Consider the following 103,978-nt stretch of genomic DNA (forward strand, 5'->3'; position numbering starts at 1 on the left):
ATTTGAATGTCTGTTTCATTCCCCAGGATAGGGAAGTTTTCAGCTATTATTTCTTCTGATTAGTTTCTTCCCCCTTTTCTCTCTCTTCTCCTTCTGTTATCCTTGTAAAGCAAATATTACTATGCTTAATGTTATCCCAGAGGTTGCCTACCCTATCCTCATTTTCTGAAAATATCATTGATATACAATCTTATGTTGGTTGCAAATATATTACACAGGTCTAGACGGGAAGATGGTGGCGTGAGTAGTTCAGAGGAAATCTCCTCCCCAAAACATATATATTTATGAAAATACAATAAATACAACCACTCCTAAAAGAGACACCAGTGGATGCAGTACAACAGCCAGGATACATCTACATCTGTGAGAACTCAACTTCACACGAAGTGGGTAAGATACAAGCCATGGCCAGGTGGGAACTGAATGCTCCCCCACCCCAAAACCCAGTGGGAAGAAAGGAGTCAGAATTGGGAGGGAGTGAAAGCCCAGGACTGCTAAACAACCAGCTCTAGAAATCCGCACCTGGAACGCAGACACAAGGTGCACGGAGTGCTGGATATTAGAGAAACGGAAAAGCAAAACCTGTGGGCAGGTCCCTGCAACCAGTGTCCCTGAGACAAAAGAAAAGCGAGTGCTTTCTGCAAGTCTTAAAGAGACAGGGACCCCATAGCCAGATGAAGTTGTCCTGGCACACATAGCCAGCAGCTGGGAATCCCGGGGAAACTTACACGCCCTAAAGCCCGGGGAGGCAGTGCAGCTCTGAAGCCCCTCATGGCACTAAGCAGCCTGCCAGTCGTTCCTCCAACTGGCGCAGACCCCGACACACTGGTCCATTAGCGGGAGAGTGGCAGCACGTGCCGGGGATGGCAGCGCTGGACGGGACCAGGATCAAATCCATGTGCACCAGTGGTGCCAGATGGGACCAGGAGAGGCTTGTGCGAGCCCGCAGCGGTGCAACAGAAGAGCCCAGGCATGGCTCGTGCGTACTGGTGGCAGTGAAACCAAAGGAGCCCGGTAGAGGCCCACATTGGAGAGCCCCACATGCACCTGTAGCAGAGCCAGAGGGAGCAGGCATGCTCCCAGCAGCTGACCAGAATCGCAGCCCAACGCACAGCCGCCCAGACCCAAAGGCCGCTGCTGCTATACAGCTGCCCGGCAGGGGTGCTGCTAGCATGAAGGAGGGCACCTGGTATGCCTGCCACTCCCCGCAGAGCTCTGTGCTGCTCTGAAGGTGACCCCGCCCACAGCAGCTTAGGGGACTTAACCCGGTGGCTGCTCCCGGAGTGCAGGTAATCATCACAGGTAGCGGAGAAGGGCAAGGCATCCAGCAAGCAGGAAAGGACTTTCTTCTCCCAGCTGACACACCCGCAACCTGCCTACAGCCACCGCTATCACCATGAAAAGGCAATAAAATTTAGTCCAGTCCAAGTTCAAACAACACCTGAGAAAGTATCTGCAGAGACAGACCTAACCAGTCTCCCTGAAAAGGAACTCAAAATAAAAATCATAAACATGCTGAAAGAGCTGCAGAGATAAATGCAAGAGCTAAGGGATGAAGTCTGGAGGGTGATTACAGAAGTGCGGAGGGAGATTACAGAAGTGAAACAAACTCTGGAAGGATTCATAAGCAGAATGGATAAGATGCAAGAGGCCATTGATGGAATAGAAACCAGAGAACAGGAACACATAGTAGCTGACGAAGAGAGAGATAAAAGAATCTCCAGGAATGAAATAATATTAAGAGAACTGTGTGACCAACCCAAAAGGAACAATATCCACATTATAGGGGTACCAGAGGAAGAAGAGAGAGAAAAAGGGATAGAAAGTGTCTTTGAAGAAATAATCGCTGAGAACTTCCCCAAACTGGGGGAGGAAATAGTTGCTAAGACTACAGAGGCACACAGAACTCCCAAGAGATGGGACCCAAAGAGGACAACACCAAGACACATAATAATTAAAATGGCAAAGATCAAGGAAAAGGACAGAGTATTAAAGGCAGCCAGAGAGAGGAAAAAGGTCACCTACAAAGAAAACCCATCAGGCTATCATCAGACTTCTCAACAGAAATCTTACAGGCCAGAAATAAGTGGCATGATATATTTAATGCAATGAAACAGAAGGGCCTTGAACCATGACTACTGTATCCAACACGATTATCATTTAATATGAAGGAGGGATGAAACAATTCCGAGACAAGCAAAAGTTGAGGGAATTTGCCTCCCACAAACCACCTCTACAGGGTATCTTAGAGGGACTGCTCTAGATGGGAGCACTCCTAAAAAGAGCACAGAACAAAACACCCAACATACGAAGAATGGAGGAGGAGGAAAAAGAAGGGAAAGAAATAATCATCACACTGCGTTTATAACAGCTCAATAAGTGAGTAAAGTCAGACAGTAAGGTAGTAAGCAAGCTAACCTTGAACCTTTGGTAATCACGAATCTAAAGCCTGAAATGGCAATAAGTACATATCTTCCAATAATCACCCTAAATGTAAATGGACTGAATGCACCCATCAAAAGACACAGAGTAATAGAATGGATAAAAAAGCAAGACCCATCTATATGCTGCTTACAAGAGACTCACCTCAAACCCAAAGACATGCACAGATTAAAAGTCAAGAGATGGAGAAAGATATTTCATGGAAACAATAGAGAGACAAAAGCAGGTGTTGCAATACCAGTATCAGACAAAATAGACTTCAAAATTAAGAAAGTAACAAGAGATAAAGAAGGACATTACATAATGATAAAGGGCTTAGTCCAACAAGACGATATAACCATTATAAACATATGTGCACCCAATACAGGAGCACCAACATACGTGAAACAAACACTAACAGAATTAAAGGAGGAAATAGAATGCAATGCATGCATTTTGGGAAAATTTAACACACCACTCACTTCAAAGGACAGATCCACCAGACAGAAAATAAGTAAGGACACAGAGGCACTGAACAACTCACTAGAACAGATGGACCTAATAGACATCTATAGAACTCTACATCCAAAAGCAACAGGATACACATTCTTCTCAAGTCCACACAGAACATTCTCCAGAATAGACCACATACTAGGCCACAAAAAGAGCCTCAGTAAATTCCAAAAGATTGAAATCCTACCAACCAACTTTTCAGACCACAAAGGTATAAAACTAGAAATAAATTGTACAAAGAAAGCAAAGAGGCTCACAAACACATGGAGGCTTAACAACATGCTCCTAAATAATCAATGGATCAATGACCAAATTAAAATGGACATCCAGCAATATATGGAAACAGAAGACAACAACACAAAGCCCCAACTTCTGTGGGACGCAGCAAAAGCAGTCTTAAGAGGAAAGGGTATACCAATCCAAGCATATTTAAGGAAGGAAGAACAATCCCAAATGAATAGTCTAATGTCACATTTATCGGAATTGAAAAAAGAAGAACAAATGAGAACTAAAGTCAGCAGAAGTAGGGACATAATAAAGATCAGAGAAGAAATAAATAAAATTGAGAAGAATAAAACAAAAGAAAAAAATCAATGAAACCAAGACCTGGTTCTTCTAGAATATAAACGAAATAGATAAGTCCCACAGAAATACAAAGAATTATTAGAGAATACTATGAAAACCTATATTCTAACAAGCTTGAAAACCTAGGAGAAATGGACAGCTTCCTAGAAAAATACAACCTTCCAAGAATGACCCAGAAAGATACAGAAAATCTAAACAGACGGATTACCAGCAATGAAATTGAATTGGTAATCAAAAAACTACCCAAGAACAAAACCCCCGGGCCACATGGATTTACCTCGGAATTTTATCAGACATATAGAGAAGACATAACACCCATTCTCCTTAAAGTTTCCAAAAAAGAGAAGAGGAGGGAATACTCCCAAACTCATTCTATGAAGTCAACATCACCCTAATACTAAAACGAGGCAAAGACCCCACCAAAAAAGAAAACTACAGACCAATATCCCTGATGAACGTAGATGCAAAAATACTCAACAAAATATTAGCAAGCCGAATTCAAAAATACATCAAGAGGATCATACACCATGACCAAGTGGGATTCATCCCAGGGATGCAAGGATGGTACAACATTTGAAAATCCATCAACATCATCCACCACATCAACAAAAAGAAGGACAAAAACCACATGATCATCTCCACAGATGCTGAAAAACCGTTCGACAAAATTCAACATCCATTCATGATAAAAACGCTCAGCAAAATGGGCATAGAGGGCAAGTACGTAATAAAGACCATATATGATAAACCCACAGCTAACATCATACTGAACAGTGAGAAGCTGAAAGCTTTTCCTCTGAGATCGGGAACAAGACAGGGATGCTCACTCTCCCACTGTTATTCAACGTGGTACTGGAGGTCCTAGCCATGGCAATCAGACAAAACAAAGAAATATAAGGAATCCAGATTGGTAAAGAAGAAGTCAAAGTGTCACTGTTTGCAGATAACATGATATTGTACATAAAAAACCCCAAAGACCCCACTGCAAAACTACTAGAACTAATATCAGAATTCAGCAAAGTTGCAGGATACAAAATTAACACACAGAAATCTGTAGCTTTCCTATACACTAACAATGAACTAATAGAAAGAGAAATCAGGAAAACAATTCCATTCACAATAGCATCAAAAAGAATAAAATACCTAGGAATAAACCTAACCAAAGAAGTGAAAGACCTATACCCTGAAAACTACAACACACGCTTAAGAGAAATTAAAGAGGTCACTAACAAATGGAAACTCATCCCATGATCCTGGCTAGGAAGAATTAATATAGTCAAAATGGCCATCCTGCCCAAAGCAATATACCATTTCGATGCTTTCCTTATCAAATTACCAGCAGCATTCTTCAATGAACTGGAACAAATAGTTAAAAAATTCATATGGAAACACCAAAGACCCCGAATAGCCAAGGCAATCCTGAGAAGGAAGAATAAAGTGTGTGGGATCTCGCTCCCCAACTTCAAGCTTTACTACAAAGCCATAGTAATCAAGACAATTTGGTACTGGCACAAGAACAGAGCCACAGAACAGTGGAACAGAATAGAAACTCCAGACATTAACCCAAACATATATGGCCAATTAGTATAAGATAAAGGAGCCATGGGCATACAATGGGGAAATGACAGTCTCTTCAACAAATGGTGCTGGCAAAACTGGACAGCTACATGTAAGAGAATGAAACTGGATCACTGTCTAACCCCATACACAAAAGTAAACTCCAAATGGATCAAAGATCTGAATGTAAGTCATGAAACTATAAAACTCTTAGAGAAAAACATAGGCAAAAATCTCATGGACATAAACATGAGTGACTTCTTCATGAACATATCTCCCCAGGAAAGGGAAACAAAGGCAAAAATGAACAAGTGGGACTATATCAAGCTGAAAAGCTTCTGTACAGCAAAGGACACCATCAATAGAACAAAAAGGTATCCTACAGTATGGGAGAATATATTCATAAATGAGAGATCTGATAAAGGATTGACATCCAAAATATATAAGAAGCAAATAATCCAATTAAAAAATGGGCAGAGGAACTGAACAGACAGTTCTCTAAAGAAGAAATCCAGATGGCCAACAGGCACATGAAAAGATGCTCCACATAGCTAATCATCAGAGAAATGCAAATTAAAACCACAATGAGATATCACCTCACACCACTAAGGATAGCCACCATACAATAGACAAACAACAACAAATGTTGGCAAGGTTGTGGAGAAAGGGGAACCCTCCTACACTGCTGGTGGGAATGTAAATTAGTTCAACCATTGTGGAAAGCAGTATGGAGGTTCCTCAAAATGTTCAAAATAGAAATACCATTTGAACCAGGAATTCCTCTTCTAGGAATTTACCCTAAGAATGCAGCACTCCAGTTTGAAAAAGACAGATGCACCCCTTTGTTTATCGGTGCACTATTTACAATAGCCAAGATATGGAAGCAACCTAAATGTCCATCAGTAAATGAATGGATAAAGAAGAGGTGGTACATATACACAATTGAATATTACTCAGCCATAAGAAAAAAAACAGATCCTACCATTCGCAACAACATGGATGGAGCTAGAGGGTATTATGCTCAGTGAAATAAGCCAGGCGGAGAAAGACAAGTAACCAAATGATTTCACTCATACGTGGAGTATAAGAACAAAGGAAAACTGAAGGAACAAAACAGCAGCAGAATCATAGAACTCAAGAATGGACTAATAGTTACCAAAGGGAAAGAGACTGGGGAGGATGGGAGGGAAGGGAGGGATAAGGGTGGGGAAAAAGAAAGAGGACATTATGATTAGCATGTATAGTTCGTGGGGTGTACGGGGAGGGCTGTGCAACACAGAGAAGACAAGTAGTAATTTTACAGCATCTTAGTACGCAGATGGACAGTGACTGTGAAAGGGTATGTGGGGGGGACTTGGTGAAGGGGGGAGCCTCGTAAACATAATGTCCTTCATGTAATTGTAGATTAATGATACCAAAATAAAAAAATAAAAAAATAAAAAACAGGATAGACAGTAAAAAAAAAGGCTAACTGGTTTTCCAATCTTTCTTCCCTCTTTTCTAATAATGTTGAAGGTGAATTCACTGATTTTCTGTAGAATTTTGTGATTATGTAAATATTCTCTCTCTGTGCTGTCCAATATGGTAGCTAATAAGAGCAAGAGAGTTTAAGTAACTTGTTAGCTGGTAATAAAATTAAGGCTGAAAGGCAGGGAATATGGATCCAGAAACTGTACTTAGTTACAATGCTTCTCTGCCTTTTCACAAGTGGTGAGTCCTTAATTATCAAAAGATCCATAATAAATAACATGGTCTTATTGTTACTCTTTACCTTTTTTTTTTTTAAGTTGACCTTACAACTTCCTGTATTATTCTATTATAAAATAGCAAGTGAGGCTGAGGGAGAGTAGTAGAGGGTCAAGGACTTGTGATTACCAGCAGATCAATTAAGAATTTGAATGCAAGTCTTCCGCCCTGGAAGCTCAGCATAGTTGAGCTATATGTTATTGCCTCTAGTTTACTCTTGCGATCTGTGCAGGAACCATTGTCTGTTTCTTCAATAAAGAAAATTTATTTAGAAAATGAATTTTATATAGCATTGAATGTATTAAAGTATATACTATTACTAATGAAGACTTTCTGTTGTGCCAAATTTTTCAACATTCCCTGACATCATAGCAGCATACCAATGTAAGAGTTTTCATTGGCATATAGATCAGAACTCTTGCTATTATCAGGGAAAACAAATGTTACCAATTTTTCATTTTTGAACAGTGTCATGCCAAAGAATTGTGAGCAAGATAGTGTTTTGGAAAGTATACAACCTAACATTTTGTACTTGATATTTAAAGTCACTGACAGACTTTACTTTAAATCTCATCTAAAGAGGTTTTCTCTATGAAAATACCTCTGGTTTTTCATTTCCAGTTCTTAACAGAAAAAGAATGGTTATAATTTACAACAGGTATTAAAATATTGGCATTACGTTTCGTTACTTCTTTTACTTCCAACCAATAACCGAGGGCTTAAAGAATAAAAATCCTTGGTGACATTAGGAATGTCCATGCAATACACAGCACTATGTATAAAAAATTACACAGTACTCTCACCAATCTATGAACAATCTATGCTTCTGTCTTAAAAGAGTTGTGCCTGTCATATATAAATCGATCATTACAATACCCCAGAAAGAGTAATCAGGAGGCTCAATATGTTTTAAAAAATCGTATTATCAATATATCCGGACATTATGGCCAAGCGATGTTGAACAACTTCCATGAAACCTAACACCGTCGGTCGTAATCCCACTAACCACCGCTAGGGTGAGACGAAAGCGGTCTGGCGTTCACCTTTACGTGGAATCTTGGAAATCGCACAGCACCATGACGTGCCCCGAAGACGTAGGTGTAGACGAGGAACAAAAGGGAAGCCCCAGCGTCGATGTGGCAGCAGCCTGCACCTTCGCTCGCTGCCTGCGGCTAGGCCGGTCACGGTCAGGCGCAGCGATGGAGCAGACTGGTTGCAGCCTCCATCAGCCGTTGAGGGCCAGGACATGGTGGAAGGCAGTGGAGGGGCTGGGTAGAGGCTGGGGGAGGGCAAACGAAAGAGGCCGCGGAGGAGGAAGCCCAAGCGCCGAGGGACACACCGAGGGGACGCTCCTGCCCTTCCAACAGGCGGGGGCCCAGCTCCAGGGGCGCCCGCAGCTTCCTCCATCTTGGTTGATGGAGGCAGGGAGCGGCGACTGGGTCTCCCCACCGTCGCGCCTGTCCCCCAAGGCCCCGCGGGTGCAGACGCTGGCATCAGGGGCTGTCCCCTCGGTCGAATGGCGGAGCCCAGTTGGAGCTTCCCGGGGACAAGTTTCCCAGCCCCACGAGGTTTGATTTTGAATTGGTCCCAAGTTCCCACAGCGGTTCCTACAAAATGGAGGACGTCGTCTCCTCCTGCAGCCATGACGGGAGGTGGGGGGACGACTCCCCACGGGGGTGAGGCGAGGCTGGAAGTGCGTCCGCTCCCCTCAGAGCACTCGGGAATCCACTTCGTCCGCTGCCCCGACCTCCCACTTTTGCCCGGCTCCAGCCCCTGCCCGGGCCTGCCCCTCACTGGGGGCTTCAAGGAACTGGGCAGGGAGGGCGCTGGGGATATCGAGGCCGCGTCTCTCCTCGGGCAGGGTCGTCTGGAGCGGCTGCAGCGGCCTAGGCGCCCAGGCCCGAGCGAGGGCAGGCGGCCCCGGCCTCAGCCTCTCGGGCTACGCGGGCACCGGACAGACCCCAGGGACCGACCCCACGGCCGGTGCAGCGGGCACCGACACCCGGGCTGCCTGACCCTGACGGACACGGGGTGGGGGTAGGTGAGAGGCGGGGGGTAAAGGAGGGGAGGGACGCGGCTGAGAGCCGAGGGCTGGCGGAGCGGTGAGTGGAATGTCAGCTCTGGGGGTGTGGCCTGAGCCTGATGGACGGCCTTCCGAGCCCCCCTCTCGAGGGTGGGGTTCCTGAAGGAAGGCAGAGGCATCCAATGGAAGTGCCCGAGGTGCCTCGGCCCGCCCTCCCCAGCCACCAGTGAGGGTGCGGCGGGCGGGGCCTCGCCAGGCTCAGCCTCGCCGCCGCCGCCGCCTCCTCCGCCTCCTGCTCCTCACCAGCGCTAAAGCCGGGACCGGACCGAGCGGAGTTGTGCGTGTTGCGAAGAGGGGTGGGCCGGGGGAGGGGGGGTTCGTTCCGCGGCGCGGCAACCAGAACCGGGTGAGGTTTGTCCCCGCTCTTTCCAGTCCAGGTCCGCGGGTAGTGGGGGTGGCTGGGAGCAGCGCAGCCTCCGGAGGAGGGAGGAGGCAGAGGCGGAGGCGACTGGGGAGGCGGAGACGGCTGAGGGCAGCCTCCGGGGCCTCCCACCGACCCGGGATTAGTACTCCGCGGCCCGGCTGCCGTCCGCTGTCGCGTCGGGCCTCGGAGGCTGCTCTGGGCTCGGTTCATGACGCGGGCGGCCCGCAGGGCTCAGGCGTGAGGGCGAGGCCGGGCGGGCCGGGTGAGGCCGCCGCCGGGGGCGGGATCCGCCCGGGCCGGGGCAGCGGGAGGTCGCGGGGTATTTTTTCTTTCTTTCTTGCGGGGGGAGGAGGGAGGGGAGACGGGGGGAGGGACGCCTCAGGTCGTTCTTCGCTCACAGGGCTGCGCTCCCAGCTTCCCTGCCGAGGCCTGAGGTCCCCAAGTTTTTCGAGGCGAGGGTGCTGTCTCCCCCACGCCGGGTCCCCTCTTCGCTCTTCTCTTCCCTGGCCTTTCGCTCCTTGTACTCTTTATGTTTAATTTGGGCGAGTTTTTAATGGCGGATAAGGAGCGGGGAAGTCTTCCCCCGAGGACAACTGCTTGGATCCAACTTGGGCGATTTCAGCGGTTATGTGAGCCGCCCTTTTGGCTCCGAAATAGAGGCCGGAGTGGCGTCGGGGGTGACGCTGGGTGGGCAAATTTAGGAGGGAACACTATTCCTTTGCAGGCGTCCGGGGCCCCTCACCCCTCAGCTTCCCAGGGGCAGGCTTGGTGCCCGCCGCCTTCCATTCTGTAGTTTGAAGAAAGAGATTTAGTTTTGCCTAAGAGTTGTGGTCCCTCTCTTTTTTTTTCTTTTTTTCTTTTTACCTGTTTTTCTCCACTGCGTTGAGGTGGGCGAGGATAGAAGAGACCTGAAACTCCTTGACTTTTTAATCCCTTTGCTTCCTCCCTCTAGTGGTTAGGCGTTGGTGGTACATCCAGCTTGGCTGTAACTAAATAATTTTTCATTTCATGCTAGGACCAGGAATCACCTACTGGTTAAACCAGGCCAATCTGGTTAAACTTTGGGAGGAACACATCCTTTTTGTGAGTATTTTTACCCCACTTTCTGTTAAGTTGCACACTTAGTGCAATAGTAAGGTGTTCCTGTGTTGGATTTACTTTTCTGTTATCTTGAAGGCAACGACCTAATTGCTTGGGTAGACCCTTTCCCCAGAGCCTAACCAGGGTAATCCCTGGGAAAGTATTGGGAGTGGGTGCTGACACTTATGCCACTGGTATTCTCTAGAGTTCCAAAGTATAACTTTAGAATCAATGCCATTTTAAATGCTTTGGATTATCATTTTTTTTATTCCTTTCCAGTGGATAGATACAATTTTTTTCTTTCCTTTTCGATTAAGATAAACTACTCAATCTTCTCTTGTTTTAAGGTTGATGGAGATAGTATTTTCTGCATGTGCTTGTCTTATATTTGTGGAAGGTTTATATTTGTATACCCGAATAGTCCTCCAGCTCATCATATCAGGAAATACATAATCTAGTTGTCACACTATTTACAATTCTACAATTGACCACCAGATTGGTGGTGATAGCCTCATCCTTCCATTATGCAGTTAATGTGTTTTTTCCTTGTTACCAGAAAGTAATCTATATGGTGTTCATTTTGGTACAATAAAATGCCCAGTTCTCTGTCAGCTATGCAGTTAATGGTTTTAACACCAGTCTTGGCCAGAATCAATAATTTTACTGGGGGAAGGGGTATCTCAAAAGAATGATTTTTAAAATATCTGGTTTTACATTTTACATTATCTTGGATTTTCTGCAGTCTTAGGTCCTGCCAGTTCTGTCCTTTCAAGCTGATTACACAGTTTTGCATTGGTCATCCAAAAAAGAAACTTGTGGATAAAAAGAAATTTGTGATTAGTTTATCTCCCATAGTAGTATACCTCCTTCCGTTTGCCTTTGTTTCTTTTCACTTTGCCAAACTTGGCTTTATACTTACTCTACTGTGCTTCACAGCAAATCTGTTTAGTTATACCCAGGACAATGTGTCAGGACTTAGAGTGTTATGTCTAAATTTTAGGAATGTATATTCTTTCAACTTGGTAATTTTGATAGGATACCTGAAGTGATATTTCATTCCACAGTAGTTTTATAAGACGATGGGATGTGGGTGTAGTTCAAGAGCTATAATGGCCCTTCATATGGAAAGGGAATAGTGAGTAACAAGATTAGCAGGGTAACATGTCACTGACTCAGTATCACTTAGATAAGCCTTTTTTTTTTCTCAGCAGTAGTTCCTAGGTATTTGTAGCATGATGTAATACAAAGGACTAAGTTTTACTGCTAGCCATTTGGGGATTCAAATCTCTGCTATGTTTACTTTTTTTTTTTTCCTGGTTTATTTTTTTATTTTTTTTTTACTTTGGTATCATTAATCTACAATTACATGAAGAACATTATGATTACTAGGCTCCACCCTTCACCAAGTCCCCCCCACATACCCCTTCACAGTCACTGTCCATCAGCGTAGTAACATGCTGTAAAATCACTACTTGTCTTCTCTGTGTTGCACAGCCCTCCCCGTGACACCCCTAACATTATACATGCTAAATGTAAGGTTCCCTTTCTTCTTCCCTGCCCTTATCCCTCCCTTCCCACACATCCTCCCCAGTCCCTTTCCCTTTGGTAACTATTAGTCCATTCTTGGGTTCTATGATTCTGCTGTTGTTTTGTGCCTTCAGTTTTCCTTTGTTCTTATACTCCACATATGAGTGAAATCATTTGGTACTTGTCTTTCTCCGCCTGGCTTATTTCACTGAGCATAATACCCTCTAGCTCCATCCATGTTGTTGCAAATGGTAGGATCTGTTTTTTTCTTATGGCTGAGTAATATTCCATTGTGTATATGTACCACCTCTTCTTTATCCATTCATTTACTGATGGACATTTAGGTTGCTTCCATATCTTGGCTATTGTAAATAGTGCAGCGATAAACATAGGGGTGCATCTGTGTTTTTCAAACTGGAGTGCTGCATTCTTAGGGTAAATTCGAGAAGTGGAATTCCTGGGTCAAATGGTATTTCTATTTTGAGCATTCTGAGGAACCTCCATACTGCTTTCCACAATGGTTGAACTAATTTACATTCCCACCAGCAGTGTAGGAGGGTTCCCCTTTCTCCACAACCTTGCCAACATTTGTTGTTGTTTGTCTATTGTATGGTGGCCATCCTTACTGGTGTGAGGTGATATCTCATTGTGGTTTTAATTTGCATTTCTCTGATGATTAGCTATGTGGAGCATCTTTTCATGTGCCTGTTGGCCATCTGGATTTCTTCTTTAGAGAACTGTCTATTCAGCTCCTCTGCCCATTTTTTAATTGGATTATTTGCTTTTTTTTTGTTGAGGTATATGAGCTCTTTATATATTTTGGATGTCAACCCTTTATCGGATCTGTCATTTATGAATATATTCTCCCATACTGTAGGATGGATGGTGTTCTATTGATGGTGTGCTTTGCTGTACAGAAGCTGTTCAGCTTGATATAGTCCCACTTGTTCATTTTTGCTTTTGTTTCCCATGCCCAGGGAGATATGTTCAAGAAGAGGTTACTCATGTGTATGTCTAAGAGATTTTTGCCTATGTTTTTTTCAAAGAGTTTTATGGTTTCATGACTCACGTTCAAGTCTGATCCATTTCGAATTTACTTTTGTGTATGGGGTTAGACAGTGATCCAGTTTCATTCTCTTACATGTAGCTGTCCAGTTTTGCCAGCACCATCTGTTGAAGAGACTGTCATTTCCCCATTGTATGTCCATGGCTCCTTTTATCTTATATTAATTGAACATATATGTTTGGGTTAATGTTTGGAGTCTCTATTCTGTTCCATTGGTCTGTGGCTCTGTTCTTGTGCCAGTACCAAATTGTCTTGATTACTGTGGCTTTGTAGTAGAGCTTGAAGTTGGGGAGTGAGATCTCCCCACTTTATTCTTCCTTCTCAGGATTGCTTTGGCTATTCGGGGTCTTTGGTGTTTCCATATGAATTTTTGAACTATTTGTTCCATTTCATTGAAGAATGCTATTGGTAATTTGATAGGGATTACATTGCATCTGTATATTGCTTTGGGCAGGATGGCCATTTTGACTATATTAATTCTTCCTAGCCAGAAGCATGGGATGAGTTTCCATTTGTTAGTGACCTCTTTAATTTCTCTTAAGAGTGTCTTGTAGTTTGCAGGGTATAGGTATTTCACTTCTTTGGTTAGGTTTATGCCTAGGTATTTTATTCTTTTTGATGCTATTGTGAATGGAATTGTTTTCCTGATTTCTCTTTCTATTAGTTCATTGTTAGTGTATAGGAAAACCACAGATTTCTATGTGTTAATTTTGTATCCTGCAACGTTGCTGAATTCCGATATTAGTTCTAGTAGTTTTGGAGTGGAGTCTTTAGGGTTTTTTATGTACAATATCATGTCATCTGCAAGTAGTGACAGTTTGACTTCTTCTTTACCAGTCTGGATTCCTTGTATTTCTTTGTTTTATCTGATTGCCGTGGCTAGGATCTCCAGTACCACGTTGAATAACACTGGGGAGAGTGGGCATCCCTGTCTTGTTTCCGACCTCAGAGGAAAAGCTTTCAGCCTCTCGCTGTTCAGTATGATGTTGGCTGTGGGTTTATCATATATGGCCTTTATTATGTTGAGGTACTTGCCCTCTATGCCCATTTTTTTGAGAGTTTTTATGATGAATGGATGTTGAATTTTGTCGAATGGTTTTTCAGCATCTATGGAGATGATCATGTAGTTTTTGTCCTTTTTGTTGATGTGGTGGATGATGTTGATGGATTTTCAAATGTTGTACCATCCTTGCATCCCTGGGATGAATCCCACTTGGTCATGGTGTATTATCCGTTTGATGTATTTTTGAATTTGGTTTGCAATATTTTGTTGAGTATTTTTGCGTCTACATTCATCAGGGATATTGGTCTGTAGTTTTCTTTTTTGGTGGGGGTCTTTGCCTCGTTTTGGTATTAGGGTGATGTTGGCTTTGAATGAGTTTGGGAGTATTCCCTCCTCTTCTCTATTTTGGAAAACTTTAAGGAGAATGGGTATTATGTCTTCTCTGTCTTTCTGATAAAATTCTGAAATAAATCCATCTGGCCCGGGGGTTTTGTTCTTGGGTAGTTTTTTGATTACCGTTTCAATTTCGTTGCTGGTAATTGGTCTGTTTAGATTTTCTGTCTCTTTCTGAGTCAGTCTTGGAAGGTTGTATTTTTCTAGGAAGCTGTCTATTTCTCCTAGGTTTTCCAGCTTGTTAGCATATAGGTTTTCATAGTATTCCCTAATAATTCTTTGTATTTCTGTGGGGTCTTTCATGATTTTTCCTTTCTCGTTTCTGATTCTGTTGATGTGTGTTGACTCTCTTTTCCTCTTAATAAGTCTGGCTAGAAGCTTATCTATTTTGTTTATTTTCTAGAAGAACCAGCTCTTGGTTTCATTGATTTTTGCTAGTGTTTTATTCTTCTCAATTTTATTTATTTCTTCTCTGATCTTTATTATGTCCCTCCGTCTGCTGACCTTAGGCCTCAATTGTTCTTCTTTTTCCAATTTCGATAATTGTGACATTAGACAATTCATTTGGGATTGTTCTTCCTTCTTTAAATATGCCTGGATTGCTATATACTTTCCTCTTAAGACTGCTTTTCCTGTGTCCCACAGAAATTGTGGGTTTGTGTTGTTGTCATTTGTTTCCATATATTGCTGGATCTCCATTTTAATTTGGTCGTTGATCCATCGATTATTCAGGATCCTCTTTGGATCCCGTCTCTCAGGAGTTCTGTGTGCCTCCGTAGTCTGAGCAACTATTTCCTCCCCCAGTTTGGGGACGTTCTCTGCAATTATTTCTTCAAACACACTTTCTATCCCTTTTTCTCTCTGTTATTCTTCTGGTACCCCTATAATGCAGATATTGTTCTTTTGGATTGGTCACACAGTTCTCTTTATATTGTTTCATTCCTGGAGATCCTTCTATCTCTCTCTATGTCAGCTTCTATGCGTTCCTGTTCTCTGGTTTCTATTCCATCAATGGCCTCTTGCATCTTATCCATTCTGCTTATATATCCTTCCAGAGATTGTTTCACTTCTGTAATCTCCATCTGGACGTCATCCCTTAGCTCTTGTATATTTCTCTGCAGCTCCGTCAGCATGTTTATGGTTTTTATTTTGAATTCTTTTTCAGGAAGACTGGTTAGGTCATCTCCTTCTCAGGGTTTGTGATTTTGGTCTGTATCAAATTCTTTTGCCTTTTCATGGCGATAGAGATAGTTTGCGGAGCTGGCTCAATTGATGGCTGGGAGAACGTCCCTTCTTGTTGGTTTGTGGCCTTCCTCTCCTGGGAGGACAGCGACCTCTAGCGGCTTGTGCTGGGCAACTGTGCGCAGACTGGGCTTCTGATTCTTGCCTGGACGCTATGGAGTTTAGCTCTGCGTTTGCTGTGTGCGTGGCCTGCCTCGGGCTGCTGCTCCAATATGGCAGAGCCACATTGGAGGGGAAATGGCCAGGAGGCTGTTTATCTCCGTGAGGGGCCTCTTAGCTGCCCTGCTGCCTAGGGGGTTAGAGTGCCCAGAGTTCCCTGGGATTCCCAGCCGCTAGGCTAAGTGTCCAGGGACGCTTCCATCCAGCCGTGGGGTCCCTGTCCCTTTAAGACTTTCAAAAAGCACTCACTTTTCTTTTTTCCCCAGGGCGCCACTTGCGGGGACCCGCTCACAGGTCTTACTGTCCTGTTTCCCTACTTTTCAGCACCCCATGCACGCACTGTGTCTGCGTTCTGGTGTGGATGGCTAGGGCTGGCCATTTAGCAGTCCTGGGCCCCCTCTCCCTCCCCGCTCCGACTCCTCTCCTCCCACCAGGAGCTGGGTTGAGGGGCGCTTGGGTCCCGCCAGGCCATGGTTTGTATCTAACCCACTTTGCAAGGCACTGGGTTCTCACAGGTGTGGATGTAGTCTGGCTGTTGTCCTGTGTCTTCTGGTCTCTCTTTTAGGAAGAGTTGTATTTGTTGTATTTTCAAAAATATATGTGGTTTTGGGAGGAGATTTCTGCTGCTCTACTCATGCCCCATCTTGGCTCCACCCTGCTCTGTTTACTTTTGCAAATGCAATCTAAAATAAGGATCAGTAACAGCCTTTATTATGTACTTTTATAAATGCACAGCAGATCCAATTAAGTGTACTTTTATTATGCTCCTTTTATAAATTAGTAAAGTATGTCTGTCTTCCCAAGATTGCTATGAAGCGTGACATGAGTATAAAAGTAGGTAATGTGCCTGGTACATAAGTAATGGCACGTGTGGTACATATTGTTAATGATAGCTAAAATTCTTATCGTATATTTCCTTTGTTTTATTTCTTGACATTTCCTCAGATTTATCTTCCAACCCTTTTACAAGTTTCTCATTTCTGGCAAGGTTTTACTTTCTGGAATTTTTTTTTCTTATGGTCTTTTACTCATCACCATCAACTATCTAGAGTACCAATAGTTTTGTGGTTTTACTTTTTCCTGCATTCTCTCTCTTTCATTTGTATTTTTCTCTTTATTTTTCTTATTAGAAGCTTTCCTCAGATATTTCATACTTCTTGACTGGTCTATTCATGATTAAGAACTGGAAAGTAGAAAGTGGATTGGAAGAGTGAGTTGGGCTTTCACCTTGGAGCTTCACTATACAGTGATTCTTACGGCCTCAATATAATAAAGGCCATACGACAGACCCACAGCCAACATCATACTTAGCAGCAAGAAGCTAATAGCTTCTCCTTTAAGATTGGGACCAAGACAAGGATGCCCACTCTCCCCACTTTTATTCAACATAGTTCTGGAGGTCCTAGCCATGGCAATCAGACAACACAAAGAAATAAAAGGGATCCAGATTAGTAAAGAAGATGTTAAACTGTCCCTGTTTGCAGATGACATGATATTGTTCGTAAAAAACCCTAAAGAATCCACTCCAAAACAAGTAGATCTAATATCTGAATTCAGCAAAGTTGCAGGATACAAAATTAATACACAGAAATCTGTTGCATTCCTATACACTAATGATGAACTAGCAGAAAGAGAAATCAGGAAAACAATTCCATTCACAATTGCATCAAAAAGAATAAAATACCTAGAAATAAACTTAACCAAGGAAGTGAAAGACCTGTACTCTAAAAACTACAAGACACTCCTGAGAGAAATAAAAGAATATACCAATAAATGGAAACACATCCTGTGCTCATGGATAGGAAGAATTAATATTGTCAAAATGGCCATCCTGCCTAAAGCAATCTACAGATTCAATGTGATCCCTATCAAAATACCAATAGCATTCTTCAATGAACTAGAGCAAATAGTTCTAAAATTCAGATGGAAAAGTAAAAGACCCCAAATAGCCAAAGCAATCCTGAGAAAGAAGAAGAAAGCTGGGGCATTACACTCCCTGATTTCAAGCTCTACTACAAATCGACAGTAATCAAGACAATTTGGTACTGGCACAAGAATAGACCCATAGACCAATGGAACAGACTAGAGAGCCCAGATACAAACCCAAGCATGTATGGTCAATTAATATATGATGATGAAGCCATGGACATACAATGAGGAAATAACAGCTTCTTCAACAACTGGTGTTGGCAAAACTGGACAGCTACATGCAAGAGAATGAAACTGGATTATTGTCTATCCCCATACACAAAAGTTAACTCAAAATGGATCAAAGACCTGAATGTAAGTCATGAAACCATAAAACTCTTACAAGAAAACATAGGCAAAAATCTCTTGAATATAAACATGAGCAACTTTTTCCTGAATGCATCTCTTCGGGCAAGGGAAACAAAAGCAAAATAAACACATCGGACTACAACAAACTAAAAAGTTTCTGTACAGCAAAGGATACCATCAACAAAACAAAAAGCGTTTTTTTCCCCTACAGTATGGAAAATGTATTTGTAAATGACATATCCAACAAAGAGTTAACATCCAAAATATATAAAGAACTCACATGCCTCAACAAACAAAAAGCAAATAACCCAATTAAAAATGGGCAGAGGATGTGAACAGATAGTTCTCCAATGAAGAAATTCAGATAGCCAACAGTCAGATGAAAAGATGTTCCACATCACTAATTATCAGGGAAATACAAATTAAAACCACAATGAGATATCACCTCATACCAGTTAGGATGGCCAGTATCAAAAATACTAAGAATAAGTAATGCTGGTGAGGATGTGAATAAAGGGGAACCCTTCTACACTGATGGTGGGAGTGGAAGCTGGTTCAACCATTGTGGAAAGCAATATGGAAGTTCCGCAAAAAACTAAAAATAGAAATACTGTTTGACCCAGGAATTTCACTCCTCGGAATTTATCCAAAGAATACAAGTTCTCAGATTCTAAAAGACATGGGCACCCCTATGTTTATCACAGCACTATGTACAATAGCCAAGAAATGGAAGCAACCGAAGTGTCCCTCAGTATATGAATGGATAAACAAGAGGTGGTACATATACACAGTGGAATACTATTCAGCTATAAGAAGAAAACAAATCCTACCATTTGCAACAACATGGATGAAGCTGGAGGATGTTATGCTCAGTGAAGTAAGTCAGGCAGAGAAAGACAAGTACCAAATGATTATCCTCATTTGTGGAGTATAACAATGAAGCAAAACTGAAGGAACAAAACAGCAGCAGACTCACAGACTCCAAGAAGGGGCTAGTGGTTACCACAGGGGAGGGCGGGTGGGGAGGGAGGGAGAAGGAGATCAAGAGGTGTTATGATCAGTACACATGGTGTGAGGGGGATCATGGTGAATTCAGAGTAGCACAGAGAAGACAAGTAGTGACTGTGTGGCTTTTTATTACACTGATGGACAGTGACTCCAATGAGTTATGGCAGGAGGTGGGAGGGACTCGGTTATTTGGGTGAATGTAGTAACCACATTGTTTTTCATGTGAAACCTTCATAAGAGTGTATATCAATAATACCTTAATAAAAAAATTGTAATGAAAAAGTGAAAAAAAAGTTGGTAGTTTAGAAAACTAAATCAATGAAATGAAGTAATTTGGTCCTTTGTCATACCTAGTGTGTAGTAGTGTTTGTTGAATATAACAGAGTGGTTCAGGATTTAGGGCCTAGAGTTAGGGTCCTTAGTTCAAGTCCTATTTGGGCTTACTCAGAACAGTTTAGTTAGCTTCTCTTTTCTGCTCTGTAAAATGAGTTAAATTAACCTACATCATGGGGTGGTTTTCAGAATTTTACATAAAATACCCATAGCATAATATCTGGCCATTCCAAGATAGGAACAAGAAAGATTCAGAAAGATTTAATCAAGTAGTTAGGTTGGAAGCAGAGAATTTGAAAGACAATGACAGAAACACCAGGGAAATGGGGATTGGACAATATCATAGTCATTTTAGTAGTTAAAAAAATGTACAGTACAGTGAATCTCCTTGCACCCAGGATTGTTACTTGATTGAATTATTTTGTTTCTGTTTTCTGTTTCAAAGGAAGACTTAGAATTTTTTTTTCACTATAAAGGGTGAAGAGGGTGTAAATTGAATGTTATAAAATGAATTTTAAAAATTTCTTAAGGACTGCCAAACATTTGATTAATTTCCATCAAACTGAAGAAGTAGCATTGAAAAAGCTAATGGGAGAGGAAAAACAGATTGGGTGACATTTTTTTCCCTAGGAGTTAGATAAAAATCACATAAAGATTTTAACATTTTTATTTGTGTTATTTCATTGCAATAATCATAATACACTAGAACTTTTTTCTTTTCTCTGTCTCTTTCAGGTTCTTTGGCATGGATAAATGTTCAGTAGGAGGATTAGACTCTACTGGACAGACTCCTGTTTTATTGGGGAATGCAGCCATGGCAGCTAGACGCATAGACATAGGAAATTCTTTTGGTAACCCAACTAGTCCTTTAGGTAATACATCTAAAAACTCAGCAGTGGAAGAAGAGGATGATGATGTTGTATTTATTGAATCTATACAACCTCCTTCAACTTCTGCCCCAGCAATAATTGATCAAAGAAATCTTCTATTTGCTTCCTCAAGAAATGAAAATGTACAAGGAAATTATTCCATAATTCTTCCTTCCTCAAGAGATTTAGCTTCTCAGAAGGGAAATATAAGTGAGACAATTGTTATTGATGATGAAGAGGACACAGAAACAAATGAAGGGGAAAAGAAAAATTGTCCCAGCTTCACTGAATGGGGACTTCCTGGAACTAAAAATAGAATCAAAGATTTGGATTTCTCCACTTCCAGTCTTTCAAGAAGTAAGGTAAATGCAGGAATGGGTAATAGTGTTATCACTACAGAATCGACTCTGAAATTCATATTGATAATGTTACAACCTTAGAAACAGGTGTAAGCTCTGTGAATGATGGGCAAGATAAGAACTAAATGTTCACATGTAACATCACTGTAGAATACCAACTTGGGAGATGTCGCTAAAGAACTTCAGTCAAGTAATTTTGGTGTTAATATACAAACATACACCCCATCTTTAACTTCACAGACCAAGACTGCAGTAGGACCTTTTAATCCTGGTAGAATCAGTATGGCAGGAGATGAATTTCAGCATGGAGGATTTACAACTCATCATAGTCCTGGTAAGCAGTAAGTAATATTAAATATTTTCCTTTCACCCCACATAAACTTCCAGCTGTTATTTTTTTAGTGTACATATCTATTTTATTTTTATTTCATATGTGAAATATATTACTTCTCTTGACTTTCACATTAAGATAGAATAATTTACTTAATAATAAGTATGTAGTCTACTTGATCTCTGAATTTTTGGAAATACAATCTATTTTACCCACTGTGGTTTAAATCTAAAGTGTTTTAATTGAAAACTTCCATAGCAACTAACTACCACCACCCTTGTTTACTAGCATTTTAATGCATTAAATTAGCATTTAATGCAAGAATCATGGAATTAAAAAAAAGTGAACTGAAGGAATAAGGTAATATTATCTAGTAATTGAATTTTATTGAGTTTATAATTACATAAGGGAATTTCAGTTTCAGCTTTTCAGAGCTTGCTTTTGGGTGCTTGTCTCTGATTTAAAAATTTTTAAATGTCTTTAAATCCACATCTTAGTGGTTGCTTCATTTTAAAACCTGGAAAAGTTTCTTACCTATATATCAGAGACCTGTATTTTAAAAGCTTTTACATGAACAGTCGTGTTTTGATAAAACTAAAATATAATCAAAGTTACATAAAACTTACCAAATATTTCTTGTGACTTTTTCATAACTTAGGGTGGGTTTTTTTTTTAATGTTTTCATTGTTTTGGTGTTGTTTTTTAGCCATTTTAGTGCTTTTAGTTATTGACCAAGTTAGAATTTTGGGAAAGGACTGAAAAGTAACTAGAGCTAAGAACCTAATTACTTAACTGCTTTAATGAAATATTAGTATTTTTTTCTTTAATTTTTAAAAATATTTTCTGTGGTTAGAATATTACATGATTACTGCAGAGTATTTAGAAGAAATCATAGAAATAAGAAAATGTCTGGTTTTTAAACATTTTAAACTCAGATGACTGAGTAATTTAGAGCATATTATATATAGTTTTGTGTTCTATTGACATTGTCTAAATATCATTTTAAAAAAAGATGTTTCAGTGGCTATAAAATATTCTTTTGAGATACCCATTCCTCTACTTTTATTTAGTGCTCACATGGTTTCCCATTTTTTTACTGATGAAACTCTACACTAAATGTCTTTGTTTTTACATTGTCTGTTATTTCATAGGACAGTTCTTAAACCTTCCAGTCTCAGTTTTACTCTTAAAAATGATTTTTTTATTTTATTTATTCATTATCAAGTTAGAAATTAAAACTTAAGAAGTATTAAAACTATTCATTTAATAGTAACTACATGTTATGATAAATGCCATTTTTAATGAAAATTATTTTCAAAAGTATAGTGAAAAGTGACGTTTTGTATTTTTGCAAAAACCTCTTTTGAGTGTGACTTAATGTAAGACAGTGAAATATATATGTAGCTCCTCACATCTATTTCTACATTGAATCTGTTGCAATGTCTTGTTTGTTGGAAGTATAAGAAGAAAACCTGGCCTCACACAGATATGGGGTTGTAGAAAGGAGCAGTATTTTAATGGCCTTTTTACATATTTATGGATAATGCTTTGTGGGTGTTTCGCTTTGGAACAGCACCAAAACTTGATAAGTGCTCATTTCTTAAAGGTTCTTTCAGGTTGGCATCTGACAGCATAGAGTGAACTTTTCATACTCTGTTACATTAAAATCCATTCATCTTTGAATAGATCTTTTACCAATGTGTCATTGGTAATGTTGTGCTTTGGTTATTTGGAAAATACTGAGCAGTGAGTTACACAGATCTAAATGACGATCTTGAGGAAGAACACTTTAGAAAGCTGTCAAACTCACAGTGGATACAAGTTTTCAAATATTCTGATTTTCACTTAAAAGCTCAAATTTTCTCATTGGCAACAAATGTCATTTTTCTTGAAGTGACAGGCTCATTTGATTTATTTTCAAGAAAATGTCTAAATAACCAGTTTGTTTAATAATTCTTTCAAGTAAAAATGGTATTTCATGAAAAAAGGCTAGTTCAGCTTGCAATGCAACACTTTTACAAGTGTTTTTCCATCCTTCCTTAAGACAACCATTGTATTTTGGTATGAAACAGAAGTGGCTTATGCATACTTCCCTGTATGTATCATACCAAATATTAAGATGTAGTCAAACACTGAAATCGAATAAACTTAATACTAATTTTTACTGTTTCATAAGGACATCTATTGTATAATAAATAATTTCATTGGCTTTTATCCTTGGTTCTTGGGAGATAAACTAAATCCTTGGAGTTCCCCAAGTAGAGGAGTGTGTTTTCTGTTCATGAGCCCTTTGGATGACCCCTGAATTTGTGCTAAGAGGTCAGATGACTGAGGCTGAGGGAGGGTCACCAGAAAGATCAACCATGTGATTAGAATGTTGGGGGTTGGAGCCGGCCCAGCCTCAAGGGAGGCTAGAGACTTGAGTTCAGTCAATGCAATGAGTGATTCTGTCAGGCATATCTATACACTGAAACACCAATGAACTCTGTTGACACTGAAGCTCAGTACATCCTCCTTGTTGGTGAACCCTTGCATGTGCCAGGTGGTTTGAAACTACCTGGCTCCTGGAGAGTAGGTGCAGAAGCTCTGTATTTAGGGCCCTTCCAGACCTCTCCCTTACAGGTCTCTTCATTTGGCTAATCCTGATTTGTATCCTTTATAATAAAGTTGTGGTTTTAAGTATAGAGCTTTCCTTAGTTCTGTGAGTCAGTATCAAATCTGAAGATCTTAGGAACTTCCCAGATTTATAGCTACTTGGCCAGAAGTACAGGTGGCATCTGATGCTAATTCCAGGTGGTTAGTGTCAGATATGTATTGACTGGTTGGTGTTAGAATAACAACCATAAATAAAGATGGCACATTTGCTTTTCTGCAAGTATGTGATAGCGAAGAAAATCTTAATAGTATAGCTTGGTTCCACTGCCGGCAGTTTTGCCCATCATTGCTACTGCACCATTAGTGCAAATGCCAACACAGTGGAAAAGACAAATAATCTCAGTATTTTTTCAGAAATAGTTTGGCCTCATAGATCCCCTTTTATTTCTTCTAATACAGTGTTGAATAGAAGAAGTATGAGTATAAAAGCCTTGTCTTAATTTTTGATTTGAGGCTGGGAGGAAGCATTTGACATTTCATCATTAAATATATTACTAGCTTGTGTAATGCATGAATACCTTTTCTGTTTATAATTCATTTAATAGTTATTTGAGATTGTTTCCGGTCTTTTCAATTGCAGACAGACTTGAGTATCGTGAATATCTCTGTAAGTCTGGCACACTTGTCTTAATTTCTTGTGAAGTTTATACAGGTGGAATTGCTAAGTCAAAAATGTCAACATGTTTTTGGTTTTTTTTTTGGTTTTGTCAAATGTTTTATTGAGTGTAGACATCTGGAGTACTGTAAAACATGCATTATCTGTAGATTCAGAAAGGAGCAAGTTGTATTGTCCTCTTTGTCAAATGTGTCAGGCTTGGCATACATGATGGAGATTAATGAAGTATCATGAGAGTAATATGGTTCCTGAACAGCTCCTACAATTTGGAGTAGGGTATCACGTGAAAAGCAAAGCTGTTCACATTTAGTGAACTTGCATTTAATTGGAGATACACAATATTTTAATTTTAAAACAAATTTTAAAAATTCTTTTTCTAGACAATTCCTATTGCCCCAACTTTATTTCTCCCTTCAGTTTTCAGAAATTTTAATTAAAAAAAAAATCATATGCCTTTTGGAAGTTGTACATTTATCTGAGAAATAACTAAAATGTATTCTTTGATTGCTGAGGTATATTAAATTTGAAGATAATATCTCCATCTTCAACAGTGTAATTTCTGCCTTGTCTATATTTTCCAGCAGCCTTGACCACATTTTCAGAACCTTCTTTAAAATCTTCATATTTCATCACTTCAGCCATAATGAATCCTTTTTCAAAATCTGTGTGAATCTTTCCTGCAGCTGGAGGGGCCTTCGTCCCGTTCCTGATGGTCCATGCACGCACTTCATCTGAGCCTGCAGTGAGAAAGTATTCTAGTTGGAGTGCTGCAAACCCAGCCTTAATGATCTTTGGCAAAGTGCTTTCTGTCATGTTTGCTTCCAGATACTTCTGTCTCTCCTCAGCACTGAATTCTTGCAGTTTGAGTTCCAAGTCCCCACTAAAAGGAATGACTAAGGCACCTGGGTCACACTTGTCCACTCACTCTTTAATTTTTATCAACCATTTGTTTTTCTTCCTAATGTAGTCTTTTTCAGAAAGATTAACCAAGTAGACCATTGGTTTTGAAGTCAGAAATAAGTTTTTATTCAACACTTCAATCTCTTTGTCATTCCAGTCATGATAGAAGTGAACAGGCTTCTTTTGATCTATAACCCAGGATTTGACTTTGCACATTATGTCATATTCAGGTTTTAGTATTTTATCTCCTCTCTCAGCCACTTTTTCTAGTTTATCTATAATGGGCCCAATCATTTCCTCATCTTGAAGCTGAAGTTCTTCATGTATTATTTCTATATCTCCAATAGGATATACACTTCCTTCAACATGTGTGATATCATCATCTTCAAAAGCACGTGTTAAATGAAAGATTCCGTAACAGGCACTAATATCACATAAAAAGGCATTTCCCAGGCGTTGCCCATTGAGCTCTTTTTACAAGACCAGCAATATCCACTACATTTAAAAAGGCAGGAATTTTGCTTGCTGGTTTGTGGTACTGGCAAAGGAAGTCGGACCTTTCATGTGGCACAGGTACTCTGCTCTCATTAGGATCAATAGTGCAGAATAGGAAGTTTTATGCAGAGCCCTGACTATTGGTTAATACATTGAAGAAGGTAGACTTCCCAACATTTGGCAATACAACAATACCAATTTTCAAGAAGGTTACAAATCTTCCAGTGATTAGGGGGTGCTTTAATTCCATCACCTCCCCTTTTGGGGGGCTTCATGCTCGTGGCGGGCCATGACGGGTGTCCCAGCAGCAGCGGGAGACAAGCCCTGCAGGCAGCCGGAGGCGGGGAAGGAGGAGAGAGAGCACAGGCCTGGCCTCTCCGCCCAGCTGCATGCACGATGGCTGCAGCAGCACAGCGGGGCACGGCGGGCTGTCAACATATATTTTAAAGCTTTTGATGGTTAATGTAAATTGTCCCCATCAGAAAATTGTATTACTTTACCAACAACATAAAAAGGACTTTTTTGTTGTCCGTTTTTTTTCCATATTTATAAGTTCTCCTCAGGGGTAGGAGTGTTATTTAATGTTTGATAAACTGATCATTGAAAGTTGGTATCATAATTTAATTTATACATTATTGAACTTTTTAGAGATAAATTTACAGACTTTATGAATTGATTCAAGCATGTTTGTCATTTATTCCTATGTACATCTTTTGTTTATTGATTGAATTGAGTTAAACCTGAGAAATACAAAAAACTTGTGATCTCTGTCAAAGGATGTGTTAAAACTTAAAAGCAATTGTGGATGTTGATTTGAAATAATGTCTGTTGAAAGTCATTTTTGGGTCTGTTTATTTCATGCTTTTACTTATTTTTTGTTTTGTATTTCCTAAATTTTAGATGCACACATATGTAAGTATGAATTTCATCCATGTACACATAAGATTTTAAGTGGAGTTAAAATCAGAAGTCTCGTCTGTATTTTTTTTATGTTTCAGCCTTGACCACTTTTCACCTTCTGGAGTAAATTGAAGTTGTGTATTTAATGGTGAAGGTGGATAAGTAAGATGCTTTTTAATGTAAAAGCTTAGCATAGACTGATACTATAAAAAAGTATACCATGATTAGATGCATACTAACATTCCACTGAAATTGTGGTCATAATCAAAACTACGTTCAAACAGTATTTGATTACTCTTGGATTTATTTTTATTTTTGTCATCCCTTATCATTAATTCAAAACTATTTTATATTCCTGTGGTATTTCCTGATCACATAAAATACCAGTGATTTTCAAATGTAACAGAAAACACTAAAGAATCCACTTGAAACTCATAAATGAAGAGGTTATTGGCTATTTCTAAACTTTTTTGTTGTTGTTATCATTAATCTACAGTTACATGCAGAACATTATGTTTACTAGGCTCCCCCCTTCACCAAGTCCCCCCCATAATCCCCATTACAGTCACTGTCCATCAGCGTAGTAAGATGCTGTAGAATCACTAAATGCCTTCTCTGTGTTGCACAGCCCTCCCCATGCCCCCCCCCCACATTATACATGCTAATCATAATGCCCCCTTTCTTTTTCCCCGCCCTTATCCCTCCCTTCCCACCCATCCTCCCCAGATCCTTTCCCTTTGGTAACTGTTAGTCCATTCTTGGATTCTGTGATTCTGCTGCCATTTTGTTCCTTCAGTTTTTCTTTGTTCTTATACTCCACATATGAGTGAAATCATCTGGTATTTGTCTTTCTCTTCCTGGCTAATTTCACTGAGCATAATACCCTCTAGCTTCATCCATGTTGTTGCAAATAGTATGATTTGTTTTCTTCTTATGGCTGAATAATATTCCATTGTGTATATGTACCACATCTTCTTTATCCATTCATCTACTGATGGACACTTAGGTTGCTTCAATTTCTTGGCTATTGTAAATAGTACTGCGATAAACATAGGGGTGCATCTGTCTTTTTCAAACTGGGCTGCTGCATTCTTAGGGTAAATTCCTAGAATTGGAATTCCTGGGTCAAATGGTATTTCTATTTTGAGCTTTTTGAGGAACCTCCATACTGCTTTCCACAATGGTTGAACTAATTTACATTCCCACCAGCAGTGTAGGAGGGTTCCCCTTTCTCTGCAACCTCACCAGTATTTGTTGTTGTTTGTCTTTTGAATGGTGGTGATGCTTACCAGTGTGAGGTGATTTCTCACTGTGGTTTCAATTTGCATTTCTCTGATGACTAGTGATGTGCAGCATCTTTTCATGTGTCTGTTGGCCACCTAGATTTCTTCTTTGGAGACCTCTCTGTTCAGCTCCTCTCCCCATTTTTTAATTGGGTTATTTGCTTTTTGTTTGTTGAGGTGCATGAGCTCTTTATATATTTTGGATGTCAACCCTTTATCGGATCTGTCATTTACGAATATATTCTCCCATATATTCTTTTCATTCTATTGATGGTGTCCTTTGCTGTACAGAAGCTTTTCAGCTTGATATAGTCCCACTTGTTCATTTTTGCTTTTGTTTACCTTGCCCAGGGAGATATGTTCATGAAGTAGTCACTCATGTTTATGTCTAAGAGATTTTTGCCTATGTTTTTTTCTAAGAGTTTTATGGTTTCATGACTTTCGTTCAGGTCTTTGATCCATTTTGAATTTACTTTTGTGTATGGGGTTTGACAGTGATCCAGTTTCATTCTCTTACATGTAGCTGTCCAGTTTTGCCAGCAAAATCTGTTGAAGAGACTGTCATTTCCCCATTGTATGTCCATGGTTCATTTATCATATATTAATTGACCATATATGTTTGGGTTAATGTCTGGAATCTCGATTCTGTTCCACTGGTCTGTGGCTCTGTTCTTGTGCCAGTACCAAATTGTCTTGTTTACTGTGGCTTTGTAGTAGAGCTTGAAGTTGGGGAGCGAGATCCCCCCACTTTATTATTCCTTCGCAGGATTGCTTTAGCTGTTCAGGGTCTTTGGTGTTCCCATATGAATTTTACAACTATTTGTTCCAGGTCATTGAAGAATGCTGTTGGTAATTTGATAGGGATTACATCAAATCTGTAGATTGATTTGGGCAGGATGGCCATTTTGATATTAATTCTTCCTAGCTAAGAACATGCAATGAGTTTCCATTTGTTAGTGTCCTCTTTAATTTCTCTTAAGAGTGTCTTATAATGTTCAGGGTATAGGTCTTTCACTTCCTTGGTTAAGTTTATTTCTAGGTATTTATTCTTTTTGATGCAATTGTGAATGGAATTGTTTTCCTGATTTCCCTTCCTATTGGTTCGTTGCTAGTGTATAGGAAAGCTACAGATTTCTATGTGTTAATTTTGTATCTGGCAACTTTGCTGAATTCTGATATTCTAGTAGTTTTGTAGTCAAGTCTTTAGGGTTTTTTATGTACAATATCATGTCATCTGCAAATAGTGACAGTTTAACTTCTTCTTTACCAATCTGGTTTCATGTTTTTCTTTGTTTTGTTTAATTGCCATGGCTAGGACCTCCAGTACTATGTTGAGTAACAGTGGGGAGAGTGGGAATCCCTGTCTTGTACCCAATCTCAGAGGAAAAGCTTGCAGCTTCTCGCTATTCAGTATGATGTTGTCTGTGGGTTTATCCCATTTTGTTGAGAGTTTTTATCGTGAATGGATGTTGAATTTTGTCAAATGCTTTTTCAGCATCTATGGAGATGATCATGTAGTTCTTGTTCTTCTTTTTATTTATGTGGTGGATGATGTTGATGAATTTTTGAATGTTGTACTATTCTTGCATCTCTGGGATGAATCCCACTTGGTCATGGTGTATGATCCTTTTGATGTATTTTTGAATTCAGTTTACTAATATTTTGTTAAGTATTTTTGCATCTACGTTCATCAGGGATATTGGTCTGTAATTTTCTTTTTTGGTGGGGTCTTTGCCTGGTTTTGGTATTAGGGTGATGTTGGCTTCATAGAATGAGTTTGGGAGTATTCCCTCCTCTTCTATTTTTGGGAAACTTTAAGGAGAATGGGTATTATGTCTTTTCTGTATGTCTAATAAAATTCTGAGGTAAATCCATCAGGTCCAGGAGTTTTGTTCTTGGGTAGTTTTTTGATTACCGTTTCAATTTCTTTGCTGGTAATTGGTTTCTTTAGATTTTCTGTTTCTTCCTGGGGCAGTCTTGGAAGGTTGTATTTTCCTAGGAAGTTGTCCATTTCTTCTAGGTTTTCCAGCTTGTTAGCATATAGGTTTTCATAGTATTCTCTAATAATTCTTTGTATTTCTGTGGGGTCCCTCGTGATTTTTCCTTTCTCGTTTCTGATTCTGTTGATGTGTGTTGATTCTCTTTTTCTCTTAATAAGTTTGGCTCGAGGCTTATCTGTTTTGTTTATTTTCCCAAAGAACCAGCTCTTGGTTTCACTGATTTTTTTCTGTTGTTTTATTCTTCTCAATTTTATTTATTTATTCTCTGATCTTTATTATGTCTCTCCTTCTGCTGACTTGAGGCCTCATTTGTTCTTCTTTTTCGAATTTCGATAATTTTGACATTAGACTTCATTTGGGGTTGTTCTTCCTTCTTTAAATATGCCTGAATTGCTATATGCTTTCCTCTTAAGACTGCTTTCGCTGCGTCCCACAGAAGTTGGGGCTTTGTGTTGTTGTTGTCATTTGTTTCCATATATTACTTCATCTCTAATTTAGTTTGGTCATTGATCCATTGATAATATAGGATCATGTTGTTAAGCCTCCATGTGTTTCTGTGCCTTTTTACTTTCTTTGTACAATTTATTTCTAGTTTTATACCTGTGTGGTCTGAGAAGTTGGTTGGTAGAATTTCAATCTTTTGGAATTTTCTGAGGCTCTTTTTGTGGCCTAGTATGTGGTCTATTCTGGAGAATGTTCTATGTGCACTTAAGAAGAATGTGTATCCTGTTGCTTTGGATGTAGAGTTCTATAAATGTCTGTTAGGTCCATCTGTTCTAGTGTGTTGTTCAGGGCCTCTGTGTCCTTACTTATTTTCTGTCTGGTGGATCTGTCCTTTGGAGTGAGTGGTGTGTTGAAGTCTCCTAAAATGAATGCATTGCATTCTATTTCCTCCTTTAATTCTTTAGTATTTGTTTCACATATGCTGGTGCTCCTGTGTTGGGTGCATATATATTTATAATGGTTATATCCTCTTGTTGGACTGACTCCTGTATCATTATGTAATGTCCTTCTTTATCTCTTGTTACTTTCTTTGTTTTGAAGTCTTTTGTCTGATACTAGTACTGTAACACCTGCTTTTTTCTCCTTCTTGTTTGCATGAAATATCTTTTTCCATCCCTTGACTTTTAGTCTGTGCATGTCTTTGGGTTTGAGATGAGTCTCTTGTAAGCAGCATATAGATGGGTCTTGCTTTTTTATCCATTCTATTACTCTGTGTCTTTTGATTGGTGCATTCAGTCCATTTACATTTAGGGTGATTATTGAAAATATGTACTTATTGCCACTGCAGGCTTTAGATTTGTGGTTACCAAAGGTTCAAGTTAGCTTCTTTAGTATCTTTCTGTCTAACTTAACTCGCTTACTGAGCTATTATAAACACTGTCTGATGATTCTTTATTTCTCTCCCTTCTTATTTCTCCTCCTCCATTCTTTATATGTTGGATGTTTTATTCTGTGCTCTTTTGTGTTCCCTTTGACTGCTTTTGTGGGTAGTTAATTTTATTTTTTGCCTTTAGTTAGTATTTGGTTGGTCTGCTCTTTCGCTGTGATTTTATTTTCTCTGGTGACATCTATTTAGCCTTCGGAGTGCTCCCATCTAGAGCAGTTCCTCTAAAATACCCTGTAAACGTGGTTTGTGGGAGGCAAATTCACTCAACTTTTGCTTGTCTGGGAATTGTTTCATCCCTCCTTCATATTTAAGTGATAATCGTGCTGGATATAGTATTCTTGGTTCAAGGCCCTTCTGTTTCATTGCATTAAATATATCATGCCATTCTCTTCTGGCCTGTAAGGTTTCTGTTGAGAAGTCTGATGATAGCCTGGTGGGTTATCCTTTATAGGTGACCTTTTTCCTCTCTCTAGCTGCCTTTAAAATTCTGTCCTTGTCCTTGAGCTTTGCCATTATTTTTGACATATTTTTTTTATGACATATAATTTATTATGACATAATTATTATGTGTCTTGGTGTTGTCCTCTTTAGGTCCCTTCTGTTGGGGGTTCTGTGTGCTTCCGTGGTCTGAGCGACTATTTCCTCCCCCAGTTTGGGGAAGTTTTCAGCAATTATTTCTTCAAATACACTTTCTATCCCTTTTTCTCTTTCTTCTTCTTCTGGTACCCCTATAATGCAGATATTGTTCCTTTTAAACTCGTCACACCATTCTCTTAATATTGTTTCAATCCTCAGATCTTTGTATCTCTCTCTGCGTCAGCTTCTATGCGTTCCTGTTCTCTGGTTTCTAATCCATCAATGGCCTCTTGCATCTCATCCATTCTGCTTTTAAATCCTTCCAGAGATTGTTTTATTTCTTATTCTCCCTCCTTAGCTCTTGCATATTTCTCTGCAAGTCCATCAGTGTGGTTATGACCTTAGTTTTAAATTCTTTTTCAGGAAGATTGATTAGGTCTATCTCCCCAGATTCCTTTTCAGGGGAGACTGTCTGGGTTAATCTGGTCTGTATCAAATTCTTCTGCCTTTTCATGGTGATAGAGGTAGTCATGGGTAGTTGGCACGTGTCAACTGGGAGAACTTCCCTTCTTGCTAGTTTGTGGCCTTTCTCTCCTGGGAGAATGGCGACCTCTAGTGGCTTGTGCTGGGCAGTTGCGTGTAGAGGGGTTTCTGATTCTTGTCTGGCCACTGTGAAGGAAGCTCCGTGCACGGTTGCTATGGTGGGGCGCGCCAGAGCAGGAATGGGTGGGAGGCTGTTTATCGCCGTGAAGGGCCTCGGAGCTGCGCTGCCGCCCACGGGGCTTGGGTGCCCAGTGTTCCCCGGGATTCCCAGCTGCTAGGCTAAGTGTCCTGGGACGTTTCAGTCCAGCTGTGGCATCCCTGTCCCTTTAAGACTTTCAAAAAGCACTCACTTTTCTTTGTCCCAGGTGCTCCGGCGGCGGGGACCCGCTTCAAAGTTTTACTGTCCCGTTTCCCTAGTATCCTGCACCCCATACACTGTGTGTCTGCGCTCCAGTGCGGATGGCTAGGGCTGGGTGTTTAGCAGTCCTGGGCTCCCTCTCCCTCCCTGCTCCAACTCTTCTCCTCCCACTGGGAGCTGGGGTATGGGGTACTCGGGTCCCACTGAGCTGCAGCTTGTATCTTACCCCCTTCATGAGGTGCTGTGTTCTTGCAGGTGCAGATGTAGTCTGGCTGTTGTCCTGTGTCTTCTGGTCTCTCTTTTCGGAGTAGTTGTATTTGTTGTATTTTCAAAAATTCATATGTTTTTCGGAGGAGATTTCCACTGCTCTACTCACACCGCCATCTTGGCTCCTCCCACCTATTTCTAAACTTTTTTTTATGGTACATGGCAATAAATTTCTATTACCTATCATCAGTGATGAATTTACAATAGTTCTGAATTCTCTGATGTTCTATTTTTGGGGTCAAAAGAACTATGTCCTTTAAATAATAAGATTTGCTCTAGAATTCTAGAAAATGTTCACCTTTTGTCAGGGGAAGATGTTTGAAGCATTCTTAAAGTTTAAGTCATTTGTTGAAAGGAATCTTTTTATCACTGTTATTTTTTGTTCTTTGTTTAACTTGAATATAGCATAATCTGATTTTAGTATTAATGCTACATTTTGTTTTTGCATGATGTCAACATCAATAAAAGTAATTTTTACCAGAAGACTTACAGAATAAGGTGGCAGTGATTAGTAATTGTCATAATGTTGTTTATAGTCAAAGGTCCCCACACTGTCTTAACTTTACTTGCTTTGTGCTTCCCACTTGTATAAATTGAAGGCTTTCCAGCACAGGAAAGAGAATAAAACAAGAGCACAATGAGTTATATTTAAACCTAGGGCTTATAAGTTCAAATTTCATCATACAAAATTATAGCTCTGCATAAAGTACCCATAAAACTACATGTTCCATTTATGAAAATAGGATTATGTTAATTAAAGTGGGCATTTGAGTCATTTAGTCCTTTCTTTAACCTTTAGGATAGATTTTTTCAGTGAAAGTTACCCACTCATCACATATCTTTATTTAACAGAAAAACACTCATCACAGAAAATACCTAAACTTGGAAATTGCTCTTGAATCTATGTTGTATTTTTATTGCATTATAAGCATTTATAGCCTTGATACTGATTCTGGGTCATTCTGCAGCATTCTTCTAATAATAATAGACTAGATAATTCTTGTTCTTGCAGAGAATAATTAGGGGGAAAAGAAGACAGAATATATAAAATATCTCTTGAAAGCATCATTGAGCAACAAATACAGTGGAAAAAATTAGAGTTCTGTGATCTGAGAGAACAAGCCCAGGGCTGCTTTTCTCTTACGGTCATGTGTTCAATTCCAAAAAAATATGCTGTGCTTCTAAGTGGAGCTTTCAGCACTCTTACAGGGGCCCACAAAGTGGGATACTGATACAAACAAAAAACAAAACAAAAAAAGCCTTCTAACCTTTGGATTGGGATGTTAACATAATCCTAAGCCTCAATTTGTTTTCAGTTTTTCATATAAGAAACATAAAAAGCAATCGGGGTCATGAGGAGGCAAGGCCATATGACAAAATCGAGGGAAAAAAAACAATAGAAGGCAGCCCATAAGGGATCCAGATAATAGGATTATCAGACAGGTTTAAGGAACTGTTTTAGCACAGCTGAAGAGATGAAAGCAGACTGCAAGATATATCAGAGAAAATCATCCAGACTTATGAAATAAAAAAATGTAAGAGATCTATAATATTTGATGAGAAGAACCTGTAACTAATAACCCAGAAAGAAGAGGAAAGAAATGAGGTGGAAGAAATACAACTAGGAATTTTCTAAAATGGAGAAAAAATATTAATCTACAAATTCAAGACTGTTACAAATCCCAAGCAGGATAAAGAAACCATTAAAAGACATGTATAGAAATCATGGTCAAAATTAGAAACAGTCCAAATGTCCATCAACAGTAGAGTGGATAAATGGTATTAGCCACACAATGAATGGAACACTCAAGAACAGTGAAAAAGAATGAACTGCATGCAGTGTGAATGAACCTTACACACAGGATGTTGGATTAAGGAAAGGAGGGACAAAAGAGTACATGTGATATCGTGTATGGGAAGTTCAAAATAAGACAAAACTAATATTTGATGTTAGAATAGGAATGGCTTGTGGGAAAAGAGGGAAGTTAATGGGAAAAGAGTAAGGCTTCTGGGATGTTGGAAATATTCTGTGTATCTAGGTGGTGGTTGTACAAATACATTCATTTTAGAAAATTGAGCACTGTACTTAAGATATAAACTTTATGTGTATATGTTATTCTTTCATTTAACAATAAAAAAAAACCTGAGTCTGAAATAACTTTCCACTAGCAGATGAACACTAAAGAAATACTAAAAAGTTGTTTATGCAGAAGAGTTTAGATGCAGGAAGAAATGCAGAACACCTAAAAGTCATAGGGTCTAATTAATACTTGCTTTGACTTTTGGGCAAATAACCAAACTTCTAGGCCTTAACTTGCTTTGTGTATAATGAGGGATTTGGACTAAATCTACTAGGCCTCTTCTCTTAAAATTTATTCTGGGAATAGGGCATGGAAGAATTCTGTTGAGACGTTTTAAGTTTAACCTTGGAGACACTAATACTTAAAAATTTGATGCAATTAGAAACTTTGGAATTAGGAGAAATTAAATAGTTGCAGTATAAAGAAAGGGAACATTTGCCTTATGTATGCACCAAAGTTAAAGTGAAAAAAATTTCAGAATCTGATTATTTTCTTAAGTAATATAGTTGCTGTCTCACTTTCCATATATGCCCCCTTTAAGGATGTATAAGTTCACAAAATTAAAAATCCCTGTGTTTTTGTGCAAGTTTATTTTTTTTTTCTGTATTAATGGTAATCTTGTGGTTTGCTGTTTTTTATTTCTGCTTATTAAATCTAGTTTGTTATCCAGATGATTGGCAGACATTTGATCCCAGAATGCAACTGTGTTTGTTCTATAAATGAATGCGTAATTTTTGCTTTCTAAAGGAATGCCTTAGAAGTAGGAAAATTTAGCAATAAGGAGTACTTGGTGATTAAAAAACTTCATATATATGCCATATTCACCAGCATATCATCCTGCTGAATGGAAGAATTCCTTTTGTTGCTTGTTCTGTTGTTTTTGCCTGTAAGATAAAATTATCTTGAAGTAGGACAAAGAAAATTATAAGCAATGGGTGAGAATTTAGAAATAAAAATAGAGTTGTTACTGTTGGTAGTAGGTGAGAGGTCTTTGGAGCTATGACAGAAGGAGTCATAGGCCTCTTGGCTAATGACAGAAGCTATTTTTGAAGAGAGGACAGAATAATTCATTACTCCAGGGCATTGTTTCTCAAAGCCTCACCATCACCAAAGAGCATTTAGAAAAGCAGAACCTCAGGCCCGCTCTCCATAGCTACTGATTTAGAATCTTTTTAACAAGATTCCCAACTGATCTCGTGTGTTAAAGTTTGAGAAGCACTCTTACCTGTATGTAATGTTGTACTATTTTGAAGCTAACAGCAGTTTATGATGGAGGAGTCCCTATGTGAAGTGGGAAGGCCAAGTCTTTCCTGAGTAATCCACCACTTAATATTAAGCCTATGGAATAATATTTTAGAAGTCTGGGAAGAAATTGTGGAAAGAATTGCTTTAAAATGTTACATCTAAATTCTATGTATTTCATAACATTTTGGTGGGAAGAGTACTGATATATACATAATACTTGAAATACATAAAATAGATGTGGGTTGATTGTTTAAAGAGATCAGTAGATAGAAACATGTTAGAGCAAAAGTAGAATAGTGTAGGATCTAGTTGGTAGGCATATAGATGTTCGCCATAAAATCTTTGAACTTTTCTATGTGCTTTAAACTTGTCATAATGTTGGAAAAGGAGTTGTTAGGAAAATGAATATCATATACCAGACTGTATAGTTACCTTTGTATTTGCTTTATTTTAAAACATATTAATACTTACCTCTTAGAGAAGAAAAAATGGCTCATTTTTTGCAAGTTCCCAGTGTACCAAACATAATGCTTTACAATATGCATTACCTCATTTAGTCTTCATAACATTCTAATGAGTTAGGTATCACTGCCAGTTTATAGCTGAGAAAACCAAGACACAGTTTAATATACTTACCCAATCTAGTAAACGCTGAGGATACATTTTGAACCTGGGGAGTCTGACTTAAGAGATAATGGCTATCGTATAGCACAATTCCAGGGCCACCATTTACATTTTTGGCACAATACAAAGTGGATAGTTGGCCTGGAGTTGTGCAACAAGGCTGCTTGGCCTTAACCAGTTGGCTTATGTGGCACTTTACTGTTCTCTTTAACTTGTGCAAAATGAAAATTTTAAATATTTTTCTGATGTGAATTTTGAAATGTTCCATGACTTTGTGTGTGTGTATTTTTTTTTTTTAAGATTCTTGGATCTCCCAGTCAGCATCATTTCCCCGTAATCAGAAACAGCCAAGGGTGGATTCTTTATCACCAATGGCCTCCCTTCCTAAACAGATTTTCCAGCCTTCAGTCCAACAACAACTTATTAAACCAGCTAAAATCACCTGTGCATACTGCAAAAAAACTTTACAGAAGGGACAGACAGCTTATCAACGAAAAGGATCAGCTTACCTTTTTTGTTCTACCACCTGCCTTTCTTCCTTCTCTCCTATGCGTACTCCAAAGAAACGTAATGTGATATGTAAAAAGTAAGCTGTACCTTTCAACATGGCTCCATATACTTGGATACTAGAAGTATAAATCTATGTTCTGAATGTAATTGAAGAGTTGCATAGATTCATGGGTAGAATTGTTGCAGGAGTGTCTAAGTTTATTGAGCTTGCATTATCGTGGAGTATGTCAGAGCTCTGGGCTCATTTGTACTATACTTAACTCGTGGCAGGGAGGTGAATGTAGATCTGCAAATAAATCTGCCCTCTCCCTGCTACTTCCCTTGCCTCAGCCCCTTCCCTATCTTCTACCAAATTACTTACTACTTGAATGCTTCTAAAGTCATAAGAACCTATGGCAAGGTTCTTAAGCTATACAATATTTTTATCTCCAAATCTTCTCATATTATTTAGGAACTCTTGACAATGAAACTAAAGAGTGGATTTATGCTATATAAATCCACTCTTTAATCCAAAATTTGTAGTTGATTCCTAGGGTTAAATCACCAGAAAATGAAAAATGTCCGTTTTTGTTCATATATTTATTTGACTTTTGGTAAAATGGAATGTTCTTAAATTTCGTCTATCCCTTGTGTTTCAGAGATACATTGTTGATTCCTAGGGTTAAATCACCAGAAAATGAAAAATGTCCATTTTTGTTCATATATTTATTTGACTTTTGGTAAAATGGAATGTTCTTAAATTTTGTCTATCCCTTGTGTTTCAGAGATACATCTACAAAAAAGGCTGCTATTATTCCTCAAGTGGAGTCAAGCGAACCCTTCCAAGAATTTTATAGTACATCTTTGTCTCCCTATGAAGTCAACCAGAACCTTAGAAAAAGAGTTAATAAATCAAGATGTATAATCTGTAGTAAACTAACAGAGGTCTGGATTTTTTCTTATTATCTAGGTTAACAGGGACAGTTTTAATTTTTAAGTGCTATTATATGCTCTACATAATGATGCACATGTTCTGAATCTACACAATGAACTTAAAAGGAAGAATAATGGTATGTTAGAACTATCTTATAAACAAATAGCCATTTGCATACTGTGGAAAGTACACGTTTCCATCAAATCTGATGTACACATAAACAAAGTAATCATCTCATGCTGAATTTTGTTCTTACTAGCCATTATTTAACACTAAATAAAAGTGTAGGTTCAAAACATGAAGGAAGCAACTGATCCTGGCACAAGAACATATAGAATAAGTGGGGTGAAAGTAAGTTGATAACGTCACGTTTCTTAAGTGTTATTGCCATCTTTCCAGTTGCTGAAAGCAGCAACAAGCATATAGGCAGTTCTCACTTTAATACATCCTTGGTTACAGAACTTGGTGTTGGTTACTCCAGGGCCTTGCAAATCCAGGACACAATTTTATCTCAGTTCCCACAGAGCAGAACAAAGCAAGAACCACCTTACTTATATATACACAGACACCATCCTGAATATGGGTAATACTGATTCCCTAATCCCCTCCCACAGATTTTCTAGAACACTGAAGTTTTATGGTACTTCAAATTCCCAATCCATTTCTTTTAGCAGGTCAAATCAAAATCTTTTAAACAAGTTCATTTTCTGTACTTAAGTGTAGTTAAGGGGAAGTTCTTACTGATTTTATTGTGTTTTGTTCTGTGAATCATTTTTCCTCACTTTTAAAATCATTCTTTGATTTTACAAAGAAATCAAAGGTAAAAGTGAAAGAATAATGAATAATGAAATGTGCTTTTTAGTCTTTTCTCTGAATGTTTCTCCACTGAGAAATTACTAAAGGTTATTTCTGTGCTAATCTACCTCCTCTATTTATTAAATTCTGGCTTTTCTTTCAGATTCGCCATGAAGTCAGCATTAATAATGTAATACATAAACTGTGCAGTAACCAGTGCTTTAATAAGTACAGATTTGCCAATGGTCTAGTAATGAATTGCTGTGAACAGTGTGGAGAGTACTTGCCCAGTAAAAGTGCTGGAAACAATGTCCTGATCATTGAAGGTCCACAGATGAGATTTTGCTGCCAAGGCTGTGTTAATGAATATAAACAGGTAATTATTTTTAATGAGTTTTAAATGATCAAGTACACAGCTTCTCCATTTGTTTACATTAAGCAGATTTATCTTAGAATCTCAGTTCCATTTTTCTCAGTCTGTCACTGAGCTGCCCCATCTCAAATAAATACTAAAATCGATTGTTGTAAGTTTGTTTTATGCTTGGTGTTAGTTAGCAGGTGTTTCTACTAACTTGTTCTCTACTTTGCACTCCCATGGACAACTTGCTAGTTCTCATTGCTCCACTTTCTCACCAACATTTGGTATTATCTTTTTGATTTAAGCTATTCAAGTGGATATGAAATAATTATCTTACTGTGGTTTTAATTTGAATTTGCCTGATACCTAATAATTCCCTTTTCATCACTCACATGTCTGTTTTGTAAATGGTCTATTCAAGTTGTCAGCTCTTTTTAAAAATGGGTATATCTTCTTATCATTGAGTTGTAGGAATTTTTTATATAATCCATACACATATCTTGTGTGAAATAAGGGATATGGTGTTTGGAAAATTTTCTTCTGGGTAGTGTTTTCATTTTCTTTGTTTTTTAATTACCAAATGTACATAACAGTGATTCAACAGTGCCCCTCCCCCACACACCACCTTTCCCCTTGGTAATCATTACTCACTTATCAGTATCTATGAGACTAATGCTGTTTTATTCCTTATTTTCCTTTGTTTTTATATTCTACAAATAAGTGAAACCATATGGTATTGGTTTTTATTTGCATTTCCCTGATAATTAGTGATGTGGAGCATCTTTTCATGTGCCTGTTGTCCATATGAATTTCTTCTTTGGAGAAGTATCTATTCAGATCCTCCACCCATGTTTTAATTAGGTTATTTGCTTTTTGGTTGTTGACGTGTGTGAGTTCTTTATATATTTTCTATGTTAACCCCTTGTCAGATAATGTTGTTTACAAATATATTCTCCCATACTGTAGGATGCCTTTTTCTACTGATGATGTGCTTTGCTGTACAGAAGCTTTGTAGTGTAATGTAGTCCCATTTGTTCATATTTGCATTTGTTTCCCTTGCCCAAGGAGATGCATTCAGGAAAAAGTTGTTCATGTTTATATTCAGGAGTTTTTTGCCCATGTTTTCTTCTAAGACTTATGTTTTCATGACTTACATACAGGTCTTTCATCCATTTCAAGTTTACTTTTGTATATGGGGATAGACAATAATCCAGTTTCATTCTCTTGCATGTAGCTGTCCAGTTTTGCCAACACCAGTTGTTAAGGAGGCTGTCATTTCCCCATTGTATGTCCATGGCTCCTTTATCATATATTAATTGGCCATATATGCTTGGGTTTCTATCTGGGCTCTCTAGTGTGTTCCATTGCTCTATGGGTCTGTTCTTGTGCCAGTGCCAAATTGTCTGATTACTGTGGCTTTCTAGTAGAGCTTGAAGTCAGGAAGCGTAATACCCCCAGCTTTATTCTTCCTTCTCAGGATTGATTTGGCTATTGGGGGTCTTTTGTGGTACCATCTGAATTTTAGAACTATTTGCTCTAGTTCATTGAAGAATGCTGTTGGTATTTTGATAGGGATTGCATTGAATCTGTAAATTGCTTTAGGCAGGATGGCCATTTTGACAATATTAATTCTTCCTATCCATGAGCACGGGATGTGTTTCCATTTATTGGTATCTTCTTTGATTTCTGTCAGGAGTGTCTTGTAGTTTTAAGGGTATAGGTCTTTCACTTCCTTGGTTAAGTTTATTTTCTAGGTATTTATTCCTTTTGATGCAATTATGAATGGAATTATTTTCCTGATTTCTCTTTCTGCTAGTTTATCATTAATGTATAAGAATACAAAAGATTTCTGTGTATTTATTTTGTATTCTGCAACTTTGCTGAATTCAAATATTAGATCTAGTAGTTTTGGAGTGGATTTTTTAAGGTTTTTTATGTACAATGTCATGACATCTGCAAACAGCGACAGTTTAACTTCTTCCTTACCAATCTGGATGCCTTTTATTTCTGTGTGTTGTCTGATTGCCATGGCTAGCATCTCCAGAACTATGTTGTATAAAAGTGGGAAGAACGGGCATCCTTGTCTTGTTCCCAGTCTTAGAGGAAAAGCTTTCAGCTTCTCACTGTTAAATGTGATGTTGGCTGTGGGATTGTCACATATGGCCTTTATTATGTTGAGGTACTTGCCCTGTATACCCATTTTGTTGAGATTTTTTATCATGGATGAATGTTGAATTTTGTTGAATACTTTTTTAGCATCTGTGGAGGTGATCAGGTAATTTTTGTCCTTCCTTTTGTTGATGTGGTGGATGATGTTGATGGATATTCGAATATTGTACCATCCTTACACCCTTGGAATAAATCCTACTTGATCATGATGGGTGATCTTTTTCATGTATTTTTTAATTCAGTTTGCTGAGATTTTTTTGAATATTTTTTCATCTATGTTCATCAGGGATATTGGTGTGTAATTTTCTTTTTTTGTGGTGTCTTTGCCTGGTTTTTGTATTAGGGTGATGCTGGCTTCATAGAATGAATTGGAAGTATTCCCTCCTCTTCTACTTTTTGGAAAACTTTAAGGAGGATGGATATTACATTTTCTCTAAATGTTTGATAAAATTCAGAAGTGAAGCTATCTGATCCAGGAGTTTTGTTCTTAGGTAGTTTTTTGTTTACCAATTCAATTCATTGCAGGTAATTGATCTGTTCAGATTTTCTTTCTTCCTCCATCAGCCTTGCAAGGTTGTGTTTTTCTAGAAAGTTATACACTTCTTATCAGTTATCCTGTTTGTTAGCATATAATTTTTCAAAGTATTCTCTAATAATACTTTCTATTTCTGTGGTGTCTAGTGATTTTTCCTTTCTCATTTCTGATTCTGTTTATGTGTGTACACTCTCTTTTTCTCTTGATAAGTCTTGCTAGGGGTTTATCTGTTTTGTTTGTTTTTCTCAAAGAACCAGCTCCTGCTCTCATTGATTCCTTCTATTGTTTTATTCTTCTCAATTTTATTTATTTCTGCCCTAATCTTTCTTATGTCCCTCCTACTGACTTTGGGCCTCATTTGTTCTTCTTTTTCTAGTTTCGTTCATTGTGAATTTAGACTGTTCATATGGGATCGTTCTTCTTTTCTATGCTAGGCCTGTATTGCAATGTACTTCCCTCTTAGAATGGCCTTTGCTGCATCCCACAGATATTGGAATGTTGAGTTATTATTTTCATTAGTCTCCATATATTGCTTGATCTCTGTTTTATTTATTTATTTATTTATTGTTATCATTAATCTACAATTACACGAAGAACATTATGTTTACTAGGCTCTCCCTTACCCCAAGTTCCCCCAACAAACCCCATTACAGTCGCTGTCCATCAGCATAGTAAGATGTTGTAGAATCACTACTTGTCTTCTCTGTGCTGCACAGCCCTCCCCTTTCCCCCACCCCCTGCATTTTACATGCTAATCATAATACCCCCTTTCTTCTTCCCTGCCCTTATCCCTCCCTACCCTCCCATTCTCCCCAGTCTCTTTCCCTTTGTTAACTGTTAGTCCCTTCTTGGGTTCTGTGATTCTGCTGCTGTTTTGTTCCTTCAGTTTTCCTTTGTTCTTATACTCCACAGAGTGAAATCATTTGGTATTTGTCTTTCTCCGCTTGGCTTATTTCACTGAGCATAATACCCTCTAGCTCCATCCATGTTGTTGCAAATGGTAGGATTTGTTTTCTTTTTATGGCTGAATAATATTCCATTGTGTATATGTACCACATCTTTTTTATCCATTCATCTACTGATGGACACTTAGGTTGCTTCCATTTTTTGGCTATTGTAAATAGTGCTGCGATAAACAGGGATGCATCTGTCTTTTTCAAACTGGAGTGCTGCATTCTTAGGGTAAATTCCTAGAAGAGGAATTCCTGGTTCAAATGGTATTTCTATTTTGAGCATTTTGAGGAACCTCCATACTGCTTTCCACAATGGTTGAACTAATTTACATTCCCACCAGCAGTATAGGAGAATTCCCTTTTCTCCACAACCTCGCCAACATTTGTTGTTGATTGTCTTTTGTATGGTAGCCATCCTTAGTGGTGTGAGGTGATATCTCATTGTGGTTTTTTTTTTTTTTTTTTTTAAATAATTATTTTTTATTGAAGGGAAGTTGACGCACAGTATTACATTACATTAGTTTCAAGTGTACAACACAGTGGTAGAACATTTATATACATAATTCTAGGTTCCAGCTATCACCCTACCAAGCTGTTACAATATCTTGACTATATTCCTTATGCTATACATTACATCCCGGTTACTTATTTATTTTACCATTGGAAGTCTGTCCCTTTTTTTTTTTTGTGAGGGCATCTCTCATATTTATTGATCAAATGGTTGTTAACAACAATAAAATTCTGTATAGGGGAGTCAGTGCTCAATGCACAATCATTAATCCACCCCAAGCCTAATTTTCGTCAGTCTCCAATCTTCTGAGGCATAACAAACAAGTTCTTACATGTAGAACAAATTCTTACATAATGAATAAGTTACATAGTGAACAGTACAAGGGCAGTCATCACAGAAACTTTCGGTTTTGCTCATGCATTATAAACTCTAAACAATCAGTTCAAATATGAATACTCATTTGGTTTTTATACTTGATTTATATGTGGATACCACATTTCTCTCTTTATTATTATTATTTTTAATAAAATGCTGAAGTGGTAGGTAGATACAAGATAAAGGTAGAAAACATAGTTTAGTGTTGTAAGAGAGCAAATGTAGATGATCAGGTGTGTGCCTGTAGACTATGTGTTAATCCAAGCTAGACAAGGGCAATAAAATATCCACGTATGCAGAAGATTTCTCTCAGAACAGGGGGGGTGAGGTTCTAAGCCTCACCTCTGTAGATCCCCAATTTCTCACCTGATGGCCCCCCTGCGACTGTGCCTGTCTTAGGTTGTCCCTCCCTTGAGGAATCTTACCCGTCTCTGGCTAACCAGTCATCTTCCGGGGCCATACAGGGAAATGTGAAGTTGGTAAGTGAGAGGGAAGCCTTATTGTTTGAAAAGGTTAGCTTTTTACTTCTTTGCATATTTATGCCCTGTGGCTTCTATGCCCAGCATTTGTCTTGAGGTATCTTTACCACTTGGAGGAGTTATGATACTCAGTAAATTTGATATGAGGCACGAATTCTATTTAAGGGTTGTAATTAGGAAGGAAGAAGAAAAGCTATAGAAGTAGCAGGCGGAAGAAAACATGGGAAGATTGATTATTTCTTTGACAAGTCTTCTTGTAGAGTAACTTCAGCATATATAGGTTTTAAGCTACTACTTAAATTGCGCACACACATTAACATAATAGGAGTATAGTTACATAACCAAAGCATATCTGTAATTACCAGCCATCTCCAGTGAAACCAAGAAAACCATTAAGGCACCTTAGGCATTTGTGAAAACTTATCTATGATATGGTGGATATTGTCCAACTGAACTTGAACAGTCTGAGAGAAATCAGACAAATTAAAACAACCCATTCCTGGGGACTGTTCACATGCCATATGTTCTTTTAACAGTAAATAGTCTGTAGTTGTAAGAGTTTGGAGCGCTACAATTTGCACTTCTCCAACTTCTAGGTTGAGTTCCAACAGTATAGATCCAGTCAAATTTGTTGTTTTACTGTATGCACAGGCCAGCTTAGATATCTCCTTCCTCATTCCCATGGCAAGTCCAGGAACTGGTGGGATGAGTGCATCTACAGCTGTAGCAGTGCGTGGATCTTTGTTGGGGTTTTTTGATGATCATCTTCTGGCATGAGTCTTCCAGAGAGTGCAGATGTTGGAAGTTCTTTTTCATATCGTATCTTAGTTCATTTTTGGGGTAGCCCAATTAGGCTTTGATCCTCTGTATAAACACAAACAGACCCTTTGCCTACACTTTTATATGCCCTTTATACCCTTGTGTAGAACTCGTTGGAGGTTACCACACAGGAACTGCCCTTTTTTTTTTTTTTTGCTTTGTTTTTGGTATCACTAATCTACACTTACATGACGAATATTATGTTTACTAGGCTCTCCCCTATACCAGGTCCCCCCTATAAACCCCTTTACAGTCACTGTCCATCAGCATAGCAAAATGTTGTAGAATCACTACTTGCCTTCTCTGTGTTGTACAGCCCTCCCTTTTCTCCTACCCCCCCATGCATGTTAATCTTAATACCCCCCTACTTCTCCCCGTCTAATCCCTCCCTACCCACCCATCCTCCCCAGTCCCTTTCCCTTTGGTACCTGTTAGTCCATTCTTGAGTTCTGTGATTCTGGTGCTGTTTTGTTCCTTCAGTTTTTCCTTTGTTCTTATATTCCACAGATAAGTGAAATCATTTGGTATTTCTCTTTCTCCGCTTGGCTTGTTTCACTGAGCATAATACCCTCCAGCTCCATCCATGTTGCTGCAAATGATTGGATTTGCCCTTTTCTTATGGCTGAGTAGTATTCCATTGTGTATATGTACCACATCTTCTTTATCCATTCATCTATTGATGGACATTTAGGTTGCTTCCAATTCTTGGCTATTGTAAATAGTGCTGCAATAAACATAGGGGTGCATCTGTCTTTCTCAAACTTGATTGCTGCGTTCTTAGGGTAAATTCCTAGGAGTGGAATTCCTGGGTCAAATGGTAAGTCTGTTTTGAGCATTTTGATGTACCTCCATACTGCTTTCCACAATGGTTGAACTAACTTACATTCCCACCAGCAGTGTAGGAGGGTTCCCCTTTCTCCACAGCCTCGCCAACATTTGTTGTTGTTTGTCTTTTGGATGGCAGCCATCCTTACTGGTGTGAGGTGATACCTCATTGTAGTTTTAATTTGCATTTCTCTGATAATTAGCGATGTGGAGCATCTTTTCATGTGTCTGTTGGCCATCTGTATTTCTTTTTTGGAGAACTGTCTGTTCAGTTCCTCTGCCCATTTTTTAATTGGGTTTTTTGTTTTTTGTTTGTTGAGGCGTGAGAGCTCCTTATATATTCTGGACGTCAAGCCTTTATCGGATGTGTCATTTTCAAATATATTCTCCCATACTGTAGGGATCCTTCTTGTTCTATTGATGGTGTCTTTTGCTGTACAGAAGCTTTTCAGCTTAATATAGTCTCACTTACTCATTTTTGCTGTGGTTTTCCTTGCCCGGGGAGATATGTTCAAGAAGAGGTCACTCATGTTTATGTCTAAGAGGTTTTTGCCTATGTTTTCTTCCAAGAGTTTAATGGTTTCATGGCTTACATTCAGGTCTTTGATCCATTTTGAGTTTACTTTTGTATATGGGGTTAGACAATGGTCCAGTTTCATTCTCCTACATGTAGCTGTCCAGTTTTGCCAGCACCACCTGTTGAAGAGACTGTCATTTCGCCATTGTATGTCCATGGCTCCTTTATCAAATATTAATTGACCATATATGTCTGGGTTAATGTCTGGATTGTCTAGTCTGTTCCATTGGTCTGTGGCTCTGTTCTTGTGCCAGTACCAAATTGTCTTGATTACTATGGCTTTATAGTAGAGCTTGAAGTTGGGGAGTGAGATCCCCCCTACTTTATTCTTCTTTCTCAGGATTGCTTTCGCTATTCGGGGTCTTTGGTGTTTCCATATGAATTTTTGAATTATTTGTTACAGTTCATTGAAGAATGTTGCTGGTAGTTTCATAGGGATTGCATCAAATCTGTATATTGCTTTGGGCAGGATGGCCATTTTAACGATATTAATTCTTCCTAGCCACGAGCATGGGATGAGTTTCCATCTGTTAGTGTCCCCTTTAATTTCTCTTAAGAGTGACTTGTAGTTTTCAGAGTATAAGTCTTTCACTTCTTTGGTTAGGTTTATTCCTAGGTATTTTATTTTTTTTGATGCAATTGTGAATGGAGTTGTTTTCCTGATTTCTCTTTCTGTTGGTTCATTGTTAGTATATAGGAAAGCCACAGATTTCTGTGTGTTGATTTTGTATCCTGCAACTTTGCTGTATTCCGATATCAGTTCTAGTAGTTTTGGGGTGGAGTCTTTAGGGTTTTTTATGTACAGTATCATGTCATCTGCAAATAGTGACATTTTAACTTCTTCTTTACCAATCTGGATTCCTTGTATTTCTTTGTTTTGTCTGATTGCCGTGGCTAGGACCTCCAGTACTATGTTAAATAACAGTGGAGAGAGTGGGCATCCCTGTCTAGTTCCCGATCTCAGCGGAAATGCTTTCAGCTTCTCGCTGTTCAATATAATGTTGGCTGTGGGTTTATCATAGATGGCCTTTATTATGTTGAGGTACTTGCCCTCTATTCCCATTTTGCTGAGAGTTTTTAACATGAATGGATGTTGAACTTTGTCAAATGCTTTTTCAGCATCTATGGAGATGATCATGTGGTTTTTGTCTTTCTTTTTGTTGATGTGGTGGATGATGTTGATGGACTTTCGAATGTTGTACCATCCTTGCATCCCTGGGATGAATCCCACTTGGTCATGGTGTATGATCCTTTTGATGTATTTTTGAATTCGGTTTGCTAATATTTTTTGAGTATTTTTGCATCTACGTTCATCAGGGATATTGGTCTGTAGTTTTCTTTTTTGGTGGGGTCTTTGCCTGTTTTTGGTATTAGGGTGATGTTAGCTTCATAGAATGAGTTTGGGAGTATCCCCTCCTCCTCTATTTTTTGGAAAACTTTAAGGAGAATGGGTATTATGTCTTCCCTGTATGTCTGATAAAATTCCGAGGTAAATCCATCTGGCCCGGGGGTTTGGTTCTTTGGTAGTTTTTGGATTACCGCTTCAATTTCGTTGCTGGTAATTGGTCTGTTTAGATTTTCTGTTTCTTCCTGGGTCAATCTTGGAAGGTTATATTTTTCTAGGAAGTTGTCCATTTCTCCTAGGTTTCCCAGCTTGTTAGCATATAGGTTTTCATAGTATTCTCCAATAATTCTTTGCATTTCCGTGGGGTCCGTCGTGATTTTTCCTTTCTCATTTCTGATACTGTTGATTTGTGTTGACTCTCTTTTCTTCTTAATAAGTCTGGCTAGAGGCTTATCTATTTTGTTTATTTTCTCGAAGAACCAGCTCTTGGTTTCATTGATTTTTGCTATTGTTTTATTCTTCTCAATTTTATTTATTTCTTCTCTGATCTTTATTATGTCCCTCCTTCTGCTGACCTTAGGCCTCATCTGTTCTTCTTTTTCCAATTTCGATAATTGTGACATTAGACCATTATTTGGGATTGCTCTTCCTTTTTTAAATACGCTTGGATTGCTATATACTTTCCTCTTAAGACTGCTTTTGCTGTGTCCCACAGAAGTTGGGGCTTAGTGTTGTTGTTGTCATTTGTTTCCATATATTGCTGGATCTCCATTTTGATTTGGTCATTGATCCATTGATTATTTAGGAGCATGTTGTTAAGCCTCCATGTGTTTGTGAGCCTCTTTGCTTTCTTTGTACAGTTTATTTCTAGTTTTATGCCTTTGTGGTCTGAAAAGTTGGTTGGTAGGATTTCAATCTTTTGGAATTTTCTGAGGCTCTTTTTGTGGCCTAGTATGTGGTCTATTCTGGAGAATGTTCCATGTGCACTTGAGAAGAATGTATATCCCGCTGCTTTTGGATGTAGAGTTCTATAGATGTCTATTAGGTCCATCTGCTCTACTGTGTTGTTCAGTGCTTCCGTGTCCTTACTTATTTTCTGCCCAGTGGATCTATCCTTTGGGGTGAGTGGTGTGTTGAAGTCTCCTAGAATGAATGCATTGCAGTCTATATCCCCCTTTAGTTCTGTTAGTATTTGTTTCACATATGCTGGTGCTCCTGTGTTAGGTGCATATATATTTAGAATGGTTATATCCTCTTGTTTGACTGAGCCCTTTATCATTATGTAGTGTCCTTCTTTATCTCTTGTTACTTTCTTTGTTTTGAAGTCTATTTTGTCTGATATTAGTACTGCAACCCCTGCTTTCTTCTCACTGTTGTTTGCTTGAAATATGTTTTTCCATCCCTTGACTTTTAGTCTGTACATGTCTTTGGGTTTGAGGTGAGTTTCTTGTAAGCAGCATATAGATGGGTCTTGCTTTTTTATCCATTCTGTTACTCTGTGTCTTTTGATTGGTGCATTCAATCCATTAACATTTAGGGTGAGTATTGAAAGATATGTACTTATTGCCATTGCAGGCTTTAAATTCGTGGTTACCAAAGGTTCAAGGTTAGCCTCTTTAGTATCTTACTGCCTAACTTAGCTCGCTTATTGAGCTGTTATATACACTATCTGGAGATTCTTTTCTTCTCTCCCTTCTTGTTCCTCCTCCTCGATTCTTCATATGTTGGGTGTTTTGTGCTGTGCTCTTTCTAGGACTGCTCCCATCTAGAGCAGTCCCTGTAAGATGTTCTGTAGAGGTGGTTTGTGGAAAGCAAATTCCCTCAGCTTTTGTTTGTCTGGGAATTGTTTAATCCCACCGTCATATTTGAATGATAGTCGTGCTGGATACAGTATCCTTGGTTCAAGGCCCTTCTGTTTCATTGTATTAAATATATCATGCCATTCTCTTCTGGCCTGTAGGGTTTCTGTTGAGAAATCTGATGTTAGCCTGATGGGTTTCCCTTTATAGGTGACCTTTTTCTCTCTAGCTGCCTTTAACACTCTTTCCTTGTCCTTGATCTTTTTCCATTTTAATTATTATGTGTCTTGGTGTTGCCCTTCTTGGATCCTTTCTGTTGGGGGTTCTGTGTATTTCCGTGGTCTGTTCGATTACTTCCTCCCCCAGTGTGGGGAAGTTTTCAGCAATTATTTCTTCTAAGATACTTTCCATCTCTTTTCCTCTCTCTTCTTCTTCTGGGACCCCTATAATACGGATATTGTTCCTTTTGGGATGGTCACACAGTTCTCTTAATATTGTTTCATTCCTGGAGATCCTTTTGTCTCTCTCTATGTCAGCTTCTATGCGTTCCTGTTCTCTGATTTCAATTCCATCAATGGCCTCTTGCATTCTATCCATTCTGCTTATAAACCCTTCCAGAGTTTGTTTCATTTCTGCGATCTCCTTTCTGGCATCTGTGATCTCCTTCCGGACTTCATCCCATTTCTCTTGCGTATTTCTCTGCATCTCTGTCAGCATGTTTATGATTCTTATTTTGAATTCTTTTTCAGGAAGACTGGTTAGGTCTGTTTCCTTCTCTGGTGTTATCTCTGTGATCTTTGTCTGCCTGTAGCTTTGCCTTTTCATGATGATAGGAATAGACTGCAGAACTGGGACGAGTGACGGCTGGAAGGACTTCCTTTCTTGTTGGTTTGTGGCCCTCCTCTCCTGGGAGAACAGCGACCTCTAGTGGCTTGTGCTGCGCAGCTGCCCGCAGACAGGGCTTCTGCTTCCTGCCCGGCTGCTATGGAGTTAATCTCCGCTGTTGCTGTGGGCGTGGCCTAGCTCGGGCCGCTACTCCAAAATGGTGGAGTCGCGTTGGAGCAGGAGCTGCTGGGAGGCTATTTATCTCCGTAAGGGGCCTCCCTACTCCCTGCAGCCCAGGGGTTAGGGTGCCCAAAGATCCCGGATTCCCTACCTCTGGATTAAGTGACCCGCCCTGCCCCTTTAAGACTTCCAAAAAGCACCCGCCAAAACAAAACAACGCCCACCAAAAAAAAAAAAAAAGTTTTTAATTAAAAAAAAAGGTGGTCGTTCGTTTTTCTTTATTCTCCGCTGCCAGCCTCAGGCCTCTGCTCACCGGTCGGTATTTCTGCCCTGTTTCCCTAGTATTGGGGTCCCTATCCCTTTAAGACTTCCAAAAAGCACTCGCCAAAACAAAACAGCAGAAAAGCAAAAAAAAAATGGTCGCGCGCTTTTCTTATGTCCTCTGTGGCCCAGCCTCCAGTGCCCGCTCACTGTTCTTGCTGCCCTGTTTTCCTAGTATCGAGCGCCCTGCACTCTGGCCCGGATGGCGGGGGCTGGGTGTTCGGCAGTCCTGTGCTCCGTCTCCCTCCCACTCTGCCTGCTCTTCTCCCGCCGGGAGCTGGGGGGAGGGGCGCTCGGCTCCCGCGGGGCCGGGGCTTGTATCTTACCCCCTTCGCGAGGCGCTGAGTTCTCTCAGGTGCGGATGTGGTCTGGATATTGTCCTGTGTCCTCTGGTCTTTATTCTAGGAAGGGTTGTCTTTGTTATATTTTCATAGATATATGTTATTTTGGGAGGAGATTTCCGCTGCTCTACTCACGCCGCCATCTTCCGCCCCCTCATCATTGTGGTTTTAATTTGCATTTCTCTGATAACTAGCGTTGTGGAGCATCTTTTCATGTGTCTGTTGGCCATCTGAATTTCTTCTTTGGAGACCTTTCTGTTTAGCTCCTCTTTCCATTTTTTAATTGGATTATTTGCTTTTTGTTTGTTGAGGTGCGTGAGCTCTTTATATATTTTGGATGTCAAGCCTTTATCAGATCTGTCATTTATGAATATATTCTCCCATACTGTAGGGGTACCTTTTTGTTCTATTGATGGTGTCCTTTGCTGTACAGAAGCTTTTCAGCTTGATATAGTCCCACTTGTTCATTTTTGCTTTTGTTTTCCTTGGCCAGGGAGATATGTTCATGAAGAAGTCGCTCATGTTTATGTCCAAGAGATTTTTGCCTATGTTTTTTTCTAAGAGTTTTATGGTTTCATGACTTACATTCAGGTCTTTGATCCATTTCGAATTTACTTTTTGTGTGGGGGGTTAGACAGTGATCCAGTTTCAGTCTCTTACATGTAGATGTCCAGTTTTGCCAGCACCATCTGTTGAAGAGACTGTTGTATGTCCATGGCTCCTTTATCGTATATTAATTGACCATATATGTTTGGGTTAATGTCTGGAGTCTCTATTCTGTTCCACTGGCCTGTGGCTCTGTTCTTGTGCCAGTACCAAATTGTCTTGATTACTATGGCTTTATAGTAGAGCTTGAAGTTGGGGAGTAAGATCCCCCCCACTTTATTCTTCTTTCTCAGGATTGCTTTGGCTATTCGGGGTCTTTGGTGTTTCCATATGAATTTTTGAACTATTTGTTTCAGTTCGTTGAAGAATGTTACTGTTAATTTGATAGGGATTTCATCAAATCTGTATATTGCTTTGGGAAGGATGGCCATTTTGATGATATTAATTCTTCCTAGTCAAGAGCATGGGATGAGTTTCCATTTGTTAGTGTCCTCTTTAATTTCTCTTAAGAGTGTCTTGTAGTTTTTCAGGGTATAGGTCTTTCACTTCTTTGGTTAGGTTTATTCCTAGGTATTTTATTATTTTTGATGCAATTCTGAATGATCTCTGTTTTTATTTGGTCATCGATCCATTGGTTATTTAGGAGCATGTTGTGAAGCCTCCGTGTGTTTGTGGGCTCCTTCATTTTCTTTGCATAATTATTTCTAGTTTCATGCCTTTGTGGTATGGGAAGCTAGTTGGTACAATTTCAATCCTGAATTTACTGAGGTTCTTTTTGTGGCCTAGTATGTGATCTATTCTGAAAAATGTCCCATATTCACTTGAGAAGAATGTGTATCCTGCTGCTTTTGGGTGGATTGTTCTGAAGATGTCTGTTAGGTCCATCTTTTCTAATGTGTTGTTCAGTGCTTCTTTGTCCTTACTTATTTTCTGTCTGGTTGATCTGTCCTTTGGAATGAGTAGTGTGTTGAAGTCTCCTATAATAAATGCATTGCATTCTATTTCCTCCTTTAATTCTGTTAGTATTTCTTTCACATATGTAGGTGCTCCTGTGTTGGATGCATACGTATTTATAATGGTTATATCCTCTACTTGAACTGATCCCCTTATCATTATGTAATGTCCTTCTTTGTCTCTTGTGACTTTCTTTGTTTTAAAGTCTGTTTTGTCTGATATAAGTACTGCAACTCCTGGTTTTTTCTCCTTCTTAGTTGCGTGAAATATCTTTTCCATCCCTTCACTTTTAGTCTTTGTATGTCTTTGAATTTGAAGTGAGTCTCTTGTAGGCAGCATATAGACCATTCTTGTTTTTTATCCATTCAGTGGCTCTCTTGTCTTTTGATTGGTGCATTCATACCATTTATATTTAGGTTGATTGTTGATAGGTATGTACTTACTGTCATTGCAAGCTTTAGATTCATAGTTACCACAGGGTCAAGGTTAACTTTCTTACTATCTAAGAGTCTAACTTAACTCACTTAGTATGCTCTTACAAACACAGTCTAAAGTTTTTTTTTCCCTCCTCCTTTTTCTTCCTCCTCCACTCTTTATATATTAGGTATGATACTCTGTCCTCTTTGTCTATCTTTTGACTGACTTTGGGTAGTTGATTTGATTTTGCTTCTGCTTAGTAATTAATTGTTCTATTTTACTGTGGTTTTATTTCCTCTGATGACAGCTGTTTACCCTTAGGTAAGCACTTCCATCTATAGCAGTCCCTCTAAAATATACTGTCGAGACTGTTTGTAGGAGGTGAATACTCTTGGCTTTTGCTTATCTGGAAATTGTTTAACCCTCCTTAAAATTTAAATGATTTTTTTGGTTCAGGTAGAGTATTCTTGGTTTGAGGCCCTTGTGCTTCATTGCATTTAATATATCATGCCAGTCCCTTCTGGCCTGGAAGGTTCCTATTGGAAAGTCTAATGTTAGCCTGATGGGTTTTCCTTTGTATGTGATCTTTTTTCTCTCTCTGGTTGCTTTTAGTAGCCCTTATCCTTGATCTTTGCCATTTTAGTTATATGTCTTGGTATTGTTTTCCTTGGGTCTCTTGTGTTGGGAGATCTTTCCACCTCCATGGCCTGCGAGACTATCTCCTTCCCCAGATTGGGGATGTTTTCAGCCATTACTTCTTCAAAGACCCTTCTATCCCTTTTCTTCTGGTACCCCTATAAGGTGAATATTTTTCCGTTTAGATTGGTCACACAGTTCTCTCAATATTCTTTCATTCCTAGAGATCCTTTTTTCTCTCTGTGCCTCAGCTTCTTTGTATTCCTCTTCTCTAATTTCTATTCCATTTATCTCCTCTATTTCATCTAATCTGCTTTTAAATCCCTCCATTGTATGTTTCATTTTAGGTATTGTATTCCTTATAGATTGAATCTCAGTCCTGAATTTGTCCCTGAGGTCTTGAGTATTTTTCTGTACCTCCATGAGCATGTTTATGATTTTTATTTTGAAATCTCTTTCAGGAAGATTGATGAGTTCAGTTTCACTTTGCGCTTTTTCTGGTGATTGTGAGATTTTAGTTTGAACCAGGTTCCTTTGACATTTCATATTTGTATGTGGTGCCCTCTAGTGCCCAGAAGCTCTACTCCCTGGAGCTTCTCCGCTCTTGGAGTGATGTCAGGGATCTCAGGGGAGAGCTGCTGGTTCCCTGTTCCGTGAGGTCTGTTTTTTTTCTGAAGGTGTATGCAGTGTGGCGCACCCTTCTTTCCTGTTGCTCTTTCAGGATTAGTTGTAATAACTGTATTTTCCTAGTGTATGTGGTTTTGGGAGGAAGTCTCTGTCTGACCTCTCACACCGCCATCTTTAGTCTCAGGATGCAAACCAGGAACATTCTTACCCCATTTTATTAGCTAAGGATTTAAGAAGTTAGCTTTTAGGGAAAAATGACAAGTGCAAGGATTATTGAACAGTAAAGGATAACAGTAGATATCCATAGTTGTTTTTAGGTTTTTGCATGGAAGTCTTCCTTTAATATTCCCTTTATTATTTTCTTTGTATATATTGTATGTCATATTTAATAGAGCTTTTATATATGGCTTGTAAGAGGGGACAATGAACAGTTAAAAAATAGGCAGAAAGTCTTATCATAGGGTATCTTCTCAAAAGAGTACATGGTGAAATAACTTAGTGAACTGATTTGGTTAAAAAGCTAGTATGTCAGGTCTTAATATTTTACAAGTTTTTTTTTTTATGTTTGATTTACCTAGATCTACTTAGACCATGAGTTTTTGCCATGTTAAGGCAATGAGCTCATGAACTTGACACAGATATAATGCTTATTCTCTGAAGAACACAAGACTTAGACATAAATGATCAATTTTTTACTGCTAAATGAATACCAGAAGAGGTAAAAAATGGGAAAATATGGAAAGTCAATAGGTAGTATCCATATATCCAGACTTTCTTGAGTAACTCTATGCCTGCCCCTCTGGAAGAAAAAGTGTGTCCATTTTACCATGCATATATCAGTAATGCAAAATAGCTCTTAAACAGTTGGCAAATACAGAAATGATATTTCTGTATAATATGCAGTTTTATAAATGTGCTTACCCAACCCCACTCCCAACCACATTCTTGGGATTTTTAAGTAATTAGTGACAGGCCTTCTATGGATGAAGTGCAGGGTCCTATGGCCAGAAATCTCAACTAGCCCTGATTGGCTGGCTCAGTACACGTGTGGGCAGTACATCATTATTGACTCTATGTAAAGAGCTTCGCATGGTGCTCAGGGCTGCACGGCTGCAGGAGAGCAGAGACAAGACTGGAGTGGTGGCAGTGCTGAGGACAGAGACAGATGGCTGCAGGGGTAGAGAGGCCCAGAGGCAGAGAACAGCTTGCTGCATGCAGACTCACTCTGAGTGAACAGGATTCTAGTGCTTGACCTGCCACTGTGGGAATAAAGTTAGGTAGAAACGCTTTCACCCTGAGAGCGTTCCATTGTCATTTCTTTGGTTTCATTGAATCCTTAGTGAACTTGTCTGGGGCTGAAACCCTTTGGCAAGACACCTTCTCACAATAGGAAGTGTTAGTTATATATAAAGACCTTAAGGAGAAACTGAAATTTTGTAGTTAGTGGTTTATCTCAGAATAGCGTACACAGACAAAAATGTAAAGACTGAATCTTGATCTTACCTGATATCCTAACCACGGGCAATTTTGTCTCCTTGGGGACATTTAATAATGTCTGTAGATATTTGATAATCATATCTTGGGTGGGGGTATGCTGGAATGTAGTAGGGAGGGGCCAGGGATGCTGATAAAGATGCAGTACACAAGACAACCCCTCACAGCAATCTAAACCAAGATGTCAATAGTGCCGATGTTGAGAAATCCTAAAACAAAAGTAGGTGGCTGGATCATGAGTGTGTATGATAAGCATAGTGAGACTGAGAACTAAATTTTCATCTTCATTGAGAAGTTGACTGGTAATGCCTAAAACTAGAAGAAAAAAGTCAGTAAATAGCAATAGAAACATTACTTTGATGTTAGGAAATAAATACCAAAAGAATCAGCTAAAACTGTTAACAAGTGCTTAACTTCTGGAAAGGAGAAATGAGTGGAGGTGGTAGGGGGCTATTTGTTTTAACCATTTGATGCTTTATACTAAATACATACCCAATTTTTATTAAATAAAGTCTTTAAAATACACTAAAGATACTCAAGTTCAGAGAACATGTCTTACCCAAAGTCACACAACTAGGTTTGACCTCACATCTGAAGCTGTAATTAGTATGCTCCACTGCCTATGATATAAATATTATATTATACATATGCAGTATCTCTCCTAATAAGCTGTAAGTTCCTGTGGCCAGGATGTCTGCCTGCTTCAGTTTTATAATCTCCAGAATAACTAGTCTTCTATATGGGGTGACCGAGCCATCTAGCCCTCCCATTGTAAGAGTGAATTGAGATGCTGTTAATACAGTGCTCTCCATCTTGCTCTTTCTAATGATTCTCCCCTCTTTTTAAGGCTTTAGGGAATTAGTGCCTACCACACCTGTACTTGGCTTCTGTTTTCATCCAGGTCATTAGTAAAAATAGTGGTTGTGGAAAGAACGTAGTATGGCTCAAAAGTATTTTTGAACTTCATTTTCAAAGAATCTCAAGTGAATGTCCCTGGAGAGAGAGCCGGAATGACATAAATGGGAAAAGACAAGCAATTTAACCTGGAAACCTAGAGTATAAGGCAGAAAATCCCTGAGCCTTTGTACAGAGGAGTAGCTGGATCAACCACTTTTGTCTTTTTATCATCAGTTCTTTGCTATTAGACTATATTCAGTACTTGTCAAATAATTAGGAGTATCCTTTTTTGAGTGTATGCCAATAACAACAGCTGACATAGTTTAGTGTGTTGTCAGATACAGGTATTTTCACATTTAATTATCTAAACAATCTCCCTAATTAGGTGCAATTTGTATCATTTTATTGCCAGGAAGCTGAAACTTAGATGCTTAAGTAATTTACCCTAGGTCATACAGTTGGGAAATCGCCCATCTATTATAACTTAACAACTTGACTACCTATGCATTACCAGTAAACTCAGGAGGGAAAGATAAGAGCGAAGCTTGGATTTGGTTTTTAAAGAAATAACTACAGCCATTGGCTTTCTTTTTCTGTATACATACACTCTTCTAATATGTTCATCCAATCCCATAGTTACAGTTAGTATATATTTTTAATGAATTCCAAAATATATCTGAAGGTCATATTTTCTTTCTTCAGTGTCAGACCAATCTGTCCATTTGTAATCTCCATTTGAATGTTCCACAAAAAAACTCAAACTCTCTAAAACTAAAACTCCAAAACCTGCTTTCCTTTGTTTTCCACAACAGTGGATAATCCCACCATCTATTCAGATGCGCAGGCAGAAATTTAGGGTCATTCTTTGTTCCCTTCTCTTCCTTAGCCAGAAGGGCCACTCAGTTACCAACTAATCCAGATTCTACTTTCTAAATCTCTCATCTCCTGTCTCTACTTCCATATTCCTGGACATAGCCATCATCCCTTAACAGAATTACTACCCAAGCTTCCTGTCTCCCTTACTTTTGGGACTCCATAATGCCATCTGAGCTACCTTTCTAAAGTACAAATTTCGCTATATCACTCTGGCTTTTTTTACTTCAGTGGTGCCACATTGCTTTCAACATTAAATCAAAGTTTTTAGTTTCTTAAGCTCCATTGTATACAGTATTCAAAGTGTGCTGTGTACAAAAATATTACAGCTAACAGGATTACATTCACATTGTATACATCTTTGTTATTTTAGATCTTTTTTTGCATTTATTGACTCAAATGTTAATGTCTTTTTATTAAATGCTGTCATACAATATGTGGTACTTAGTGACTGGCTATCACATGCTGTATTGTTTTCAAGGTTGATCCATGTTGCAGCATATATCTTTACTTGTTTTGCTGAATAATTTACATTATGTGGTGTCTTGCCAATGGGTTTCAGCCCCAGACAAGTTCACTAGGGATTCAATGAGACCAAGGAAATGACAATAGAACATTCTTGGAGTGAAAGGGTTATACCCAACTTCATTCCCACGGTGTCAGGTCAGTCACTAGAATCTCATCCGCTTGCTTGCATGCAGCAAGCTGGTCTCTACCTCTGGGCCTCTCTACTCCCGCAGCCGTCTCAGTCTCTGTCCTCAGCGCTGCCACCACTCCAGCCTCTGCTCTGCTCTCCTGTAGCCTTGCAGCCATGCCACCATGTCTCCCAGAGTACTGGGCGGAGCTCTTTTTATATAGAGTCAATAACATATCACCCACATGTGTGTAGTGAGCTAGTCAGCCAGGGCCAGGTGAGAATCCTGGCCACAGGAACCTTCATTTCATCCATATACAGATGATACCACATTTTTTTATCCATCACTAATGGACATTTGAATTATTTCTACTTTTGGCTATTATGAATAATGTTGCTATAAATATTTTATACAAGTCTTTCTGGGGTATATGTTTTCATTTTGGCTTTGCTGGGTCACATGGTAACTGCTTAACTTTTGAGGACTCACCAGAGTGTGTTCCAAGGCAGCTCTACCATTTTACTTTCCAACCACCACGTTAGGTAGGTTCCAGTTTTTCCACATCTTTTCCAACACTAGTCATTATATTTTTGTTTTAGCCATCCTAGTATTTGTGAAGTGGTATGTGGTGGTTTTGATTTGTATTTTGTTGATGGCTAATGAACATCTTTTCATGTGCTTATTGGGCATTGTATATACATTAAATTTTTTGGTGTTAACAATTCTAAGATAAAATTGTAATATCTTTCTCCCCAGATGATGGAAACAAAATCAAAAAAATTGTCAACATCAAAAAACAGAAAAAGGAATGCTGTGAGAGAAGAAAAGGAAAGAAAAATATACGGACCATTGAATACGCTTTTAGAAAAAATCAAGGGAATACCAGAAAAAAAGAAAGAGAATTCAGAACAGCATGTTTCGGAATGTAACACAGATACATCACTGATCAAACAGAATGTGAATTTACCTTCTGTGTCAACCATAGCTGATAAATTTCAAGAACAACTAGAAGAGAAGAAATCAGAAGACTCCATTGTAACAGTTGTGCTTTCTACAGATCCAGGTACATGGCCCCGAATTTTGAATATTAAACAACGGGACAGTCTTGTTAAAAATGATCCACCTCAAGTAAGAAATTTTAACTTTCCAAAAGACAGTACAGGGAGGAAGTTTTCAGAAACTTACTATACACGAATTCTTCCAAATGGTGAAAAAACTACCAGATCCTGGCTACTTTATTCAACTTCAAAAGATTCTGTATTTTGTCTATATTGCAGACTCTTTGGGGAAGGAAAAAATCAACTGAAGAATGAGAATGGGTGCAAAGATTGGCAGCATTTATCACATATTCTTAGCAAACATGAAGAAAGTGAAATGCACATCAACAATAGTGTTAAGTATTCAAAATTAAAATCTGATTTGAAGAAAAATAAAGCTGTTGAAACTGTAAAGCAGAAATTACATGAGAATGAGAAAAATGATGGTATACTCTTACTGTATACATAATATATTCTATTTGATTTTTGACATGACAGGGTCTTATATTTATTCAGAAAAGATCTGTACCCTAACACAACTGTTTGGATTGTAAGGCTCCTATGCAGAGTAACTTTCAGCAGTTCATTAGCAATAATTATAACAGCAAAGAGTAAAGAATGTTTCTGTTACAAGTTCTAAAGGTAATTGGATTCCATAGTGATTAATACAGATTTCAAGGACTAACATTTTGACAGGTTTGGTTAATTTACACCTCTGATTACTTTGAAAGAAAGGCTTAAATTTATCAATACCAGTTTGAACAAGATACTTGGGTGAAAAAACATTCTCATCATTATAATTAAAATAAAAGCATTCAGAAACAGTTTAAGAACAGAATAGGATCTGAAACTGCAACTTTTGCTGTTAAACCAAATACTTGTGATTATTTCTGGGGGGGGCAAAACATTTATTAACTGAGTGAAAAAAGATCATTTTTAAATAAAGATTATTTTGCATTTTATTGGTCTTGTTTTGTTTTATTAAATTTGTAAATATTTCAGCTTTTGTTTTTAGGAGAACTATAAGCATAAAGAGTATATACCTATTTTTATGTTGGTACAAATTTAAGATATGCAAAAATAAAAATATACTAAGTTAACCTTTAGGTACTGTGGCTTTTTTTTTCCCTCTGAAGGAGACTATAAATTTGAAATTATAGGAATACACTAATGGAAATTAAGGATCTCAATATTTCAGATGGTCAGTCAGTGTTCCCATCACTGTATATTTAGTAATTCTCCCTTTGTTTCTGGTTTCTGGTAGCAAGTCTATCATCTATTAGGTTTGTCTTGCCAATAGGTTTCAGCCCTGGGCAAGTTCACTATGGATTCAGTGTGACCAAAGAAATGACAGTAGAATGTTCTTGGAGTAAAAGGGTTTATTACCCAGCTTATTCTCCTGGTGATAGGTCAAGCACTAACGTCTCTGCCTCTGCCCAGAGCACTGAGCCGAGCTCTATTATATAGCGCAATAATAGCTTATTGCCTATGGGTGTGGAAGCAGTAGCCTAGCAACAGACCAGTTATATCATCAAGTGGTGTGAGTTCAGTGAGGATCCTGGCCATAGGAACCCCAACTTCCCCACATTCCACCCCTCCAGGATTCCCACCTTACAATCTACACACTCTCAATCTTCCGCAATGGTTCCTGTGCGAGAAAGCTGGAGCACTAACCAGATTCCACAACAGCAATAGAGGATAACAACAACTTAGAGATAGTAACAAAAGTTAAGATAGAACAAGATTTTGAACAAAAATAATAATCCTCAAGCCAATGGAGATTCCCAGTTGACAAAGACCGTAGGGGTGATAAGACACATGTTTTAATGACACCAACATAGGCAAATCTTGTCCATCAGGTAGGATGCATGCAAGAGAGTGATCCTATGATAGGACTGTAGCAGGAAGGGGATCCCATCCAGGTCTAGTGTACCATATTTTACTCCTCTCCGCACCGGGGTTACTGAGAGGTCTATATATAGTGCTTCTGGAGGTGCATGCACTGGCAATAAAACTCCCCGGTAAGATGCTCCTACCTTCTGGCTGTTCAGGATATACTACTGTGATCTTTGGGGAACCACTCTGCTCATACTCCAGGATACACAGGACGCCAGCTTCCAGGCGTTTTCCCCAAGGTGCCAGGAGAGCAGGCCATCATTGGTCCATGTGTTGAAAGGTCAAATGCCACATCCACTCAATGGAGTCTCCAGGGTTTTAGGGCATTTGGTGCTGGCAGCAAGATATTATTCTGGTGGCTGAACCTTGGCTTCAACGATTCTTCTTTGGTTTGTACTTGCAGTTGTATAGGGGAGGCAGCCATATGTGTTAACATGTCTAAAGGCTCAGGGCTCCCTTTTGGGGTCTCTTCGTTCAAATGCTGTAGCACTGTCCATAGCCAACTGACCATCCCCCCAGACTACTGGTGTCTGACTTTAGTCCATATTTTAACAAGCCATTGTGCCTCACTATGATGCCTGCTATGGTAAGATTGTATGGCACATGAAACTTCTATTTGATTCCCAACTTGTAGCACCCATTCTTTCTGTGCATGTCCAGTAAAATGGGTGCTCTGATCACTCTCAATTACCTATGGTCAGCCATAAGTGGCAAAGAGACACTCCAGGCCTCTTTTGGTCATCTGCTGATCTGCACAACAGCTAGGAAAAGCAACCAGAAGTCCAGTAGCTGTGTACACACAAGTCATGGCATGCTGATACCCTTCTGACACAAGTAGAGGCCCAATACAGTCTATCTGCCACCTGATGAGGGCTATCGGCCTCTTAGCTATTGTTCCATGTTGCTGTGGAACTCAGTGTAAGTCCCTTTTAGAGCATAGGACACTCTCCTGCCGGGCTCTACTAACTTCAAATGTCAAAGGCAAGCCCCACTGATGTGCTACAGTCCACACTGTCTTTTGCCCCGCATGCAACAAACGCTGATGTAACCATTGGGCTACATCAGAGGTAGGCTTTCCTTCTAACCAACATATCTGGGCCAATGTATCTCTATCATTTCCTGGGGATACCAGTAGTAAATGACCTGTCACATGGTATACTGTAATCATTTTAGTCTGACCACAGGCCCATAAGTCTTGTCACAATTCTTACCCCCAAAGGGGTCAGTGACCAACCAGCCAGTTGGCGTGGTACCAGGTTGGTAGCCACAGGGTCAAGCCCCGATAGACAGCCCAGCTGTGAGTGCAGATGACTATAGGGGAGGGCTCCTGGCTGATCACAAGCTGCACAACCTGCAACTCTGCCCATTGGCTGCTCTTCCCTTTACCATCTTCCACCCATATTGTCTCAGTCTTAGGATGGAAAGCTATGGCCCTCCACTTTTGGGGCTGCCATGCTTGGAGCTCTCTCTGTACTATGCATCTTCAGGTATAGGGGGTCATCCCTCTCGATAAGAACTCTCTGCTTCTAATGGTTCTAAAGTACTTCTTCCTGCTTTTCACTAGTATATGTCACTGGCCCCAATATGCATTGCAGTTCTTCACTCAAGGGGCTACTAGAGAGGGCACTACACTGCTGTAGGTAAGCACCCCACATGGCCAGTGTGGGCGTTTGTGCCACACCACCCCTTGGCTTTGGGTCTAGTCTCATACCCACCCCAAGATGGGATACGTGGTTACTGTCTTTATCGGGGCCATTCCAGTGATGGGTTCTGTAGTCAGCAAGCCTTGATACATGGCAGCCAGTTGTTTTTCTATCAAAGTATATTGTACCTCTGCCCCTTTCCAGAGTTGTGACCAGACTCAATACGTTGAAGAGTTCATTCAAGCCACTGCCAGAGACCCCAGCCATAACCATCTTCAGTCACATGAACATCCAGCTCACAGGGCCTTGATGGGTCTTTCACATTCAAGGCCTGCACGGCCTTGTCTGCCATTTTGCTGTAGTAAAGGCAGATGCACATGTCTCATCCCAGTCCCACCTGATGCCCTTTCGTACCAAGCGTTTTAAAGTCTTCAGAATTTGTGCCAAGTGTGGGGTAAACACTCTCCAGTATCCTAGGAAACTCAAAAACTCATATAACAATGCTACAGTTGTAGAGGTAGGAAAATCCTGGACTTTATCAATGACTGCTTCTGGTATAACTTTGGTCTTACCCGACCAGATGACCCCCAAGAATTTGACCAACAAACCAGGTCCCTGAACCTTGGGTGCTGTTCACAGCCCATCCTTCCTCCTGTAGATGTTGCAGCAGTCTAGGTGTGGCACCTTCTAGATCAGAAAGAGAATCGGACGTGAGCATGACATCATCGATATAATTGTACAGCCTCACCATTAGCGGTTTCTCCCATGTGGCCAAGTCCTGGGCTACAAGTCCATGACAGATGGTGGGGCTGTGGAGGTATCCCTGTGGAAGGACAGTGAAAGTCCATTGCAGTCCTTCCCACATGAAGGCAAACTGTTCCAGACTTTCCTGCTCAATGTCAATGGAAAAGAACACATTAGCAAGATCTACCACATAATGGTATGTTCCTAGTTCATGGCTGAGGGTATCCATAAAGCCTGCAATAGAGGGGACAGCAGCATACATAGGGGGTGTGACTTTATTCAATTCTCTGTAATTCATGGTCACATGCCAGGAGACATCCGGCTTTATGGGACACACTGGGGAATTGAAAGGACTATGCCTGGGCTTTATAACACCGACCTTTTCCAGCTCTTGGACAGTTTCTCCAATCTCTTTATGCCACCCAGGTAGTTTGTATTGTTTGGTATCAGTCAACCACCAAGGTACAGGCAAAGCTATGGGCGGGTGTCTAGCATGTCCCCTTAGAACTGCCTTCACCACACATACTCTCAGTCTGAACTCACCTGCAGTGGTCTGCAACCATAGACCCTGCAGGATATCAATGCCAAAAATATACTCAGAAAAGGGAGATATATACACATTATACTCTTTTAAGGGATTTGGCCTTGTTTCACTCTGATAGCCTTACCCGGTATCCATCTATGATAGTGGGGGTCCCAGGGAACCACACAGAGTTACCATGAATCAGTGTACATTCAGCCCCAGTATCCACCAGAGCCAGGACACGTTGTATGTTCACTGGGGACCAATGGATAGCTATTTCAACATGTGGCCTCTGGTCCCCCCCTGGCCCCTCAGGGCAGATACCTCGACCTTCCCCTCAGTCAAACCATGTTCCCCAATCATCTTCCTGTGTGCACACAAGTGAGGTTGGCTCACTCTCCAGAAGGAAGTCTTGCACGCACACAGGCTGGACATGTGGCCCTGTGACCTCTGCCTCTTTGTTCTTAATGGCTTGGAATTGCTGCTCAGGTTTCAGTAGTTGCCATAGCTTCAGTAAGATCCTATTTGACTTCCCATCTAGTTTCCATCTGTCGGCTCCTGCCCGTATTAAATCAACCCACATCTGGGTCTCGTAACCTTCACGGGGCCCTGTAAATTCTTCAGGTAAGTAGCAGACCTTATTTCTTCCATGTTCTCATTGCTTCAGCCTCTCTTAAGTCTGCTAATCTATGTGTAACCTCGCTATGGCCTGCACTAAGTGAGGGGAAAGAATGGCCACTAGAGACACAAAGAGGGATGTGGGAGCCATTTGAAGTGCAATATTTCTCATTCCTATAGTGAAAGGTTCCTCATCTGCGCCATGATTCTCTGGGATATAGATGGCATTTTTAATGCCTAGCTCTCATAGCATTTGTGGGAGCTCAGCATATGTCCACCATCCAGCAGGGGAGGATGGTAGATCACCCTGATTGGGCCACACAGCACGAAGTGCAGCCATAAGTCAATCACGGAGGGAAAGATTTCCTGGGGACTGATGTACATTTTGTAATTGCTGCCTCAAGGCAGGCTGAACCATCAGGGAAGCCAGCTTTCACATCTCTGATCCTGACAAAACAATTCCATCCACCCCGAAGTCCCACAGACACAGGAGACAGGCTGACACTTAAGCCAAGGGTTTCTACCTAAACCAGGAGCCCAAATCCACCAGCTCAGCCTGAGTATAGGCATGGAGCATAGAGTGCTCCACGACCTGGGGAGGGGGCTGCTCCTCTCCTTGGGGAATTTTCAGCTGCTGGGTCTTTATTTTCTTACAACCACTGTGTGTGTTTTCAATATAAGAGGTGCCTGTGCCTAAGGTACCACACTTTCATCCTTCCCCAGCTCCTCCATTTCTGGGGCTGATGGCACCATTCTCTCCTCTCCCCCGAGTGCCTCATCTGCTACAATCTAGGAAGTTATCCATTTCTCCTAGGTTTTCCAGCTTGTTAGCATATAGGTTTTCATAGTATTCTCTAATGATTCTTTGTATTTCTGTGGGGTCCATAGTGATTTTTCCTTTCTCGTTTCTGATTCTGTTGATGTGTGTTGATTCTCTTTTTCTCTTAATAAGTCTGGCAAGGGGCTTATCTATTTTGTTTATTTTCTTAAAGAACCAGCTCTTGGTATCATTGATTTTTTTCTATTGTTTTATTCTTCTCAATTTTATTTATTTCTTCTCAGATCTTTATTATGTCCCTCCTTCTGCTGACTTTGGGCCTCATTTGTTCTTCTTTTCACAATTTCAATAATTGTGACTTTAGACTATTCATTTGGGATTATTCTTCCTTCTTTAAATATGCCTGGATTGCTATATAGTTTCCTCTTAGAACTCCTTTCACTGCATCCCACAGAAGTTGGGGCTTGGTGCTGTTGTTGTCATTTGTCTCCATATATTGCTGGATGTCCATTTTAATTTGGTCATTGATCCATTGATTATTTAGGAGCATGTTGTTAAGCCTCCATGTGTTTGTGAGCCTTTTTACTTTCTTTGTACAATTTATTTCTAGTTTTATACCTTTGTGGTCTGAGAAGTTGGTTGGTAGAATTTCAATCTTTTTGAATTAACTGAGGCTCTTTTTGTGGCCTAGTATGTGGTCTATTCTGGAAAATGTTCCATGTGTACTTTAAAAGAATGTGCATCCTGTTACTTTTGGGTGTAGAGTTCTGTAGATGTCTATTAGGTCCATCTGTTCTAGTGTGTTGTTCAGTGCCTCTGTGTCCTTATTTTCTGTCTGGTGGATCTGTCCTTTGGAGTGAGTGGTGTGTTGAAGTCTCCTAAAATGAATGCATTGCATTCTATTTCCTCCTTTAATTCTGTTAGTATTTGTTTCACATATGCTGGTACTCCTGTATTGGGTGCATATATATTTATAATGGTTATATCCTCTTGTTGGACTGACCCCTTTATCATTATGTAATGTCCTTCTTTATCTCTTGTTACTTTCTTTTGTTTTGAAGTCTATTTTGTCTGACACTAGTACTGCAACACCTGCTTTTTTCTCCCTGTTGTTTGCATGAAATATCTTTTTCCATCCCTTGACTTTTAGTCTGTGTATGTCTTTGGGTTTGAGGTGAGTCTCTTGTAAGCAGCATATAGATGGGTCTTGCATTTTTATCCATTCTATTACTCTGTGTCTTTTGATTGGTGCTTTCAGTCCATTTAAATTTAGGGTGATTATTGAAAGATATGTACTTATAGCCACTGCAGGCTTTAGATTTGTGGTTACCAAAGGTTCAAGGTTAGCTTCTTTACTATATAACTGTCTAACTTAACTCACTTATTAAGCTATTATAAACACAGTCTGATGATTCTTTCTCTCACTTATTCCTCCTCCACCATTCTTTATATGTTAGCTGTTTTATTCTGTACCCTTTTGTGTTTCCTTTGACTGCTATTGTGAATAGTTGAATTTATTTTTTGGCTTTAGTTAGTATTTGGTTTGTCTGCTCTCTTTGCTGTGATTTTATTTTCTCTGGTGACATCTATTTAGCCTTCGGGGTGCTTCCATCTAGAGGAGTCCCTCTAAAATACCCTGTAGAGGTGGTTTGTGGGAGGCAAATTCCCTCAACTTTTGCTTGTCTGGATATTGTTTAATCCCTCCTTCATATTTAAATGATAATCGTGCTGGATACAGTATCCTTGTTTCAAGGCCCTTCTGTTTCATTGCATTAAGTATATCATGCCATTCTCTTCTGGCCTGTAGGGTTTCTGTTGAGAAGTCTGATGATAGCCTGATGGGTTTTCCTTTGTAGGTGACCTTTTTTCTCTGTCTGGCTGCCTTTAATACTCTGTCCTTGTCCTTGATCTTTGCCATTTTGATTATTATGTGTCTTGGTGTTGTCCTCCTTGGGTCCCTTGTGTTGGGAGTTCTGTGGGCTTCCGTGGTCTGAGAGACTATTTCCTTCCCCAGTTTGGGGAAGTTTTCAGCAATTATTTATTCAAAGACACTTTCTATCCCCTTTTTCTCTCTTCTCCTTCTTCTGGTACCCCTATAATATGAGTATTGTTCCATTTGGATTGGTCACACAGCTCTCTTAATATTGTTTCATTCCTGGAGACCCTTTTATCTCTCTCTGCCTGAGCTCCTCTGTGTTCCTGTTCTCTGGTTTCTATTCCATTAATGGCCTCTTGCACCTCATCCAGTCTGCTCTTAAGTCCTTCCAGAGATTGTTTTATTTCTGTATTCTCCCTCCCAACTTTATCCTTTAGCTCTTGCATATTTCTCTGAAGATCTATCAGCATGGTTATGACCTTTATTTTGAATTCTTTTTCAGGCATATTGGTTAAATCTATCTCCCCAGGCTCCCTCTCAGGGGTTCTCTGGGTTATTTTTGACTGGAACAAATTCTTCTGCCTTTTCATGGCAATAGAGGTAGTAGCCCTCCTTGCTGCCTCTGCCGGTTACCCGCAGATGGGGAACAGCTTCCAATTTTATTTCCTGAGCCACCGTGGGCGGGGCAGCTGTCAGGGCAGCCCAGAGCCCTGCGAGGAGGGGCAGGCATGCAGGATGTGCCCTCCTGCAAGAATGGCAACCTTTTGCAACCTTTTCCCGGCTTCCTCTGTGCTGGGCCACTGCACACTGGCAGGTCCTCTGAGTCTGGCCTGGGCAGCTGCAGAGGAGACTCTGGGAAGTTGCTGTGGGCACGGCCCCTCTCAGGCTGCTCCCCTGCTATGGCAGGGCAGTGCCGTAGGGGGAATGGACTGGGAGGCTGTTTGTCACTGTGAAGGGCTTCAGAGCTGCACTGCCTCCCAGGGGGTTAGGGCACTCTGAGTTCCCAGAAATTCCTAGCTGTTGGGCTGAGTGTGCTGGCATGCTTCCATCCAGCTGTGAGGCCCCTGTTCCTTTAAGACTTTCAAAAAGCAGTCACTTTTCTTTTGTTCCAGGGGCACTGGCTGCGGGGAGCCACTGACAGATTTTACTGTTCCATTTCCCTAATATCCAGCACACCATGCAATGTGTGTCTCCACTCCTGGTGCAGATGACTAGGGCTGGGTATTTAGCAGTCCTGGGCTCCCACTCCCTCCCTGCTCCAACTCCTTTCCTCCTGCTGGGGAGCTGGGGTGGGGGGGCACTCAAGTCCCGCTGGGCCGTGGCTTGATCTTACCCCTTCGTGAGGTGCTGAGCTCTCACAGATGTAGATGTAGCCTGGCTGTTGCACCGTATCTTCTGGTCTCTCTTTTATGAATAGTTGTATTTACCACTAAATTTTAACAAACATTTAGTGAAGACCTAAACTCATCCTCCTTAAAGTTTTCCAAAGAGTAGAAGAGAAGGGAATAGTTTCAAACTCACTCTATGAGGCCAGCATCTCTCTAATACCAAAACTAGGCAAAGACACTGAAGGGCCCCCACCAGTAAGATGGTGAACTTCCGGCTTCTCTTCCGGGTCCTCAGTTCCCGACGGCACCACCTAAAGGCCAATCACCCCTCTCCCCTCTCCCAATCCCAGCACCTAGCCAATAGCCACCAGCCCCGTAGAAGTGACACCCCAATCACCCCATGCCCCTTCCTATATAACCCAGCACCTTTCCCTAATAAAGCGGAACTCTCCGGTGAATTGCTGCTGTGTGTCGCTCCTTTCCTTTCATTGGTGCCGAAACCCGGGAGACGGGACACCCCAACTGGGCCCCGTCTTCCCCCCCGACACCAGCAGCAGCTTGCCCTCGTCCTCTTTTTCTGGTGCTGGCTCCTCACACTCACCACTCCTCTCTGGCCTTTGGGTAAGTTTTCCCCCGGGTGGGCCGCTCTTCCCCGAGCTATCGCAGTCCCATTGACTGTGATCGTCCGGCAAGGCCCTGACGCTCAGAAAGAACTCTCCCTGCCTCCGGCCTTCACAGCTGCTGCAGACCCTCAGGCCCCTCCTCCAACAGCCATAAACGAGGTGACTCCTTTGTAGATGAGAACGCTCCCTTTTCCACTCCTTCCGTTTTACCTGCCAAAATCCGTTCCGTCCACGGAAAACTCCTAGTACTAGGTACCTCGGACTCCGGCACTCTGCCTTCTTAGAGGAGTCTGGGTGACGACCCACACTTTCTAAGAAACCGACTCGTATACGAGTTTCCGCAGACCACCAAGGATCATCGGGGACGCCCTTTGTCTCCTTGCGGTCTGTTCCCAGTCCGAGGATCTCCGTTCGTCTTCCCCTGTTTGTCTCCTTCTCTGTCCTTTAACCATGGGAGCCTCCTCATCCCTCCCTGAAAGTTCACCTCTTGAATGCCTGCTCAAGCATCTAGCCACCCTCTCCCTGACGCCTGATATAAAACCAAAACTTCTCTGTAAATACTGCTCCCAAGATTGGCCAACATACCCCCTAGACAATAACAACCAATGGCCGGCAGGGGGAACTCTTGATCCTAACATCACTCGCGATCTTTTTAACTACTGCCAGCGCCTGAAAAACTGGAAGGAGATTCCCTATATCGAAGCTTTTCGCCTCCTGGCTCAAAATCCCAGCCTCTGCACCACCTGTTCCCTGCCCCAAGTTCTCCTAGCCTGCAAGCCGTCTCCCTCCCCTCCCCACACTCCCAGTCCCTCTTCCATTACCTTTGACCCAGCCGACGAGCCTCCGCCATACAGGCTTCCCCCTTCAGCCCCTCCCCCTCCTACAACCCCTCCACCCTCCACCGCCGTCGCTGCTGCCTCCTCCCCCGCAGAAGCCTCCTGTCCTCTCCCTTCCCCCTCCTCTCCTCCCTCACCCCCTCCGCCTCCGTCCCCCTCACCTTCCCCCCTCCCACAGATCTGGCCTCAGCCTTTCAGCTCCTCTCTAAGTCCCAAGAGCCTCCTCCGTCTTTACCCCCTCACACTCAGTCCCGAGGGCCTCCCAAAATTATTGCGTCTTTCCCCCCATCACCTGTTTCTCCCCCACAGACTGAGCCAGAACCTTTCAGCCCCCCTCAGACTCGGTCCCGAGGGCCTCCCAAAATTATCGCCCCCCTCTGGGAGGTAGCAGGATCCGAAGGCATCGTGCGCGTTCATGTCCCTTTCTCCTTAGGAGATTTAGCCCAACTAGAGAAACGCTTAGGTTCCTTTTCCACTGATCCCACGACATACATCAGAGAGTTTCAGTGGACCCTCCAGTCTTACAGCCTCACACATCATGACATTTTCATGCTCCTGGCCAATACTCTCCTCCTTGAAGAGCGTAGACGAGTTTGGGACTTCGCCCAAACGCACGCCACCGAAACCCACAGGACTGACCCCACCTACCCCCCTGGCCCCACTGCTGTCCCTGAACAAACCCACACTGGGATTATAACACCGCCGTCGGTCTCCACTCTCGAGATATTTTTGCCTCCTGCTTAATAGCAGGTCTGAAAAAGGCAGCTCGTAAAGTAGTCAATTTTCAAAAGCTCCAAGACATAATTCAAAAAAGAGATGAAACCCCCTCTGAGTTCTTAGACAGACTCACCCAAGCCCTATTACAGCATACCAGCCTAGACCCAGAAACGCCTGATGGAAGACATGTCCTTATGACATACTTCCTAGCTCAAAGCTACCCCGACATTAAAGCTAAACTCAAAAAGTTAGAACAGGGCCCCGCTACCCCACAGACTGAGATCCTAACAGTGGCCTTTAAAGTCTTCCATAACCGGGAAGAGGAGAGGGAACGCCGTAAACAAAAGGCTGATCAGGCCAATTTCCAAATGTTGGCCCAGCTGATAAAACCACAACCTGGGTGCCCGTCTATGAACAAGCCCCCCCCAAGAGCTTGTTTCAAGTGCAGAAAAGAGGGGCATTGGTCAAGGGCGTGCCCCTCCCCCAAATCTCCTACCACCCCATGCCCCAAGTGCCACAAAAAGGGCCACTGGGGGTCTGATTGCCCAGCCACCCGAAGGGGAGGCTGGACGAACAACCCCCATCCTAAGCCCTCTGTAGTGGGGCTGGCAGAAGAGGATTGATGGGGCCCGGGGGCTTCTCGCCCGACCATTTCCATCACCAAACAGGAGCCCAGGGTTACTTTAATAGTAGACGGTCGCCCCATCTCCTTCCTCCTAGATACAGGAGCCACCTTCTCAGTCTTGCGGGAATACCGGGGCCATACCACACCTGCCATTACTCCTATAGTCGGGGTAGGAGGTAAGCAGATTTTCCCGTTAAAACCCCCCCCTTTTATGCACAATCCAAGACAATCCCATACCTTTCTCCCACTCCTTCCTAGTTATGCCCCAGTGTCCCATCCCTTTACTAGGACGGGACATCCTTTCTCTCCTCCATGTTTCCATAACTATATCCACTCCCACAGCCCCCAGTACTCACTTTCTGATGGCTCTCATAGATGACGACCCCCCTCTACCCAATGAAAGCTCCAGTTCCGCCCTCATACACCCTGTAAATCCCAAAGTTTGGGACATTACAAGCCCCTCCGTAGCTCTATGTCCTCCTGCCTCTATCAAATTATGTAACCCCTCTCAGTATATCTGTCAGGCCCAATACCCCCTAACCACTTCAGCCCTCATAGGCCTACAACCCATCATCCAAGATCTCTTAAACAAAAATTACCTCAGGCCCACTCACTCCCCCTTTAATACCCCCATATTAGCTGTTAAAAAAACCAACGGATCTTTCTGCCTCGTCCAAGACCTTCGCCTCATCAACATGGCCATTGTCCCTATCCATCCCTTAGTTCCAAATCCATACACCCTTTTATCGCAGATCCCTGCCTCAGCCTCCCACTTCTCAGTCCTAGATCTCAAAGACGCATTTTTTTCTATCCCTCTGGACCCCTCCTCCCAGGATTTCTTTGTCTTCACCTGGACAGACCCATACACAAGACATTCTGAACAACTCACTTGGACAGTTTTGCCACAAGGCTTCCGAGATAGTCCCCATATCTTTGGAAAAGTCCTAGCTCAAGACCTCAAACAGTTTCATCATAATCACTCCGACTCCACCTTATTACAATATGTAGACAATCTTCTACTCTGCAGTCCCTTGTGGGAACAGTCTCAACTTGACACTGCCTCCCTACTTAACCTTCTAGCTTCCAGAGGTTACCGGGTATCCCCCCACAAAGCTCAAATCTCTTCCCCTTCTGTCACTTACCTTGGATTCCTTCTATCTCAACAAAGAAAGTCCATTACCTTAGACAGAAAACGACTCCTCTCTGACCTGCCCGTTCCCAAAACCAAGACAGAAATCCTTTCCTTTCTGGGCCTGGCTGGGTATTTTAGAGCATGGATCCCTAACTTTTCCCTGTTAGCAAGACCCCTATACGACCTCAGCAAGGGCCCCCCTGAAGAACCATTATCATCCTCACCCTGACACTCCTTCATTAAGCTCCGTCAAGCCCTTGTAGAAGCACCAGCTCTGCATCTCCCTGATTTGTCGAAACCCTTCTCATTATACATTCATGAGAAGTCCAGTCAAGCTCTAGGAGTCTTAGGCCAATATTATGGCCCATCCTTTGCCCCAGTAGCTTATCTCTCCAAGCAATTAGACCCCACAGTTCGGGGATGGGCCCCCTGCCTACGAGCATTAGCCGCTGGGCAGCTCTTGCAGAAAGAAGCTCATAAACTAACTTTCGGGGCACCCCTTACCATTCTGTCCCCACATCACCTAAAAGATCTCTTAACCTACAAAAGTTTACAGACTCTCCCTCCCTCCAGACTCCTGGACCTTACTGTCCTCTTTCCTCCAAAATCCAGACATTTCTTTCCTCCCCTGCCAACCCCTGAATCCGGCCACTTTTCTTCCTCTACCCTACGCTCCTCATACTCCCTCGCATGATTGCCTGGAAGCCCTTCACAACTTCCTTCCATGCCATTCCACGATCTCTGAAGGAGCCCTCTCACATTCCGACCTCATCTGGTTTACTGATGGGTCCTCCTTTAAACATGAGGGCACCCTCTATGCAGGATACGCAGTAGTCTCTCTCGAAGATGTCATTGAGGCACAAGCCCTGCCCCCTGGTACAACCAATCAACAGGCCGAACTCATTGCAGCCACCAGAACTTGCACTCTGGCCCGGGACATGTCTCTCACACTGTACACTGACTCCAAGTATGTATTCCACATTCTCTTGCCTCATGCGGCAGTATGGAAAGAACGAGGCCTCCTCACCACAAAAGGAAATTCTGTAACTAATTCAGCCTTAATTACTAAACTTCTAGAGGCCTCACAACTCCCACACTGACTAGGCATAGTCCACTGCAAATCACATCAGAAAGATGACTCCCCCATTGCAAGAGGTAACAACAAAGCCGACAGAGTAGCCTGGTCAGTTGCCCTATCAGAAGACACACCAGACAACAATCCATCTGCCCTTGCAGTTTTAGCCTTATCACAAGACACCCTCTGTTCCCAGGACAAAGAGTCTCTCTTCCGCTTCTTACAGGATCTGTTCCATTCCAGCCCCCAATCCTTGACCCATTTTTTACAATCCTTTTTTTCTCTCTCTCCTGAAGACAAAACCCTCCTTAACGAAATCACCCGCAAATGCACAATCTGCCAACGCACTAACCCTAATACCCCCCTCAAAGCCCGACCCTTCCCAGCTCATCAAGCAAGGGGTAATGTCCCTGCCGCAGATTGGCAAATAGACCTCACTAACATGCCCCCTGTATGGCGTACCAAATACCTACTCGTGATAGTAGATACATTTTCAGGATGGGTCGAAGCTTTCCCCACCACTAACAAACGAGCGTCCGCAGTTGCCTCTATCCTCCTCACCCAGATCTTTCCTAGGTTCGGGATGCCCACCTCCCTGCAATCAGATAACGGCCCTGAGTTCACTGCCCAAATTATCCAGAACCTCTCCAAGTCGCTCTCGCTCCCCTGGCATTTACATTGTCCTTATCGACCACAAGCTTCGGGAAAAGTAGAAAGAACCAATAGAACTCTAAAGGACATCCTGACCAAACTATCTCTAGAACTACACCTTGACTGGGTTCGCTTACTTCCCTTAGCTCTACTCCGCATTCGGGCCCTCCCAAAGAAACCTTCCTTCTTGTCGCCCTTTGAGATCATGTACGGCCGCCCGATTCTACCCCCTGGGCTCCCTTCCCACAAAGGACCAATTCCTCCCAATATGGCCCTTCCGCTACTCTCTCTCCTCCGCAATGAATTGTGGAAATATCAAGATTGGCTCCTTCCTGATCCATCTGCATCCCAAAATCCTCCTGTCTTACAGCCCGGCCAACTAGTGTTTTATAAGCCACCAGAGGACCGACCTTCTCTCACCCCGAAATGGGAAGGTCCACACCCAGTTATTCTCTGCACCCCCTCGGCCGCCAAGCTCTTACTGCCTGATAACTCTGTCACCCTTGGATTCATATCTCCAGGTTGAAACCAAACACCCAGGACCCACCTTCTCTGGACACCCAAGACCCATCAGTCACAATCCAGAGTCCTTCGGATACAGCCCAAGACGCTGTCTACTCTACCATGCCTCATCCCTCTGATCCCTTGAAACTCCACATCTCCCATTCACCCCCTTTGCCATCCATACCCGAATCATGACTTTTTCCTCCTTTACCGCTCTCTTGTTTTTTCTCCTCATTCCTACTGCCACCCCAGCCTCCTTTGTATGGCAATTCAAAGTAAGACAGACTTACACACAGCATCAAACAAAAGTTACTGCCCTCATTGCCACATCAGACTGCCCTCTAAAAGGTTGCTCCGAGCCTTTATACCTCCACTTTCCTCCCTCCACCGAAGTGCTCACTAGAAGCTACCTTTATTCTCCCTACCTCTGCTTCCTCTATGACCAAAGACAAGCCTATTGTAAGCAATGGCAAGACACCTACGGGGGATGTCCCTACAGGTCTTGCGCCATTCACTACATGAGTAACCCCCAGTACCCACAGTATTACTCCTCCAACCGTTTCATGAGATACCCCAACGGCTCATTCTCCTTATCAATCCCAGATCCCTGGGACTCTCGATGGGCCGCCGGGGTCACAGCCTCAGTTTACTATGGGGGATCCTCGACCCCCCACGGTACCCTTCATATCTCTCAAGAGTATGCTCCCTCTCACTCCCAGATCTCTCAAGTTGCATCAGATATCGGACATTCCGAGAAAGTCATTATCCAAACTCTTGACGGCACTTTTTCATCTTCTTATTCCTCCTACTCTTGGTTACAGCTTGTTCAAGACACCACCATCTTTCTCAATCGCACCCTCAACACCGCCAATTGTTTCCTGTGTGCATCACTACAGCGCCCATTGCTGGCCGCCGTGCCCCTTAATATTTCCAACTACTCCTTCCATGCAGAAGGACCACCCCTCCGCCCCCTGGCAGACATACCCCTATGGGAACCAGAATACACAGATAATCTCACCATCCACCACTGTGTAGGCCCAGCTCCACCCTCCCTCCAGCGCACTTCACTGCCTCTCTATCTACACCCCTACTTCCAGCTCTAAGACTTTCACTCAACCAGGACACTTCTTTTGGTGCAATGGCAGTCTTTTTAACTCACTGCCTCCCAACTCCGATATACCCTGCATTCTCATCACCCTAATCCCACAGCTTACACTTTACAGCATGGCAGAATTTCTTGAGCTCCAACCTCCCTTGCCCTCACGCACAAAAAGGGCTGCTTTCCTTCCCATCATGGTCGGTATCTCTTTGACCACCTCAGCCATTGGGGCAGGGTTTTCAGGAGGAGCCTTGGGTCACTCTCTATGGGCAATAAGAAATCTCAACGACAAACTTGAGGGAGCCCTGACATCCACTGCCGATTCCCTAGCCTCTCTCCAAAGACAGGTCACTTCGCTAGCTACAGTCACCCTTCAAAACCGGCGAGCCTTAGATCTGCTTACAGCTGAGAAGGGCGGCACCTGTGTCTTCCTTTGAGAGGAGTGCTGCTATTACATCAATGAATCCGGCATTGTAGAAACTGACATTACCAAACTCACTGACCTTGCTTCCAGCCTCCACTCTGCTTCCAATTCCAACCCATTCTCTTCAATACTAACAAACTCCCTCTTTACCTGGCTCTGGCCCATTGCAGGCCCCATAATAATCATTCTTCTCGCCTGTCTCTTCTTACCCTGTATAATAAAGTTCATCAAATCCCAAGTCGGAAAAATCTCTAATCAAACTTTCAACCAGCTTTTACTCAGGAACTATCAGCTTCTGGCCACAGAAGATCCCTCACCCTCACGTGACCTCCTCACCACACACTGAGATAGACCCCTCTCTCCTCTGGAAACTGTTCCTAGAAACAATAGCTGCAGACGCCTGGCTCCTGACACCCGTATCCTCTTGGCACCATTGAAATCAACAAGTCCTCGACCTATGGTTACAAGGAACCTTCATTGATTTCCAACCTGAAGAAGTCCACATCTACTCGTCCTTACTGTGGGGAGTCCTATCAACCCTTTCCCCCCAATCCTCAAGCCCTCACTCCCTTCTCCGCCCCCGTTCAGCAAGAAGCAGTCAGAAAGAAAACAACGTCCACAACCCCATAGAGGAGAAAGGGGGGAATGAAGGACCCCCACCAGTAAGATGGCGAACTTCCGGCTTCTCTTCCGGGTCCTCAGTTCCTGACGACACCACCTAAAGGCCAATCACCCCTCTCCCCACTCCCACTCTCAGCACCTAGCCAATAGCCACCAGCCCCGTAGAAGTAACATCACAATCACCCCATGCCCCTTCCTATATAACCCAGCACCTTTCCCCAATAAAGCGGATTTCTCCGGTGAATTGCTGCTGTGTGTCGCTCCTTTCCTTTCAGACACCACAAGAAAAGAAAATTATAGACCAATATCCCTAATGATCATAGATACAAAAATACTCAACAAGATATTATCAAACTGAATTTAAAAATACATCAAAAACGTCATCCATCATGACCAAGTAGTATTCATTTCAGGGATGCAAGGATCGTACAATATTCGAAAACCCAAGGGAACCACATAATCATCTCCAGAAGATGCTGAAAAAGCATTTGACAAAATTCAACATCCATTTATGATAAAAACACTCAACAACATGTGTATACACAGCAAGTACCTCAACATATAAAGGCCATATATGACAAACATACAGCCAACATCATCCTTAAGAGTGAGAAGCTGAAAGTCTTTCCTTTAAGATAGGGAACAAGACAAGGATGCTCACTCACCCCACTTTTATTCAAGATAGTTCTGGCGGTCTTCACCACAGCAATTAGACAACACAAAGAAATAAAGGGCATCCAGATACGTAAGAAAGAAGTTGAACTGTCGCTGTTTCCTGATGACATGATATTGTACATAAAAAACCCTAAAGAATCCACTCCAAAACAATAGATCAAATATCTGAATTCAGCAAAGTTGCAGGACACAAAATTAATACATGGAAATCTGTTGCTTTCCTATACACTAACAATGTATTAGCAGAAAGAGAAATTAGGAAAATAATTCCATTCACAATTGCATCTAAAACAGTAACATACGTAGGTATAAACCTAACCAAGGAGGTGAAAGACCTATACCCTGGAAACTACAAGACACTCATGAAATTACAGAAGATACCAATAAATGGAAACACATTCTGTGCTCATGGATAGGAAGAATTAATATTGTCAAAATGACCATCCTACCTAAAACAACCTACAGATTCAATAAAATCCCTATCAAAATACCAACAGCATTCTTTAACGAATTAGAGAAAATTGTTCTAAAATTTATATGGAACCACAAAAGACCCCCAATAGCCAAAGAGGTCCTGAGAAGGAAGAATAAAGCTGAGGGGATTATGCTCCCTGACTTCAAGCTCTACTAAAAAGGCACAATAATCAGGACAGTTTGTTACCGACATAAGAACAGACCCACAGTCCAGTGGAACAGACTAGAGAGCCCAGATATAAACCCACGAATATGTGATCAATTAATGTACGATAATGGAGCCATGCACATGCAGTGGGGTAATAAACCTCTTCAACACCTGGTGTTGGCAAAACTGGACAGCTACATGCAAGAGAATGAAAATGAATTATTGTCTAACCCCATACACAAAAGTAAACTCAAAATGGATCAAAGACCTGAATGTAAGTCATGAAACCATAAAACTCTTAGAAGACACCATAGGCAAAAATCTCCTGAATATAAACATGAGCAACTTTTTCCTGAACACATCTCCTCGGGCAAGGGAAACAAAAGCAAAAATGAACAAATGGGGCTACCTCAAGCTAAAAAGCTTCTGTACAGCAAAGGACACCATCAACAGAACAAAAAGGCATCCTACAGTATCGGACAATATTTATAAACAACATGTCCGACAAGGGGTTAACATCCAAGATATATAAAGAACTCACAGAACTCAACACCCAAAAAGCAAATACCCCTATTAAAAAATAGGTAGAGGATATGAACAGATAGTTCTCCAAAGAAGACATTCAGATGGCCAACAGACACATGAAAAGATGCTCCACATCACTAATCATCAGGGTAATGCAAATTAAAACCAGAATGAGGTATCACCTCATATCAGTTAGAATGGCCAGCATCAAAAAGACTAAGAACAACAAATGCTGGCAAGGATGTGGAGATAGGAGAACCCACCTCCCTACACTGCTGGTGGGAATGTAAAGCAGTTCAACCATTGTGGAAAGCAATATGGAGATTCCTCAAAAAACTAAAAATAGAGATACCATTTGACCCAGGAATTCCACTCCCAGGAATTTACTCAAAAATACAAGTTCTCAGATTCAAAAAGACATATGCACCCCTATGTTTATCGCAGCACTATTTGCAACAGCCAAGATATGGAAGCAACCTAAGTGTCCCTCAGTAGATGAATGGATAAAGAAGAGATGGTACATATACACAATGGAATACTATTCAGCCACAAGAAAGAAACAAATCCTACCATTTACAACAACATGGATTGATCCAGAGGGTATTATGCTCAGTGAATTAAGTCAGGCAGAGAAGGACAAATACCAGATAATTTCCCTCATTTGTGGATTATAACAATGAAGCTCAAGGAACAATGAAAACTCAAGGAACAAAACAGCAGCAGACTCATAAACTAGAAGAAGGGACTAGCAGTTGCCAAAGGGGAGGGGTCAGTGAGGGTGTGTGGTGAGGGAGGGAGAAGGGGATTGAGGGGTATTATGATTAGTACACATGGTGTGGGGGGAATTATGGGGAAGACAGTACAGCAAAGAGAAGACAAGTAGTGACTGTGGCATCTTACTACAGTGATGGACAGGGACTGCAGTGGAGTATGGGGGTACTTTATAGTATGGATGAATGTGGTAACCACATTGCTTCCCATTTGAAACCTTCATAAGAGTGTATATCAATGATACCTCAATAAAAATGTTTTTAATAAGTTAATTAATTAATTTTTTAAAAAAAGAATAATACAAGAAAGAAAAATTACAGACCATTCTCTCTTAGGAACTTACTAGAGTTCTAACCACAATATTAGCAATTGATTCTAGGAATAAAAAGGATGATACATTATAACTATGTTTTTTTCAAAAATAGAAACTTGTTTAACTTTAGATATCAACAGACATAATTTACCACATGAACAGAATAGAAAAAAATACAAACATGTTGATAGAAAAAAAACATTCATAATAAAAGTTCAGTAAAGAAAAAACAAAGGGATTTACTATGAAAAAAGGAAATATACCACAAACCTATAATTAAGATCACACTTAATAGTGTAATAACATTTTCAGAGTTCAGGAACAAGAGAAAGATGTTCACTATCACATCTATTCAATGTTGCTCAAGTTTCTTCTAAGTTTAATAAGGGAAGATAAATAAACGAATAAGACAGGAATGGAAGTGTGGGTAAAATTGTAACATTTCCCAAATATCTCGCCTGGCTTTAGCCATTTGCATATCCTCAGGGGTGGAGAGAAGTTTATCTCCATGTCAATGGGTAATAACCTGGGCAACTGAGGGGGTGTCTGAACCTGAGAGGTTAAGGGGAGGGGCTGGCTTGCTTGCTTCCTTCCAGAGCAGAGGAGAGAGATGGCTGGGCCGGGACTGCACTTTGTAAGCAATACGGGTTTTAAACTTTATTTCTCCCTTTGACTGGTTTCGGTTTTTAGAGGTATTTTGCCCCAGGATTTCCTCTTCCTGGACTTACAGAAGAATAAAGCTCAGTTGCATTTGATATGTCTATGGAGAAGAACTAAAAGAATATACAAGACGAACTATTAGAATTAATAAGGGAATTTAACAAGGAAGTTAGCAACAAGGCGAACATATTAATTGTGTTTCTATATATTAGGAATAAACAGAAAATGAAGATAAATGCTGTTTACAGTAGCATTAAAAGTCAAATACATAAGCACAATCTCTACACAGTAGCCTATAAAACATCAAAAACCTGAAAAACCATTTTCCCAGGTTGGAATTCTTGATATTAACATAATTATGTTAGTTCTCTCGATACTGATCTAGATTCAGCACAATCCTATCAAAATCTCATCTTGTTTATTAAGTTTGGTGGAAATTGATAAACTGATCCTAAAGTTTATACGAAATGCAGTCTTAGAATAATAGCAAAAACATTCTTGAAACTATAAATTTGAAGTATCTACCTTACTCTCCCTTTTGAAATGTATTATAAAACTACAGTTAAGTCGATATTGTTGCAAGGATAGATAAAAATCCATTGGATGCAGTAGAATCAAGAGCCCAAAACCAAAAATAAATACATATATTCACCTGGTTTACAGCAAAGGCACTACTGCAATTTAGTGAAGAAGGGGCAGTCTTGTTAATAAGTGGTGCTAGGTAATTGGTTATACATATGAAAAAGTGAATCTTGACGCCTATCTCAAACCACACACATAAAGGTATTTGATACTGATCATAGACTTCAACATGAAAAGTAAAACAAAACTACTATATGAAACAGGAAAATACCTTCATGACTTTGAGAGAAGCAAGAATTTCTTAAGCAGGACCCTAAATGCAGTAACCATTACAAAAAATATACATTGCCTTTCTGGAGCAAAACTGAAGGAACAAAACAGCAGCAGATTCACAGACTCCAAAGAAGGGCCTAGCGGTCACCAAAGGGGAAGGGGTGTGGGAATGTGGGTGGGCTGGGAGGGAGAAAGGGATTGAAGGGCATTATGACTGGCACACATGGTATGGGGGGTCTTGGGGAAGACAGCGTGTAGCACAGAGAAGACAGGTAGTGACTCTGTAGCAACTTACTACGCTGATGGATGGTGACTGCAATGGGGACCGCGGTGAGGAATTCATAATATGGGTGAATGTTGAAATCACAGTGTGGTTCATGTGAAACCTTCATGAGACTGTATAAGTGATACTTTAAAAAAATATTTTTATTAAGGTATTATTAATATACACTCTTATGAAGGTTTCACGTGAAAAAACAATGTGGTTACTACATTTACCCATATTATCAAGTCCCCACCCATACCCCAAAGTAGTCACTGTCCATCAGTGCAGCAAGTTGCCAGAGATCCACTATGTGACTTTTCTGTGCTACTCTGTTCTCCCCGTGACCCCCCACACCATGTGTACTAAACACAATACCCCTCAGTCCCCTTCTCCCTTCCTCCCCACCCACCCTCCCACACCCCTCCCTTTTGGTAACCACTAGTTCCTTCTTGGAGTCTCTGAGTCTGCTGCTATTAAGTTCCTTCAGTTTTGCTTCGTTGTTATCCTCCATAAATGAGGGAAATTATTTAGCACTTATCTTTCTCTGCCTGGCTTATTTCACTGAGCATAACGTCCTGCAGCTCCATCCATGTTGTTGTAAATGGTAGGATTTGTTTCTTTCTTATAGCTGAATAGTATTCCATTGTGTATATGTACCATCTGTTCTTTACCCATTCATCTACTGAGGAACACTTAAGTTGCTTCCATATCTTGGCTATTGCAAATAGTGCTGCGATAAACATAGGGATGCATATGTCTTTTTGAATCTGACAAGTTGTATTCTTTAGGTAAATTCCAAGGAGTGGGATTCCCAGGTCAAATGATATTTTTGTTATTAGTTTTTTGAGGAACCTCCATATTGCTTTCCACAATGGTTGAACTAGCTTACATTCCCACCAGCAGTGTAGGAGGGTTCCCCTTTCTCCGCATCCTCGCCAACATTTGTTGTTCTTAGTCTTTTCAATGCGGGCCATCCTTACTAGTATGAAGTGATATCTCATTGTTTTAATTTGCATTTCTCTGATGATTAGTGATGTGGAGCATCTTTTCATGTGTCTGTTGGCCATCTGAATTTCTTCTTTGGAGAACTGTCTCTTCACATCTTCTGCCCATTTCTTGATCGGGTTATTTGCTTTTTAGGTGTTGAGATGTGTAAGTTCTTTATATATTTTGGATGTTAACCCCTTGTTGGATATGTCATTTCTGTTGATGGTGTCCTTTGCCGTACAGAATCTTTTTAGTTTGATGTAGTCCCATGAGTTCATTTTTGCTTTTGTTTCCCTTGCTCGAGGAGACGCGTTCAGGAAGAAGTTGCTCATGCATATATTCAGGAGATTTTTGCCTACGTTATCTTCTAAGAGTTTTATGGTTTTATGACTTACTTTCCGGTCTTTGATCCATTTTGAGTTTACTTTTGTGTATGGGGTTAAACAATAATCCAGTTTCATTCTCTTACATGTACCTGGCCAGTTTTGCCAACACCAGCTGTTGAAGAGGCTGTCACTTCCCCATTTTACGTCCATGGCTTCTTTATCATATATTAATTGACCATATATGCTTGGGTTTATATCTGGGCTCTCCAGTCTGTTTCACTGGTCTATGGGTCTGTTCTTGTCCCAGTACCAAATTGTCTTGATTACTGTGGCTTTGTAGTAAAGCTTGAAGTTGGGGAGCATAATCCATTCAGCTTTATTCTTCCTTCTCAGAATTGCTTTGGCTAGTTGAGGTCTTTGTGGTTCCATATGAATTTTAGAACGATTTTCTATAGTTTGTTGAAGAGTGCTGTTGGCATTTTTATGGGAATTCCATTGAATCTATAGATTGCTTTAGGCAGAATGGCCATTTTGACAATATTAATTATTCCTATCCATGAGCACGGGATGTGTTTCCATTTATTGGTATCTTCTTTAATTTCTCTCATGAGTGTCTTGTAGTTTTCAGAGTAAAGGTCTTTCACTTCCTTGGTTAGGTTTATTCCTAGGTATTTTATTCTTTTTTGATGCAACTGTGAGTGGAATTGTTTTCCTAATTTCTCTTTCTGCTAGTTCATCATTAGTGTATAGGAATGCCACAGATTTCTGTGCATTAACTTTGTATCCTGCAACTTTGCTGAATTCAAATATTAGATCTAGTTGTTTTGGAGTGGATTCTTCAGGGTTTTTTATGTACAATATCATGTCATCTGCAGACAGGGACAGTTTAACTTCTTCCTTGCCAATCTGGATGCCTTTTATTTCTTTGTGTTGTCTGATTGCCATGGCTAGGACCTCCAGTACTATGTTGAATAGAAGTGGGGAGAGTGGTCATCCTTGTCTTGTTCCCGATCTTAAAGGAAAAGCTTTCAGCTTCTCACTGTTAAGTATAATGTTGGCTGTGGGTTTGTCATATACAGTCTTTATTATTTTGAGGTACTTGCCCTCTATACACATTTTGTTGAGAGTTTTTATCATGAATGGATGTTGAATTTTGTCGAATGCTTTTTCAGCATGTATGGAGATGATCATGTGGTTTTTGTCTTTCTTTTTGTTGATGTGCTGGATGATGTTGATCGATTTTCGAATATTGTACCATCCTTGCATCCCTGGAATAAATCCTACTTGACCATGATGGATGATCTTTTTGATGTATTTTTTAATTCGTTTTGGTAATATTTTGTTGAGTATTTTTGCTTCTATGTTCATCAGGGACATTGGCATGCGATTTTGTTTTCTTGTGATGTCTTTGCCTGGTTTTGGTATTAGGGTGATGCTAGCCTCATAGAATGAGTTTGGAGGCACGCCCTTTTCTTATAATCTTTGGAAAACTTTAAGAAGGATAAATATTAGGTCTTCACTAAATGGCAAAATTCAGCAGTGAAGCCATCTGGTCCAGGAGTTTTGTTCTTAAGTAGTTCCTTGATTACCAGTTCTATTTCATTGCTGATAATTGGTCTGTTCAGATTTTCTCTTTCTTCCTTGGTTGGCCTTGCAAGGTTATATTTTTCTAGAAAGTTGTCCATTTCTTCTAGATTATCCAGTTTGTTAGCATATAATTTTTCTAAGTATTCTCTAATAATTCTTTGTATTTCTGTGGTGTCCATAGTGATTTTTCCTTTCTCACTTCTGATTTTGTTTATGTGCATAGACTCTCTTTTTTTCTTGATAAGTCTAGCTAGCAGTTCATCTATTTTGTTTATTTTCTCGAAGAACCAACTCTTGCTTTCACTGATTCTTTCTATTGTTTTATTCTTCTTGATTTTATTTATTTCTGCTCTAATCTTTATTATGTCCCTCCTTCTACTGACTTTGGTTTGCATTTTTTTTTTTTCTGGTTTCATTAATTGTGAGTTTAGACTGCTCATATGGGATTGTTCTTCTTTCCCGAGGTAGGCCTGTATTGCAATATACTTTCCTCTTAGCATGGCCTTGGCTGCGTCCCACAGGTTTTGCAGTGTTGAATTATTGTTGTCATTTGTCTCTGTATATTGCCTTATCTCTGTTTTTATTTGGTCATTAATCCATTGGTTATTTAGGAGCATGTTTTGAAGCCTCCATGTGTTTTGCAGATTTTCCTTTTATTTGTTTAATTTATTTCTAGTTTCATATGGTCTGAGAAGCTGGTTGGTACAATTTCAATCTTTTTGAATTTACTGAGGTTCTCTTTGTGGCCTAGTATATGATCTATTCTTGAAAATGTTCCATGTGCACTTGAGAAGAATGTGTATTCTGCTGCTTTTGGGTGTAGAGTTCTGTATATGTCTGTTAGGTCCCTCTGTTCTAATGTGTTGTTCAGTGCCTCTGCCCCCTTACTTTTATTTCTGTCTGGTTGTTCTGCCTTCAGAGTGAGTGGAGTGTTGAAGTCTCCTGGAATGAATGCATTGCATTCTATTTCACCTTTTAATCATGCTAATATTTGTTTCACATACATAGGTGCTCCTGTTTTGGGCACATAGATATTTCTAATGGTTATATCTTCTTGTTGGATTTACCCCTTTATCATTATGTAATGTCCTTCTTTGTCTCTTGTGACTTCCTTTGTTTTGAAGTCTACTTTGTCTGATATAAGTACTGCTACACCTGCTTTTTTCTCTCTATTAGTTGCATGAAATATCATATTCCATCCCTTCACTTTTAGTCTGTGTATATCTTTGGGTTTCAAGTGAGTCTCTTGTAGGCAGCATATAGATGGGTCTTATTTTTTTATCCATTCAGTAACTCCATGTGTTTTGATTGGTGCATTCAGTCCATTTAGGGTGATTATCAATAGGTATGTACATACTGCTACTGTAGGCTTTAGATTCGTGATTACCATAAGTTCAAGGTTAACTTCCTTACCATCTAAGAATCTAACTTAACTCACTTAATATGCTATTACAAACACAATCTAAAGGTTCTTTTCTTTTTCTCCTCCTTTTTCTTCTTCCTCCATTCTTTATATGTTAGGTATCATATTCCATACTCTTTGTCTATCCCTTGATTGACTTTGGGGATAGTTCATTTTGTTTTGCATTTGCTTAGTAACTAGCTGTTCTACTTTCTTTACTGTGGTTTTATTACCTCTGGTGACAGCTATTAATCCTTAGGAACACTTCCATCTATAGCAGTCCCTCCAAAATACACTGTACAGACGGTTTGTAGGAGGTAAATTCTCTCAGCTTTTGCTTATCTGGAAATTGTTTAATCCCTCCTTTAAATTTAAATGATAAGCTTGCTGGAGAAAGTAACCTTGGTTCAAGGCCCTTCTGCTTTGTTGCATTAAATACATTGTGCCACTCCCTTATGGCCTGTAAGGTTTCTGCTGGGAAGTCTGATGATAGCCCGATGAGTTTTCCTTTGTTTGTGATCTTTCTCTCTCTCTGGTTGCTTCTAAAAGTCTGTCCTTCCTCTTTGATCTTTGCCATTGTAATTATTATATGTCTTGGTGTTGTCTTCCTTGGGTCCCTTGTGTTGGGAGACCTGTGGATCTCCATGGCCTCAGAGACTATCTCCTTCCCCAGATTGGGGAAGTTTTCAGCAATTACTTTGTCCAAGACACTTTCTATCCCTTTTTCTCTCTCTTCTTCTTCTGGTACCCCTATAATGCAAATATTGTTCTCTTTGAATTGGTCACACAGTTCTCTCAATGTTCTTTCATTCTTAGAGATCCTTTCTTCTCTCTGTGCCTCAGCTTCTTTGTATTCCTCTTTTTTTGTTTCTATTTCATTTATCGTCTCCTCTACCATATCTAATCTTCTGTTAATACCTTCCATTTTACTCTTCAACCATTGGATCTGTGACCAGAATTCATTCCTGTTTTCTTAAATATCTTTCTGTACCTCCATGAGCATGTTAATGATATTTTTTTTGAACTCCCTTTCAGGAAGAGTCATGAGGTCCATGTCATCTTTCTCAGGAGTTATATTAATTTTACTTTGAACCAGGTTCCTTTGGCATTTTATATTTTTATATGGCGCCCTCTACTGCCCAGAAGTTCTACTCTTTGGAGTTGCTCAGCCCCTGAAGTAATGTCAGAGGTTGCAGGGGAGCAGTACTGGTGCCTGTGGGGGAGGAAAGAGCTGTTCCCTGCTTCCTGGCCACTATGCCTGTCTCCACTGCCTGAACCAGTGGGCGAACACATAGTATAAGCCTTTATGCTTTGCATTTGTAGTTGCTGTAGACAGATCTTCCCTGTGGTTGGCCTAATGCCAGGATAGGTTTTGCCAGTTTGAGAGCCAGGTGGGGCTAGCTAGGAGAAAGGTGCAGTAGGCTGTGAATCATGGAGGGTGTCCTTGGAGCTGTGTAGCCTGCCAGGGAGCTGGAGGACCTGGAAATCATGAAAGCTCCCAACCTGCTGGGCAGAGTGCACCCGGACAATTTTGTTTACCTGTCCTTTTTCCTGAACAGTAAGCTCTGTGCAGTCCTCACCCCTTTAGCAGCCCTCTTACTAAGGGCTTTCTTGTTAGGAAGTCTCTCAGCCTGCCCACCTTTCTTTTGTCCCAGAGCAACCGGATATGGATCCCTGCTTTCCACAAGCAACTGGAATCTCAGCCTCTCCAGGGATTCTGCCTGTCTTAGCTTTCCAATCCCCTAATCACAAGAGTATCATGAAAGCACCATGAACTGTAGGTTTGTGCTCCTAGAGCAGATCTCTGGAGCTAGGTATTCAGCAGTCCCAAGCCTTCTACTCCCTCCCTGCTATGTTTCTCTTCCTCCTGCTGGTGCGCTGGGGTGGGGGAAGGACTTGGGTCCCATGGATCCACAGCTCTGGTACGTTACCCTGTTCAGTGAGGTTTGCCCTTTTATCCAGGTGTATGCAGTCTGGCACAGTCCTCTTTCCTGTTGCTCTTTCAGGATTAGTTGTATTAATTATATTTTCATATTTCATGAGGTTTTAGGAGGAAGCCTCTGTCTCACCTCTCACGCTGTCATCTTTTTCTGTACATCAGTGATACTTAAAATATATATATATATATATTTACCATTGTTAAAAAGAAATACAGCCACCTAACATGGAGTCATTTTTAGAACAAATCATCAAACTGGGGTTTAACACCCAACCTAACTGCAGTTTCAGCCTGCAATTTTAAACCAATTCTACCCAGAGTGAAATTTTAAACCAATCAGGTTGGAATTCCTACTGAGGTCATCTGCATAAGACACCCTGCTCCTTCTAAGTGAGGGTGACCTTACTTGAAACCATCCCTGATGTTTTCTTTTGCCAGTGACAGCATGCCCTACCCTTTTGTGTATAAAACCCTGCCATTTTCTAACTCCTGTAGCATTTCTCTACTTGCTACGTGGCCTGCTGCACAACTGTAAGTCCGGGTAGAGGAACTCCCAGGGCAAAATACCTCTAAAAACCGAAATCAGTCAAAGGCAGAAATAAAGTTTAAAACCCATTTATTGCTTTCAAACTGCTGTCCAGGGCCATCTCTCTCCTCTTCTCCTGAAGAAGCAAGCAAGTCAGCCCTTTCCTTTAAACTCTCAGGTTCAGACATGCCCTCGGTTACCTAGGTAATTACCCACTAACATGGAAATGAACTTCTCTCCACCCTTGAGGATATGCAAATGCACTAAAGCGAGGCGAGATAATCTGGAAATGTCACAATTTTACCCACAACAATTCATGAACTGCTTAATAAAACCAATTAGATCTGTAAATTTGCTTGATCACATTTTGTTTTTTAATAGCATGTAACCACTTTAAGGACATATTTTGGTAACATGAAGGAAAGTCCCACTGTCATACAGCTAATCTCAAGGACTCTTCATCTTGTAAAAATGAAACTACCCTTTAGACAATCCTCCTTTACCCTCTTCCTTCAGCCCTTAGCAACTACTGCTTTTATCTCTATGAATTTGACTACTATAGATATCTCATTAAATGAAATCATACAATATTTGTCTTCTTGTGACTGGCTTATTTCACTTAGCATAAAATAATCCTTGTTAGAGACTGAACTGTGTCCCCCCACCAATTCATGTTCTGTAGTACTCACTACCTCCAAATGTGACTATATTTAACCACAAGGCCTTTAAAAAGGTAGTTAAGGTAACATGAGATCATATGGGTGGGCCCTAATCCTACAGGACTAGAATCCTTATAAGAAGAGTTCAAGACACAGATATACCCACACACAGAGGAAATACTATGTGAGGACACAGAGAGAAGGTGGGTGTCTGTAAGGCAAGGACAGAGGCCTCAGGAGCAGCCAAATCTGCCTCGACCTTGAACTTCTAGCCCCCAGAATTATATGAAAATTAATTTCTATTATTTAAGCCACCCAGTCAGTGGTATTGGCACACCTTGAAGATATTGCGGGTTCAGTTCCAGACCACTGCAATAAAGCACATATCCGAATGAAGTGAGTTAAATGAATTTTTTGGGTTTCCAAGCACATATAAAAGTTGTGCTTACACTATACTGTTGTCTACTAAGTGTGCAAAGCTATGTGTAAAAAAAGCAATGTGCATACCTTAATTAGAAAATACTTCATTGCTAAAAAACACTAACCATCATCTGAGCTTTCACCAAGTTGTAATCACTGATCGCAGATCACCATAACAAATAAAGTAATGGTGAAAAAGTTTGAAATGCGAGAACTACTAAAATGTGACACAGAGACAGTGAGCAAATGCTGTTGAAAAAATGCTATTACTGGACCCCAAAAACCAGGTTTTGAGTTTCAATGTTATAGAAATGAACATTGAACTCAGAAGAAAGCTGGCAGAGTTTATTAGAGATAGCTTGTGTGCAAGGAAGCCAGCAAGAAGGAGGAATGCTGAGCTGCTCAAAGGGGTTGTACACGGGGCTCGGGAGGGCAGTTTCAGAAGGCGAGGGGCCAGGAGGAATGGCATTGGTGACTTATCTCATGATGTTACCTCCATCTTTCAGCTTCTGTTGGTGCCACTTCATGGTCAGCAGATGTTGACTCACTGGCCCTCCCAGAACCTGGTCAGGGACCTCTGTCTTCAATGTTTCTATAAGATAAGCTGACACAAAAGAATTTTTGTAATTTTTCTTTCTCCCCCAAGGTAATGATTCTCCTCACTAAAACAGACTGGCCATTGATCCTTGGGAGTGTTTGTTTGGGTTTTAAATAAAGTCAGACCATAAATTCTTTTTTTTAAAGAAAAACAGTCTAGGAATTTTACCTTTTAACCTTTAACTTAATTTAAAATGGAGGAGGTTTAATTGAAAATAGAGTCCCTCTTGCTCTTCGCTATGCTGGCTCACTTTCAATGCCAACAGACTTGCTTGGTGCAGGGTTCTACAAACCAATTTGTAAAACACACAATATCTGTAAAGCACAATAAAATGAGGTATGCCTGTATTTGTTATGACAGCCCAAACAAACTAATACAGTTTTCAGGATGTATCCATGTTGCAACACATCAAAATGTATATTTTAAGACAGAATATTCCATTGTATTTATGTGTGTTTCTCATTTTATCTATCCATTTATCCATTGATGGGTGCTGGGTTCCTTCCACCTTTTGACTATTGGAAGTAACGGTGCTATGAACATGGAGGTACAAATATCTCTTTGAGATTCTGCTTTCAATACTTTTACATTATATACCCAAAAGTGTAATTGCTGGATCGTATGGTAATTCTATTTTTAACTTTTTAAGATACTGCTATACTTCTTTCCATTCTTGAAAAAGAAACAACAGGCCCAAAATGGAATCATTTGTCCCCACAACAGCAAACCAAGACTTAATTGTTATTTCAACCTTCCTCCAAAATGTGACTTTTAACCAGTCAGTCTGGAATATCCTGATCAGCACCAGCGAGGTAATCAGCAGGACAGACCCCCACCCTTCCCCAAAGAAAGGTGACCTTGCTTGAGTCAATCCTTTCTTTTCTTTTGCTTGTAACTTTCTTGCCCTGCTCCATTTTGTCTATAAAAGCAAATTTTTATATATTTGCCATTTTTTGCAGCTCTTCTCTACTTACCAGATGAGATGCTGTCTGATTCATGAATTGTTGAATAAGCCAAGTAGGTCTTCAAATGTACTTGGTTAAATTTTGTTTCTTAACACTGTTGTTGGCAGTTCAGCTGGGGAGATCTCCCTGTGCACTAGGTGAGACCTTAACCTAGGAAAAGAGCTCTTGACTCTGACTGAGGAAGAATTCATGAGCAGGTAGAGCAGGTATAAGTCCAAAGCAGTTTAATAAGGCAGAAGTACACACTCAGGGAGAGAGCGTGGGAACGTGCCAGAGAGGAGTGGCTTGGGTTGGGTGTTCTTATAGCTGGAGTTTAAGCAGGGGGTGCAATATTCATCAGGGTAGGTGGGCTTTTCTCAGAAAAGGGAGGGAATTTCCAAGAAATGAGGTGATGCTCTCTTTTTGTCCTTAGATGGTCTGCCTCGGAAAAGTCATGGTGCCAAGGGGTGTGACTTTTAGTATGCTAATGAGTGTATAATATACTCTGAGGTGAAGTCAGGGTCAGCTTCTCTTCCTCGTTGGAACCAGTTAGTTTTGGAAGGTCTGTTACCTATACCCTCCCTCCCCACATCCCAAGAAAACAGTTTGCATGGAATGTTTAAAATATAAACATGCATCTTACTGAATGTAAACACCAAAGTCCCCAAGCCCCTTCCTGCTCATGCTGTGAGAAATATTCTCAATGGACCAAACTCAATAAGTGGACATGGAGACAAAGAGAACAGCAGACATAGGGGGGTGGGAGAAAGAGGAGGGCTGTACAACACAGAGAAGACAAGTAGTGATTCTGCAACATTTTGCTATGCTGATGGACAGTTACTGTAAAGGGGTATATAGGGGGGACCTGGTATAGGGGTGAGCCTAGTAAACAAAGTATTCGTCATGTAAGTGTAGATTAATGTTAAAAAAAAAAAAAGCAGTTCCTGTGTGGTGACCTCCAATGAGCTCTACACAATGATATAAAGGGCATATAAGAGTGTAGTCAAAGGGTCTGTTTGTGTTTATACAGAGGATCAAAGCCTTATTTGGCTACCCAGAAAATGAACTAAGATACAATACGAAAAAGAACTTTCAACATCAGCACTCTCAGGAGGACTCATGCCAGAAGATGATCATCAAAAAAACCCCAACAAAGATCCACGCACTGCTACAGCTGTAGATGCACTCATCCCACCAGCTCCTGGACTTGCCATGGGAATGAGGAAGGAGATATCTAAGCTGGCCTGTGCATACAGTAAAACAACAAATTTGACTGGATCTATATGGTTGGAACTCAACCAAGAATTAGGAGAAGTGCAAATTGTAGCACTCCAAAATCTTACAACTACAGACTATTTACTGTTAAAAGAACATATGGCATGTGAACAGTCCCCAGGAATGGGTTGTTTTAATTTATCTGAATTCTCTCAGACTGTTCAAGTTCAGTTGGACATTATCCACCATATCATAGATAAGTTTTCACAAATGCCTAAGGTGCCTAACTGGTTTTCATGGTTTCACTGGAGATGGCTGGTAATTACAGGTATGCTTTGGTTAGGTAACTATATTCCTACTATGTTAATGTGTGTGCACAATTTAATTAGTAGTTTAAAACCTATCCATGCTGAAGTTACTCTACAAGAAGATATGTCAAAGAAATAATCAATCTCCCCAGGTTTTCTTCCACCTGCTACTTCTATAGCTTTTCTTCTTCCTTCCTAATTATAACCCTTAAATAGAATTCATGCCATATATCGAATTTACCGAGTATCATAATTCTTCCAAGTGTTAAAGACACCTCAAGACAAATGCTGGGCATAGAAGCCACAGGGCATAAATATGCAAAGAAGTAAAAAGCTAACCTTTTCAAACAATAAGGCTTCCCTCTCACTTACCAACTTTACATTTCCCTGTATGGCCCCGGAAGATGTCTGGTTAGCCAGAGACGGGTAAGATTCCTCAAGGGAGGAACAACCTAAGACAGGCACAGTCGCAGGGGGGCCATCAGGTGAGAAAATGGGGATCAACAGAGGTGAGGCTTAGAACCTCCCCCCCCCCCCGTTCTGAGAGAAATCTTCTGCATACGTCTATGTTTTATTGCCCTGGTCTAGCTTGGATTAACACATAGTCTACAGGCACACACCTGATCATCTACATTTGCTCTCTTACAACACTAAACTATGTTTTCTACCTTTATCTTGTATCTACCTACCACTTCAGCATTTTATTAAAAATAATAATAATAAAGAGAGAAATGTGGTATCAAGTATAAAAACCAAATGAGTATTCATATTTGAACTGACTGTTTATAGTTCATAATGCATGAGCAAAACTGAAAGCTTCTGTGATGACTGCCCCTGTAATGTTCACCATGTAACTTATTCACTATGTAAGAATTTGTACTCCATGTAAGAACTTGTTTGTTAAGCTTCAAAAGATTGGAGACTGACGAAAATTAGGCTTGGGGTGGATTAATGATTGTGCATTGAGCATTGACCCCCCTATAGAGAATTTTATTGTTGTCAACAACCATTTGATCAATAAATATGAGAGATGCCCTCACAAAAAATAAAAAAAATATATATATATATACACGCACTTCCAATTGTGAAATAAATAAGTAACCGGGATGTAATGTATAGCATAAGGAATATAGTCAAAATATTGTAACAACTTGGTATGGTGATAGCTGGTACCTAGAATTATCATGTATATAAATGTTGAATCACTGTGTTGTACACCTGAAACTAATGTAATACTGGGTGTCAGCTACCCTTCAATAAAAAAAAAGAGAACAGCAGAGTGAGGCTTTGTTGATGGTTTTGCAGGATTGGGTGTCTGGTGAGCAGGCACACTCAGGGGGTTACAACAAGCAATTTATTCCCTAGCACACAAATCCCTCCCCTAGTTTTTCACTGGCTGAATACTACAGGGTTCACATTCTTTCCTGGACATCACCTAAGCAAATTATATCCATATTAGGCTTTCTTTACATTTGTCTTAATTTTATTGGCTGGTTCAAAACTTTTTCTGCATTTTTCTGAAGCGACGCACAGCCCTGTCTTTCTCAGTCTTCCTCCCTGTCCCAGCCGGAGTGACTCCCTGGTACATGTTCTAACATGTAGGCTTCTTGTCAGTACCCTTTTGTTTAAATGTTAATTCCTCTGGAAATAAATCACATTTACTTTTATGCCATTTCTAGCAATGCCATTTTACATCCCCACTAGGAATGCCCAGGCATTCCATGCACAAACATTGTTATTTTCTGTTGTTTTGTTTTGTTTTGTGTATGTGTGTGTTTGTGCATGACAATAGACACCCTAATGAATAGGAAGTGATATCTCATTGTGGTTTTGATTTGCATTTGCCTAATGATTAGTGAATTGAGCATCTTTGCATGAGTTTATTGGCCGTTTGCACATTTCTTTAGAGAAATGTCTATTCAAATTCTCTGCCCATTTTTGAATTTTTTAAAAACTTGTTGAATTTAAAATTCTTTTGATATTCTGAATATTAATCCCTTATCAGATAAATTATTTACAAATATTTTCTCTCATATTGTAGATTGTCTTTTCATTCCCTTCATAGTGTCCTTGGATACACAATTTTTAATTTTGGTGAAGTCCAATTTATCTATTTTTTTTCTTTTGTTACCTGCGCTTTTAGTGTCATACAAGAAAAATCAGTGACAAAACCAATGTCTGAAAGTCCAATGTTTTCTTCTGAGTCTTAAAATTTTAGCTCTTATACTTAGGTCTATATTTGATCAATTTAGAGTAAACTTTTGAATATTGTGTAAGGAAAGAATCCAGCTTCATTCTTTTCCATGTGGATCTCCAGTTTTACCAGCAACAATTGTTGAAAAGATTGCCTCTCCCTGTTGGATGGTCTTGGCATCCTTGTCAAAAATCACTTGATTATATACATGAGAGTTTATTTCTGGGCTTTCTGTTCCATTCCATTGGTTTATATGTCTGTCTTTATGACAATGTCATACTGTTTTGATTGCTGAAAGTTGTATTAAATTTTGAAATCTTGAAGTATGGGACCTCCAGCTTTGTTTTTTTCAAGGCTGTTTTAGCTATTTTCAGCCCCTTGAGATTCCATGTGAATTTTAGAATGAGTTTCTCTATTTCTGCAAAAAAATCTTTGTTGGGATTTTGATGGGAATTGCATTGAGTCTGCAGACCACTTTTGTAGTATTGTTGTCTTAACAATACCAAATCCTCCAATCCATGAAATGGGAGAGTTTATTTGTTTTCTTTAATTTCTCTTTCATCAGCATTTTGCAGCTTTTAGTGTACAAGTCTTTCACCTCCTTGGTTAAGTTTATTCCTATGAATTTTATTATTTTTGATGCTGTGACTGTCTTCTCTTTTAAAAACAAATACTTTTTGAGTGCCAATAGGCCAATGCTCTGAGCCAAGCCTTTTCATAATCTTTATCTACCCAAGGTCATAATGCTGAAAGTTCTGACTCACTTCACCTGTTTTTTTATTTATCCTTCAGCCTAAAACGTCTTCAGCTGCTTCTGTTCTAATTTAATCCTACTTAAAATATTATTCAAGAACACAGCTCTGGTGTCCTGCTCAACTCCGCGGCTCTATTTTACAATGCGAATCTCTTCTCATTCGACTTTCCCCCTGTCAAGCCAGTCATCAATCAATTCCTCTGTATTTCTCCCCAAAACATTTTTTATTGAAATAAGCCTTTCTTTTTCATTCCCACTATTGCTTCATCCAAGCCTAACCATAGCTTTCTTACCCTTTTTCTGTAATTTAATACCTGCTCCGTCTCTCTAGTATACTATGTCTCTCCATTACCGTTCATTCTCTACTCAACTACCAGTTATTTTCCTAAAAAACAAGATAACTTTGTCCAGTCTTCTGCCTCGATAATGCTATTGGCTCCTGTATTAGTTTTCTAGGCCCACTCTAACAAAGTACCACTTTCCGGGTGCCTTTGTGGGGACCAGGACTGCCTGTTTATAACCTTCTTTCCCAGAATAATCATGCATCTTCCTGGTCCCCTCCTTCAGGCAGTATGCTAAGTAGATGATATGTTGATGGCCTGGGGTTGGCCAAATCTAGGCTCACCTTATTTATGGAAACAACTTACCAGGAGGCAGACCTCTCTAACCAAGGTTTTGTTCCTTGGGGCACTGGTCAAACAAGAATGATCTTGCAAAGCACATAGTCTTTGTTTCCTCAACCCTGGCATGCATGTAGTCTCTGTCCCCTTGCCCCATATAAGCAGTTCCCTCCCTGTCCACAACAGTAAAGTGCATCCTTTGCCAGTTGGCCACTCCTGGTCACCCTGTACTTAAGCCCCAATAAACCTTCATGTCTTATGTGGCATCTCCAGGCCTTTCCTTAGGCTTTTTTTTTTTTTTTTGGTATCATTCACCTATAATTACATGAAGAACATTATGTTTACTAGGCTCCCCCCTTCACCAAGTCCCCCCGACAAACCCCATTACAGTCACTGTCCATCAGCATGGTAAGATGCTGTAGGATCACTACTTGTCTTCTCTGTGTTGCACAGCCCTCCCTGTGCCCCTGCCACATTATACATGCAAATCGTAATGCCCCCTTTCTTCTTCCCCGCCCTTATCCCTCCCTTCCCACCCATCCTCCCCAGTCCCTTTCCCTTTGGTAACTGTTAATCCATTCTTGGGTTCTGTGATTCTGCTGCTGTTTTGTTCCTTCAGTTTTTCTTTATTCTTTTACTCCACATATGAGTGAAATCATTTGGTACTTGTCTTTCTCCACCTGGCTTATTTCACTGAGCATAATACCCTCTAGCACCATCCATGTTGTTGTAAATGGTTGGATTGGTTTTCTTCTTATGGCTGAATAATATTCCATTGTGTATATGTACCACATCCTCTTTATCCATTCATCTACTGATGGACATTTAGGTTGCTTCCATTTCCTGGCTATTGTAAATCGTGCTGCGATAAGCATCAGAATGCATCTGTCCTCTTCAAATTGGGCTGCTATATTCTTAGGGTAAATTCCTGGAAGTGGAATTCCTGGGTCAAATGGTATTTTTATTTTGAGCTTTTTGGGGAACCTCCATATTGCTTTGCATAATGGTTGAACTAATTTACATTCTTACCAACAGTGTAGGAGGGTTCTCCTTTCCCCACAAACTTGCCAACATTTGTTATTGTTTGTCTTTTGGATGGTGGCGATCTTTACTGATGTGAGGTGATATGTCATTGTGGTTTTAATTTGCACTTCTTTTATGACAAGTGATGTGGAGCATCTTTTCATGTGTCTGTTGGCCATCTGAATTTCTTCTCTGGAGAACTGTCTGTTCAGCTCCTCTGCCCATTTTTTAATTGGATTATTTGCTTTTTCTTTGTTGAGGTGTGTGAGCTCTTTATATATTTTGGATGTCAACCCTTTATTGGACCTGTCATTTATGAATATATTCTCCCATACTGTAGGATGCCTTTTTGTTTTATTGATGGTGTCCTTCGCTCTACAGAAGCTTTTCAACTTGATATAGTCCCATTTGTTCATTTTTGCTTTTGTTTCCCTTTCCCGGGGAGATATGTTCATGAAGAAGTCGCTCATGTTTATGTCCAAGAGATTTTTACCTATGTTTTTTTCAAAGAGTTTTATGGTTTTATGACTTACATTCAGATCTTTGATCCATTTTGAATTTACTTTTGTGTATGGGGTTAGACAATGGTCCAGTTTGATTCTCTTACATGTAGTTGTCCAATTTTGCCAGCACCGACTGTTGAAGAGACTGTCATTTCCCCATTGTATGTCCATGGCTCATTTATCATATATTAATTGACCATATGTTTGGGTTAATGTTTGGAGTCTCTATTCAGTTCCACTGGTCTGTGGCTCTGTTCTTGTGCCAGTACCTAATTGTCTTGATTTCTGTGGCTTTGTAGTAGAGCTTGAAGTTGGGGAGCCAGATTCCCCCCACTTTATTCTTCCTTCTCAGGATTGCTTTGGCTATTTGGGGTCTTTGGTGGTTCCATATGAATTTTTGAATTATTTGTTCCAGTTCATTGAAGAATGCTATTGGTAATTTGATAGGGATTGCATTGAATCTGTATATTACTTTGGGCAGGATGGCCATTTTGACTATATTAATTCTTCCTAGACAAGAGTATGGAGTAAGTTTGCCTTTGTTAGTGTCCTCTTTAATTTCTCTTAAGAGTGTCCTGTAGTTTTCAGGGTATAGGTCTTTCACTTCCTTGGTTAGGTTTATTCCTAGGTATTTTATTCTTTTTGATGCTATTGTGAATGGAATTGTTTTCCTGACTTCTCTTTCTATTAGTTCATTGTTAGTGTATAGGAAAGCCACATATTTCTGTGTATTAATTTTGTATGCTGCAACTTTGCTGAATTCCGGTATTAGTTCTAGTAGTTTTGGAGTGTAATCTTTAGGGTTTTTTATGTACAATAACATGTCATCTGCAAATAGTGACAGTTTAACTTCCTCTTTACCAATCTGGATTCCTTGTATTTCTTTGTTTTGTCTAATTGCCATGGCTAGGGCCTCCAGTACTACGTTGATTAACAGTGGGGAGAGTGGGCATCCCTGTCTTGTACCCGATCGCAGAGGAAAAGCTTTCAGCTTCTTGTTCTTCAGTATGATGTTGGCTGTGGGTTTATCATATGTGACCTTTATTATGTTGAGGTACTTGCCCTCTATACCCAATTTGCTGAGAGTTTTTATCATGAATGGATGTTGAATTTTGTCCAATGCTTTTTCAGCATCTATGGAGATGATCATGTGGTTTTTGTCCTTCTTTTTGTTGATGTGGTGGATGATGTTGATGGATTTTCCAATGCTGTCCCATCCTTGCATCCCTGAGATGAATCCCACTTGGTCATGGTGTATGATCCTTTTGATGTATTTTTGAATTTGGTTTGCTAATATTTTGTTGAGTATTTTTGCATCTACGTTCATCAGGGATATTGGTCTGTAGTTTTCTTTTTTGGTGGTGTCTTTGCCTGGTTTTGGTAATAGGGTGATGTTGGCTTCATAGAATGAGTTTGGGAGTATTCCCTCCTCTTCTATTTTTTGGAAAACTTTAAGGAGAATGGGTATTATGTCTTCTCTGTATGTCTGATAAAATTTCGAGGTAAATCCAACTGGCCTGGAGGTTTTGTTTTTGGGTAGTTTTTTGAGTACCGCTTCAATTTCGTTGCTGGTAATTGGTCTGTTTAGATTTTCTTTTTCTTTCTTGGTCAGTCTTGGAAGGTTGTATTTTTCTAGGAGGTTGTCCATTTATTCTAGGTTTTCCAGCTTGTTAGCATATAGGTTTGCATAGTATTCTCTAATAATTCTTTGTATTTCTGTTGTGTCCGTCGTGATGTTTCCTTTCTCGTTTCTGATTCTGTTGATGTGTGTTGATTCTCTTTTTCTCTTAATAAGTCTGGCTAGAGGCTTATCTATTTTGTTTATTTTCCCAAAGAACCAGCTCTTGGTTTCACTGATCTTTTTCTATTGTTTTATTCTTCTCAATTTTATTTATTTCTTCTCGGATCTTTATTATGTCCTTCCTTCTGCTGACTTTAGGCCTCATTTGTTCTTCTTTTTCCAATTTCAATAATTTTACATTAGACTATTCATTTGGGATTGTTCTTCCTTCTTTAAATATGCCTGGATTGCTATATTCTTTCCTCTTAAGACTGCTTTTGCTGTGTCCCACAGAAGTTGGGGCTTTGTGTTGTTGTTGTCATTTGTTTCCATATATTGCTGGATCTCCATTTTTATTTGGTCATTGATCCATTGCTTATTTAGGAGCATGTTGTTAAGCCTCCATGTGTTTGTGAGCCTTTTTACTTTGTACAATTTATTTCTAGTTTTATACCTTTGTGGTCTGAAAAATTGTTTGGTAGGATTTCAATCTTTTGGAATTTACTGAGGCTCTTTTTGTGGCCTAGTATGTGGTCTATTCTGGAGAATGTTCCATGTGCACTTGAGAAGAATGTGTATGCTGTTGCATTTGGATGTAGAGTTCTATAGATGTCTATTAGGTCCATCTGTTCTAGTGTGTTGTTCAGTGCCTCTGTGTCCTTACTTATTTTCTGTCTGGTGGATCTGTCCTTTGGAGTAAGTGGTGTGTAAAAGTCTCCCATAATGAATGCATTGCATTCTATTTCCTTGTTTAATTCTGTTAGTATTTGTTTCACATATGCTGGTGCTCCTGTATTTGGTGCATATATATTTATAATGGTTATATCCTGTTGTTGGACTGAGCCCTTTATCATTACGTAATGTCCTTCTTTATCTGTTTTTACTTGCGTTGTTCTGAAGTCTATTTTGTCTGATACTAGTACTGCAACACCTGCTTTTTTCTCCCTGTTGTTTGCATGAAGTATCTTTTTCCATCCTTTAACTTTTAGTCTGTGCATGTCTTTGGGTTTGAGATGAGTCTCTTGTAAGCAGCATATAGATGGGTCTTGCTTTTTTATCCATTCTATTACTCTGTGTCTTTTGATTGGTGCTTTCAGTCCATTTACATTTAGGGTGATTATTGAAAGATATGTACTTATTGCCATTGCAGGCTTTAGATTCGTGGTTGCCAAAGGTTCAAGGTTAGCTTCTTTAGTATCTTTCTGTCTAACTTAACTCGCTTATTGAGCTATTATAAACACTGTCTGATGATTCTTTATTTCTCTCCCTTCTTATTCCTCCTCCTCCATTCTTTATATGTTAGGTGTTTTATTCTGTGTTCTTTTGCATTTCATTTGACTGCTTTTGTGAGTAGTTGATTCTATTTTTTGCCTTTAGTTAGTATTTGGTTGGTCTGCTTTCTTTGCTGTGATTTTATTTTCTCTGGTGACATCTATTTAGCCTTAGGAGTGCTACCATTTAGAGCATTCCCTCTTATATACCCTGTAGAGGTGATTTGTGGTAGGCAAATTCCCTCAACTTTTGCTTATCTGGAAATTGTTTCATCCCTCCTTCATATTTAAATGATAATCTTGCTAGTTACAGAATCCTTGGTTCAAGGCCCTTCTGTTTCACTGCACTAAATATATCATGTCATTCTCTTCTGGCCTGTAAGGTTTCTGTTGAGAAGTCTGATGATAGCCTGATGGGTTTTCCTTTATAGGTGACCTTTTTCCTCTCTCTAGCTGCCTTTAAAACTCTGTCCTTGTCCTTGATTTTTACCATTTTAATTATGTGCCTTGGTGTTGTCCTCCTTGGGTGGCTTCTGTTGGGAGTTCTGTGTACTTCTGTGTTCTGAGTGATTATTTCCTCCCCCAGTATGGGGAAGTTTTCAGCAATTATTTCTTCAAATACACTTTCTATTCCTTTTTCTCTCTTCTTCTTCTTCTGGTACCCCTACAATGTGGATATTGTTTCTTTTGGATTGGCCACACAGTTCTCTTAATTTTGTTTCATTTCTGGAGATCCTTTTATCTCTGTCTGCGTCAGTTTCTATGCATTCCTGTTCTCTGGTTTCTATTACATTAATGGCCTCTTGCATCTGGTCCATTCTGCTTTTAAGTCCTTCCAGAGATTGTTTTATTTCTGTAGTCTCCCTCCCTGCTTTGTTGGTTAGCTCTTGCATTTTTCTCTGCAGCTCCATCAGCATGGTTATAACCTTTATTTTGAATTCTTTTTCAGGGTGTTTGTTTAGGTCTATCTCCCCAGGTTCCCTCTCAGGGGAGGATGTCTCTGTGATTCTGGTCTGGATCAAATTCTTCTGCCTTTTCATGGTGATCGAGGTAGTTGTGGGGCTTTGGCACATATGTCAGCTGGGAGAACATCTCTTCTTGCTAGTTTGTGGCCTTCCTCTCCTGGGAGAACGGCGACCCCCTAGCAGCTTGTGCTCGGCAGTTGCACTCAGATGGGGACTCTGATTCTTGCCAGGTTGCTGTGCAGTAAGCTCTGCAGGGTTGTTGTGGGCGTGGCCGGTCTCAGGCTGCTGCCCCACTATGGCAGGGCTGCACTGGAGGAGGAATGGGTGGGAGATTGTTTATCACGGTGAGGGGCCTCAGAGCTGCCGTTACCTAGGGGGTAGTATGCCTGAAGTTCCCCGGTATTCCCAGCTGCCGGGCTGAGTGCACCAGGATGCTTCCGTCCAGCTATGAGGATCCTGTCCCTTTAAGACTTTCAAAAACACTCACTTTTCTTTGTCCCAGGGGTGCCAGTTGTGGGGACCTGCTCATAGGTTTTACTGTTCCGTTTCCCTAGTGTCCAGCACACCACGCCCTTTATGTCTGTGCTCCTGGTGCGGATGGCTAGGGCTCGGTATTTAGCAGTCCTGGGCTCCCTCTCCCTCCCTGCTCCAACTCCTCTCCTCCCGCCAGGAAGCTGGATAGGGGTGTCGCTCGGTTCCCACCAGCCGTGGGTTGTATCTTACCCCCTTCGTGAGGCACTGGGTTCTCACAGGTGTAGATGCAGTCTGGATGTTGTACTGTATCTTCTGGTCTCTCTTTTAGGTATAGTTGTATTCGTTGTATTTTCAAAAATATATATAGTTTTGTGAGATTTCCGCGGCTCTACTCACACCACCATCTTGGCTCCTCCCCTCCTTAGGCTTTTAAGCACTTTCCCACTGTCAAGTCACCTACTTGAACAGGCATTGAACTTGTGATGACATAGCCTTAAACAACAGAAATTTATTTCCTCATAGTGCTGGAGGCTAGAAGTCCAAGACCAAGATGTCCTCAGGGCTATTTATTCTGAGGCCTGTGACCATGGCTTGCCCATGTCTGTCTTTTCCATGTGCCTGTCTATGTCGTAATCTCTTCTTATAAGGATACAAGTCATATCAGATTAGAGTCCACTCCAATGACCTCATTTAAACTTAATTACCTCCTAAAAGTCTCATCTCCAAATATAGTCCCATTCTGAGGTATTGGGGTTAGGACTTCTACAAGAGTTTTGAGAGGACACAACAGTTCTACAGCTTGGTATAGAAGGATATTTACTCTTGGACCCTACCAGTCATAGCCAGGTTCATCCTTGATTACTTCCTGTCACATCCCTCCTTGCCTTGCCTTTCTAAACTTCTCTCCATCTTCCTGAGAGGAAGACCCTGTCATGACTCCAGGTTTTGCATTAATCATCCCTTTACCTGGCTTGTATTTCCTCTCCTCCCTTATTTTTGTTTGTTTACCTATTTGAGTGCAGCACAGTGATTTGTCTTCATAATAAGTTTTAGGAAATGTTTTGTATAGCCTTATTTGAAATTCACAAATTCCCCTTAAGGAATAACCAGCAATGTTGAAAGGCACTGGGGGAGGCTCACAACTCCCAATCTTTGTTGCAGCAGGTGAGGTCCATCTTTACGCAGGCCACCAACAGGCAAAAGGCACGAGAAGGAGCTGGTGCCCAAGAACTGTAGGATTGCAAGTGTAAGTGATTCTTCCATTAGTGTAGCTGGTGTGGATTGTGATCACAGTTCTGTGTGGATTTATAGTATACTACTTTAACTGAATAACCAGACTTCATCTCTTTGTATTCTTCCCTGAAATATCTCCATTGAAAGTTTAAAAACTGGTTGGTCCAGAATCATCTTCCTTCTATGTGTGAAGGCG

The 103,978-nt window shown here is 40.4% G+C and overlaps 1 protein-coding gene and 1 pseudogene across 7 annotated transcripts; one reads left to right on the forward strand and one right to left on the reverse strand.

Moving 5' to 3' along the window:
- Positions 1–9,107: 9,107 nt before the first annotated feature.
- ZMYM5 (zinc finger MYM-type containing 5) lies at positions 9,108–60,755 on the forward strand. Of its 7 annotated transcripts, XM_036910172.2 has the most exons (9): positions 9,115–9,251; positions 10,285–10,352; positions 20,093–20,588; positions 20,826–20,919; positions 37,150–37,435; positions 38,124–38,283; positions 39,231–39,443; positions 59,375–59,681; positions 59,896–60,063. In XM_036910172.2, the coding sequence occupies exons 3-9, from the start codon at positions 20,103–20,105 to the stop codon at positions 59,922–59,924; spliced, it is 1,575 nt and encodes a 524-aa protein (XP_036766067.2). In that variant the 5' UTR covers positions 9,115–9,251; positions 10,285–10,352; positions 20,093–20,102; the 3' UTR covers positions 59,925–60,063. The 7 variants fall into 7 exon arrangements, 6 of the variants coding, with proteins under 6 accessions (XP_057346427.1, XP_036766067.2, XP_036766066.2 ...); XM_057490444.1 differs by having other exon boundaries at positions 9,114–9,251; positions 59,375–60,755; XM_057490448.1 differs by lacking the exon at positions 9,115–9,251 and adding an exon at positions 9,465–9,531 and having other exon boundaries at positions 59,375–60,755.
- On the reverse strand, positions 24,659–25,433 carry LOC130680182 (obg-like ATPase 1; annotated as a pseudogene).
- Positions 60,756–103,978: the final 43,223 nt, after the last annotated feature.

Source organism: Manis pentadactyla, chromosome 2 (assembly GCF_030020395.1).
Source record: "Manis pentadactyla isolate mManPen7 chromosome 2, mManPen7.hap1, whole genome shotgun sequence".
In the NCBI taxonomy this organism is placed as follows: Eukaryota; Metazoa; Chordata; class Mammalia; order Pholidota; family Manidae; genus Manis; species Manis pentadactyla.

Bases quoted from the DNA above. Each gene is read 5' to 3' on its own strand.
- ZMYM5 (XM_057490444.1), top strand. From the start codon at position 20,103: ATGGATAAATGTTCAGTAGGAGGATTAGACTCTACTGGACAGACTCCT. The intron at 20,920-37,149 runs GTAAGCAGTAAG...TTTTTTTTTAAG, and splicing joins TACAACTCATCATAGTCCTG to ATTCTTGGATCTCCCAGTCA. The intron at 37,436-38,123 runs GTAAGCTGTACC...CTTGTGTTTCAG, and splicing joins CGTAATGTGATATGTAAAAA to AGATACATCTACAAAAAAGG.